The sequence below is a fragment of the Coptis chinensis genome, chromosome 8 (assembly GCF_015680905.1).
Source record: "Coptis chinensis isolate HL-2020 chromosome 8, ASM1568090v1, whole genome shotgun sequence".
Classification (NCBI taxonomy): Eukaryota; Viridiplantae; Streptophyta; class Magnoliopsida; order Ranunculales; family Ranunculaceae; genus Coptis; species Coptis chinensis.
Window position 1 is genome coordinate 71,125,539 of NC_141463.1, and position 144,179 is coordinate 71,269,717.

Consider the following 144,179-nt stretch of genomic DNA (forward strand, 5'->3'; position numbering starts at 1 on the left):
GAAAATAGAATGCGTCATCCAGCCAACTCTCTTAATTGGAGTACAATTGATGCTAAGTATCCGGAGTTTTCTGTTGAGCCTCGAAATGTTCGTTTAGGACTTGCAACGGGTGGATTTAATCCTTTTTCTCATCAGAGAAATTCATATACTTGCTGGCATGTTATGGTTGTTCCCTATAACTTACCTCCATCTCTTTGCATGAATAAGCAATTATTTGTTATGATGTCTATGTTGATACCCGGGAAGAGTAGTCCAGGGAAAAACATTGATGTCTACTTGCAGCCTTTGATTGTAGAGTTAAAAGAGTTGTGGTCCACGGGCACTCCATGTTATGATTCTTATACTCAGTCTACTTTTACCATGACAACAGTTTTATTATGGGCTATTCATGACTTTCCTGCGGATGGCATGCTTTCTGGTTGTAGAATTGGTGGAACTTGTGGTTGTCCTATTTGTGCCGAAAATATGTGTTCAATTAGATTGAAACATGGGTCTAAGACTGCCTATATGGGTCACAGAAGATTTCTTCCTGAAGATCATCCTTTTAGGCGTCAAAAGAAATCGTTTGATGGAAAGGAAGAACTTGATACTGCTCCATCCCGATTGACCTGGTACTCAGGTGTTGAGCATAGTAGAAGGGTTTGAAACGGTGTATGGAAAGGGGGTACCAGATAATGGCCTTAGTGCGTGGACCAAATGCTCAATTCTAACTAAGTTGCCATATTGGGAGGCAAGTAATGTTTTAACAATATTTTGAATATGATTTATCATGTGTCATTGTCATTTGAATGTTTGTATAATGCACAGGACTTGTGTGTCTTTCACAATTTGGATGTGATGCATGTAAAAAAGAATGTCGTGGAGAATCTCATTGCAACTATTATGGAATTGGACAAGAGTAAAGATGGGTTGAAAGCACGCCTAAATTTGAAAGAGATGAAAATTAAGTAACTTAACACTTGTGGCCCATAGAATCGGGAGATAAGTTACTATTACCAAAGGCTGAGTTTGCTCTATCCCAAGTTGAGAAAAAACTTTTCTTAGAGACTTTGTCCGCTTTGAAGGTACCTATTGGATATAGCTCTAATTGGAAGCGACATGCAAGCAGGGTAGATTTTAAATTGAAAGGACTGAAGTTACATGATTATCATATTTTGATGCAACAATTATTACCATTACTACTAATGCATGCTTTTAAAAAACACAAACTATTGCGTGTAGCTATTGGGCAATTGTCAACATTCTTTAAAATCCTTTGCTCCAAAGTAATTTACTGTGATGAGCTTCGTATTGCAAAAGAAAGAGTGGTCGAAGCATTGTGTGTCTTTGAGAAATGTTTTCCACCTTCGTTCTTTGTTATCATGACACACCTTGTTGTGCATTTGGCGGAAGAAGCAAAAATTTGTGGACCAGTTTGGAGTCGGTGGATGTACATTTTTGAGCGGTAAGTCTTTTGAGCAAATCGTGTTTATTTTTGTTATTGGTTATAAATAATATCTTGGTGGTGACATGTCTTAGGATGTTGAGATCTTATAAGAAGTACGTAAATAATCCGGCACACCCTGAAGGTTGTATTGCTGAACGTTATGTCATTCAATAATCAATAATGTACTGCATGGAGCACATGCCTAATGGCTCAAAAGGAAGCCACAAGTGAGGCAAGGAGAGATATATTGATGATGATGGTGAATTTGTAAGTGAAAAACCCCTTAACAAAAAAGGTGTACATACACTAACTAATGTGCAACATGAACAAGTGCGAAAATGGGTGCTTCAATGTTCAAAAGTTGCGATTCCATGGAGAAAGTAAGTATAACTAGTCAAGGTTATCTTAATTTGTGACTACGTAACTGGGGAGGCATATATTTGACTTGTATTAGTTCTGTTTCCTATTTAGGAAATACCAAGCATACGTCAGGAAGCGAATGCAGTTGATTGGCAAGAAATCAAGACAAGCAGTAAAGTCATTGCATACATCAGGCAGAAGAGGATCAACAAGAACAATCCATGAGTTGGTATGTTATTTTGCATCTTAATGTATGAGAAGTCAGAAAACAATAAATTGGTTATTATAGCTTTTCTTCTATTATTTGATTTTTTAGAAAAAGAGGAATCCTGGTGCTAAGTTCATCCGAACAGATTCTTACATAGCTATCCATACACGCAAAGAAGGTTCTTTCATTGCTCCCGAGAGGATGGTGAGCTATTTAAATATTAAATTGGAACTAGTTATGACTTCATAGTTATTTACTTCTATTGACTGGACTGGATCATCACATAACCTCACTATTATATGTTTTGCTTTTGTGTGCATGTACAAATAATTCGTTTTGTTCTTTGTGTCATTGTGACAGGCTAGAATTGAAGTTGATCCGTCTAGCGTTGACTTAGACTTGGATAATGATCCGGTTGGGAAAGTGTTTGGTCTCGATAAATATGGTCCGGTATCACGAAGACTTCTCTTGTATCATCAGCTCCTGCCAAAGAGAAGCTTCACCAAGAGTACCAACAACATACTATGGTTGAAGAGCGGGTTATGAGTCTAGAGAAACATATGATCAATCTCACCCAAATCTTGGTGGAAATGAAAGACCAACAAACAAATTCACAAAAGAGTGTTACTGCTAATGCAGTAACATCTAATGTAATCTAATTATATCTCTTGAATTGCTTGAGCTGTTTTTTTGCAACAAATTTATGCTTAGCTGCTTAATTTGTTTTTCTTTGTTAATGTTTTATTTGTTTTGTAGGTAAGGGAACCAGCAAATACACAACCTTCACGAGGTATGCAACTGTGTGAAATGTTCAACATGAAAAGCGACGAAAGGAACCATTTTTAATGATCCGGATGTCGATTCCTCAATGGAGATGTACAATGTCCAAGTATCTCTCATCCTTGATCGTAGTGAGCAACTGTTTGGGTCCAAAAGGACATTTGGAGAGCTTTAGCTGCCCACAACAGTGAAATGGCCAGCAATCTTTACTCGTTTTGTTTAGGTACGAATTTTAAGTTTTCTCGATTCCTGTTGAGTGTCCTGCTATATACGATTGAGGGTTTTGAAACTTTTTAAGGTAATGAGGGGATCATTAGATGATAGGTATAGTTCTGTGACTTGGGTTTATGATCTTTCAACATGTTCAGTACTTGTTGATATTCGACACTAATGCAATTCGGAAGACATAAATACACTGAACATTGCTTAAAATTTTCTGACAGATTAATCAAAAACTCTGATGGCAGTTAAACTGCATAATGGTATACTGTAGGCTAGACTACTTACCAAACCTTGTGAAAATGAACTTTCAAGTTAACAGAAAAACATGACTGAATGGCATCTTATTCAGCATGCAGTTGACTCTATCAAACATATTTATCGTCAAATTTAATCGAATAAGGGGCCTATATTATGTTATAAACTGATTTGGGGTAACAGTTATATGAATAGTTGCAGTTACTCATTTCTGCATGTACACTGTCACAAAGTTGCAAGCCATAAACCTATATATGATGTCTATAATATTAGTAACTGCTATGCTGTATTTTTCAGCATGTTTTGTACTGTGTCTAACTTTTGTGTATATTTTTATGTCTTGCAGGACTTTGAGGCACTTTCTAGCTTGACATCTTATACTCACACAAGGATATACAAGGCTTGATAGTTATTAGTTAATGATATACAATTAGTTTGTTGTTTGTTGATTTGCATATACTAGAATAGCTGATGATTGTATCATTTTTTGGAATGGTGAGTCATGGACAAATTTTGCCTACACTTCCCAGGATTTTTTTTTTTTTTTTTTGAGAAATTGCATTATCGTAGTGTTCTTTTACTACTTGATACTTTGGTTGCACACGATAAAGTAGAAAGTTTGTAGTTCTCGCCGTTTGATAACAACAAGAAAATAATTTTCATTTTCTTGTGAGAAAATATTATATGGACCTTAGTTGGGCCTCACCAGAAAGCTCTGCTGAGCCTGAATGTCCAGGTCGAATTTCTTTTTTAAAAAACAAAAACCCAAAAACCACGCCCCATAAATGTCTATTAAAAAAACCACGCTATCTTAGGAGTGGTTCTTTATTCAAGTGGCAAGTGTGTTTTCCAAGATAAAAGACACTTTGGTTAGCGTCATTTAAAAATTAAGACTTGCCTATAAACGGGGCACCATCTGACACTCAAAAAGTGTGGTTTTTCTCCATAAAAGACGTTTTGAAACTGTCTTTTTGTCACAATTCTGTTGTAGTGATAGGGGGTGCAGGTCTAAAAAACCCAAAAATAAAAATACAACTGATACACCATCGTATGTAAACTTTGTTATGATAGAAACTAGTTACTTGCTTCAACGTAGACTACAATTGGACTTCTCACAACATGTTTGTCTGAATTCCACAAAGATCACCTGATAGAGCATTTGGATTACTTTAATCATGTATTGCTTTTGCCTTGATGACCACAATAAATTTTCTTTGCTAAACGGCTCTCGTGAAAACGAGGGTCATGGGCTTCACAGTGATCTCAACACCGGGAGGCGCATCGATGGTATCATTATAAATTGATTGAGCAGGACCGTATAGGACGTATACATGACATAGGAGATTAGTGGTAACAATGGGACCGGATGCGGTATAGCTGGGGGAGTCAGGTTGCACCAGATCAGATCCGCGGTATCCCAACTGTTCTGGAACTGCTGCGAGACGTGGAAAGATGGAGAGTGGAACCTTAACCGCAAGGTAACTGCCGCGATACGTGGAAAGATGGAGAGATCATAGAGGAAAGAAGATATAAAGAGAGGAGGAGAAAAAGAAAAAGAAAGGGAGAGAGAGAGAGATTAAGAGAGTGAACATAAGAGAAGACAAGTAACTTCATAGGGTGTAATAAGAGGACATACATTTTGGCGCCGTCTGTGGGGAACGAAGAGAAAATGGCTACGGTAGCAAAAAGAGGAGTAGGGAGACCTAAGAAAGCAAAGGTGAGAGAAAATATCGAAGAAAGAGAGAGCACTGGAGAAGAAAGGGTAGGAGAGGAAGAGGGGGTAGGAGAAGAAGAGGTATCAAAAGCGGCAGCGGATGCTACCAGACTTCTTCAGGAGGAGGTAGTTAGGCTACGAGCGGAGAATGATGAGTTAAGGAAGGGAAGAGAGGTTACGCAGGGTGCAACGGGTGGAGATGATCATCGAAGCAGCGAAGTAGAGGGGAATAATGAGGAGTATCCGCCACAGGACGTTGAACAAACGGTGGGTATCACCTTGGAGGTAGTGAAGGCAATGATTGAGAAGGAGAGAGACGAATCGTACTGCAGAAAAAGCGAACCAGAGCGCTGCATAGAAGGAGGTTGCAAGCCTCAACAAAAATCCACTGGCAGATTCGGTATGGAATTCAGAAGTGCCGAAACGATTCTCCCAGCCAAGATTTGAGAGGTATGATGGAAGGGGAGACCCGACAGATCATTTGCACCATTTCAGGCAACATATGCCATTATGGCAGGAGAGTAAATATGATGGGCTTCGTTGTATGATGTTTCCCGCTAGTCTGAAAGGGGGAGCCTCGGATTGGTATTACAGGTTGGCTTCGCGGAGTATCCAAAGGTTTGAAGAATTGGAGCGCGCGTTTGTTGATCACTTCATACACCAGAAAAGAAGGGTGGTTGACATCGCAGCACTGTTCAACATAAAACAAAGGTCAGTGGAGTCCTTGAGAGAGTTTCTATGCAGATTCAAGGAGGAGACATTGAGGGTGGAAAATTTGGAGGAACATGCAGCGGTCATAGCCTTCCAGCACGGCTTGAGAGCGGGAACTAGAGTTCATGAGTCGGTTTCCAAAATCGAAATCACGTCTTTGCACGCTTTGTATCCCAAGGTAGAAAAATATATACGCTATGAGGACATAATGCAGAGAAATGCAAAGGAACATAAAAGAGCAGGGAAGGCAGTGCAAGCCGTAGAACGCATGACGATGACCAAAAAAGCGAAAGGAAAGAAGAAGAGGAAAGAGGGAAAGGAACGTACAGAGGAGAAAGTCGTGGTCCGGATAGGACAGGAGATCGCGGCCGAAGGGATATCTGAGAGAGGAAGTCGTACAGGGAAATCGAGCAGACCCCGCTAAACCGGCCACTCGAGGAAATCTTGCCGCTGATTAAGGGACTACAGTACTTTGAGGGTCCACGGAGCACGCCAGTAGAGATAGATGGGAAGCCATTATGTGCCTACCATAAAATCAGGAATCACGCTACTAATGAATGCTACGCCTTGAAGTGGCTGGTGGAGAGAATGATTGAAAGAGGGATGCTAAGGGAGTTTGTCGCAGAGGTTCGCCAAGCCGAGAGAGGGCCAGTTCCGGCAAGAATTTTAGGTACCATCAATGTCATCTTCAGTGGGGAAACCCTGGAAAGAAATGCACACCGAGAAAAGATGAGAAAAACAGCAAGTTTACAACAAGTGAATGAAGTGGTGAGCATACCGCGACTAGTTCGAGGAGTCGTAATGGGCGATGAAAGCATAAGGTTCACCCCGAAAGACTTAGAGTCAGTAATTTCTCCGCATGAGGATGCTCTGGTGATTACTATAGCTATAGGCAATTATTTGGTAAAGATGGTGCTGATAGACTGCGGCAGTTCAGTTGACTTGTTGTTTAAGGGGGCGGTGGAGGAGATGAATATTGGAAAAGATCAGTTACAAGCCCCTCAAACTAATCTTTATGGGTTCAACGGCAGCATGACAGAGCCCTTGGGTGAATTGATGCTACCAGTTACAGCCGGCCCGACCACGGTATTCACCAGATTTATGGTGGTGGATGCAAGTTCCCAGTATAATGCCATCTTGGGGAGGAAATGGATCCACAAAATGAAAGCCGTCCCATCGACCTTATACCAGGTGATCCGCTTCCCTACTAATGGGGGAACATATGAAATAAAGGGTGATCAAGTAGCAGCGCAGAGTATCCATCAAGTGACTGTTAAAAGTATGGTCCGTGGTACCAAGGGCGAAGGGTCATCGCACGATACTGGACCTGCATAGCAATTACAGAAGGAAGCGGAAATAGAGGGGTATGGGCCTCCACTGGGACCGAAAACGTTGGATGAGTTGGAGGTAGTGAACCTCGGGGTGGGAGAGGAGGAAAAGCTTACTTCGGTTGGAGCGGACTTGCCGGAGGAATGGAAATGTAAGTTGGTACGTTTTCTTGCAGACAACACCGATATATTTGCATGGGTAATTGAGGATATCATAGGTTTGGATCCGGAGTATGCTTGTCATCACTTACATATGAATGAAGATGCTAAGCCAGTGCGACAAAAGATGAGAAGTATAAGGCAAAAATACGCTGAAGGGATCCGCAAAGAGGTTATACGATTGAAGGGGGCAGGGATAATAAGGGAAGTGGAGTTTACAGAATGGTTATCTAATGTAGTCGCGGTACCAAAAAAGAACGACAAGGTTAGAATGTGTGTCGACTTCACAGACGTAAATAAAGAATGCCTGAAGGACTGTTACCCGATACCTCGGGTGGATGAGCTAGTTGATAGAACGGCAGGTTACAAAGTGTTTTCCTTCATGGATGCGTCGATATGATACAATCAGGTCGCGATGTTCGAGCCAGATCAGGAGAAAACCACTTTCGTGGTGGAGGGTGGTACCTATTGTTACACTAGAATGCCTTTTGGCTTAAAGAACGCGGGTGCTACTTTTCAGCGGTTGGGAGAAAAAATGTTCGAAGGCAAGATTCGAAAGGGGATAGAAATATACATCGACGATATGGTGGAAAAGAGCATGTCGGAAAAGAGAGCACTTGGAAGGCCTCGGGGAAACTTTTGGCATGCGCCGGAAGCATAAGCTAAAACTAAATCGAGAAATGCTCATTCGGGGTAACCGGGGAAAGTTTCGGGCTACATTGTCACTCATCGCGGAATTGAAGCAAATCCGGATCAGATCCGATCATTGATTGAGATGCCATCTCCATGAGAATGTGAAGGAAGTACAACATCGGCTGGGAGAGTCGCCGCGCGCTTAACGTGATTCATCTCCAAATCGTCCGGACAAGTGCCGGCCTCTATACCGTTTGCTGCAAAAATCTCCTGATTTCCATTGGACCACGGAGTGCGAAACAGCCTTTCAAGAGTTGAAAAGATACCTTGGGCAGGCACCCTTGCTGTCTCGGCCGGAACAGGGAGAGAAATTACATTTGTATATGGGGGTTAGTGAGTACGCAATAAGTTCAGTTCTTGTGAGGGTGATCGACAGGATAGAAAGGCCAGTGTATTTTCAAAGCAAAACCTTACTGCAGGCAGAGACCCGATATAGCAGGATTGAGAAGTATGCTTTGGCGTTGATATTTTCAACCCTTAAATTGAAACCGTATTTCGAATCTCATTCTGTGGTAGTGGTAACAAATTTGCCTCTGAGACAAGCGTTGAAGGCTGAGAAGTCAGGTAGGATGCTTAAGTGGGCGGTCTTACTCAGTTCTTATGAGATTACCTACCAAGTCAGAACAGCAGAAAAGGCACAAGCCATGGCAGAGTTTCTGGCCGAATTTCCTGCAGAGGATCCCACTTGGGGAGATGAAATGGTAATGGAATTTGAAGGGGAGGTCAGCCGCGATCCGTTGGATCCGTGGGATGTGTGTAATGGGTGGAGAGTTTTCATGGATGGCTCTGCTACGGACACAGGAAATGGCATAGGGGTCGTGTTAGTTACTCCTGAGAACAATCACCTTGAGTTATCCATGAAACTGGGGTTCACAGCCTCAAATAATGAGTCTGAGTATGAAGCCGTGATAGCGGGGTTAGACTTGGCGAGAGATCTAGGGGTGAAGGAGTTGTCTGTTTTCTCAGATTCCAACTTGGTAGTCAGTCAGGTGAATGGAGGGTTTGCAGCTCGCTGTCCCCGGATGTCAAGGTACCTTGAGGTCCTACAGCGAAAGGCAAGTAAGTTCGACAAAATACAGTTTGCACATCTGGGCCGCGGAGAGAATAGACACGCCGATGCTTTGGCTTATGTGGCTGCAGTTTTGCCTGGATCAGAGGGTCGGTCTATTGAAGTAAGGGTGTTAAGCAAGCCGAGTACATCAGATGAAAATGATATTTGCCTCGCTACCGAAGGGGATCAGAGTTGGATGGAACCAATCAAAGCTTTCTTGAGAGGAGTAGAGGTGGAGAATAAACAAGACAGGCGAAGGATGGAACAATTGAGTCAACGGTACACATTACTGGATGATGACCTATACCGGAGAAACTTCAGTGGGCTGTTGCTAAAATGTATAGGCCCGCGGCAGGCTCAGGTAATTCTTGCTGAGGTTCACGAAGGAGATTGCGGCAGTCATTCCGCGGGGCGAACGACAACTCATAGATTGATAGGACAAGGGTATTTTTGGCCACATATGAAAAGAGACGCCACCGAGTACGCCAAGAAATGTGAGAAATGCCAACGATTTGCTTCATTCATACATTCACCAGCTGAGCCACTGCATAATGTGTTCAGCCCATGGCCCGTTCGCTATGTGGGGACTGGATATCGTAGGACCTCTACCCCTGGCAAGTGGTAAAAGGAGATTTATGTTAGCCGCTACTGACTATTTTACCAAATGGGTGGAAGGCGTAGCTTTGCAACAGGCTAAAGAAGAGAATGTGAAAATTTTTTTGTGGGAGAATATAATATGCCGGTTCGGTCTGCCGCATACTGTCATCGCAGACAACGGAACTTAGTTTACAGGGAAAAAAGTACGAGAATTTCTTCAAGCATTTAGAGTCAATCAAGGATTTTCTGCCCCATACAACCCTAAAGGAAATGGACAAGCAGAAGCATCTAACAAAATAATAATAGACAATCTAAAGCGAAAGTTGGAAGAGAGAAAGGGTGCATGGGCAGACGAGTTAAGTCATGTGCTATGGGCATATCGGACCACACCAAGAACTTCCACTAAGGAATCGCCTTTCGCAATGGCGTACGGAGTAGAGGCCGTCATCCCAGTGGAAATGATAGAGTCCACGACCAGAATGCAAGCTGTGGAAAGTGGACTGAATGAGAAAATATTGGCTGCGGACTTGAATCTTGTTGAGGAGAGAAGAGAGATAGCCCGTATTCGGTTGGAGAAATACCATCGAACTCTGCAAAGACAATATGATAAACGAGTGAAGCCACGAAGTTTCCAAGTGGGGACTATGTGCTGCGACGAGTTACACCTGCCACCAAGAAAGAAAACGACGAGAAGCTGGGGCCAAACTGGGAAGGCCCATATGTCATCAGTAAGAAGGGTACCTCTGGAACTTATGGATTAGAGACTACAACTGGAGATAAGATAGATAAGCCGTGGAACATTAGAATGTTGAAAAAATTCCATGTCTAAGATCTGTGTTCAGTTTTTTCATATTTGCTAACGCACTCTTTGTATGGTTTATTATTATGACTATGAAATAAACATGCATTTCTTCCAAACGGATTAGCTGCTAATAGAAACCAAACAAGGACGAGTATGTTTGTCCGAATCAAACTGGGGGCAACCCTGACTAGCTTCACAACTATACAGAGGGAGCTGGGAACGAGCCCCTTCGCGGACTTCATGTCCGAATCAAACTGGGGGCAACCCTAACTAGCTTCATAGCTATACAATAGAGATTGCGGGGGGGACGAGCCCTTCGCGGACTGAATGTCCAAATCAAACTGGGGGCAACCCTAACTAGCTTCACAGCTATACAATGATAGAGATTGCGGGGGATGAGCCCCTTCATGGACTGAATGTCCAAATCAAACTGGGGGCAACCTTAACTAGCTTCACAGCTATACAATAGAGATTACGGAGGGGACGAGCCCTTCGCGGACTGAATGTCCAAATCAAACTGGGGGCAACCCTAACTAGCTTCACAACTATACAATAGAGATTGCGGGGGGGACGAGCCCTTCACGGACTGAATGTCCAAATCAAACTGGGGGCAACCCTAACTAGCTTCACAGCTCTACAAATAAGAGAGCGGGGAAAGAGCCCTTCGCGGACTGTGTGTCCGAATCAAACTGGGGGCAACCCTAACTAGCTTCACAGCTATACAAATGAAGAGCGGGGGGGGCAGAGCCCTTCGCGGACTGAGTGTCCGAATCAAACTGGGGGCAACCCTAACTAGCTTCACGGCTATACAAATTGAGATTGTGGGGGGGAAGAGCCCTTCGCGGACTTTATGTCCGAATCAAACTGGGGGCAACCCTGAATAATCCCTTCGCGGACTTCATGTACGTCCAAATACATGGGGGCGACCCTTGCTAATGTTACGCTAAACGAGTTTGCAAATGCGAGTGAAAAAGAGATTAAGTCAAGATACCATATAGCTCAATGACTCCAATGCATAACGAAGTGAAATATGCCGATATAGAAATACAACAGATAATAATTTACAATGCAAAAGGAGTACAAGGCAAATCGATTGACAAATACTACAAAATAGTAATATCTCGATGAAGCACAAAAGACATTGTTTCACACAAACACAAAATAATTGTATATTACAAGTCCAAAGGCATCAACAAAGAAAGAAATCCAACATAAATCACTGTTGAGGATTAGTAGCTGGTTCTTCAACAGAAATATTGTCATTTTCACCGACAGCCATGTTGGCGTCTTCATTCGCTTCCCACGGTGAAGGGTCGGTAGCTAGTCAGGGGTCGCCGCGGGGTTCGGGCGTCTCGGCGACCGGGGATGAACGGTTGGCGATACCAATGGCGTCGTATCATGAAACAGAGTGGGCACCGGAGAAGACGCCCCGTCTGCGGAGGCCGCGATCATCAAAGTTTGTTGTTTTAATTCCCGGGCAATCTTCTTCGAAGCGAGGCTCCGGAATCGATCTGCGGCCTCTTTGACGGCCTTATCCACAGCAGCTTGAGTGGTCAGCCTCTCCGTCTCTTTGAGGCTTTCCATTTTAGAATTGACCCCCGCTACGTAATCGCGGTGCTTGTCCTCAGACGCCTGGAGCTCCTTATTGATCTTGACTGCCTTGATCCGCAACTCATCCCTTTCCTTCTCCAGCGTGGCATACTTTGCTTTCCAGCCATCAGGGCCATGTATCTCCTACTTAGCCGTCTCCAGGTTCTCCACGGTGCTGGTAAGGCCGCGCAGCACATAGCCGATATCTAGACTTAGCTGCAGAGACATATTGGATTAAAGGGTAGCACGAAAGATATGACGTAACAAAGTCAAGACACAAAAGGCAATGAACTATAGAGTCAAAAACACATACCTTTTCCCATCCAGTGTAAATGGAGGCCCTATGGGAAGCAACGGTACCAGAATCTCCATAAGCTTGATCCCGAGGGAGATGAGAGCTGAAAAATAAGGAGGCGGCAACAGCTGGATTTTCCAACGCTGAGTCTTGCGTAGTGACATCACGGTCCCTAGCCTTGAACTGGGGATGCCACACTTCGACAGGGCTAGATGTTAAAGGACCAGCTGAAGAAGACTCCTGCCTGGGGCGGCGAGAAGAAATAGCAGACCGCGGAAGTTCATTGCGGCCAGTGGTAGGTTGAGGAGCAGTGGAAGAAATTTTAGCCCTTTTGGTGGGAGGGCTCTTGTTGGACACCTCGACAGGAGCATCTCCATCAGAGTCGCTGTCCCAAAGCTTGTACTTGTTCACGTCCATGTCAGTAGCGGAAAAGGGGGCGGAAGTAGGGACAAAATCGTCCTCCCAATCAGCCACACGGGAGTACAAAGGGTTAAGGTTCTCCGCGGTAGTGTTCTTATTTTTAGCGGCAGCGGCACGTTGGGCAACTGCTCATGAATGAGAGATTTTGGTGGTATAATTGAACGACTTGTAGGCCGGACGCTTTCTTTTTTGAGGTGGGGATGGTTTGGGCTTTCTTTCTTTGGGGGGCGGCAGACGATAGAGGGGGCCTTGGTATTTACCAATGTCTTTTAAAGAAGGGTCAAGTAAGAGAGGAGTGGCTTTTTCCGGATCAATGCCGAGGACTTCGCACTGGGCACTCCCTAGTTCGCGGAGGGATTGGAAAATTTCTGAGTAAACACCGTTGTATATCTGGGATCGCGAATCGGGTCTCCAACCTACATCACCAAGAATAAAGACAAGTTAACGACAAATGAGATATAAATACCGCGACTCAAAACGGCTTACTTACAACGGTTATGAAATGGAGATGCCTCAAAGAAACTTCCGGAGGGAGGTCCGCGGATAAAAAACTACCGGACACATACAACGGGTACTGGTGCCACACCTTGTCAGAAGTGGTGATGTGAAGAAGGAAAGACTTCTTTTGTGGATGGGTGCAGAAGGATTGATATCCCACACTCCCCAGTTTAGTGCTTTTCTTTATATAGAAGTGGGCAAGGATGTCGCGGAGTTGGATTTTGGGGGAGTGAGTCACATTGTAGTGATTGGCGGCATACATAACACGCCAGAAGTTACCTATGCCTTGGCACGGAGGAATGTTGAAATGGTTATAGACCTCGACGTCAAGGAGAGTCAAAGGAAAGCATAAACCGGCCATAATCGTCCTACAATAGCGGCGAGATAAGATAACCGGTGGTACCAGGTGAGGAAAATGGGTGACGCCAGACACGTGTTCAAGAATAATGTCACTAGGTATGCCATAAGCGGCTTTAACGGCATCTAGGTTGGGTCTGCGGTAGTAAGACGGCGGCGGAGGCAGAGAAGTTTTCCTTCCAGAAGTAGAGGGAACAGCAGTGGGATCGGTAGAATCAGAAGCCGGGGACTCAGATCGGTCCGCGGAGTGCTGGCTAGATCTAGTGGTAGAGGGTCCAGATTCACCGGATTTGGTGGCGGAGGATTGGGCGGAGGAGATAGCCTCTCATTCCGATGAAAACATAATGGAAACAGTACTAAGAGGGAAGTTTACAAAAAGATAGATGCGCAATCTTAGAAAAGAAGAAACTGATGGAAGCCAACCCTCCAAAAATAGCGAATACACAAATAATGAGAGGAAAGGAAAACAATTTAAGGGGGAAGACAAACCTGTAATGAGAGAGGGCCAAAGCTATGGAGGGCGTAGAACCAAACTGAGTTGGAGAGCTATCGAGGAAAACGATATGGGGATGATGAGGGAAGAGTTTGAAGAAAGGGAATTTGAAGAGAATGTAAAGGGTTTACTGTTTATGAGGGTTTTGAGGGTTTTGAGAGAAGAGAGAGATTTGAGCGGGATTTGAAGGGGCAGGGACATAATGGTATTACCCAACAAAGGACCAAGGGAATGGGGACACGTATTAATCTCGATTTTCGAAGGAACAAGAAAAGAGGCGCATGCGCCGTATTTCTAGGTGGCAGTACAGAGGCAGCACGTGGAGCACGTGATAAGGGAAGGAAGCTAGGGGGACAAAGTGGATGGGTCCGGAAAGAAAAGTGTTCCAAAAAGTGGTATGAAATGAGACCGGGTAGTTCTCGGCCCCATTGTTGTTCGCGGACCATCAATACGACCGAGAGAGGGCATCTGTATAGGACGTATACATGACATAGGAGATTAGTGGTAACAATGGGACCGGATGCGGTATAGCTGGGGGAGTCAGGTTGCACCAGATCAGATCCGCGGTATCCCAACTGTTCTGGAACTGCTGCGAGACGTGGAAAGATGGAGAGTGGAACCTTAACCGCAAGGTAACTGCCGCGATACGTGGAAAGATGGAGAGATCATGGAGGAAAGAAGATATAAAGAGAGGAGGAGAAAAACAGAGAGGAGAAAAAGAAAAAGAAAGGGAGAGAGAGAGAGATTAAGAGAGTGAACATAAGAGAAGACAAGTAACTTCATAGGGTGTAATAAGAGGACATACAGTTACTGTCCTTCGAAGATTACCAACTTTTGCTTTATGAAGTTGCATGCCAAGGATAGTTGATAAGGTCGGTTCCACGTACACGAGGCAATGCAGAACAATTAGTGAATTTAGACCGTGCTATTATTTCTAAACTACTTTGATTATATCCCTCATGACACAAGAACTGAGTGTAATTTGGGTCACCCAAGTCATATATTAGACCTGGATTAGTAGCTCTCTCTGGGTTTAGTAGACTAGCACCATAGGCCGAACTCAGTTTTGCCGTTGTCCTTTGTAGACCTCATAGGGTGCTATCTATGAAAGACAGAAAAATGAAGTGTTGTTGTCAAGAAAGAGATTAATAAACTCTAGTGGAACTAACTAAAACATACATACATCGCCAATAAATAAAGCATGCAGGTTGCGAAATGAGAGAACGACTAGTGAGCCAGTGCAATCAGAGAAACAAAAATCCTTATTTCTCTGATTAGACATACAGGGTATATAAGATCAACATTCAATCTTCAATCCCGTTTATCATCTCTCTCTATATTAAAGCAGAGTACTTCTTATGTGGACTATCTTTTTCCTAGGTTGCGCGCTCTTGAGAGAGAGGTATGCCACGTGGACACTCTTAAATCATAAGAAGTTTCATAATACAACATGCATTCTTAATCTTAAAAAATTTTCTAATACAACCACAACTCTAATAAGTCAATCAACATCTCACAAAGAAATTTTATGCAACTCCAATCGTTAAATCAACTCTAAAAAATTATGCTAATAATTATCCGTCATTGAATTCCTCGCAAAAATTTATGGGATGTGAATTTTAGAAATGATTCCGGCCATATAGCCGGGTCTAAAACCTTGTCATTCATTAAACTGGGATTCAACAAGATGAACATAAAAATATCTTCATTTGATTAGCCAGATATGCCTGTGTTGAATGCATCACATTAGAGGCAAAGATTTTCCATCTATTTGTTTTTGTACATTCTATTAAGCAGTTCATAAAAAAAAAAAAAAAATCTAAAATACACAGTACGGTACAGAGAGACGGTATATTTATACCTGTGGTCATGATAGCGGATCTAATGGCTGCTGGAGACCATCCAGAGTTGAGTGACTTAACATAGGCAGCCGTTCCAGCAAAATGTGGGGTTGCCATAGATGTGCCGGACATGATTTTAAAATTTGAGTACCGGGTGTCACCAATTTCACCAGTCAGCGACCTAAGAGGTGTGTATGCGCTATCAATATATCAACCCTTGGTGTAGCAAGGGCTGTCAATGGGTTTTGATAACCCGATAACCGATCTGAACCAAACTGATAAAAAATGGTTTTGGTTTTGATAATTTAGTTTGCCCTCTACCGATTCAAAACCAAACCGAACCGATAAGATATTGGTTTGGTTTTGGGTTTTCTCTCCATCGAACCGATATGAACCCGAACCGATAAGATAATATTTTAGTAATATTTATGATTAATTTCGTATATGTTTATCAATTGTGTGGTTAAAATTAATTAATTTAATTTAAAATTTAATTGATTTTATAGTTTTTGGTTCGGGTCGGTTCGGATTCGGTTTGCAATATATCTTATCGGTTCGGTTTGGTTTCGGATTAAACGTAATATTATCGGTTTGGTTTGGTTTTGGTCGGTTCGGGTTCGGATTTTCCAAAATCCAATCCAAACCGATCCATTGACAGCCTTAGGTGCAGCTATATCACCAAATAAAGAATATTATTGTCACCCATACATGCTTTCACTTGGAAGTAATGTAAATCAAGTCAAATTTCTGTTTGGACTCAACCTGAGATTAATTGTTGTTTCAAATAAATCCATGTAAGTTTTGACAAATTTTTGTGGAAATTAAGAGTGCATATAACTAACCTTGAGAATTTTGTTGGTTCTAAAATTCGGACCTCGAGATGAAAATGATGCTATGAAAGGGGCTGGAACCTTGATCTCCTCAGTCTTATATATCACAGCTGTTGGGGAACTGCAATGTTAACAGTTGCTAGAGTCAAAAGATGTTTAACAAATTACCTAACTTCAATTTCCTGCAAATATGATGCAAAGGTAAACTCTCTATAAGACTCACTGATTAAAGGGTTAACGAGTATTACCCCCACTAGATGAGCCAATTAGGATTCCCTCCACTAGATGGGAAATTAGGGTCTCCCCAGAAATACATACAAAAAAAACACGGTCAACCTCAGAGCAATCAAGTGGCAAAGCGCGTCAAATGTATTTTACTTTCCAGTGGTTCTGTGGTTCTGTGGATCTATGTATCAACTTTTATAATTTTATAGTTTTATAATTTCAATTTTTGTTCTGATTATGAACTTGCACTCCGCACTCGTTTATACTAACAATCTATATCATATTAGGAGCTTTTATTAATATTAGACATGCCAATCACTTAAATTTCAGTTAGGTGATCCACCACTTCACAGTAAAATAGACAGCCAATGAAATACTAGTGTTCTTTACTTTTCTTCTAGTAGTATAATTCTTTAGAGTTAGGGAAGTATTCTTTGTGTTACTTTAAAAGGGGTAGCTCAGGGAGTGGCTGCCTAGGGGAATTATTCTTTGTGTTTGCCTTAAGTGGTGATTCATTGAATGGCCGCCCTATTAGGAAGTACTCCTTGATGTTGCTCTTTGTAATACATTGAATGGCTTCCCGAGCTTACATAGAAGGAAAGAAGATATTAATAGCATAAACATAGGAACAACCTTAAGTAGAGTTAATTGTTAACGATGTTTCGTCCAAGAGGGCATCGACACTCGCTCGATTGCCTAATTATAGTCTACTTGTAAGAACAACCATAAAGCAGAAGGTCATAGATTAAAAGTATTGGTGGATTCTAATTTCTTGAATTCCCTCTCTTATAAATTCTCAATAGTTTAGTTAATTTAGTTTAGTTTAGTATTAGAATCTAAAATCTCTACAATCATAGTTTTTAATCCCTTAAACCCCCTTTCTAGTCCTGTCCTTCACATAACATACACTTAAAAGTGGAACGATACCCTACTCATCCTTTACTTATTAAAGGATAATTAGGTTTTGATACGCTTCTGTTTTGTTCAACGACCATACACCATCTACATACACAAAAAGAGGCAAGGTCAAATGGCGCCGCTGCCGTTTTAAGTTGTTTATGTTTAACGTTTTCTTTCAAGATTAGAATTTTGGATCTTGAGGTAATTTTAGCCACATCATCCATCCTTTTAAGAAAGAAAGAAGCTTGAAGGACATCTCGAAGACAAGATCTACCATCCAGGTTAGTCGAATCTTCATTCTTTTTATTACTTTCTTAGTATAGTTGCATTGTAGTTTAGTTTTATTGCTTTCTAGTATAATTGCATTTAGGACCTTTTCAACAATTGAAGTTGTAAGCCAACACATCGAAACATCAAACTCTAGTGTTTCTTGTCTGAATCTTGACAAACGGACTATCGATGCATGGGGGTGGTACTTAAGCAATCCAAGTGATTCACCATAACCCTAAAAAGAGGCGACTTTTAGACAACGGGCTAGATACTAGCTGCAAAGACCAACCCAGTTGAAGGAAAGTAGTTTTACATTTTAGTATAACTTTGAATAATTACATACTATTCAAGCATAGTAGGATAGTTTTTCGTTATTTTCACATAGCATTTTCTAGTGTATGCCCCGTCATCTATATCATCGTCCAGTAAGAACACAATAGTGGATAAGGTTTAACAACCGACTCACAAGAATACTAGACGAGATTGATACAATGGTGGCGCGACTTAATGATGGATGGTTGTGGACACCAATAATCCTGAAGCTATCCCACCCATGCAAGCACAACGGAGAAAGAAGCTGAGTGATTTCTATTTGCCAATCATTGGAGACCCACCCAGCAGTATTGTTTTTCCAGAGACAGAAGCTAACCAGTTTGAACTTAGAGCATCAGTAATCTCTATGCATCCAAAGTTCAATGGTTCGCATAATGTTGACCTTATGTTCACATGAACAAATTTCTATCATCCCTCGAGAACTTTCAAGAACCAGAATATCAGGGATGAGAGTATCAAGTTAATTCTTTTTCCACTCTCACTCGAAGGTAAAGCATCCGAATGGTTAACTGCACAGCCGATCAATTCAATCAACAACTGGGAGAAGTTGAGAACAAAGTTTATGAACAAGTTCAACCCATCCCAGGTAAGCGGATGCCATGCGAAGCCATCATCGAATTTCAAAGGGAAGGTGGTGAAGAATATCATCAAAGCTGAGAGAAATTTAATAATATGCTAGTCTCATGTCCACATCATGGTTATGATAAGAGCACACTGGCTCATTTTTTCTTTCGAGGACTTTCTACTATGAACAAGTAGATGATATAGTCAATGCATCAAGGTAAGTTTACATCATTGGATGGAGAGGAAGCCTACAACTTTCTCGAGAATTTAGCTGAAGACACTCAACAATGGAGTACTAGCAACGAGGACGTAGCTAGAGTGGAGGGGGTGCCGAAGCAATTTGGCAACCAAATTCAAGAAGACCCAAATCAAGCGATGATATCAATTATGACAAGCCTATCAACAGGACTTGAAACTCTGAACAAGAAGTTTGATCAATTCTCTTTGAATCCTCCAAAAGCAAATAATTTCCAAGCTAAACCTCAGCCAACCAAGCCTTGTTATGCCATTTGTGAGCTATGTTCTGATGAAGGCCACACCACTGAAGAGTGTTCGTACTATTTGGATACTAATGCAGAGGCATGTAGTATCAACTCTTTAGGAAGAAATAACCAGTTCAATCAAGGACAGAATTATTGGAAGCCACAAAATACAAATCAGAGGAATTTCCCTCCAGGATTCCAAAATCAGTCAAATCAATTCCAGAATAACCAGTATCAGTTCCAAAACCGCCAACAACCATACATAAACCAACAGTCATACCAGAACCAGCAATACCAAGCCAACACAAACAGAGAGTTAGTACCAGATCTTATGAGTGGATATATTACCCCTACGCCTCAGTCGAGCAAAACAGTTATCCCACATCTGGAAGAAGCTATCACCACCATTTTCAATGAGCTGAAACAGACAAATCAAAGAACCCAGAAGTTGGAGAGTAACTTTAGTGTCATTTAAGGCCAGATAGGGTAAATCGCTGCCGCCTTGACGGAAAGATCGAAAGGAGCATTACCAAGCCAGCCGGAGCCAAACCGAAAGGAAGAGGTGTCCGCGGTGGATAACACGGAGATTACTCATGAACAAGTTAATGCCGTCACCACTCTGAGGAGGTCGGGCAAGAAAGTTGATAACAAGATTGTCTATGAACCGGGAAAAGATTCTCGCGAAACCTAAAGAAACTTATGTCCCCACCATCCCCTTTGATTCTAACATTCCGGATATATATAGTGTTATGCCACTTTGAAGAAACCGTTACAAAAAAGAAGGAAGGAACCATCGTGGAAGTAAGTAAGAAGAAGCCATCACGAGTGACTCCACCTGTCACTCCACTATCTGTTACCAAGCCAACCGAAGCCGAAAGAAGAGAACCGATATTGAAGAATCCGCCAGCACCGTTTCCTTCAAAACTAGTGAATACTAGAAAAGATGACCAGTACAAGGAGATTTGGGATGTATTTCAGAATTTGCATATTAATATCCTATTTCTGACCACCATCAAGCAAGTTCCCTCGTATGCCAAGTTCATGAAAGATCTAGTGAAGAAGAAGACCAACATTCCAAAAGAAGCTTTTATCGCTCAAAGATGTTCATCGTACCTACAAAATCTAGCGGTTATGAAACTGAAAGATCCTAGAAGTCCAACTGTTACATGCAGAATTGGAGATTCTTTGGAGGAGCAAGCTTTATTAGATTTGGGTGCCAGTGTGAATCTTCTACCATATTTCATCAACGAGAAGTTAGGCTTGAAGAATCTTAAACCGACTGATGTTAGTTTACAGTTGGTAGATAGATCAGTAAAGATACCTAAAGGAATCATTGAAGACGTCATAGTCAAGATCGAAGATTTCTATTATCCGGTTGATTTCATAGTACTCGACACAACACCAATCATTCTAGGCAGACCATTCTTGGCCACTGCAAATGCACTCATCAACTGTCGAAACGGTAATATGACGTTATCCTTTGGTAATATGAGAGTCCAAACCAATATCTTCCATACGTTACAGCAACCACAAGAGGTGTGTACTGTGAACAAGGTATGCATGATTGAAGTGTTAGCACAGGATTATCTGACTCATTCATATCCTGATGACGAGTTGTTGAAAGCTCAGACAGACTCAGACTATGAAGAACTTAGTGTCGAGGAAATCAATGCAATTTTGGATTCATCACCTATCATGGATGACAGCAAGTTCAGAGAAAAGTTTGAATTGCCTATGCTTGATGGACCATCTAAAGAGCTTAAGAAGGAGCTGCCTAAGCTAGAATTAAAGCCTTTGCCGTCTACACTCAAGTATGTTTTTTTGGAAGATTTGGGAACCTACCCAGTAGTCATTGCATCAGATTTGACTGAGGAGCAGGAATCTAGGTTAGTAGCACTTTTAAAGGAACACAAGTCAGCTATAGATTGGACAATTGATGATATCAAGGGGATCAGCCCTATGATAGTTCAACATAATATTCATTTGGAAGAGGATTCCAAGACTCCTAAGCAACCACAGAGGAGGCTTAATCCAAAGATGAAGAAAGTAGTTCAAGAAGAGGACGTCAAACTCCTTGATGCCGGCATTATCTACCCTATTTCTGATAGTCAATAGGTTAGTCCAGTTCAAGTTGTGTCGAAGAAGTTCGGGACCACAATAATCGAGAACGAGAACAATGAGTTGATTCCAACCAGGATTTAGACTGGATGGAGAGTTTGCATCAATTACAGGAAGTTGAATAGCGCATCGAGGAAAGATCATTTTCCATTGCCTTTCATCGATCAGATGTTAGAAAGATTAGCTGAACAAGCTTACTACTGCTTTTTTGATGGTTACTCAGGATATTTTCAGATCCATATTCACCCTGAGGACCAAGAGAAGACCACATTCACATGTCCTTTTGAGGATTGTCTGCACCATCTCTCCTTAGTCCTATTTGTTGCAATACCAACTTAGTTCTGAACTGGGAAAAGTGTCACTTCATGGTAAAGGAAGGGATAGTGCTAGGTCACCAAGTTTCAAAGGAAGGAATTCTAGTAGATCGAGCAAAAATGTCTACAGGAAGTAAGCATGTTGTCGAAAGATCAATTTTGAGATGGAAACCTAAGTATTCCCCACCTGTTAGTTTATGGGATTTACTCCCTGTTAACCTTCAAACGAAGATTATTTCTATGGCTCGTGTAGGGTTCGGTAAAAGTCCATTTGCACATAAGAGGAAAGTGCATAAACTAGGTTGCTGTAAGAATTGCCATTCTGAAACTTGCCCTGGGTTACAACCATTAAGAGAAAATTGTTGGTACAAGGTATACTTTTGTCAATCACATGCTGAGAGAGATCAGAAAAATTTCTACAAAGTGGAACCTAGTGGGTGGGAATACTAGTCTTGAGGATCTGACTATAAAGGACTCAAAAGTCTTGAGAATCTGACTTTAAAAGACTCACATTACGTCTTGGGGATCTCACATAAAAAGACCTAAAAATTTGTTTCTTGAACTAATTCTAATATTCGGCATCAATGGTAATATCCTATCTTTCTTTCATCCATTTCATTTACTTATTTATACATTGAGGTCAATGCATGCATAAGTAGGGGGAGGGTGTACTTAAGAAATGAATTTCGAAAATTAGTTTTGTTTCTATATCAATAGCATGAGAAAAATGAATTTTAATGATGAGTCTAGGATGTATATTCTATACTGCTTAGTGTTGAGTTTGATAGATGGTTGATATTATTGATTTCATTACCACTTAGACTATTTATTATGCTCGGACATAGTTCTTGTTGATATAATTCTTTATCAAGGCACCACCATAATACTTGGTCAGTTTTGTATACTTTTGCTATAAGAGAGATTTAAACCCCTAGTAAACTGGAAGTAGAATTTTTAAACTTAGCCCGTGAGACTTAAGCTTTATACCCATTCTTTGGAGAGTTCTTACGAAAAATCCGAGTCTTAGTGACTCAACATCTTTCAGTTCTTTATGTCATTGTAATATATTCTCATTATTTGTTGATTTGGTTAATCACCCCATTCAGCCTTGATCCCACCTAGTAGGACCATCATGTTAAACCTTTTTGAGCCTTACAATAAGCCATTTTCTTTCATAAAACCCTTTACCCATCACCCAACTCTAGACAAGGAGTATAGCCAAAATCTTTATCAGCCATACCCATATGTTTATGAGAATACGAGGGGCACAAAGCGGAAGAAATAGCACAAAAAGAAGATTACAAGGAAATACCAGAGAGATACAATGAAGACCATCATTCTGTTCTAAGTGAAAGAAGCTACTGGAAAATAAGCATATCCAGTACTAACTAAGGATATACCACTGAGCTAAAAAAAAAAAAATGTGTTGAACAGAATGGATGGAAAAGCGAAGATAAAGGAAGAATTTTCTCTACAATACAGAATTTGAAGAAATCTTCCGTGTTTTCATAAACAACCTTAGAATCCTTTCTACCTTTCCTTCATAAACCAATATCCAAGCCAAGTTACAACTCATGACTTATCACTACAGTATGGTACAAAGTCTAGAATAAGTGAGGGGATGCTAAAGTGAAGGACCCGACACTTCATATGTGATTGACATTCTTTCCATAAGACTACTTTTATTTAGAAGTCTGTTTTTCAAGGTAGTATGTGGGATGCTCGTATGCATTATTCTTTTCCCCACAGACATGAGGTAAAATATTAGACCATCTTCTGAGAGATTCTTTTATGAGAGTATGACCGGTGAGGATTGAAAGTCGAGATTATCTACTTATGGTAAACTAGGGATTCCCTTTCTTGGATAGGAGTATAGGAGATTGACTAAGTACACACATAAGCCTTGATTGAGAATTTTGTCAATTTTTACTATCTCCCATCATAATCTATGAGTCTTTACAGTAATGTAGTTAGCAATGGAGACTGTCTGTTGGAGTAAGCACTAAGTGGGTAAGGAATTTCTCTCTTTGAAAAATACTATCATTCTTGAACATGCTATTGATTGATTTTGTGGGTATATCACCTGAAAACCCTCACGAGACTATAACTCGTCCTTTTTGGGGAACTTAAAGGTTTAAAGCCTTGTTGCATATGGTAAATGCAATCGCGATGCCTGCGAAAATGAGTTAGGATTTTATTTTTGTTATTAGGATGTGATTTTCATCACTTTTCTATTTTTTTTTTATCTTATTTTCTAAGAGACTAGCAAAAGGCTAGTTGGGAGTTGTGATAAGTGCTCAAAAAGTGCTATTTAACCCTCGATTATGCCTCTTGTTTAGCCCTCTTAGTGGACTAATAGTGTTTGTAAGTTATGTTTTATGATTCTACAGGTCAAAGAGAGAGTTTTGTGGCATATTAGATAAAAAGGGGTAAAACAGAGCAATTCGGAGCATTAAGGATCACATGGGAAGCCCGTGGACAATCATGGAGAAGGCCAAGGAATTGGAGCTATTAAAGATGCGACTTGGACCTATTTTAAAGCCTATTTGGAAGTCCAAGGCCAAAGGATTCGTTGCTTGGACCAAAGCCCGCAAAAGAGGATAGAATGATAGAGCAGAAGAGACAAAATAGGCTAATGCGTCTGGGATGCATGGATCGAGCGTCCAGATGCATTGATCGCATCTGAGACGCATGAATAGTGCATCCAGATGCATGAATCGACACTGTAGCCAATTCCTTCTCAGTTTTGGAGACAAAGTTGGACTCTGAAAGAACTCTGAAAGAAGTCTATTTGTATTAGGAAACAAATGACTGGAATACTTCTAGAGCTCATTGTAACCTCTATAAATAGAGGACCTAAGTGCCTCATGTAATTGGCTAATTCACTTATATTCTTGTCTCCAGAACTTGAGGTAGAGAGAGATTAATAATAAAAAATCGGTTTTAACTAGCTCAGTCTTAATAAATTAGTCTTTCTAGTCTTATGTTCTTCGACTCTTCTTCTTCTTGTTCTTCCTTCTCTATGGAAAGATAATCTTCTCCTTCAAGGGAGGAGATGAAGTCAGTGTTTAAGGTTTAATGATTCTTCTGGTTCATGGTGTTCTTCAATCAGGTTAGTTTTTTATATTTTTAGTTATTAGTTCCATTGCCCACACCAGGGGATGGAAGTATAGAATAGGGTTTATGTTTTGCAATATTAATATCATGCTAGTGTTCTTTACTTTTCTTCTAGTAGTATAATTCTTTAGAGTTAGGGAAGTATTCTTTGTGTTGCCTTAGAAGGGGTATATAACGCCCGTATTTAAAATACATATTTTTATATTTATTAATTAATTAAATTATTTATTTAATATTCATTGGATTGGATTTGGGATACGGGCCTTGATTTCTAGGCCCGAGTCTGTGTTAGGCTTGGGTTTCAAACCCAAGTATATAATCACATTGTTCTGGAAAATAAGGTTCATAGAGAATAAAATATATTAAAAATGGAGGTCGAGCTAGAAACTCGTTTGCTCGAGCGTTGGAGCGCGACGACTCGGACTACAAGGGATTCGTCGAGTTGTTAATTAAGGTGAGTAGTTTAGTTTTTCTTTTTTCCTTTTTCTCGTCTATCGCCTATACAGTTTATACGGAGATGTTTTACGGGAGTATAACAGTTTTACGAGAGTGCATTGTTTCCTGTTATTTTTCTTGCTCTTCCTCGTCCGTGATTGTTCTGTTTTTATTAGTAAAGTCGGTTATATTTTTTGGACTGTTGAAGCTCGACAGAGCGACAATGGCGGCGGCGCGAGCCAAGAATAGATCCAGATATACTATTTTTTTTTTTGAACCTTTACAATGTTTAATACGGTGGTTGGGATCTGAATTGAGATTGTTGGTTTCTTGGGGAGTGTGGTGGAAGCTTGAACATCGCTGTGATAATGGCGACCAATCGCTTGATTTAGATTAAACTTTGTTGTTTGGGTTTTTTGTTTGGGTATTTGAATGGGTTGTTGGTAATGGGATTAGGAGGATTGATTGAGGTTGGAATGAGGGCTGTCGAATGGGAGCTGTCGAAGCTCTGTTAATGGCAGACGAGATGTCAATCTAGTGTGGAGGAAGGGTTAAATGAAATTTATAAGGTAGTCGGGTTGGTTATCGATGGAAAGGGGTGTGTTTGAGTGTGTGGGGGCTGTCGGAGGTGGTAGAAGCCATTAATGGCGGCGAGAAACTTCCAGATCTAGTTTGGTTGAAGAATTCGGAATGTAAGAATTAGAGTTTTTGTGTTTGACAAAGTTGTAGGGGTTTCTGCAAGGATTAAAACCGATTGGTTGAATTGGGTGGTCGTGTGGAGGCTTGTGGTGGTCGATTTTGGGCTAGTGGTGGAGGAAAAAGCCTGGAGAAGATGAACAGTAGGTCGGCTTGGGCCTTGGGCCCGGTTTTGGATTAAATTGGTTGGGCTAAAAACCTTATTTTGTTTGGGCCTTTTCTATTTGGTTTTCTGTGGGCCGAACCAAGTTAAGTTTTGGGCCAGTTCTCTTTGTTTTGTTTTGGGCCGGATTAATCCTTCGTTTCGGACCAGTTTAGTTTAAGTTGTGGACCAGTTTTAGTTTAAGTGTTGGGCCGGTTTCAGTTAAATTCTCTGGGCCGAACCCATTGGTGTTTTGAGCCAGTTTCTAATTTTGGTTTTTGGGCTGGTCATATAACTTAAAATTATATCTAACTGGGTCTTTAAATGTTTAGACTTTCGGGTTCTAAGGTTTGGGCTTGGCCAGTTGGGTCCGAACCATTACCTTGGTCATGAGCCCATGAGCCATGCACCTTTGACCTTAGCCATGAACCATGGCTATGACCCTGAACCTGTTGAACATAGAGATGATAGTTTGACTTTGACAATGAAAGTTTGACTTCGGCCATGATTTGTTGACTTTGACCATGATGTGTTGACTTTGACTTTGACCGTTGACCATTGACCGTTGACTTTGACTTTGACCGTTGACTTTGACCTTTGACCGTTGACTGTGGAATGTTGATTTTTTTTTCAGTTTTTCTCATATTTGATTTTATGGACTATTGTAATAATAAAATGTTGTCGAACATTATATAATGCTATTTGTCATTATCTAATTAAGATTTGACGTGAGTAGTGTGTAAAACATATATATATTGGGCTTTGATTGTGGACTGTTGACTGTTTAATTGTGTTACGTTTTTATATATTAAATTGTATGAACAAATCAAATGCTAAAATGCTGTGGAAGTTTGTATACATTTGGTTGTCAGTATCTAGGAAAGATTTGACGTTGATATTGTGACACTATATAAAGTTGGGATATATATATTAAATGCAATAGTTTTGGAGAAATAAATGTATAAACACTCAATTATTATATATGTGAGATGCTACTATGAGGTAGTATAGTATTGATGAATATTTGCCCACGGGATTGTGGCTTAGTGCAATAATATATTGGCACGTGAAAGAATGAAAGTGGTTATGAGATATGATTGAGATATTTCTAAATATTGTGGCTTAGTACAATAATGTATTTGACCTGCACGTGATATAGTAGAATTTTATTATGAGTCATAGATGTATGACACCTGAATAAATTACGTAACGAAAATCCTAGAACCTAACTACCACAACTCATGTGATTTGCCCTGTGTGGGCATATGTGATATGATTGGCCCTTCTGGCATTTCAGTGAATCTGAATGGCCTTCGGGCGTAAGTAATGTGCTTGGCCCTTCTGGCGTTTCAGTGAATCTGAATGGCCTTCGGGCGTAAGTAATGTGATTGGCCCTTCTGGCGTTTCAGTGAATCTGAATGACCCTTCTGGCGTAGCCTAATAGTGGCTTGATTATTCCGTTCACAAAATAGAACGAGACGCGCTATATTTTATGCCGAATAGTGGCAGTACTTACATAATGGCTTTCGTGTGAGGGTTACGATGTCGCGCATCCCATTTCTTCGAGGTAGTTACGCACGGAGTGGTACATTATGTAAGGGGAGGCATGTGGATGTACATGTTCAGCGTTAGGTAGCGATTGTGGTAGCCAGAGAAACTAGATAAGACATAGAAATGACGTGATTTTAGGGACACACAAAGAAAGCCTTAAATATTCTAATTATGGTAATATGCTTGGTTGGTTATTTGTTTACTTAGAACCTAAGGCGCCTCGATGGAGGAACTACATGCCTTATTTATTATGCGTATAGTTTGTTGTGTGGTTAGTGGGAAGTTAAGGCGCCTCAGTGGATGGACTACTGACCTTACCTATTGTACTTAAGGATGTTGTATTAGTCGTTGAAAGTTAAGGCGCCTCGGTAGAGGAACTAACTGCCGTATGGATGGTGTATATATATATGTATAAGTATATGTTGTATTTTAGAGCTACTCACATCAGCATTTTTATAATGGTGACTCGATTTGCATGTTTGCTTATCGGGTGTGTTAATTAAATGAACATAGTTGATAAGTCTTGACAGGTTTAGTATGGAAGAAGATTGGTTGCTGCTCGTGGTTTGCGTTAGCGTCGCATTTCAAGATAGGCTTTGTTTTCCTTTGAGGTGATATAGATTTTCAGTTGAGATAAGGTTATTTGCATTTTCATTTGTTAATTTTTGTAAAGAAGAGGACTTTTGTTAAATTGAAATTTTTATTGGTTTTTAAATTATCCGCATTTTTAAACTGTTTATGGGTTTTTGGAAGTGGAGAGTGCGTCACACCTCGGAGATCGAAGAGTCGGGAACAAATAATGTTTTTCCGAATTCTATCAAAATTCGGGGTGTGACAGTTTGGTATCAGAGCATTTGGTTAGCTTAGACTTAGGTAAGTCTAAGTGATTCTCGGATCGTGGTTTATGGGTAGTGTTTAAGAAGTTTTATTTTCAAAACTATTTCCGCTAGTTGTTTTATTTTTACAAAGAAAAGAAAAGAGATACATAAATAAAGAGAGTCAATATTTTTCTTGATTTGCTTGTATGTGTAATGGGTATATTTATATTAGTTACTCTGGTGGAGTGCATATGAAATGCTTTTATTTTTCCTTATCATATGAGGAGTGGTTATATGTGTAATATGTTAATTATTAATGGATTTGATCAAAATGATGTGTGCTGCTATAATATTGTTTTATTGTTGGTGTTCATTTTCACATGGATTAGGGATTAAGTATGATAACCTGTCTGTGAACTTTGTATTTGAGTATTATATTATTATTTAAGAAACAATGAGATATTTTAATATATATTGAATGAGCTGCATTAACTGATGACTTTGTGATGTACTGAGTAAGGAACTAATCGCCTCGGTGTTGGAGGAACTATCTCGCCTCACTCGTACACTTTAATGGATGAATAATATTTTAAAGTATAAGAGATTAATTTGTTAGATGTGATTAATTGTAAATAGAAAGAAAAAAAATTATAATAAATAAAATATACGTGTATTCTTTTTGAGATGTGTATACTTGCGTATACACGTGCATTCTTTTTGAGATGTGTATACTTGCGTATACACGTTTTTATATTATTGTATATAGATGAACTATTACCGTGCGTATGTGATGATTAATATTGTTTTACCAAGAAAACATGCATGTGTAGGTTGTTTTCTTAAGGTCACGTTATTAATGATTAATTAAAATAATGGTGATAATTGTTATTTTTAAACTATATTGGAATTTATGTAGAGGATGTCTTAATATAATAATGATCGTATTTCAACAACAAACGGATTTTTATTTTGTCTTATAAGTGTGTTTCGTGCCGATAAATTTTGACATGATTGATTAATATTGTTAAATTAGTTTCACATTGATTTTGCATATTCGAGTATTCTTACATATATACCTTGATTTATGGTTCATAAATATTACCGTGAGAATATAACTTGGTATGGGTGATATATTAGAAGTGAGTTTATATTATCCTAATTTTTTTTTTAAATTCGTGTTATACGGTAACAAGTCTTATTTTAATTGTCATTGTATATGGAGATTAATTTTTGAATCTTCTCACCGTTTAAAATAATTAGTAATAATAATAATAGCAATGAACGTCGAGTATTTATTCTTAAGGGTTTTGTTTCAGTATATATATGGTTTTGAATACGTGTTATATTTGATCCAGTTGCATGCATGAAGTAGGATTCAAGGGTTGTTTTAAATTTAATATTTCTGATAGCATGACTAAAGTAAATATAAAGTTTTATTGTAGTATCCATGACATAAGTGATTTTTATTTTAAGTGTATTAGGGCATTAATTTTTCTTTGGTGCATGATAATGAAAACTCCATAATGTTTTATACAGGGATGAACTTACCCCATATTATTGGTTAGTTAAGTAGAATATTAATTTTCGTAGAGTTTGCTACGTGTCGAGAAACCACATGTTAGAAAGAAATGATATATTTATCTTGCGTTTAAGTGACAATAATAATGTGTTTTAATATAGACAATTAAAATATGATAGATTTTGTAATGGCATGAGGACATATATTCTAAAATTATTTAAAATAATTAATACCAACGTTATCTTGCTTAAATTTAATCTCGGTACATTCTTGTGTAGGTTCTAAGTTAATAACCAATGTTATTTGTTCATATAGATTATTTTACTTCCGAATCTCGGGACGAGATTCTTTTGAGATGTGTATAGCTGTAACGCCCGTATTTAAAATACGTATTTTTATATTTATTAATTAATTAAATTATTTATTTAATATTCGTTGGATTGGATTTGGGATACGCGGGCCTGATTTCTGGGCCCGAGTCTGTGTTGGGCTTGGGTTTCAAACCCAAGTATATAATCACATTGTTCTGGAAAATAAGGTTCATAGAGAATAAAATATATTAAAAATGGAGGCCGAGCTAGAAACTCGTTTGCTCGAGCGTTGGAGCGCGACGACTCGGACTACAAGGGATTCGTCGAGCTGTTAATTAAGGTGAGTAGTTTAGTTTTTCTTTTTTCCTTTTTCTCGTCTATCGCCTATACAGTTTATACGGAGATGTTTTACGGGAGTATAACAGTTTTACGAGAGTGCATTGTTTCCTGTTATTTTTCTTGCTCTTCCTTGTCCGTGATTGTTCTGTTTTTATTAGTAAAGTCGGTTATATTTTTTGGATTGAAGCTCGTGAGAATTTACAATGGCAGGCCTTGAGCCAAGAATCGCCTTGTATACTATTTTTTTTTTTTTTTTTTTTTTTTCTGAACCTTTACAATGTTTAATACGGTGGTTAGGATATGAATTGAGATTGTTGGTTTACTGGGGAGTGTGGTGGAAGCTTGAACAACTGTGATAATGGCGACCAGAAATCGCCCAGTTTAGATTAAACTTTGTTGTTTGGGTTTTTTGTTTGGGTATTTGAATGGGTTGTTGGTAATGGGATTAGGAGGATTGATTAAGGTTGGAATGAGGGCTGTCGAATGGGAGTTGTCGAAGCTCTGTTAATGGCGGACGAGATGTCAATCTAGTGTGGAGGAAGGGTTAAATGAAATTTATAAGGTAGTCGGGTTGGTTGTCGATGGAAGGGGGTGTGTTTGAGTGTGTGGGGGCTGTCGGAGGTGGTAGAAGCCATTAATGGCGGCGAGAAACTTCCAGATCTAGTTTGGTTGAAGAATTCGGAATGTAAGAATTAGAGTTTTTGTGTTTGACAAAGTTGTAGGGGTTTTTGCAAGGATTAAAACCGATTGGTTGAATTGGGTGGTCGTGTGGAGGCTTGTGGTGGTCGATTTTGGGCTGGTGGTGGAGGAAGAAGCCTAGAGAAGATGAACAGTAGGTCGGCTTGGGCCTTGGGCCCGGTTTTGGATTAAATTGGTTGGGCCAAAAACATTATTTTGTTTGGGCCTTTTCTATTTGGTTTTCTGTGGGCCGAACCAAGTTAAGTTTTGGGCCAGTTCTCTTTGTTTTGTTTTGGGCCGGATTAATCCTCCGTTTCGGACCAGTTTAGTTTAAGTTGTGGACCAGTTTTAGTTTAAGTGTTGGGCCGGTTTCAGTTAAATTCTCTGGGCCGAACCCATTGGTGTTTTGAGCCAGTTTCTAATTTTGGTTTTTGGGCTGGTCATATAACTTAAAATTATATCTAACTGGGTCTTTAAATGTTTAGACTTTCGGGTTCTAAGGTTTGGGCTTGGCCAGTTGGGTCCGAACCATTACCTTGGTCATGAGCCCATGAGCCATGCACCTTTGACCTTAGCCATGAACCATGGTTATGACCCTAAACCTGTTGAACATAGAGATGACAGTTTGACTTTGACAATGACAATTTGACTTCAACCATGATTTGTTGACTTTGACCATGACGTGTTGACTTTGACTTTGATCGTTGACCATTTACCATTGACTTTGACTTTGACCGTTGACTTTGACCTTTGACCGTTGACTGTGGAATGTTGATTTTTTTTTTTCCAGTTTTTCTCATATTTGATTTTATGGACTATTGTAATAATAAAATGTTGTCGAACATTAGATAACGCTGTTTGTCATTATCTAATTAAGATTTGACGTGAGTAGTGTGTAAATCATATATATATTGGGCTTTGATTGTGGACTGTTGACTGTTTATTTGTGTTACGTTTTTATATATTAAATTTTATGGAAAAATCAAATGCTAAAATGCTGTGGAAGTTTGTATACATTTGGTTGTCAGTATCTAGGAAAGATTTGACGTTGATATTGTGACACTATATAAAGTTGGGATATATATATTAAATGCAATAGTTTTGGAGAAATAAATATATAAACACTCCATTATTATATATGTGAGATGCTACTATGAGGTAGTATAGTATTGATGAATATTTGCCCACGGGATTGTGGCTTAGTGCAATAATATATTGGCACGTGAAAGAATGAAAGTGGTTATGAGATATGATTGAGATATTTCTAAATATTGTGGCTTAGTGCAATAATGTATTTGACCTACACGTGATATAGTAGAATTTTATTATGAGTCATAGATGTATGACACCTGAATAAATTACGTAACGAAAATCCTATAACCTAACTATCACAACTCCTGTGATTTGCCCTGTGTGGGCGTATGTGATATGATTGGCCCTTCTGGCGTTTCAGTGAATCTGAATGGCCTTCGGGCGTAAGTAATGTGATTGGCCCTTCTGGCGTTTCAGTGAATCTGAATGACCCTTCTGGCATAGCAGAATAGTGGCTTAATTATTCCGTTCGCAAAATAGAACGAGACGCGCGATATTTTATGTTGAATAGTGGCAGTACTTACATAATGGCTTTCGTGTGAGGGTTACCTGGTGTGCGGCATCCCATTTCGGGGTAGTCACATACGCGGAGTGGTACATTATGTAAGGGGAGGCATGTGGATGTACATTGATAAGGACCAAAAAGTGTATTATGAAACCCCATTGAGACATATAAATTTGGTTCATTATGTGTTTAATAATCATGAAATAAATATGTTTTCATACTTTTGCGGTATTTGCGGTAAACATGGAAATATTGGTTAAACTGCAATAAGGCACGAGGAACAGTGTATATATGAATTCTCCCAAATCCACGTAGAAGCATCAAACTTCCAAAGCTCCTACCTCTCGAACCAGGACTCGAATTGCGACAAGAGAGCTGCTCAAACAATCAGGGCGATGAACTCTACGCATAGGCGGGAAGTTGTAAAACTGCCCAAAAATACCGGACTGCCACTGGACTGCACATGGACCCACTATGCGGGGCCACAAGATTGGATGAGTCATCAATCATGGAACATGTCAAGACAAAGATAACAAATTATTGGTGCAAAGTTGACACCTTGCATGTAATAAATTAGATTAGGTGTTAATAGTGAAAAAAAAAGGTAAGGTGTCACTTTGTTTTAATGTGGTAGATAAAAATGAATCAATGTAGTTTGATAATTCACGTGGGAGGAAATGAGATTTCTCTAAAATGGAGAAGAAATTAGACAAATGTGGGGACACTCCAATTACTCCCTTGACTTATTTTCCTCACATGACATTATTTTAGTTCCTTAGTGAAAATGAGAAGTTAGTTTTTAGTTTTATGATTGAAAAGCTTGTAATAGTTTTAATGGAGGAACACTTGTTCTTCTAAGAAATAATAGAAGTGAGTTTGGTTGTGGATTTTCTTCTCTCTCTCTCTCTCTCTTTCTCTTTTGAGATTTTATTAGTTCATAAGTCCTTGTCCCAAGGATCATGAGCTAACTTCCCTTTTGGGGAGTTAGTCTAACTCATGTGAGGGTAAACCAATTGTTGGTTTGGTAGGTTTAGGAAGAACAACTAACTCTACATCCTACCCCAAAATGGTAGTTGGTGTAGATTTTAGTTAGAAATCAAGCAATGAGCTTAGAGATAAGTCATTGTTTGGTTTCACTTGCTAGCATGTATGAGCTCTTTAGTGAGCCATGCATGCTAGGGATCAAATCTATTTTTCCGTTAGGAACTTGTCTATGAGTTTAGGAAGAATCAAAACCTATTTCAAATAAACACTAATGGTAGTTCACATGAGGAGGATTAACTCTCCAATTTCTCTTTCAAATTTCCATTTCGGTATTAAGTGCATGTTTTCATTTTAATGTTTTTATTAATAGGAAGGAAAAATCTAGCATTAATAATTACTCCTTACTCTTTAGTTCCCTTATTGTAAATTCCAATTTGTAGTTGTTCTAAGCTTTAGTTTAGTTCGAATCTTTATTCCAACTCTCTGAAGCGAAGATCGTGAGTAAGGAACCTTGATTGCTTTTTCACCAATTTAGAGTTCAAAACTCTAAGTAGTGTTCTCCAAGCATATATCAAATGGTACATTTGCTTTGTTCTAAAGTCATAGATAGAGCGTGTGCTAAAGATCGGGAAGTTGCATCAAGGGGAACCCCATTCTCTTCAATCCTTTCCTCTTCGTTCGTTTAGGTTTTTTTTTTTTTTTATTTTTACCACGAAAAAAGACACATTAAGCTAAAAAATTTTTGCGTTCCACTTGCAGGTACCAAAAGTTAATTTGGGAAACAAAACTACAGAAGATTATAAGACTTCTGAGAAAATTTGGACGTGTTCTGAATTACTGGACAAGCGTCTTGTGAGTGTAGAGTCAGCGTCTTGTGAAGTGGGACCGCGTGTCCGGGTGTGAATTTTCGTCGATTTTGCTCTGTTCAACCACCAGCATCTACAGATCTACATTGATCTATTTCCAGGCCTAAATATCATACCTTGTACCTGAAAATATCGATAATCCTTTGGGATTAATCGCGTCGACAAATTGAAACGTTTGTTTGACGGGCGAAAACGCGGGAAGCTACAGGTTCCAATTTTCAGTATTATTGTAATTTATTTTTATTATTATTATTATGTTTTTCTGCATGTATGCCATGTATATAGTATTAGGAAAAATTTATGGATTATTATTTAAGCTTTAGCCTCGAATTATGCATGAATCAAGTTCGTATACCGGTAAATATTTATATACGATTACACGGACATGAATTGCATATGAATGTATATTTACATATTAATGGTAATTGTATTGCATGGGTATATGTCTTTCTCATTATAAATGTTGCTTGTTAAATGTTTGATATTTCTCTACATTATCATTACGGTATTGTCTAATATGTCGATTTTGTCAAGAAAGAGGAGAACATTCAACGAGGGTTAAAATCTTAGTTGGGTAAGTTGTTTCTAAACCTACGGGTAAAGCTGCTCTCTATAGGACATTCCCAATCTCAATGAGTATTGTCGAAATCGATTTATTATGCAATACAAAGTCGTATTTTAGTTTAGGTATAATACTTTGCATGTTTAGTTTTGTCATCTAGTTCATGCATTATGTATCTTTGTATTAGGTATGCTAAGGTATTTAGATCGTATGAGTGATTCAAATTAAGCACATTCTTGTTGATATCGTTTACGTAATATCGATTTACAAATTAAGCGTACATATCATTATTATCGATGTTTATTTGCCATGCGTATGGAAATATTTATCGATGACACAAGCTTGCCTATTAGGTATAGCTATCAGTATGAGTAGAGTACCTTTACATGCTACTGCACCTAGTATTGTATGAGTAGATCGTATTTGTATGTTTGTATTTTAACCCTTGCATAAATCTTAAAAAAAAAAAAAAAAAAAAAAAAAAAAAAAAAAAAAATTAAAAATTAAATTAAATTAAAATTAATTTAATACCACCTTTGCATAAATTTTAATTCCATAAATCTTAATCATATTCCAATGGTGTCTAGGAAACTTGAAAGATTGAGGTTACTTAATTAGAACCGTGCTTGCACGGAAATCCTCCCTCATATCTATCTTGTGACACGGTTGTTTTGGTTTATGCACACGTATTCCTAGCTTCAACTTTCGTTAGCGGCAGCTTAGGCATATGTTGTTCAACCCTAATGCTTAAGATAATAATAAAATTTAAGTCCTCATAATTTTCATACGTAAGTTAGATCTAATTTTATGCTTGCATGAGATTAAAGGTGCGGTTCCACTAAAGAAATTGAACAAACCTATCGTCGAAAAAAAATACGATAAGCAATTGCGTAAGTTCTCACATAAAAATTGTTCTTCTTACGCTAATTACCTTCATCACAATCCTTCATCGCCATCAACTTCCGTCATTATGGGGCGATCGATCCTCCACCGTGAGAGAAGCCCCTCTCGGACTTCTATCTTGCATTACGGGGAAGGACCTTCTTCGCGCATCAAACTTGAGGACATTGTCGGTGATTTTTCGTATCCCACCAAGCGTCTTGGTTTGTTACCAATATATCATGGTTTGGAGCACGAAAAACCGTACAATCATCTTCGTAGACTTCAACAAGTGGCAACAACATTTCATCATCCGGTGATCTCTAAGGAACAACTCTTGCTTCGATTGTTTCCATTCACTTTAGCGGAAAAAGCATCAATCTGGCTAGCAGGACAACAATCACAATCCATAGACACATGGAATAAACTAGTTCAAGCTTTTATGCTTCAATTTTACACTCAGAAGAAAACAACTTAAATGTTTCAGAAAATTCAATTCTCCGTCAAAATCCTCATGAATCCTTTTACGGAAGCATGGAGTCGTTTTTCTCGATCTTCTATTAGAATGTCCTCACCACCAACTAGAAAAAGGCTGTCCTTGTTCGTTCATTCTTTAATGGTGCAATGCGATCATCAAAAAAAGAAACTCTTGATATAATGAGCGGAGGTTGCTTCATGGACAAAGGAACTCTTGAAGCTTATACTTTTCTTGAAAAACAAAGCGAAAAAGGTACACACTGGGGTAACAGCGAGCCGTCTAGATCATCAAAGGATACTATTACAAAAGCCACATCTATTTTTGAGGTAAAACCCGATCACGAAATAAAAATTTGATAGAATCCTAACTAAAAAGTAGATGCCCTTGCGGTTCAAGTAAGCGATCAACTACCAAAACCGGTCATGAGCGTTGACACCACTCCTTGTGTCCTTTGTCTTAGTCGATCATCGATGCATATTGTCCCTTGTTATATGCTTCCCCTACTCAACAAGCGGAGGAGGCATGTGCATTCAACATCCCCAATGCACCGTGGAGACAACATCCGAATTTCGGCTTGGCGTCAAAATAACCAACAAAATGGGGGCTCCTCACGGGTTTAAGCTAATCAACGGTTCGACCTACCAATAATTTTATTCCATACCGCCAAGGAAATAATCAACAATACCAAAAGGTCGATTTCAAAATAATTCTAATGCAAATTATCGGACCAACCCCTGACCTTGTTCCGGCTAATCCAAATCCCAACTATAATCAACAACTTCTAAGCAATAATCGCGAACTACTACTATTTTGCACAACTGCGCCAACCATTACGGATAGGACAAATGAGACTTTTCGGCTTACATGAACCAGCGGTCTCAAATTTTAACGTCTATCTAACAATCACTTCAAACAATTGGCGCAAAGAAAAGAGTCGAGAAAAGCGTGTTTCTGCTGCAAGCGGTTCCAAACCCTAAACCAGCAAACCGACCTTTGGCCCGACCAATGCCCACGGTACAAGCACCCCCACCCAAGGTGAGGTGCATGCAATCACTACTTTTTACGATCCGAAAAAGCGTGCCGACAATCGGATCATTATGCGGATAATCAACCAAAAGAGCGGGGAGGGTTCCAAGGAATCTATTTCTAATAATAAACCTCGGAAGATTCCCCATATTCAACAAAGTCAACACCTCGAATGTAGGAAACAAGCAAGTAGACCCTTTTGCCAAATTCAGCCCTAAGGCACCGTTTTCTGCGGCTTGGCAAAGAATAAAACGATAACAATTTTTTGAAATCGAGAGACTTTTCAAAATTTAACAATAAACTTACCTTTTTCGATGCCTTAAAATTATTACCAAAACATGCAAAATTTACGAAGATATGTGCACCACAAAAGAAGAACTAACGTTCCTCAACAAAGCGTTCCTCATTTGAGCGGTTTCCCTCCATTACCGAGAACCACAATGGTATAGTAAAATACAAGGACCACTGGTAGACCAGCGGTTCCATGCACCTTAGGTGACAAATACCGCGACTCTTGCTCTACTAGACCTAGGAGCTAGTGTGAACTTACTTCCATATTATTTATTTAAACAACTAGGTCTTCATGAATTTAAACCTACCACCATGACTCTACAATTAGCGGATCGTTCCATAAAGTATCCAAAAGGAATTGTGGAAAGCGTCCTTGTAAAAGTCAAGATTTCTTCTATCCTGTAGACTTTGTTATTTTGGATCTGAAGTTGCATGTGATTCCATTCCAATCATCTTAGGGGCGTCCGTTCCTCACCTTGCTGCTAATGCTCTTATTAAGCTGTCGAGATGGTTCCATGACCATGTCCGCCGAAATCTTTCGGTCGAGGTGAATGTGTTCAAGTTGATGAAACAACTTCGAGCGACATTGATGGTGAGGTTAACAGGGTTGACAGCATTCCACAAAGAGTATTTCACAAACTCTTTTCCTGAAGATGAAGTGTACCAATTTCTTTCCTTTAGCGACTCTGAGTTTGAGGACGATGATTATACACAAGAAGTAAATGAGTTATTAGAGTCAGTACCATTATTTGACCCTACAACAATGATGTCAAGTAACTTGGATGATCATCAATCTGTTTATTACATGGATGATGACCTTCCTCAAGAATCTTTAATACCCTCCCCCTGAATTGAATTAAAACCACTTCCCGAATTAAAATACGTCTGACTTGATCTTTGATGGTCGTCACCAGTTATTATTTCTTCACAATTAACTAATCGGGGAAGCTCGTTTAATTAATGTCATTCAACAATATCGTTACGCTATTGGATGGTCTCGATGACATTAAAGGTATTGAACCTAATGTGTGCACCCATCGCATACACCTGGAAGAAAATGCAAAGACGTCGCGTGAACCACAACATCTCCTAAACCCTACAATGAAAGATGTGGTCCGAGAGGAAGTGTTAAAATTACTAGATGCGGGTATTATTTACCCTATCTCGATAGTGTTTGGGTGAGTCTGTACCGTAGTTCCAAAGAAATCTGGCATTCTGGGTTAATGCGAAATGATAAAGATGAATGCATTTCCGAGCGTATCCTAGTAAAATGGCGAATTTGCATTGACTATCGCAAACTTAATGCCGTTACTCGTAAGGATCACTTTCCACTTCCTTTCATCGATCAGATGCTCGAACGTTTAGCCGGTCATGCCTATTCTTGCTTTCTTGATGGTTATTCGGTTATTTTCGGATAGTCATAGACCTGGCGATCAAGAAAAGACAAGCGTTCACTGTCCATTTGGTACATTTGCATATAGGCGAATGCCTTTTGGCCTTTGCAATGCTGCGGTATTTTCCATATTTGCATGCTTCATATTTTGATGATATGGTTGAGCGGTTTATGGAGGTATTCATGGGCGATTTCTCAATTTATGGAGATTCTTTCGATATTTGTCTATCAAATCTTGAAAAAGTCTTTACGTTGTGAAGAAGAAAAACCTTGTTCTTAATTGGGAAAAATGCCATTTCATGGTTACTAAAGGAATAGTTTTAGGACATATCGTTTCAAAGGGACGGAATCGAAGTCGACAAAGCTAAGATAGAAAAAATTGCTTCACTTCCTATACCAAAAGCAGTTCGAGAGACATTCGCGCATTCTTAGGACCGCATTTGGTTTCTATAGGAGATTTATTCAAGATTTCTCAAAGGTTGCTAGACCTTTAACCAATCTCTGCTTAAAGATGCGCTTTTGATTTCAATTTCGGTTGCAAACAAGCCTTTGAGGTATTAAAAACCGCATTAACTACGCTCCTATAATTCAACCACCGATTGGTCTAAACCTTTTGAATTAATGTGTGGCATGGCGACTATGCTATTGAGAGCTGTACTAGGGCAACGCCGAGAAAATAAGCCGGTTGTCATTTACTATCGCGAGTAAAACCCTTAATGAAGCTCAGCGTAACTATACCACCGCGAAAGAGTTTTCGTTGTTGTATATGGCGTTAGATAAGTTTCGTCCTTACCTAGTGGGTTCTCCAACAATTGTCTACAATGCGACCATCGCGGCGCCGTTATCTATTAGCGAAAAAGATGCAAAACAAAGGTTGATCCGATGGATTCTCCTTTTGCAAGAGTTTACTCTCGAAATTAGAGATAAAAAGGTAGCGAAAATGTGGTTGCGGACCATTTATCAAGACTTGTCGATGATGTTGATCGCGATCGAACCTATCGTGATTCCTTTCGGATGAACACTTGTACTCTATTTTTTCGTCCCTTGGTACGCGGACATAGTAAATTACTTAGTTACCGAGGAATTTCCTTTATCTTGGTCTCGTAATGACCGGAAAAAGTTTTTATCCTTGTGAAATTCTATTTACGGGATGATCCCTACCTCTTCAAGTATTGTTCGGACCAACTAATCCGCCCGTTGCATCCCCGGGGAACACTGGCGATGTGTTATCCTTACGCCATGAACAATCTTGTGGTGGTCATTTTAGTGGTAAGAAGAAAACTGCGGCCAAGGTTCTACAATGTGGTTTTATTGGCCAACACTTGTTTAGAGATGCACATGAGCATTGCAAAGCATCTGCAATTTTGCCGCCGATTAGGTCGCATTACTCGGCGTAATATGATGCCCTTAAATCCCATTCTAATTGTGGAAATCTTTGATGTATGGGGCATCGACTTCATGGGTCCATTTCAAATTCTCATGGCTTCCTATACATACTTGTAGCAGTTGACTATGTGTCAAAATGGATTGAGGCATTGGCATGTCGTGCTAACGATCATAAAAGCGATCGTTTTGTTTGTAAAAGAAAATATTTTTCTCGATTTGGTGTTCCAAAAGCTATAATTAGTGATGGGGAAAACATTTCTGCAATAAATTTTTGAATCATTAGTAAAGAAATATGGAGTCACGCACAAAGTGGCAACTCCATATCATCCTCAAACCGATTGGTCAAGTAGAAGTCTCTAATCGAGAAATAAAATCCATTTTGGAAAAAGCATCAATCCATCTAGGAAAGGCTGGTCTCTACGATTATCGATGCCTTGTGGGCATCTGAGAGCGACTTTTAAGACACCTATAGGGATGTCTCCGTATCGCCTCGTTTTGGAAAACCACTGTCATCTGCCGGTTGAACTTGAGCACCGTGCTCATGGGCCATCAAAAGCACCAATTATAACACTAACGTGGTAGGCTTAAAAAGAAAATTGCGGTTAAATGAGCTTGAGGAAATTCGGAGTGATGCCTATGATCTCTCGAAATCCTATAAAGCCAACATGAAAAGAGTGCATGACAAGCACATATTGCGAAAAAAGAGTTCAAAGTCGGTCAAAAGTTTTGATGTACAACTCAAGATTACACATTTTTCGGGGAAAATTAAAAACTTCGATGGTCTGGTCCTTTCACTGTCTCTGCTGTCACCCCTTATGGGGCTATCTCTGTGAAAAACGAAAATGATGGTAGCGAATTCCAAGTAAATGACCATCGCCTTAAATATTATCATGAGTTGTGCTCTCCAGATGTCGAAGAGACTCTTCTCGATGATCCGGTCTACGGACTAATAGATTATTTGGTGTACTTCTTTCCATGTATTTAAGCGGAAAAAGTATGCCATTAGGGTTGTAGGGCCCTCTTCTATTTTCTTTTCTAAAATTCCCTAGAGTGTATGGTTGCAAAGCGCGGAACCTTAGTCCACAAAAACTCTAATTCAGAACCGAGTATAAATGTCTTACGATAATAGAGCAAAGCGTGCCTCGGGAAAACAATGGGTACCAAAATTTCAACTCCTTCTTTCTCTCCCCTTTTCTATTCTCTTCCTCGCGAACTCCAACTCATCATTTGGTCCAAATCTCACCCATCTCGAATTGGTAATGGTGCGTAGTACTTTTGCTTTCGAAAGCGGCGGCGAAAAGGATGGGGTGGTGTATGGCTATCAAACTCCTTTCTGTCGAGGTCTTGATCTTTTATATCGAGATGAGCGGTATAAGGTATATTATTATCGACACCAGCTCAAGCGGGATAAACTTCGTCGTCGTCCGTTGCTTCCACGAGGTTGGGATTCGTCTTGAGGATCGGCGTTAAAAGACTCACATTCGTCTTGAGGATCGGCGTTAAAAGACTCACTTTCGTCTTGAGGATCGGCGTTAAAAGACTCACATTCGTCTTGAGGATCGGCGTTAAAAGACTCACATTCGTCTTGAGGATCGGCGTTAAAAGACTCACTTTCGTCTTGAGGATCGGCGTTAAAAGACTCAACATGTATATACGTTTTGTTTTATTAGCACCGGCATGGTGCCCCAAAGAGAGTGATATGCACCATCGGAAATTTCATAGTTAAATGCGGGCAATGGATTCCCCAGGCCAACCCGTTCAGTTTTCTATGTGATTTGTTTCGGAGGCGGTTTGAGGCTATACCATATGTACTAAGGGTAATATTATTATTAGACCATTGTACATTGGTCAAGGATGTACCGATCCTAAACCCTAGGCCCCCAAAACATAAAGGATAAGCCCACCGGGGCTGGATTGGGTTCACCAGAGCCGACATGAAAGTTACTGAGTTAAAATTTGTTTGTGATGTGTTGTTTTATTTGGATTTCGGTGTTGTTGCACGTTCTTTCGACTTGTACATTTGTATATAAAGGATAAATAAATAAAAACCAAAGATTGTTAAAAAAAAAAAAAAAAAAAAAAAATTGATGTTTGAATGTGATTTTCATATTCTAGTGGATGGCATTTTTTAATCTTGATCGTTTCGATATCTCATCCGTTAAATTCGGGTTGAAGCGAATCAATTTCCCGTTTGAAATTTGAAACTTTTAGGGACATAAGAGGAATTTCTGTAATTCATTTGTACTTGGGCCAAAATTTTGACCCGACCCAAAACCCAAGATCGGGTACAAAGCCCCAGCGGGGCACCCCGCGTCCACCCCCTCACTTCTTCTTCCACAAAAAGCGGATCTTGGTCCCTCACCATCCATTTCGGCGGCAGCGGCATACCGGTGATGAATTCGACAAGCGCCGCAGCGAACAAACTCCACCAACCTCAACCCCCCTTCCTCCAGCACCACCTCCTCTACCTCCTCTTGCTATTTGCACTATCAAAATTTAAATTATACGCTATGGCTATGGCGTACGAAGGCGAATTACGGTCGAGAGAAATTTCACAAATCTCTATAATTAGGGATGTTTCACCCATTTTTGATGAGGAAATTGAAAGTAGAGAGTGGGAATATCTATTGCATCGAATCCCAGCTCAATATTCGAAGAATTGGTGTTGAAATTTTATAATAATGGAGGTTTCGGGTGGCGAATTTTGGATTACGGCGGATGGGATGGAGCGTGAACTCTTATTTGGAGTTGATTTGAATACCGCATTGATTCCGATTAACTCGATAGCCCGACCCTGTTATTGTCGAGTATCCGACCACGAGGGATTTGATGTTTGACACGCTTCGAGGGGAGTACAACACCGGCTCGAAGCTGCGTGTACCGGCGATTCGCTCGGGCGTAACCAATTAGCCGTCACTTAATGGTTGGCGCGAGCGTCATTGGAACTTCAAAGGCGTCGGCGTGAACAAGACTTTCTTTGCACCTGCTGTGGATCCTACGGGGAGAGGAAGCACACTTTCTGTATGGTCCACTTCACGGGCCATATTCTTACGACCCAGCGTCAAATAGGTGACTCCCTCTTGCTGTACTTGTTACTTTCGGCTTATGCTTAACTTAGGGTTCGATCGCTACTCCTTTCATTGAAACAAAGGTCTTTCGAGAATTTTGGAATTTTTGAGACTTGTGTTTTAGACCATTGGGACCGGTAGCTAGAGATGACATTGAGCATGATAGCGTACCTCCTCCTCCGCCTTCACCCACGGTTGTTTTAACGAAGATACCATCGCCCGAATAAATACTCCTATGGATGCCTTGAGGAACATGAATTCTAGTATCGCGGGATGTTTCTTCGCCGGAGGAAGAGATGATTACTTCGAATGAATTCCAAAGAAGAAATGAGAAATCGCCAAGGCCAATTCGAGAGAATGATGATGGCTAATCGCAAAAAGCAATTCAAGATCGGTTACTACATTCTATAGGCCACATTTCACCTTCAAATCTTCGGTTGAAGTTAAATTGGGTGGCGAAGGCGTAGAAACCGGGTTCATCTTTACGCTAACTTGGGAGGATTCGATAGGTTGTTTATTTTCTTTGGTTTTAAAATGACTATGTCATTTATTTCCCTAATGCATTGCATTTTTATTTTTAGTGCTAAATTATTATATATCGGTTGATTTCTCATAATTTTGTATCTCGACGGTTTAAATGAGAAATTATTTATATTATGCGAATATAGTACTTTCAAAAAATATGAGTTTGCTCCTTGATTCATTGGGCCTACTCTCACAAGCCCAACGGTCGAACCCAACGGTGATCCAAGCGGTCACATGCCCAACGGTGAAACCAAGTTATAAATACAACTCTCTTTTCCTCTTTCACTCATTCCCTTCTCTCCATCTTCACAACTTCTTCTTCACAAATTTTCAATTTCTTGACAATAATGAATAAACTAGGCGATGGGAAAAGGAGCAGCGAATGGGCTATCACATTAATCGTGATAACATTGTTTATCATTATTCTCTTGTCACTCATGCATAACTTGATCCGAACATCTAGATCTATGTAACCCTCCCTTTTTCTGTTTTTCATTTTGTATATTAGTATGGTGTGTTAAATAATTCTCACACATTTATGCGGGTTCACGTATTAAATGGAGAAGTTCGTATTAATTAGTTGTTTTTCCTCTGTATATTAGTTATATATTTATATATATATATATATATATATATATATATATATATATATATATATATATATATATATATAAAATATATATATATATATATAAATATAAATATATATAAAAATAATATATAAAAAAATAATAATAAGTAAATAAATAAACAAACCATAACAAAGAAAGGCCATCGAACTCACGAAATAATTAATGGATACACATAGTGTTGAGGAGAAAATCGGCAAGACTTATTACAAGGTACACATAACACTTGTCACACATGCATTTCGATTATTCTATCCATATTCTATTCTTGAGTTATGATCATCATTTCTGAAATTACGTGTAAGTCTAACTACCCGTGTGAAACTTTCCTCCGTATTTTCTAAACATTAAACCATCTCATTAATTGTATTTGGATATCGACATGATAAAGACTTCTTGTGGATCCCCTATGATCTTTGTTCATAATCACATGGGTCATTAAATACACTTGGACTCAGTGATTGGTATAGCCTCATAGATTGCCTATAAATCTCTTCTTTTTAAGCCATTCTTATTCATACAATTTTCACTATCCTTCCCTCAAAGAATGGCTCAACCAAGAAAAATAACGGCAGAGAAAGACTACCTAAAACTTTCGAAGAAGGCGGTTTTCTCCTTATTTTGACACTGAAATCATCGTCGAGGATGGGCGCCTCTTCTATATCATTCAGCAGACTAGTTATTCCGAATTGGTTTTGATGTTCTACCAATTTAGCGGTTATGAAGATGGAAAATTCTACTTCAATGCCTATGGACAACGATTGGAATTGAATAAGGAAATGATCTCCGACATACTTCAAATCCCAATAAAACCGGGGAGTCCCTTGTTCAAGAGTCATCATTCGATTCATAAAAACTTTCTTGCGAGCTACAGGTATCTCATGGCGGCGTCGAACATACACATCACATGGTTCTTCAGCTCTTTTTGAAGCAGAATCAGCGTGTTGTGCTCAGTTTAGGTTGGGACATAATGTGGTAGGTACATCACACCAAACTGAAGTCCACAAAGCCTCAACTTCACCTACTTTGGATTTTGCAAACTCGAAAGAGATGATTTTTGTGCGATCCAACACCTCCGCACGCGTAATCACCAAGAAAACAAGAAGGTCGTGAGTTCTACCCACTTTGGTTCGCTTAGATTATGATCGTTGGGGTTATCAATAATTTCTCCGAGACACCCCTTCAAAGAGCATATATAAAGGTACTTCAAAACGGACTACTCCGTTGGTTTTGGACCCCGATACTCGATAGATGAAGCGAGAACACCTCAAGCTCAAATTCGACAATTTATTTGATGAAAATGCCATCTTTGAATATTATTAATCCCATGGAAGGCATTAAACTTCTTCATCAAGGTTTGAGGGAACTACACGCGCTCGTCGTCGAATATCATCATCACAACTCTTGAGGATTTCCAAGATCGTCAAAAGCAACGCATGATGTTGAACGAGGAGGAGATCTTGGAAAATCATTCTCAATTCTTGCAAAATCATGCTCTCTAATGGAAAATCAAACTGTACTCTCTGCCCAAGGGGACATTCGGATCGCATTTCGGCCAACAAATAGATGACCTAAAGCGATGCGGTGCAAAATATGCATCTCATAGATCAATATCGAGAATCCATGATATTACTAAGTCAATAAGTATATAATCATATATGTTATTACGTTTTTTCGATGTCGTACTATGTATTTTATCTTATCTTTTTGTTTTATTTTGTATGAAATGCTTAGTAGGATTGTCATCATTTCCATTGTGACTAATATAATTTTAACATGTGCTTCTGGGAGGAGGGTCTATTTTCTTACATACTCATTTTTCCATCCGGTTGCCGTACCTAGTTTATTACTTCATCCACTATGGCATCTTCATCAAACACTGGCATCTTCATCATCCATGCTCCTTCCCAAAATCATTCCGAGCAATCCTTTCGGTCTATGATGGATTCAATGCCTATGGCCATCTCTTCCATGATTACATCACAAACATTGGGTGGTCTTCCCTAATTCTTCAACGACCAAACTTATTCTCCTAGTTTGGCTGCATACTTTATGCTAATATGGATGACACACCGGCATTCAACCATGCGCATGGTTTCTACTTTAGACGGATTCACAATCCGAGTTGGTGACACACCTCATATCTTTTACGAACAACAACTTGCTCTAACTTTGGACCTTCCATATCACGAAACCTCTTTGCATCTTGGCATTACATCTATCATAATTCTTACCGTTCTTTTTCAGTGGCAAGCATTTGGCGACTCTTATGGTGATGGTCTTGAGATCAAGCGAGAAGGAGATGGCCATGTACCATGGCGCAACATCACCATTCCATTATCAAGCATGACCATGAACATGGGAACTGCAATGTTATTTGTACTCGAACATTATGGGAGATTGGCATTTTCTCCGCCAATGAGGAGGCGCTTGCGTCGTATGATCATTGCACTAGCTTCGGGGTCATGCTTTATTTAACATTTTAGGTTGTGTTGTCTCCGGCTGAAACGAGCTCGCGACTTTTCGGGATAAGTATATACTTTTACCGATCACCGCTTGCGAATCATGAAGACACATTTCCCCCGGTTTGCGGCTACTTTTCATGATCGGGTCAAGGTGGATTCCATGTGCCCAAAAAGCGAGAATCATTAAGCTCATTAAGGTTTCGTCAATGGAAGTGTCATTTCGATGCACGAGGCATGTTCGATGTTACCCAAAGGATGAAAAGATGAAGACCAATTTGAGGGAATCACGGAGACAAAGAATGGGCAGAAATTTGGCGGACTATTATCTATTGGGCGATGCTAAGGAAATGCATTTCCTTAAAGGGGACGCTAGACCTTCACGTCTGTTTGGATGGTAAACTTGAGTTTGCCATTGTACATATATCTAGCTAATCCTTTTGTTTGGTGTGCTATTGTTTTCATGTTTAGGTATCTTTGTGGTTTTATTATATGGGTGTGCTATGTTTAGTGTGCTATTGAATATTTTCTTGTTCTTTTCGAATAATATATTATGATCTCAACTCCTCTGTTCCAAACAATCTAGCCCTAATTTTGCTCCGCGGTTCTCGGTACTTTCTCTCTTTAATTATTGATCGCCGAGGACTAAGCATCATTTTGTTTGGGGGTACTTTAAACCTGTAGCAAAAATTAGGCATCTTGTAGCCTATATATAGTTTTATTTTCATATTAATAATTGTACTTAGTGACAAAGTCTTGTTTCCTTTTCAATGATGAAAATTGTCTAGAAATCTCACATTAGTATCCGAATTAGGATTTGTTTTAAGAAACTTTAGATAATCGTGACTGTAATAGTTTATACATCTTTTCATGAATATTCATATCTTGAGTATCATTGATTGTACATAGCGGTAAGTTTCGGAAACAACGGTTAGTTACTTAAACTATAAATCTGTGAGAATCTAACCAAAAGCCTTGATATGAGTGATTTGTGTGTGATGACACGGAGGAGGAGTAGTTTTTTTCGATTAGAGGAAATTAGCATCTACTTACTTGATCACCACCCGAACAAGAGAATTTAGGCCTTCTTTGGATCGACATAGCTAAAAATTCTTACCTGTTACAAATATTACCGCTAGTCACTCCACTGAACCTTTCATCAAACCTTTCACTTTCACCACAAAAATTCCTTACCCATCTATTAAACCAAATAAAAGAACCTACCTAAATGATGAGTATGTGAAATAGGATGAAATGTGGAAGAATAAAGAGAAAGACTTGTCCTAAATATAAGTCAGTTACTTGCTTCAAGAAAGGAAAATAGAATCATGTTCTTAAGCTTTTTTTAAAAAAAAAAAAAAAAAAAAAATCTCGCCACTGTTCACTTTCTTCTTCGGACCTTCTTCTTCCCCGACCTTCTTCCCCCCATGAACTTGCAAAGCACCGCTTGTGTTGCCCACCCTCGCCGCCACCACCACCCTCTCAAAACCCCTGCCAGCACCTCCTCCACGGCACCCACCGCTCAAAATTCCATCCCGCCCTGCCGCACCTTTGCGCACCTTCTTCTCCCTCTTCTGCGCACCACCTGGTCTTTGCACCACCCACCGCTTCTCAAAATCCGACCCTCCACGGCACCTTCTCTCTCTCCTCGCACCCTCCACCAGCACCGAAAAAATTCCATCCACCGCACAGATCTGCCTCTGCACCACTCGCGCGGCACCACCACCGGCCATCCCCCCCCTACTGCCACCACCATCTTCAAATGCATTTCACGCCGCCCAACACCCCACTGCCCACTGCCACCGTAATCCAACACCACCTCGTCCACCACACAGCACCACTACTACACCACCACCATCCTTTATCTTTTCCCCAATCCCACCACCGCCATTTTCTTCACCATCGCATTACGCAGACCTTTGGCACACCACCATCTCTAATTCCCTAATCTATTCTCACATCCCACCACCACCATCTCTTACCTTCGTCTTAGCCACTATAAAACCTGACCCGCACTCTCCGCCATAAGGCCCAACCACTACCTCCCCCGCGAACTGTTTTGGGTTAGTTTGGGAGTAGGAAATGACTTGTATTAGGTTAGTTAGGTTTGGGTTGGTTTGGTGAACTCATTTGTTTGGTTTTGTGGTTGTCGGAGATAAACTTTTAGGTTGGTACCTTGTTACTGGAAGGGTTTTGGTTTAGGTTTTGTTTGTTGGTTAAATGAGGTTTGGGGTTTGTAGTCTTGCTTGAAGCGAGGATTTTGGGATTTGCTTATTTTTTGGGTTTTGTGTGATTGGATTTGGGTTTTGCTGACTTATCGACAGGTTTGGGATATGAGAAAGAAGAATGTTGTTTCTTCTAGTTCTATTGCCCTGCCTCTTAAGAAACGTGTTCATTGCCCTTTCCGAGATCGTCATGGATGCACTAATGGGGGTAAGCGGTAATGGTTTTACTATTCCCTACTTTTCTCACGATTTTGATAAACAACACGTAGGTTGTCAGTTGAGTATTGATAGGGTACGGGATGAACTTAAGGATGATTGTGATTTGTATTTGTTATTGGAGAATTCTTTAAAGTCTATTGACAAATGGATGTGTGGTCGTTGTCTTGGTATCCACGCACTTGGTATACCGTGTCGTCATCCGGATGTTATCATATCACCACTGTTTTGATGGAGAGCGGGAATCCCCATGTTTCATTGTGGGCATACCACGGCCGCCTCCTAAGCCCGACTACTATAGATCTTGCATCCCGACCACGGAGGGTGGTGGTGATACCCCCGACCGGCTTGTTGTTCCTTCTTCTCTTAATGAGAAATTCTTGGATGATGCATTTCGTTATACCTTTCGAACCGTGAAAAGTATACCCGCGTGCTTGTCGATTGGCTTTTTCGGTGTTTGAAATCGGCTCTCGGGATATTACAACCGATCCTAGTTCCGTTATGCCTTGGGTTCGTCTCCTCCTTTTGCCACGTTGCACCCTGCAAGTTTTTCGACCATAGAATCGTCAGGAACGTCGTTCTGGCACTAGGAAAAACTTTCAGCAAAAACAGATTCTCCATGCTTTGACGACATGGAATGAGCCTAGCGGGATGTTTCGTCTTTTAGAGTCTGTCATAGAGCCTCCTTCATTCCAACCAACTCGGAAATCTGCCTCCACTCAAAATGTGCGTCGATGCCTACAGAAAGTTGCTGATGGACATTTTGCTGCAGCGGTTAAAGTGTTATCATCATCAGGAGTTGCATCTAATACTGCGGAGACTATATGTGCATTAGAGGAGAAGCACCCAACGCGACAACCACACCACGTAAGACCGACTATTCCCTTTCTTTGAGCCCCTTTTTAGTGGTAGAGAGAGACGGCCTATTGTCATGTATTAGGTCATTTCCGAAAGGTACTTCTTGTGGTCGGGATGGTCTTCGAGCTCAGCATTTGTTGGATGCCATGAGTGGGGCTGCAGCAGCTATATCGTCTGATTTGCTAGATGCATTGACCCCTGTGGTGAATCTTTGGTTACAGGGTCGATGTCCACAGCTGTTAGCAGAATTCATTGCGAGTGCTCCGCTTACTCCGCTTCTCAAGCTGGATAATAGTATTCGTCCTATAGCCGTGGGGATGGTTTGGCGTCGTTTGGTCTCCAAGATTGCGATGAGAGGAGTTTCCAAAGATGTGGTAGGATACTTACAAGATTTTCAATATGGGGTTGGTGTTTTACGGAGGAAGTTTATTTTTACCTTATCAACCAACCGCATAGTGTATGCTAACAGTGATAGTACCTCTCTTTCGATGCTGCTTGTAGATTTTCAGAATGCTTTTAACATGGTTGATCGGACTACCATGTTGAGAGAGGTTCGTATCCGTTGCCCAACTATTGCCCCTTGGGTTGAGTACTTGTATTGTCAACCCGCGAGGTTATATATGGGGATGGCTACATATGGTCGGGCCATGGGGTCCAAAGGCGACCCTTTGGGTCCCCTTCTCTTTCTTGGTGGTGTTGCATCCCCCGATTCGCGGATCCGTCCGGTTGTCGGTTGATGCTACAGGCTTGGTATCTAGATGATGGGACTCGATCGGAGAAACGAAAGCAGTGGCGGCAGCTTTGGGTATGATCACGGGAAGAAGGACCTTCTTACTACGGGCGGTTCTTAATGTGGCTAAACTGAGATATTTTGGCCATCACTTTGGATCCACGACGCTCCACTCTCGGTCTCTTTCCTTCAGATTTATCTCGTCCCTCGCCACCGAAGTCGATTGCTTGGAGTGCGAACAAGATCGATTCATCCTTTGTCATGGGCCTTGCATGGCGTGTTGAAAAGGTTGTGACTTTGATGGACCGTTTAGCTAGTTTGGAAGATCCACGGTGTGAGTTAGCTCTCTTACGTGCTTGTCTTTGGGCTCTCTAAGTTGGTCTTTATGATTCGTGACTTGTCCACCATCCCTTTTTAGAGGCGACCAAGACTTTTGATCGGCATCTCCGCAGTTGTTCCGCAGGTATTGTGGTTTCGATGGTCCTTGCCCGGTGATTTGCGATTGGCGTTTATCGACACTCCAAAGACGTCTTGGTGGGCTAGGTATTTATTGTGCCACTGATGTCTCTACTTTTGCTTTTGTGGCCTCTCGTTGTCAGACTTCTGAGCTTCAGAACCACATTCTTCGGAGTTGTGGGCCAGTGCCTTTGGATGAGATTCTTGATGTTGCTAGCAGTGCATTGAGTATGTATCTGCCCGATTTTGACCTCAGTTCTATGGCTGTGAATGCTACCGTCCCCTCAAAACCACAAAAAGTTTTGGCGGAAGCATTCTATGGTAAGATTGTTGCTGGTCTTGAGAGGGAGTTTGTGTTATCTGCTTTCGTCGAGGAAAGCGATCATTGGATGCTTGCGATCCGAACAAAAAAGGATTTTCTACTTGCTATTCGATGGAGGGACTTGGGACAAAGATATGTCCCGGTGGAGTATCGTTCTATTCTCGGTACCGTCTCATGATTCCTTTGTACTCGATGGTAGTCTATGCCCCGTTTGCAAAAAGAGTAGACTAGATGCTTTTCGGGGACCATGCGGCACATTGCGGACATTTTCGGGTTTCAAATACCGACATGATCATGTCGAGATATTTTTTATGTGATGCATTCGGGTATGGGGTGAAAAAAGTGAAAAAGGAGGCTCCGTTAATTTTCTCAACGATCCGAATGAGGGAAGATCTACACGCCGCCCTGCGGATGTATTGATCTACGGTTGGTCCGAGGGGGAGACATCGTGTGTTGATGTAACTGGAGCCCTCCGTTGGTAGGGCTTGGGAATGGAGTCTTTGAGGTGGGAGAAGCGGCTAAGAGAGCGTGGCAGGAAGATAGAGAAGCATGAGGAAGCTTGTATAGCTAACCAACATTGTTTCATTCCGTTTAGTTTTGACACTTTCGGTTTCTTGGAACAACAATCGGTTGAGCTTCTCAAGAGACTTCGGAAAGGTTATGAACGATAGCGTTATGGCAATTTGGTTCCAACGAGTTTGTGTTTAGAAGGATAGGATTTGCTATTCAGAAAGGACTTGCGGCCTTGACTTGTTTGACGCTTGTCCTAATTATTTGTAATCCTCGTTATCATTATCAATAAAATTTCCACTTAAAAAAAAAAAAAAAAAAAAAAAAAAAAAATCTTTAGTATCCAGAGGCTTAAGAACAAGGTTGGAAAAACTCAGTTAGAAGAAGGAAAGGAAACAAGGATTTCTCTAGTGTAAATATATGAAGACCCTATTCTCTCATACTCATAAATTTTGATTATCCATTTCCATTTTCTTATACACTATCACCTAAGCCCCACAATACCTAATAAAGACCTCTAGCTCAATTAGGAGTAGGGTGGTGTGATAATAAGTAGTAGACGTGATTGATCGACATCGGCTCCTCTGACTATCATTGAGATGTAAGGAAACGTGTGCTTCCACCGCGACAATTTGGAGTTAACAAAACCGAGAGGGAAAATTTTGAGTGAATATGTGTTTCAACACATACCGTGGAGAACCCATTTAGGTATGCTCTCCAAGGATCCGAAACAACCCCGCTAGTATATTTCAATGAAAAGTTCACCGCATGAATAATCATATGTAGATGTTTTAATTATTGAATACATATTAACTTGAGTTTCAAAGAAATAAATCCTCGTTCCCTGCTAAGGAGATGTATGGATATCCGAGATTAATTTAGGAAACAAGTTTACATCATTTCGAAGTCGTTGTAATATAAATGAAGTTTGTGAGTATCTTTTTCGGAAAACTCTCACGAGGCTATAACTCGGCCCACTAAGGGAATTCCTAGTGGTTTAAGGCCTTGTTGCATATGGTCAATGCAATCGCGACTCTGCTGAAAACGAGAATTAGTTTAGGACTACACATTTTTGGCCACTTATCTATTTTAGTGTCTCTTCTTTGCGAGGACACAAGCAAAGTCTTTGTTTTGAGGGGGTAGTGTGATAAGCACCCAAAAGTGTATTATGAAACCCCATTGAGACATATAAATTTGGTTCATTATGTGTTTAATAATCATGAAATAAATATGTTTTCATACTTTTGCAGGTATTTGCAGTAAACATGGAAATATTGGTTAAACCTGCAATAAGGCACGAGGAACGGCGTATATATGAATTCTCCCAAATCCACGTAAAAGCATCAAACTTCCAAAGCTCCTACCTCTCGAACCAGGACTCCGAATGGGACAAGAGAGCTGCTCGCATAATCGTATGATGAACTCTACGATAGGCGGGAAGTTGTAAAAGCGCCAAAAAATACCGGATCGCCATCGGATTTGCACATGGACCCACTATCGGGGCCACAAGATTGGATGAGTCATCAATCATGGAGCATGTCAAGACAAAGATAACAAATTATTGGTGCAAAGTTGACACCTTGCATGTAATAAATTAGATTAGGTGTTAATAGTGAAAAAAAGGTAAGGTGTCACTTTGTTTTAATGTGGTAGATAAAAATGAATCAATGTAGTTTGATAATTCACGTGGGAGGAAATGAGATTTCTCTCAAATGGAGAAGAAATTAGACAAATGTGGGGACACTCCAATTACTCCCTTGACTTATTTTCCTCACATGACATTATTTTAGTTCCTTAGTGAAAATAAGAAGTTAGTTTTTAGTTTTATGATTGAAAAGCTTGTAATAGTTTTAATGGAGGAACACTTGTTCTTCTAAGAAATAATAGAAGTGAGTTTGGTTGTGGATTTTCTTCTCTCTCTCTCTCTCTCTCTCTTTCTCTTTTGAGATTTTATTAGTTCATAAGTCCTTGTCCCAAGGATCATGAGCTAACTTCCCTTTTGGGGAGTTAGTCTAACTCATGTGAGGGTAAACCAATTGTTGGTTTGGTAGGTTTAGGAAGAACAACTAACTCTACATCCTACCCCAAAATGGTAGTTGGTGTAGAGTTTAGTTAGAAATCAAGCAATGAGCTTAGAGATAAGTCATTGTTTGGTTTCACTTGCTAGCATGTATGAGCTCTTTAGTGAGCCATGCATGCTAGGGATCAAATCTATTTTTCTGTTAGGAACTTGTCTATGAGTTTAGGAAGAATCAAAACCTATTTCAAATCAACACTAATGGTAGTTCACATGAGGAGGATTAACTCTCCAATTTCTCTTTCAAATTTCCATTTCGGTATTAAGTGCATGTTTTCATTTTAATGTTTTTATTAATAGGAAGGAAAAATCTAGCATTAATAATTATTCCTTACTCTTTAGTTCCCTTATTGTAAATTCCAATTTGTAGTTGTTCTAAGCTTTAGTTTAGTTCGAATCTTTATTCCAACTCTACGAAACGAAGATCGTGAGTAAGGAACCTTGATTGCTTTTTCACCAATTTAGAGAGTTCAAAACTCTAAGTAGTGTTCTCCAAGCATATATCATACATGTTCGGCGTTGGGTAGCGATTGTGGTAGCTAGGGAAACTAGGTAAGACATAGATACGACGTGATTTTAGGGACACACAAAGAAAGCCTTAAATATTTTAATTATGGTAATATGTTTGGTTGGTTATTTGTTTACTTAGAACCTAAGGCGCCTCGATGGAGGAACTACATGCCTTATTTATTATGCGTATAGTTTGTTGTGTGGTTAGTGGGAAGTTAAGGCGCCTCAATGAAGGAACTACCGGCCTTACCTATTGTACTTAAGGATGTTGTATTTGTTGTTGAAAGTTAAGGCACCTCGGTAGAGGAACTAACTGCCGTATGGATGGTGTATATATATGTATAAGTATATGTTGTATTTTAGAGCTACTCACACCAGCATTTTTATAATGCTGACCCGATTTGCATGTTTGCTTATCGGGTGTGTTCATTAAATGAACATAGTTGATAAGTCTTGACAGGTTTAGTGTGGAAGAAGATTGGTTGATGCTCGTGGTTTGCATTAGCATCGCATTTCAAGATAGGCTTTGTTTTCCTTTGAGGTGATATATATTTTCAGTTGAGATAAGGTTATTTGCATTTTCATTTGTTAATTTTTGTAATGAAGAGGACTTTTGTTAAATAGAAATTTTTATTGGTTTTTAAATTATCCGCATTTTTAAACTGTTTATGGGTTTTTGGAAGTGGAGAGTGCGTCACACCTCGGAGATCGAAAAGTCGAGAACAAATAATGTTTTTCCGAATTCTGTCGAAATTCAGGGTGTGACAAGGTAGCTCAGGGAGTGGTTGCCTAGGGGAAGTATTCTTTGTGTTTGCCTTAAGTGGTGATTCATTGAATGGCCGCCCTATTAGAAATTACTCATTGATGTTGCTTTTGGTAATACATTGAATGGCTGCCCGAGCTTACATAGAAGGAAAGAAGATATTAATAGGATAAACATAGGAACAACATTAAGTAGAGTTAATTGTTAACAATGTTTCGTCTAAGAGGGCATCGGTACTCGCTCGATTGCCTAATTGTAGCCTACTTGTAAGAACAACTATGAAGTAGAGGGTTATAGATTAAAAGTATTGGTGGATTCTAATATCTTGAATTCCCTCTCTTATAAATTCTTAATAGTTTAGTTAATTTAGTTTAGTTTAGTATTAGAATATAAAATCTCTACAATCATAGTTTTTAATCCCTTAAACTCCTTTTCCAGTCATGTCCTTTACATAACATACACTTAAAAGTGGAACGATACCCTACTCATCCTTTACTTATTAAGGGATAATTAGGTTTTGATGCGATTCTGTTTTGTTCAAGGACCATACACCATCTACATACACAAAAAGAGGCAAGGTCAGGGAGTTGAACAGGGAGTGAAGAAAATTAGGAGAAAGGCAAGTTTAGATGTTAGGGATAGAGAGAAATTTGATTTGGAAAATGGGGTTGGTCAGTTTAAGAAAAATACGAGACGTGGAGCGGCAGGTGTGAGTGGTAAAGAAGCCCAGAAGCTGGATTCTAGTGTTGTTGATGTCGGGGGTATGGTCTCGAAGCAGGGAAGCAACGACCAAGCATAAACTTATCTCTGTGTTTTTGGTATATCGTAGATCTACAAAGTGTTTGATAAAATGTTGCAGTAATGGCGCATCCTTCCAAAACGTTTCTATGTTTTTGTGCTGAAAATGTTAGCATTAAGTTAGACTCAAATACCAAGAAGCGAATTGGGGAGTTTTTTTTATAGAAACTTCTTGCCATGAACCATGAAAATGGAAATGCTATTGGTTATAGGTGTTCAGAAACACTGAATAGTGTGCCAGCGCTCTGTTGCCTTAAAAGGCATCCATCAAAGGTTTGTGAATAACTTGTGATCTATATAATGAATAACAGTGGCACGAAATTTTGTTGTTTAGCACTCTCATTATAATTCAGCCACCCACTATGTTTAAGTAGAAATCCTTATTTTAAAGGATATATCTATGTTTTTGAGTATTGTAGAGGCTAATTATCAGCTCAAGGAGGAATTTTATTATAGTAAATGCAAATGCGTGAGACACAATCCATTGTGGTACACTATCGGAAATCTCACATTTGGATATTTTACCTTATTATATTACTTTAACCATATGAGCATCTGACCTCTTCGTTCTCTTGAATGAGGTGTATCATTCTATGATAAAACCTGTTGAATTTGCATCAGAGATTATGTAGCACATTAGATGGTAGACCATGACCTATATATGATGTGCATCCATGCATCAATGACATTAGATTCCAATTCTAAACTGTAATTGCTTTCTAGTTCTGTCTATTTAAAGTTTAAACTGTTGTTGAATGTTAGTACACATTTTTTTTTAAAACATTATGAATCCTTGCTGACAATATTTTGATTTGATTTGATTGACAATAATTCTTCCTATATCAAATATATAATTCCACAACATGATGATTCACTATTTTGATGGGTCTGACTTGCAAAGTCTCTTCATTCAGAAACTGATGTTTCATATTTAAGCATATATAATTTATTTACACTGTTATTCTTCATTGACTATTCAGAAGGATATCATGATTTTGTGTTGGATTGTATACCATCTACAAGATATAATAAGAATGGGGCCTTGAATGGAAGGTCGAACTGCATGTCTGTCACTGGCCGTTTTCCATTGCAGTTACATTATGCTTTAGTTGACATGTGCTTGTGGCTAATAGGCAACTTTGCAGGTTAACCAACTACTAGCAATAGATGGAAGGGGCCATATGGATTTTGAGATAGCATCAAGTGGGAGTTCACATAATTATACTCGTTCTTATTACATGAATGGAAGGGAATATCTTTGGAAGTAGTGATGAACAAGCTGTTCACATATGATGTGCTCGAGCTGGAGGACGACTTCGTGATGTTATTTTGGAGGTATTAATCCATTGCCCCAGAAGATTTAGATTCTATTCTTATAATTACAACTTTAAATAATGTTTGAAATGGTACAAGACTGTATGAACGTTTTTAATAATATAATGTCAATTTGGTTACAGAAACAATACCTTCATCACGGAGGTGAGCTTGTTTGTTGTTCAACTCATTTGGTTTATATAAAACTTACATATGGCATTGATATATTCAGTAGTATCAAGGCATATGATATGAATAAGTTGTTTTTTTTATGAACATGATAATAAACCAGTATTTTTTTGTTTGAAATGCAAATTTCAGTGGGTATAGCTTAGTTGTCTACATGTATCTAGACCATGTGTGCCCTTTGTGAGTTTCAGGTGTCTTCTTAACTGACCCAGTATACTAACTCTACAAGGACCGTGGCTCGATCACGTGTCTGTGCAGTTATGTCTTTGCAATTTATCATTATTTGTTTACTGTTTTTTATTTTTATTTTATTCTTACTGTGTTTATGACAGGTTAAATCCTCACAGTCCGAGGCTCATACTGGATCCACTGCTATGTGACAAGGTGAACCTTTCTAATACTACTTCTTAATAGTTGGAAAGTTCATTTTACATAAAGTATATTGGGGAGGCACAAAGTTTGGTGGCTATTTGTTTGCTTATATATTGGATTCATTAAGTGCACCTCATCTCTTTACCTTGGTTGGTTTGATAGGTAGTGGTTGGTCATTCTTGAAATGCAAGATGCAATGTAAAGAGAAGATATTGCCAATACTGTCATCTTCTTTTGGAGCATCCACTTCCCTTCTCCTATGGTAGGCCTCTTGTTTCCTATTTTTTCAGGTTTGTTTATCCCTATAGGTGAACTAAAAAGCAAGTGAAAGGAAAGTTTGTACTGAGCTTTTGGAATAATTTAAAACAGTTTTATTTTGTTTGAAGGTTGAAATTTCACTTTGTACAAGTAGGTCGACGACTTCATACTTTATTATGTTCCCCTGCTTTTTAGGGTTATGTTGGGTCCATGGCTTGCTAGTACACTTAGATGCAAGAGAAATATTTTTGGACAGTCCTAGGTTTGTAGAAGTGGTACTTTAGTTTCTAAAGTATTGTAAAACCTTCTAGAATAGCTCAGTAAATTAATAGTTTCACGTTGGCAAGTTCTTTCCTAGCTCGATAGATCATTTTGTTATTGTTGGGTGTGCTGTGTAGGGTATCAATCCAAGAAGACCAAGAGAAAAAAAGAACTTCATGCTCTCCAATCTGATGATCATAACTGTTATTTGTGTAAGGTATTATCCGAGTTCTTTGTGCTTATATTATCCGGGTTCTATATACTTCAATCATATTTATTCATACCATGCCTTCTCTAACCTTCATCTTTTAGAAGGTTGCCAAATATTGCAGTTTCTTTGTAAGCTTGCTTGTTACAGAGACCACAGGGATAAATTCCTTGAAGGAATACATACCACTCATTCTTAATTGTCTTAATCTTTGAATGACTATTTTTTTTTTTTAACCACAATTATTTCTTTCATAGGGTGGTCAAACTTTGCTTATTCTTGGGACGAGAATGACAACACAGAGGGGAATGTTCTTGGTGAAGTTATAGAGATTTACATTTTTTTTTTCTTTTGTAGTTTATTTCATTGCAATATAATTTGGAATACAGAACAAGATAGTTGGTTTGGAGGTTCTTTATAATATATTTGTATTGATTAGATTTTGGATTGGGAATGGATTGTTTTCGGATCTTGTTTAGAATTACTTTTGTATTAACCATAGTGTTTTGAATGTCTGATGAAGTGGAATGTGATATGAATAATTTTATGAAGTTATTAGGTGATTCATAATATTTAAATATTCAGGGATTTTTTTTTTTAAATTAAAATATTATATACCACGGTTCTGGAAGACCTGTGGCAAATATGGTGACTTTATACCACGGTTTCTCAAATATCAGTACTATGTTATAGTCATATACCATGGTTTTGAAAACTTTATTACCACGGTTTCTCAAATATCAGTACTATGTAATGGTCATATACCATGGTTTTGAAAACTTTATTACCACGGTTTTAGACTAAACCGTGGATAATAGGTACAAGTTTATACCACGGTTTTACTATAAGTATTTACCATCCCAGTTGATACCACGGTTTAGAAACAGTGGTAAAAATCCTTTTACTACTCTTAAAAATAGTGGTATATGACATTTTTTGTAGTAGTGTTATTCACCTTGTTAAGTGAATGTACTTGATGATTCCTTCACCAACTGTTTTATTTACTGTGATTCTAGGTCCGACAAATATGTGATCAGAATCAAGAGAACCCTCATCACTTCCTACGATGGTGCCAGCTCCTCTTTCTTTTATCATAGCGGGATCAGCCCATGAATCCCCGTGCTCATAATAGACTAGCTTCTCTCTTACCTTAGTAGGCTCTAATGAGCCCTCCTCGCAATACCTGCAATGATGATAGAAACTTCAGTTTCTTGGTACATTCTTACATCTTCATCATACCTTGTTCAATATTGTGATAGACTGGTCGAGTGAAACTTTACTTTGCATCCATCCTAGGCTCCGTGGAGTTCCTAGCTACATCAGCCCCACTAAGGGGATACAACTTCTTCTCTGGAGTAAAGGTGTTTATTCCTATACCCTGCACATGTTCATCATTTTTTTATTATTTACGAAAGCTCTATATATATACGAATTTGCACCTGCACACTGATTCACCTAGTGATATCTAAGCACATAATCACCAAACATATGTGCAAATTTCTCATGAACCTGGTAGTGTATTGATATCTTGTTTTATTATTATTACTAGATTTTGGACCCGGGCATACGCTCGGGATCTATTAAATATTTTGTGTGCTGAAAAGGCTTTACAAAATGTCTCACACAAATTTTTGAATCAAAATATATTTTTATTGAAAATAAATCGAAATACGTTAATGAGCAACGATTATGGTGCATAAGTATTTGGAAACTAAGGGATCAAATTGAAATAGCCTCTTCACTTTGTGGTTTAGGATATTAATCCGTAATTTTCAAATGAAATTATCTTAAACTCGATCTAGCTTGTATAAAAGTTTTCTTAGATTTATGATTATTTAGCGGTAAATCATCACTGCTCGACTTACGTACTAACATGTACAAATCACTAAAATATATATCAAATCACTAAAATAGATTGATTGTTTTCATATCCTCAAAGAATACACTACTCTCACTTGAAAAGATTTATTACATGAACGTGTTCTACGATGAATTGATGAATACAAAAAAAAAAATTCTCTTTCAAAAAAATGCGTTCACCTACTTAGAATACTCCTCCTTTTGTCTTTTTCTAGGTGATTGTTTGTATACATGCAAAATATACTTATTCAATTCCAACATGAATAACAGAGCAGATCATGTCGATCTATGTCTTTCGTCAATGTGAACATGTCAAAGTGTTAACGTAAAATTGGGTGGGTAAAATAAGTAATGACCATTAATTTTCAGATTTGAATAATCTAATAATCAAATGGATGGAAGAAGAGTATGTCTTTCAAATAACATTCTCTTTCCAAACTTGAAGCTTCTAACACACGCCTTAAACTTACAATAAAATGCTCAAATATTCCATCTTATTCCACCTTTTTCCTTATTTATTATAGTAGATTTATCTATTATCAATGTTTCTGCAAGCACATTGCAAAACAAAGTTCAGAAGAAGAAATAGTACGACAAAGTTCTTCCAATATTGCACTAATGTTGAAAGGGTTAAGTTTGATGGTATCAATAAAGTGCCACAAAAATAAGTATAATAATAATTCACACAAACACTCTTCACTCTTTTGGACCAAAGAATTATCATCCATCAATTATCAGTAGAACACTCGTACGAATTTTTAAGCTTCGATATATTTTACTCCAAAATTATGAAAATTTCTACAACCAAAAAAATGTTTATGTAGCTCTTTTTTGCAACCAAAGTTTGCTGCGTATCGAATAAAGATTGTTGAGCTATTCCAAGTTCAATTGTAGTTCCATCGCTTTGAAATGCTCATCATAATGCAAATTCAATAATAGTTTTCTTATGCAATACCAAGAGTACCTCATATAGGACATCATATTATTATACAACTTGGCAAGATCATACTCCATGATGATATAGACATCCTATAAGCATCCACACCTATTTATGAAGTTAGAGAGGTGAAACATACTTGGCAGGATCCTACTCCATGATATGGACATTCTATAAGCATCTTGATCCATATCTTTTAGCAATATCACATCTTCCTACACTCATAATGAGCAGAAATTTTGAAAATTTATTTTTAGCAATATCCTATCTTCCTGTATTTGGGGAAAAAAAACAAAACTTAGGAAACCAAAGACAGCCACCTCATTCAGTTAATTTAATCCTCGCTCCTGAATGAAGTGATTTCACTCACCGTATCTTGTATTTGTTATAAAAGTCAGTTCCAATTTCTATTCCAGGAGCTAAAATAAAATGTAAGAAGGTTGTATATATTTAGTTCAAAGAAAGCCAATGTATTGTTTATAAATGAAATTAGCTAAGTACATATACTTTAAGGTTTTGCTTACCATTTGGGCCTTAAAGGAAACCGTCCCAAGTGCCAAATACAATTTTGCTTTGAGTTCATTTGTGTTTTCCGATGATACCCGAATACAAAATCTAGATTGTTATAGTCAGCTCTTATTGTGATGGCAAAAGCTCTATGGATTCATATGTAAACATACTCTATTGCTCTATATACATTGAATAGAAAAACAACATCACATACATAACCATGCATTACATCTATCTGTCTTCCAAATATAACTATTAGTGATCATCTGATCCTTTTACAATGTTCTTAAACCGATAAAAGTACAATTCTTTACATTAATGAGAAAGAACTTGGGAGAGTTTGGACGCACCTTGGCATTTGATATCATGTTAACTTTGGCATTTTCTGAATTGAGTGTTAGAGTGTATGTATGTGAGAGGCTATTTTTGGATGATTATTAGATATATCATTAGGTTGTCTAAAGAAACAATGTCATACAAAGAAGTATAAATCAAATGTGCAAATAAAAGCACCCCTTCATAATAAGCCGGTGTTCTTTTTACTGGTCTAGACTTTCAATATGTATTATCATATTGTAGCCTGCATGTGTTTGAAAATCAGAATGAGATCCAAGAAAGAAAAATGAAAATGAAGAAAAGTGTAAATGTTAAAAATGTGAGAGTGCGTGATAAGTATTCAAGCACTTACTCGGGAAGTATATTGGTCTACTTCTTAAGAAGTTAATAACCAACAACAAATGCAAATTCTAGGTATATGAAAAGGTTATGCGAATAATATTTTGAGTGTTCTAATTTGATATATCTCACATAATCCTTAGAGAATGTGGGGAACCGTCGGAAGCTGATTTTATACTATACCCTATAATAAGTAATTAACTTAAGAATATGTAGTGTTTTTGAGGCCGCGTTAAGGATATATTCAAAATAAGTCGGTGCTTTATCATAGACACTAAAAGTGTATGATTTGTAATAGGGAATTAGCTTCTACAAATCACCTATTTTTTAGCAATTTTTTTTATTTGATTAAATATATAAGAATTGGAACACTAAAAGTATTTGATTTGTAATAGGAAATTACCTTCTACAAATCACCTATTTTTTAGCAATTTTTTTTATTTGATCAAATATATAAAAATTATAAATACACTCAAACTGTCCAAAGAGGTTCAATGTACGTGGGATTGTAGGCTATTATAAAAGACTATCTTTCATATTAGAGTGCCACATAGGAGAGAGAAAATGTTATCTCTCATATTAGAGTGCCACATAGGAGAGAGAAAAATTTCTTTTAGAAGTCTCTGTTTTAGTATATAGATAGTAGATTGTTGGTTGTTGTTGTTGGTGAAAGAGACTTATATAGAGAGCCGTTTCATTGCCCAGCATGACTTTGCTTACAAATTGGTTATCAACAGCAACAGCAGCAACAGTCAACATCCAGGGTGCACCGTTTTCAACAGAACCAGGAGCTGGTCCACTATTTCCAGCAGCTGCGATTGTGAGAATCCCCACTTTCATGGCATGAAAGGATTTGACCGCAATAGGATCTCAACACCATCTTTAATGGCTGCTTCAAATCTACTTAAGATATCTGAATATGAACACCTGCCCAACCAGCAGATTTTATACACCGCAATCCTTGCCGACGGTACTCCTCCACGCGTAGTCTCTTGTCCAAGTCCATAGAGGTTTGCATTTGCCACTAAGTTTCTTGCTGCAGTTGATGCCATATGTGTGCCATGATCGATGACATCGACCGGAGATAGAATCTCCCTAGCAACTAGCTTGCCATAAGATTTGAAGTATCTTGCTCCTATTCACTTGCTTCAGACATTTTAAGGTGCCAAACAGAAGGATATATAAGATTTGATATGCTAGAGAATGTCATGACCTTTTGTTGTGCTTAAGAAATAAACCCAGTAACGCCTGTACGTAGTCTATACATAATTAAAAACAAATGGTTTGGTTAATTGGACAAGCCATCCCATTCCTACTAAAAAAAAGACTTATAATGACGGCTAAAAACCGTCATGAAACAGGTTTAATGACGTGTTTTCATTAAAAAAACAACCGTCATTATAGAGCCCGTCATAAAAGTTTACCAAAACCGTCATTAAATTTATGACGGATTTGTGAAAACCGTTATGTACTTCAAATATTTTATGTCAAAAATAGGATTAAAACCTTCATAATAGGCAATGAAATATTGAGTGTTCCATAGTAACCATCATTAATTTTAGTACAACTTCCATAGTTTTCAGCAAAAACCATCGAGAAATCTGTTCAATTTGTGATGGTTTGGCAAAGCCGTCATAAAAATATACATTTTCTGGAAAAAAAAATTATTTATTAAAAATTATTTTATACCCAAAAAATTGAATAAATCATTTAGCACATATACAATCAAACTCCACTACAAACAACTTAACATGATCACGAATGTAAGGAACTAGCCAGTTTGTAATCTATTAACAAAACAGAATCCATTACATTCCACCATCTCAAAAAATTACATACATTTAACCAAAAATATTCACAAAATATGTCTAAAAAAAACGGTTTGCATGGTTTGAGTTTCATTCATCGAACCTTGTCCAAACTTAACCTGCAAAAAATCAAAGTCCAAAGAGAAAATAAAAAGAGTATCATTCGAAGAAAACGACGAAAGGAAAACAAAAACGTTACTTCTGACAAGAGGAAAGTGATAAAAAAAACGTTACATTGCAACTTAGTTCCAGACCAGGAATAATGCAAACCATGTTATCAATTTGAACCAATCATTCAAAACTTCGACCACCTCTTACAAACATCCAGTAAAGCACTTTTGAAAAAAATATATAACTCATGTATTTAGGAGTAGTACTAACTGGAAAATGATTGCTTTTCATGTTAGGACAAACCCCTATGAATAAAGTTCTTTGAACTAAACCATAATTAATTCCAAAGGAAACATAAGATAATATGCCGGACACAAAATGGGAAAAAACACTTGTCATTTGGAGATTAATTACTTGATTCGGTTCCAATCAAGAGAAAGGACATGTCTCATATTTTTGACATGCAACAAGTTTGTGCCACACTCCTATGCTTATGCTCGGTTTCTTTAGTCAAGTCTAAAGCACTTCAAGTTGTTTCAGGGAACCAAGGAAACATCCAGAGAGATCAAAGTTCACCAACCTTTAAACAGTGGGTTTCCTGATTTTTCTAAATTGTGGCATCTTCTGAGATCTGGAACCCTCAAACAAGAGAAATTATTCTCTGAAATTAGGAGCAAGGCTAAGATACCTCAAGCTTTTTGGGAGCCATAAATCCTGATAAACAAATTCAGTGTGATAATATAGTGTCATACTTCCTAGTAAAAGTAATGGCTTGTTTAATGGGAATAAAGGTTTTATTTCATGTAGCCTTAGCTATCTACAGGGTAAATGTTACCAGCACTAACTAGAATTAGACACTCAAAAAAGAAAACAATAATTATATAGATACAAAGAAAAAAATTATTGGAAATAATGTGGCCTGACCTTGAAAAATAAAATTAGGAGAGTCGGTAAAAAAAGGTAGGATATATTAATTAAGTGCGTTCAAGAAGCAAAACTAGTTAGTTCTTCATTATGTGAGAAGTAGTTCTTCATTATGTGAGAAGTTGGACAAGTACAAATGAATTCACTACACCATAACAACAATTTTGTGACACCATAACAACAAATGAATTCTCAGCTGGGATCAAAGGGATCGATTCATTACTGGTCCGTTGGCTTCCCACTTCACGTTTAGTAGTACCTACTGTACCTGGAAGCCGTGAGTCGAGAGATGGCACCAGGATGGGATCTGAAGCTGAGGAATACACTCCCAGCACAGATACATGAGATGCTACATGATCAGAACTAGGTGTGGGTTGTTCATGTCCAGTCTTGACTTCAAATGGAGGGGTTTTAGCAGTAACAGGTGGCGGTGGTGGAAGAAGTGCACTTCCCAATTCATTAGCATCACTCACAGCAGGTTTCTTAGTAGTATTGGCACCCCTGCGCATAGGCACTTTAGGTACATGTCGAGGAGTGACTTTGGAAGAAACAGTAGCCACACCACTTAAAAAGCTACAAGAAGAACACGCAATCTAAGATGATACATTCCAATGATATAGAAATAAGCTATGACTTAGCTCTTCCAATTCATATTGTGTTTAATCCTAGAAAATTAAAGGATGGCTTTGCAGAAACATTGCTGTTCAAAATACAGTTATAAAATACATATTCAAAAGATAATGATCACCTTGATACTGATGGCAACAGTTTACTTTCGGTTCCCTGAGAGGTTGGCAAAGAAGAATGTGTAACACCTCTCTTTGGCCCCTGAATTACTCCATTTTCCTTTCCAACTTTAGACATCCCCCTCACCAGCATCTAAAAGGAATCAATGAGATAAGCCAAGTTGAGCATAAAGAAAACCTATATAAATGGCTCTTCAAGCACTTAGTCTTAAACTGATCTTCATCCAAGAACAACCATATAACAGTTTATATCAATAAATAGCACTAAAACCTTATAAAGAAACCTCTGGAACTTTATTTAGATGACTGTTTGATTAGTGGTTCCAAATATCCATATCACTCTCAGTACTGTCAATATCTCGTTATCTTGTACTTGTACTTCTCACATACAAATTAAAGCAATGTGATTAGAGAGAAGAAAATGGTGAGGAGACTTGATCTAGTCTAACCACTAGAATCCCAATTACTAAAAAGCTTCTAACACATCTAAGTTTGATGGTTTAGAAAGATGAGCGTGCATACCAGAAAAAGGAAATACACAAATCACGAAAAGATCACAACATTTTCTCAAATACATAAATACATAATACCCAAATACATAAATTAAAAAGCAAACTAAATTAATTTCGAAAATAGAATAAACTTGACCAACAAATATCTAGTATATGCTAATAAACTTTGAAACATTTTGCCCACTTATATTTCTCTTTATTTTTTGTATAACTTTCAAGCAGCAAGAGTTCAAACTAGACATGGCATTCTATAATATAAACTCCGATTTATTTTGGTTTTAATTGTTCATACACATTTAATGCAAGAAAACTACGTACCTTCATTTCCAACTGGTGCCCCACTTTGTCAATTTCACTATTCCCCAAAACCAAATCATCTTCAGTACCCAATACAGGTGATACACATACATAGCTTGAAATTAATCCAGTTCTTAATATAAGGAGCTTCTGATAAATTTCAAACAAATATAATAGAGTTAATACAAACCAGATGGTAGAGAGTGCGAGCAAGATGATCCAGGAATCTGCATAATAAGAAGAAAATTTCAAGAATAAATTTTTAAGAACAAAGTCCGACAATTTTAATTAGTTCTTGCAGAAAAGAAAAAACATACGATTGCACAAACAAACAAAGCCCACTACTTCATAAAAACAAATATGTCACTTTGGCGATAAACAAATACACGATTAATTGGAAGATTGAGCAAGAAAGAGAGGAATGTAGGAATTGCTAAAAGAAGCATAACAGTAATGAAAAGGATAAAGTATATATACAAGTTACAAGAGTGCGTGACACCAGCTTCAAGTATAAAAAGGTGGGACACTCTTCTCAAACCAAGTTTGCTAGAGCACTTCACAGATCATGTTCAATGGAACTATAGACCACCAGGCATACTAGTAATCAATCTGTATATATGTTTGAACCTAAAGTTACCCAAATAAGCATAAAACATAAATGAGTACAAAAAACTAAATTTTGTCTGACATTTTATCAAATAAATATCATGCACCTAGCTTGCCTAGGCCAGTACCTTACAGAGTATACAACGCATGAGTTTGTCTGACATTTCCATTCATATACATGTTGCAACTCCTTCTCTACCTTCCAAAAGCATTCAATCCATAGAAGAATTGAATTCTACTGATCTGAAAAACTAACAAGATAGAAAAACCCATTTTTTTGGTTCATCAGTTTCTACTGAAATTAGATCAACACTATACACTATGTATAAATCAAATAAAACAAAAATCCTATCTTTCTCAACTGTTTTAAAATGAACTAAAATTTTGATCTTCTACTGATTACTTGAACCAAATAACACAAAATTAGTTCAAACCCATAAAAAATTTTACCGAGAGAGAGAAGAAAGAATATCGTACCTTGAGAGATCGAGAAGCAACGAATGATCCTAAAAACTTTGGGTTTCTCTAACTAGAATAAACATAAATTCGAGTTATCAGAAAATATTCACCTCCCATGAAAAGAATGAAATAGAGAGGGGGGGGGGGGTCAGATGGATACGTATTAAAAGAGAAAATATTCCCGCCCATTCTCGAATTAAAAAGCTTCAGATTCACGAATTGAAGAAAAATGGTTATGGTTTAGGCGTTCATAGGAAAATTAATTAAGGAATCCTTCCTTGGTAAAATTTGCTAGGTATTCAGTTAGAGTTTGAGAGATGAATATGGTCAAGTGTAAGAAGATGAAGATGGACTGGAAAGGAGATGATCAAAACAATAAAGCTTTCAGGAAGGAAGCCAGGAAGGGAATTAAGCCGATAAGCTGAGAGGTGTGTTTGAAATTTCACCTTAAGATTTATTCGATATTTTGAATAAGATAAAAACGATTTGCCTATTTTGTCATTTAGCCCAGTGGTAGGTCTGATTAATGTTGACGTTTCACTTTTTGTACTCACGATGGTTTTTCTTTTGTCCAAGTTCTTGACGGTTGAATATGGTATGAGAACTTGCACCAAAAAAAAATTGGAACGATTTAATATATTGCTAAGAGCATTTTTAGGAGAGCAACAAAAAAAACACCAAAATTTTGAACAAAAAAACACCAAACCAAAAAAACACCAAGCAATTTTAGGAGCAACATAAAAAAAACACCAAGCAACTATGCGATTTTGGCAAAACCACGCCATATAGCCCATGCGGTTATAGCAAAACCGCGCCACTAAAGCCCAACTAACAGGCCCAAAACCACGCGGTTTTGCCAAAACTGCGCGGTGTTCTCAAAGCCGCGTGCTACTATTATATAATCAGGACCAAAGCCGCGCGGTTCAATCACTTTCAACTCTTTTCTCAATTATAAACCCTCTCCTTAGTTAAAAAAAAAAAAAAAAAAAAACTACCTAAACTTTTGAAATTTTATATGGATCCTTTTGAACCTTTCGACGGTGATGATTGGCAGTACACAAATGACATTGGCGATGAGGGAGAAAAATCTGAGGAAGTACAATACGGTGGGGGAGAAGAACCCGAGGATGTTGCGCCGACTGATAGACATCTCTATGTACTGGAGTATCAGATGAACGACTTTGATTGACAATTTGCACCTGGAGAAGTACTTGATATGGAAGTTGTGTCTTCTACACGTGACCCAAAACACGTGTCGAGTGCAGTGACTAATACTTAGGTAATTAATTAGTTTTGATTAAATATTTTGAATATTAATTAGTTAAGTTGGACCAATTAATTATTTATCTTATACGTATTTTTTTTTTTATAATATCAGCATGTTATTGACTACCGAGTTAGATCGGCTTTACTTGGAGTTAGAGAGTGGTGGAAGGTTATTAGGAGTTTGGATGAGTTTGTACATATTAGAGATAATATTTTGTATATACCTTTGGGTATTTTGATTGATGCGGATTATGAGAAGACTGATTGGGCAGTGGTCATAGCTTTAGTAGAAAGATGGTGGAGTAGAACTCATATATTTCATTTCCCTTGTGCGGGGTTAGGGTTCACACCACTAGACTTCACTATGATTTCTGGGTTGAGTATCGGTATAGGCCAACCGATACCTTTTCATACAAATTATGAGAATATGGATAGTATGCTTATGAATTTTCCTCGTTTGGGTGCGGATGCTTATGATTCTTCTGGGATTAAGCTATCTCATATTAAGACTGCATATATGGAACCCCTCTTGCATCCTGATACACGAGCGGAGTTAGCTTTGACTGTTCTATTGGGTAGTGAGGGTGCTGATCAGTATGTTAGGGCTTTTTTGATATTTTTTATTGGGCATGTTTTGTTTTCCAATGGTCATTCTACGGTACGACTGGGATATTATGCTTATGTATTTGATTTGCATACTATGAGAGATTATGACCTGGGTAGCTCAATATATGCCACATTGATATCGGCGTTAGATAAAGCTTCACAAACATTCGGAAGTAGAAGTCATCAGATTGCAGGATTCATGGGACTTTTAGAGATTTGGTTTTATGAGTACTTTCGATGTCTTTGTCCTAACATAGACATGATTGCTGATACTCTCCCTAGATTTGCTAGTTGGTCAGGGCCTCACTTGACTCATAACAGAGGGCATATTAGGAATAATATCTATATGGTTCGTGCTCAGATTGATATTAGATCATTGTCATCTATTGAGTGGAGACCTTGACATTTGTCTACTGCCTTTGACGATCCAGTTGTACAGCATGCTTGTGTGTTGTCACGTCACAGAGTTGTTTTTGCCGCACGTGACTGTCAGGTTTGGTACTATGGCGACAGATGTTGGAGGCAGATGAATGTACGTTATGGAGTTCCATGTGCTCCCATGCCAAATGTTAGTGATGCGAAGTCGTGGGGTAGAACTCATATTCATGAAGTTCATGCTAGTTGTGGTCCTTGGCCAGATGTATCTTCTTTTGTTGTTGAGCAGACTGCTAATCAGTATTATAGATGGTGGAACCGTGTCTCCATGGGTCCATTGTTGCCTCCTGTTGGTCGGGCTAGCAACTTCGAGTTTGTGGGCCTGGAAGGGATGAGACATGAGCTACGTATTCCTCATCCGCCCATAGCTTTTACAACCCACAACCTCTCGAATGCATATCATCCAAACTCGTGGTTCCGCCAAGAATCCTCGATGTTTGCCGTGTGTGGTGGACGATGGGGAGCCTACTTATATTTCCATTCCTGAAGTGCCTCATGCTCGTTTCTCTGAGTTAGAGCCGCATATTGATCAGTCTACCATGGTGAGTTTAATTGTTTTATTTATCTTCTTCATTATATATATAATATGTACTCACACTGTATTTTCTTGGATTTTTAGGCTGAGGTTCTAGAAAGATATGAGAACTAGGTTCTTATGTTTGATGGGATGAAGACTGCCCTGTATCATTATAGCCAAGAAAGAGAGGAGGCATATTCTCAGACATATCAGCAATCCCAGCGTGCGTATGACGAGACTCGGAAAGTGTATGAGGATATGCAGCAAGTGTACACGCAGCAACATCAGGGATATGAGGAACTTCAGGCTGAAGTAGTTAACCTCCGTGCAGACAGAGAAGATCATAATTCTCAGATTAGGAACTTAGAGGAGCAGCTTCGGAACGTCCAAATAGAGAGAGGAGAGGGATCGAGTGGTAAGGGGCGTAAGATGAGAGCTAAATAAATTTGATAGGTTTTGGATTATTTTGGATATTATATGATTATATCATAATCATAGATTTTGGACTGCATAATCATAATCATAGGTTTTTAATTTCTTTAATTTTTTCGATTTTGAATTAAAATTCTTAATTTCTTCAATTGCACAATTGTTAATTTCTTAACTTCTATGCACAACTCATAATTTTTCAAGTTCTATGCACCACAGTTCTAATTTTCAGAAAAAACACACGCAGTTTTGGCAAAACCGGCCCATTTTGGCAAAACGGTTTTACCAAAAACCCATAGAATAAGCCAAGCCCACGCGGTTTTGCCAAAACCGCGCCATAGAAGCCCAAGCCCACGCGGTTTTGCCAAAACCGCGCGGTGTTTCTCAAACCGCGTAAGTGATTTGATACAGCATCAAACCTGGAACCAAATATTGGTCGATTTGGTGTTTGGTTTGGTGTTTTCATCAACATGTAGTTCTCTTGAAGTTGAAAAAATACCAAATTCTCATTGCTAGGTTGATTTGGTCGATTTGGTGTTTGATGCTAGGTTGATATCATTGCTAAAGATGCTCTAACTTGACTGTTTTAGGAAATCTGTCGTAAAATCATAATACTTTCTTGACGCCTGTGTCATACATGACATAATGTTGCAACAACCGTCATAAAAGTATAATATTTTCTTGACGCCTATATCATACACGACATAATGTTCCAACAACCGTCATAAAATCATAATATTTTCTTGACGCCTGTGTCACACACAACATAATGTTGCAACAGCCGTCATAAAATCATAATATTTTCTTGACGCCTGTATTATATACGACATAATGTTCCAAGAGCCGTCATAAAAATATCATTAAGACACCTATCTTGACGGTTTTCAACAAAGCCGTCAAGATAGATAAAAAACAAGCGTCATCATATGTCTTTTTTTTAGTAGTATAAGTTTGATTTATTTCACAAAACAATTCCAAACTCTTTGGGAATCAAAGATTGATGTACTAATATATATAGTTCAAATTGATAGATTTGACTGATTAAGTTTACTTTTGTTTGGTCGGATCGTGTGTAAGACTTGGTTGTATGTACATCAAAGTAGTTTGTAAAATTGGGACTCTAGTCTATAAAGACTACTAGATTGAGTTGGATATGGATACCTTTCTCTATATATTAGGGAGAGAGTAACCAATGAACTCACTCTAATCAATATCAATTTTTCTTCTCTACTTACTCTTCTCAACACAAAAGCTTTGTCTAGGGTTTTATAAGTGTGAAACTTAAGCTACTTTTCTAGTAATGGCTACGACAACGAGAGAAGACATATTTTTACTGTCCGATTATGCTTTCGCTTCGTTGTTGATCTTATCGAATTGTTTTGACAAAAGGTATGTGCATTCTTTTGTCTTCATTGGTATCAGAGCCAAAAGAATACACATACCTTAATAGTATATCATGTCATCTATGTATTTTTGTTTATGTTTTAAATGCATGTTATATGCTATATCTCTTTAATGATGATTCTTATTTGTGAAAAAGTAAAGCTTTTATTCCAATCTATACTGGAAGGGTGGTATATTAATATATGCATGCCTTGGATATTATTTTGAACTTTCAATAGGAATCTTGCTGTAACAATAGTATGCATGTCAATTTTCTCAAGATTGCCTATAACACTGTTAAAAAGCTTTAGCTTTACAAAAGATTAGATAAAAGAAACACAAAAGTACCATAGATGAGTACTTGTTATGGCGCTATGGCAGCAGTATGGAGATGGGTAATTGGTTTGATGCTAAGGAAGTATCATGATTGTAAGTAGGGCAGGGAATGGGTCAGGTTCGGGTCAGATATGGCTATATTCGAATCCGAACCCGAATAGTTTGACAATATTTGAATCCGAATAAAACTAAAATCTTCAACCTGAATCCGACCCGAACCAAAACAACCCGATCGGATAACACTAAAAATTAAAAAACCCAAAAATTATATCCGAACCCGAATTCGACAGACCCGAATTCGAACCCGACCCAAATAATAAACGGATATGAAAATCGACCCAAACCCAAACTATTCGGATTCGGGTCAAACCCGACCGATTCCCTGCCCTAATTGTAAGTTAGTTTTTGATCTCTTTTTATTCCATAAATGAATGATTGCATGCTTATTATTTAGTAATAACATGACCACCATGAGTTAGCTTCGTAGTACTTGAGTATAACCGACGACATAAATTTTATTTATGTGGCTAGATTCTTGCGCTTATATACAAGGTTAATATAACATGCCTATTCAGTTAAGGTTTGTGGAACTAAGCCTATATATACATCATGCGTACTTGATGGTCAAATTTTTTCTATTGGATATTTGCTTCTGAATAATGTATAAGAAGTACATTTTCTTTGGATGAGTGGTAGTTACTGATTTACTCCTTATTAATATTTGCCTTTATAAAATTTATTGGTAATAGTAGAACCAAAAAGCAAATGAGATGATTGCTAAGCTTACTTAGCTTTTGATCAAGAGCCTATAGTGATATTATATTATTGAAGAAATTTTGATAGTGAAGCAATTATACATGTATGGCATAGAGTAATACTTTTTTACGGCAAACCAATAATTATTTAATTATTGTCTATGCATGTATAGTGTAACATGACATTTAAGAATATTGTTGCTGACTTGAACAAAGGAGAGAAATTGGACGGTATGAATTACGATATTTGGCACCGTAAGATCCAATACCTCCTAGAGGAGCAAAATGTCCTCAAAACTCTTATTAATGATATGGAGTTGCTTGAGGAGGGCACTACTGCTCAACACCATCGTAGCTTGGAGGTGTACAACAACTGGCAAAAACAGGATTGTTGTGCACGCTTTCCTATGTTAAACAACATGCACAATGACTTGATTGGCGAGTTCGAGGGTTACAAAACCACCAAGGAAATATGGAATGCTTTAAAATTGACTTATGCTGGCACCACAACTGCTAGGTTGCGTGCGTTGACTTTGAAATTTGAAACCTATAAGAAGGCTTTGAATGACACTATGGTTGAACATCTTAGGAAGATGTCCCAGATGATACGTGACCTAAAAGCTGCTGGAAATGTTCTTACTGATGAGCAGCAAATTCTGGCTATTTTGAGGTCCCTCCCTGATTCTTGGGAATAGATAAAACTCATTATGCCGCATAATAAGAATATAACCAACCTTTCTCAGTTTTCGCGTCATTTGGAGTTAGAGGCAGAGTGGCAAGATGCTAAGACTAATAGCAGTGCTGCCATTGCTTGTTTTGCTGAACCAAGCAAGTGCAAGACAAGGTTCAAGCGCAAGCAAAATGGTAAAGTAGGTATAGGGGCTCAAAACAACTCATTTGCGCCTAAAAAGAACATTAATAAGCACCGCAGAGGTAATAGAGCTGGTAAAAAGCAAGACAAGTCTAAGATGACATGTAACAACTGTGGTGCTCGTGAATGCACTGAGCCGAAGAAGGTAAACTCAAACTCTTTTAACTGTTCTGATTGCTTTGTTTGCACTGAGGTGCTTGTTGCTTATTCATGTGATCCTAATTGGATTGTGGATACAGGAGCAACCAAACACATCGCAAAAAACAGAGTAGGGTTTGTGGAGTTTCGTCGGGTTCCAAGAGGCACTCAAAGAATTTTTATGGGAAAAGTTCTAGTGAAGACGTACTGGGTATTGGCACATACTAGATACGGATGAGCACTGGTCACACGCTGATCTCCATGATGTTCTTTATGTGCTAGGGATTTGACGCAATTTACTTTCAGTTATTTGTCTTTTAGAACTTGGTTTTGATGTTAATTTCGGCTTAGAAGCAGTTTCTATTTGTTTAGGTTCCATTTTGTATATACGAACTTTTATTTCGAATGGTTTATTTCAGTTGGATATTGTTTTGGATAATTGTACTTCAGCTGATTCTTTTTTGACTTCCATGGATGATGATGTCGTTTCAAATTTAGTGAAATGACATATTAGATTAGGACATATTGGACAAGACATGATGAATAGTCTAGCAAGGGAAGGACTTCTGAGTCCTCTTGCAAAAGTCAATCTCTCGGTCTACGAACACTGTTTGACTGGGAAGTCAACTAGAAAACCGTTTGGAAAGGCGCTAAGAGCATCTGTTCCAATAGAGTTAAGCCATTCTGACATGCAGACCTTTTAATGTGAGGGCCCGTCATGGTGCACTTTATTTTATCACATTATTATACGTGATTTGGTTATGTTTACTTAATTTCGCATAAATCTTATGCTTCTGATTGCTTCAAAAGATTTATGGATGAAGTTGAGAATCAATTGGAGAGATGTATTAAGGCTCTCCGAACTGACCAAGGGCACGAATATTTGTCTGAGCAAATGAGATTGCTCTGTGAACAAAAGGGCATTCGACGACAACTTACTATTCCTTCAACTCGGCAGCAAAATGGTGGTGTTGAAAGAAGGAATATAACCCTTTTAGATATGGTGAGATCGATGATGGCGCAAGCAAACCTCCCAATGACCTTTTGGGGTGATGTTTTGCTAACTGCTGCCTACATTCTCAACAGAGTGCCCTCTAAGTTTGTCCCATCAACCCCTTATGAGCTATGGACTGGCAGAAAACCTAAGTTAAGTCATTTGCGTCCATGGGGTTCTACTGGTTTTGTTCATACCTCGTCTTCATAGACTGGAAAGTTAGACATGAGAGCTAAGAAATATATCTTCTTTAGATACTCTAAGCACTCTAAGGGTTTTGTCTTTCTTCATGAACAAAATAATGGTGGGATGGTGGAAATTGAGTCACACGATGTTGATTTTGTGGAAAATGATTTTCCAAGCAGGAAGAAAGCTCGATTGTCAACTGAGTTCTATGAGATGGTAGAACCACTTGAGGTTACAGAAGAGGTAACTCCACCTACGCTCGGTGATGGTGGGGTAATAATTCCTCCTTCTGAAGTTCCAATGATCGTCGAGGATAGCGGGAGTTTACTGCTAGATGACTCAGATGATCAAGAGAATCTAGTCACATAGAAGCAAATGTGAAAGTGTACCCCGCCGTCATTTTGAGATTTAAGGGGAAGCTTTCATGTGTGCTGCTATTGACGATGATGAGCCTAGGTCATACCAAAAGGCTTTGTCATCACCTGCTTCAAAGGAATGGTTAGCTGCTATGCGAGATGAGACAAGTTCCATGAAGAAGAACAAAGTTTAGGAACTTGTTGATCTTCCTCAAGGGCGCAAAATTATTAAGAACAAATGGGTTCTGAAAGTTAAGCGAACTGTAGATGGAACTATTGATAAGTATAAAGCCCGATTGGCAGTGAATTTTTTTACCCAAATAGAAGGTATAGACTACGAGGAAACTTTCTCGCAAGTGGTGAGATTTACCTCAATTCGCTTCATTTTAGCACTTGTCACACATTTTGACTCAGAACTCTATCAGATAGATGTTAAGACAACGTTTCTTAATGGGGATCTAAATGAAGAAATATATATGGATCAACCCAAAGGCTTTGAGGTAGAAGGACAAGAGCGCAAAGTATGCAAGCTCAAAAAAGTTTATCTACGGATTAAAGCAGTCATCTAAACAATGGTACCTTAAGTTTCATCGAGCTATTACTTCGTATGAGTTTGAGATGATTGAGGAGGATCATTGTGCATGTGTATGCCAAACGATCTGGTAGGAGTTTTCTTGTATTGTCATTATATGTTGATGACATTTTGTTGGCTGGAAATGATAAGGAGTTAATCATTGCCACTCAGAAAGTGGTTGTCCTCTAATTTTGATATGAAGGACATAGGCGAGGCAAATTTTGTATTGGGGGTCAAGATTATCTGAGATCATTCTAAGAGGTTACTTGGCTTATCTCAAGAGGCTTATATTAAGAAAGTTCTTAAACGATTCATAATGAAAAATTGCAAACCTATTGGTACTCCTGTCCGAAAGGGTTATACTTTACATCTTGGTCTTTGCCCTAAGACAGAGGCAGAGAAGGAACAAATGGCTAATATACCCTATGCAAATGCAATTGGGAGTCTGATGTATGCTATGATATGTACTCGACCAGACATTTGCTTTGCAGTAGGATTAGTGAGCCATTTTCAGAGTAATCCTGGACATGCTCATTGGCAAGCTATGAAAAGGATTCTTAGATACCTTCGTGGGACTTCATACTATATGCTTTGCTATCAGGGAGTAAAAGCAAACCTTCACGGGTATAATGATGCTGATTGGGCTAGTGACTTGGATGAGCATAGATCCACATCTGGTTATACTTTCTTACTTTCAGAAGGTGTTATTTCTTGGAGTAGTAAGAAACAAGCCTGCATTGCATTGTCCACGATGGAGTCAGAGTATGTTGCTTGTTATGCTGCTGTTTAGGAAGCAGTTTGGTTAAGAACAATCTTTAAGCGACTAAATGTAGTGCATAATGCCAAAGACCCTGTCACAATGTATTGTGATAACATGGCAACATTAGCATTCACTAAAGATCATAAGTACCATGGAAAATCCAAGCACATAGACATTCGTTACCATTACATTCGTGATATGGTTGTTCGTAAAAAGGTGGTCCTTAAACATGTATCTACGAAGGACTTGGTGGTAGATCTCTTTAGTAAGGCAATCCCAAAGGATTCCTTTATGGCTCATGGTAGGAGCTTAGGACTTCGTAGGTTTTGATTTATGTTTGAAATGACCTTATGACTTTGATAGTTATTCATGTTTTTTGATATCGTTGGATTCTTTATTACATGAAATTATTCAATGCACACATTGTTTCCATATTTTTTTAATGTTAGATTATATGGATATTCGTCTTAAGGCTTTGGTCGTTCACTCACACGGAGACCACCTTGGCACATGGAATGTGAGCATGATGAGATATGTATGAATGAGTTAAAATCTTTTACCTAAAAAAGGTTGATTAGATTTTAATAATCCCATGACACAGTGGATGTGAGCTTGGTACATACAAATTATCGCCTCAAAATAGTTGAGATGAGTTATTAATTTTTCAAATTATAACGAAAGCCTGTTAGCCAGATGTGAGACTTTAATGGATTTCTTTGGTAAGAAATTGACTTGAAAGGCTCAAGTGAGGCGCTTAGTGAGTGACTTGACTAAGATTCGTACAATGTGAAAGATGACGACTTCTTTTAGAGCTCCACTATAGCATGTAATCATACTATATGTGCTTATTCAACCTAATATGAGTAAGTAATTGATCCTTGTTTACTTACTGTGTGAGCATATTCTTGTTTTGTGCCCTCAATGACTAATGACTGTGTCATGAAGTAGATTTTGATGTATGCTACTCTAGCTTGTAACCTATGGCTAAGCATGATTAAGCCTATGGAACATGTTTGTAAAAACAATTAATCTGAAACTGAATGACATGAGGAATTGAGGATGACTATTTGGTAACACATTTGAGAGGCAATATGTACGCATTGACTTTGAGTTCTTGCCAGCAAAACTACTTGATTTTTTTAATGATTTTTAATTCTAGTATGATATCTATATCTATAATTATTTATATGATCTATTTTTATTTTTAGGAAACTCAAACATGCATACTGGGTTGAATATTAATCTGAGTTAAGACACTTTAGGGATTAGAAAATATTCAATCAAATGTGGCCAAATATGTCTAGGGCAGTGATATCCATAAAAACAACAACTAGATCTCTCTAACATATTCTTACGTTATCAATTATTTATTTCCTACTCTCACATATATATTCATGCAATATATAAAGTATAGAATCGTTCCACTCTTAACTCTCTAGACTTAACGAATTCAACTAATCAAACACAATGAAATAATGGTGAGAGCAATATTTATGGATGTGAATTTATACTACAAAACTAAATATATGAATTTAAGTTATACTAATTTAATTAAAGCAATTGAATATATGGAGAAGCATAGAGAGAGATTAAAATCCACTTTTTAATTTCTTAACATGCTAGCATAGATTTGTATAGAAAACCTTAGTCTAGATATTCTCACACAAGGTTAAAATATAAAGACTAGACCTTTAATGACCCCTAATTACTTTATACTATATCTAGTCATAAACTAATTAGCATAAAAGAAAGCTTGTTCCCATTCTCATGACAAACTTATTATTATCTAGTTTAGGTTAAACTCTTCTTATCTCTAAGTCAAGAAAAACCTAAACTTGAAACCCTAATCAACAAATCTATACTAACAAATCAAGTTCTCTCATAGCTTCATTCAAACTCTCTCTAATAGGAGTTTAGCTTTGATTCATGGGACTATTATGAACAAAAGAATGAAAAGAAGACATGATAGATATAGAAGTAATTGAATTGAATAATAATAATAACTTGAAGGTATTTTAATGGAGGTTTTATGGATGCTACAATTATAAACCCTAATTACTTAAATTATGCTAAACTAAAGCAAGGGGAGAGAGAGAGCTAAATTATTTTAACTAATGGAGAGAGAGAGAGAGAGAGAGAGAGAGAGAGAGAGAGAGAGAGAGAGAGAGAGAGAGAGAGAGAGAGAGAGAGAGAGAGAGAGAGAGAGAGAGAGAGAGAGAGAGAGAGAGAGAGAGAGAGAGAGAGAGAGAGGGCCACTAAATCAAGCCCAAAACGTAATTACTTGAGTCCAAAAAGGGTTTCTCTGTAAGAATTTACTGAAACACTCTTTTCATCCACTTTTACTACTCTGATTGGGTTAAAACTTGAACCATTAGAAAGATCTTTCCGAGCTGGTCGTTTTGACATATAATAGACCCAATTTCGAGGTCTAAGTCCAAAGATACAGCCTGCGGAAATTTTGTTGACTTTTCTACTCTTTTTCTACCCGCGTTGACTTTGACTAGGCTTTAAAAATGCTTTTTCTCCTTGAAACTTGGGCTTTAATCATATAATTTCTCTAGCAAGCAATTTGACTCTTTTCTCTTTCAAAAGTGACGTATTTCTTCATATCATTGATTCTAAGACTTGAAATACACAAAAACACGTAAACATTACTAATTCTTATTTATTATAAAGATAATTGGCATAAATATAATACTTTACAGTTATGAGCTCATATCAAACCACCCCCAAACAGCATTTTTCTTGTCCCCAAGCAAATATGTGAAATTAAAATAAGTGGCCAAAAATGTATTCCTAACTACTCTCGTTTCGCTGAGTGCGACTACATTGATCATATGCAATAAGGTCTTAAACCACTAAGAGTTCCCTAGTGGACGAGTTACAGCCTCATGAGAGTTTTCTAAAGAAGGTACTCACAAACTTCATTTATACTGTAATGACTAAGACATAAAAGTAATTGTCCCCTAATTTATCTTAGATATCTATACATTTAACTAGTATTTAAACAAGGATCATCAATTTAACTCCTAAATTAATACATGCATAATAATCAAATCATCTTAAGATAAACAACTATATAATGAACTTTGCTATGAACTGCAGTGGCAGGTCTTTCTCTGAAACTTTTAGGTAGCGTGCCTAAGTAGGTTCTCACAAAGAATGTGTCAACACATATAACACTCTGATTTTTCCACTCAAGTTTGCTTACTCCAGTGTGCAGTGGGCACACATTTCTTGACAATCTCAATGACAATCCAAGGAAGCCAAGGTCGATCAAACACATCTACCACTTACTATCACACCAACCTATTCCTAATTGAGCTAGATGTCTTTATTGGGTGATATGGGGCGTAGGTGTTGGTTAAAGAAGGAAGGAATTAAATATTCAAAAAGACAAATCTGAGAAACGAGGGTCTTCATATTATGTAACTATAGAAAACCTTGTTCTTATTTTGCTTCTACACTTTGTTTCCATCTTTATCCCTTTTGTTTTGGCTTTTGACTCCTTATTCTATTTTCAGAGTTTTAACTTTTTTTATTTTTTTTATTTTTTTTCTTTACTTTTCTTTGGATGAAAACTTTATTTTCTTTTTCTTTTGAAGCAATTAACTAATTTTTGTTTACACAAGTTTTTCTCTTCTCTTTTCTTCACTCATCCTATTTCTCAAACTTATCCAGATAGGTAGGCTAATTTTATTTTTTATTTTGTTTTATTAGGTAAAGGATTTGTGGTTTGTGAATAGGCTAATGAAAGGCTCAGTGGGACGACTAGCGGATAATAAATTTCATATAGGTGTGAATTTTTGGCTATATCGATCCAAAGAGGGCCTAAATTCTCGCTTAGGATATGGAATGGTGATCAAGCAAGTGGATGTGTGATTTCTCTACTTGGAATTGACTTCTCCCTTGTGTCATCACCCAGATATTAATTCATATGGGTTTTTTGGCTAGATGCTCACATGATATGTATTAAGTACTCTAACCTAAGTTTCAGAAAAATATTGCCAAGTACAATCATAGATGCTCATGCAAGATGTTCATGAAAAGATGCAATGACTATTACCTATATATTAATCTAAGTTTCAAAAATTAAATCCTAATTTAAGTGCTACGTGAGATTTCTAGACTAATATCATTATGGAGAAGAGAATAATACCATTATCTCAAAGTGCATAGCATATACTATATTTTTTATTCTAATTTTTATAAGACAAATAATACGTAATATACAACCTAATATGTGCTTAAATATTTACAACGTGTTTCTATACCACCCCAAATAAAATCATACTTTGTCCCCAAAGTATGGAATGAAAATAAAGGATAGAGAGTACCATAAAAACGTGCTTGTAAATGGGAGCACCTGAAAAAGAAGGTTAATCTATACTAATATAAATAAATAAAAACATACGCAACTCCTATATGAGTTCCATCCGTTATGGGGATAACATGAAATAATAAATAACGTTTGGGACATAAGCGGACTCTAACAGAAATAAAATAATATTATATGTTCACAAATCAAGCATGCGCCTATTGTGGCTCCTATTGGATTAACTTCCGAAATTTCGTGAAATAGTAATTTCACAAAATTAAGGTGCCTAATTATATTGTGCATCCCAATAAAATCAACAAGGCTTATGGATTCTATGTTTTGATATTTATACATGCAATTTTAATACGTGAACGTACAATGTGCTAAAATTAAATACACTACCCCCAAACAATTTGGGAGAAAGGGGTTCATGAAATAATTCAATAGCACAATTAAATTATGTAACTAACTAATTTTTATGATTTTTAACATTTTATAAAGAAAAGTGCGTAATTTACATCCTAAAAGTGTCTAATTTTTGCAAATATTTCTATCCCCCCCCCAAACAATTGAACACTTTGTCCTCAAAGTGTAAAGAGATAAGGAAAGAATTTACCATAGAAACGTGACAAAAATTGACAGTACTTATAATAGAAATATTATAAAGATGATATGATAACATGAAGCACAATTAAACTGTTATGTACTAACTAACACAAACTCTACTGGAGTAAACATAATAGGCAAAGGGTGGCAAAAAGATTTGAAATGAAATACTAAAATACGCCACCCCCAAACAAAATTTGAAAACTCTTTTGAAGTTTGAAATTTTTTGTGGCCTATACTCCATTAAGGTGGTATTTTACAAAAACTTATATGGGTATTTTAAAATCAGATTCCCCTAGACTTAATGTGGGATCGTTTTAAGTCAGATTTTCCTAGACTGTGGATAACCGTAAAAATAATAGTAGAATCCTAAATATTGATGTTAACAACACTAATACGTAATCCTACCGTTCTTACATTTAAATCAATTCTTCTTACTCTTAAAACATAATCATGCAATATAATGAGTAATGATTCGTCCACTCTTAACTCTCTAGACTTAAATCGAATTCAACTAATCAAACCCAAAAGGAACAATGGTGAGAGTAATGAGTTGATGTGAAATTTCTATACTATCATTCCCAACACAAGAACAATAATAACAATAAGACATAATTAAATTAAACTGAAATTAAAACTAATTTAGAACTAAGATTGTGAATAACTAATTATGAATTTAAGACAACTAAATCTAAATAAGAATTTAAGCAATAATCTAAATTGAAATGAAGAACTAATACTTTATTCTAAAAACTAAAATATGATTCTAAACTAACTAATTGAATGAATGTAAAAAAACTAGATCTAGATCTAAAAACTAATCTAGATCTATCTTTTTCTAACCCTAAACTCTATTAACATTAGCTTCCTAACCTAACTGCCATTAACAAAGAGTCAAGCTTTTATTTTTATACTTTCAGATCCAAAAATCGTGCATGGGCTTGGAGCCATGTTTTAGGCCAGAAAATCGGGCCCAAAACCCAATTTCTTTAGTCCAAAATGGGCTCCTCAGCTGTAGTTGGCTTCGACAGATGTTTCGTCCACTTCTGCTCCTCTGATTGGGCCAAGGCTTGGACCATTGGAAACCTCTTTTCGAGCCGGTCGTTTTGACATAAGGTAGGCCCAATTCCGAGGTTTGAGTTCAAAGATATGGTCTTCGGAAGTTCTACTGACTTTGTGCACTGTTTCTACCCGCGTGGACTTTGACTTTTCAGCTTTTGATCGGGCTTTACAAAGGCTTTGTCTTCTTGAAAATTGGTCTTTAATCACATAACTCCTTAGCAACCGACCTTTGCTCCTTTATCTCGCTAAAGTTGCACATTTCTGCACATAATGGACTTTGAAGCCTGAAATGCATAAAAACATGTAATCAATATTAACTCTTAGTTATTATTCACATAATTGGCCTAAAAGTACGATTGTTAAGGGGTTAAAACTACAGTTTTGGGCTCTTATCAACTGTGCACACCCCTATATAAGCAAGAAATTGGGGTGGCACAAAATGGATGATGTGTGGCCAACTATAAACTAATAGTCGAAAGAGTTGGGGGTCTAGCCATAAAAACATGATACTAAATGCACCCCAAATAGAATGAAATTATATAATTGGAAGCAATCATGTAGAAGAATGAATGAAAACTTATGCAACCCATCAAAGAACATATGCAAACCATCATGCTGTAGCTTTTTTAAAGATTTAGAATGACCCAAAAGATGAATTATTGTTACTTTAGGTGAGAAAGGAATGAAGTATGGATCCTGATGTCTTTCATGAGGCTCAGATGAGGAAAAATAAGACAAACTAGGTTTCTCACTACACTCGGCCAAAGCTTGGCTCTCAACTACAGGAATGATATACTCATGGGATTGTGTGCTAGGCAAAAACTCTTCACTGTGAGGGTTGAAAAAATTATAGAGGGTCTCCGAGGCAATTGGCTGAAGTGCAAATTCGAGGTTCCTCTGAAATGGTGGGTGAATGGATGGCTTAGTTGTGGTAAATGGTTGGATTTTAGGAGGTGGTAACTCAGGTGGATGGTGGTCGGTTGGTGGTTCATCAGTTGGTGGATCCTCACATGCTCTTAAGAAATCATAGAATTCTTCATCTAGCTTAGCTGAATCCATAAAATTGTGGTTTGTGGCTTTATCGTTAAAAAATTCATCTATTTCTTCCATTTTTATTTTCTCAGCTGCCAAACTAAATTGATATTCACATTGCGATAAAGAATTTAATTCCTGCACATTACCTTGTTCATGCCTTAGATTAGAATTGTTGATTTCTATTTCCTCACTCTCATCCTCTAAAACAATATAAGTTTCCTCAATGGCATCATGGTCATCCGAAACAAGTCCTACGGAGTCGTCTTTAAGAATTTCATCATCGAGGTAGCGTGCGGAGTTAATATAATAGTTAATGGGAAGGTCATGAGAAGGTACTGGTTCATGAAATTTAGGGTAGGTCTTAACTAGGCCGAATAGTTTGGTTATGGGAATAGGTTGTTCTACTTATATGTCGATCTCTGACAAGGTTGAAAGTTCTGTGTTAGGTAAGGGGACCATGAAAATCATTTGGGCTAGATTCTGAAACATAGTTTGAGTTTTGGCATTTTGTTTTCTAAACGTTTTTCATTGTTGGCTATTTGTTCCCTAAATGTTTGTTCTACTGAGTCAGTCATTTGTTGGGAAATTTGGTCTAGGAAGGGTGACAAACTATATGGGTGGGTGATTTCTAGCATGGTGGAAGGGTCTGGCGTAGGTGAGGTTAGCATCAATCTTGTCCATTCTAGGTTCTGAAGTATTATGAGGCGCTCTTGGTATATGGCTTTTGAGTGAATCTGGTTGATCTCGTACTGTGATGGGTTAGGTTGAGGCTGAATGGCTGGTTGATTGTTATTGGTGGAACTCCATGAATAGTTTGGATGACTAGAAAACTTTTGATTATATGCGTTACTATGGAAATTTGAAAATTGAGGCTCATAATTATAATTGTTTCCTATAGTAAGCTCAAATTCTTGATATGATGGATGATAAGAGACCAAACTATAGTTTTAACCCCTTAATAATTTTACATTTAGACCAATTATGTGTATAATAAATAAGAGTTAGTACTGTTTACATGCTTTTGTATATTTCAGGTCTTTGAGTTAAATATGTGAAGAAATATATAGCAAAGGTTGGTTGCTAAGAAGTTCTATGGTTAAAACCCAAGTTTCAAGGAGAAAAAACATTTTTAATGCCTAGTCAAAGCTGAAAAGTCAAAGTCAACACGGGTAGAAAAAGAGCAGAAAAGTCAACAGAACTTCTGTAGGCCGTATCTTTGGACTCAGACCTCGGAATTGAGCCTATTATATGTCAAAACGACCGGCTCAGAAAGAGCTTTCTAATAGTCTAAAATTTGACCTAACCAGAGAAGTAAACGTAGATGAATAAGGTATTGAAGTAATTTTGCATAGAGAAACCCTTTTTGGACATATGTAATTAGGTTTTGGGCTTGATTTCAAGGCCCAAAACATGACTCCAAAGCCCATGCACGAAATTATAAACTTAACCCTCTCATATATAAAGAGGTTTAAGGCTAAACAAAACTTGACTACTCCCTTTTTAGTTTAGTTGTAAATTATGGTTCTCTCTCTCATCTAGATAATCTCTCTCTTTAGATAATAATTTAGTTTCTTTCTTTAGTTTTAAACCCTAGTTATTGTTAATTAGCCTAGATACACCATTAATTTAATTCAAGTTATTCTTAATGAAGTAGTTCTTCATTATGTCTTATTCTTTCTATTATTATGTCCATGATAGTCCCATGATTCATAGCTAAACTCCCATTAGAGGGAGTTTGAATGAAGCTTTAAGAAGACTTGATTTGTTAGTATAGATTTGTTGTTTAAGGTTTTAAGTTTAGGTTTTTCTTGACTTAGAGATAAGAAGAGTTTAACCTAAACTAGAGAATAGTGAGTTTGCCATGAGAATGAGAACAAGCTTTTTCTCATGCTAATTAGTTTATGACTAGAGATAGTATAAAGTAATTAGGGATTTTTAAAGGTCTAGTCTTTATATTTTAACCTTGTGTGAGAATATCTAGACTAAGATTTTATATACAAATCTATGCTATCATGTTAAGAAATTAAAAAGTGGATTTTAATCTCTCTCTAGTTTTTCTCAATATTTGATTCATGTATATTTAATTACTTTAATTAATATTAGTATAAGATCAATTGATAGTATTATCTCGTAGTATAAATTCACATCCATAATTATTGCTCTCACCATTGTTCCTTTTGTTTGATTAATTGGATTATATTTATGTCTTGGTAGTTTAGGAGTGGAACAAATCCGTACTCTTTATAAATTATATCATTATATGTGAGAGTAGGAAATAAAATAATTGATATCGTAAGAATAAGGTTAGAGAAATCGCGTTGAATTTTTACAAGCTATCAAATGGCGCCACTGCCGTCTTAAACTCATTCAGGACAAGAATTCAATTGGTTGAATCCAAGGGGCAATCCCCCATTCTCAACCCACCCACAATTTTAATTTTTCTTTCTTATTTCTTGCATTTTTGGTATTGTTTACTATTTTAGGCACAAGGGCGCCCGCCCTCCATTTTGCCTTGTTCCGAGCGCGCCCTCCCTCCCTTGTGTCTGCGGATTCTCAGTGAAGAACACTGCAATAAAGGTATTTTTAAATTTCCAAAAAATTTTGAAATATTTCAGGCATAATATTTACGGTGTTGTTGATTTACTGGAATAGGTTCAGATTTTTCCAAGTTGTTTTACCTAGTCAACTATTACCATCTTTATAGTATTGCATTTCAGCTTTCAAACCGTAAGTTTCGGGAAAAACTGACGAGTAAGGTTACTTAGGCAGTTCCAAAAATTCTAAGATTTTTACAGGAGTATCTATTATAAGTCAGGAGTTTACAGTAAAACTTTGAAGTATTTTTTATATATTTTGACCACCTAACTAGTGGATTGTTTCCAGTGTATTTCTACAGTTTTGCAAGACTTAATATCTGGACCAACAACCGATAAGGAGGGTTTGTAGAACTCCAATTGCTCTAAATATTTTACATGAACACGCATGATTTGTCAGGAGTCTCCAGTAAAAGTTTATCAATTTTTGGCTCTGTTTTGATTTGTTAACCATTCGGTTGTTTGTATTGTGTCCGAAAACTATTTCCCAAACTTTGCAGGGCAGTAAAAGGACTTTCATAACTCTAATTGTTCTGAAATTTTACAGGCTACTTACTGAACGTCTTAGCAAACTACTTTTCTAGGCCCAGCCCATCAGAAAATCGTGTGAAAGCCTACTTCTAAAAAAAAATTAACAGAGCACGCATGCGCCTTTGTTACTTTATAATTTAGCGCGCTCGCGCCCCTCTGAAGAAAGCCCAATTTACATAGGTTAATTACAATTCATATTTTCATTGGAAATAATTGCTGGTTCAGTGTTCCAAGCTCTTATAGAACACTGAGATTCGTATTAAACACGCTATTCATAAGAGTAGCAAGGAGGTATTCATGTTCTCCTTCTTTCACTCCTCGTCTCTTTTGTCAGAGGAGTTTAATTCTAGTATAATCAGGCTTATTTGACTATTGTTATTGTTCTTTCATTTTAGACTTAGCCTTGTATGAGATTAAGGTCTGGTAAGAAAAAACCATCTAACATTATCTATCGTAAACGTCAACGCACGCGCCTATCTAGAATATAGCACACCACACCTGCAACAATGGCTAAAGAACCAGAGACTCCTCTCTCTGATTTTTACAAAGCCCTAATTGATGGACCTAAGTCATGCATCGTTCTTGCAGACCCAGTGAGGGATTTTCGAATTCTCCCGAATATATTTAACTTGTTACCAGTTTTCCATGGTTTAGACCACGAGAAACATTATCAACATATGCGTAGGATAGAACAAGTTATCACTACATTCCATCATTCTAGCATAAGTCTAGATCAAGTTAAACTTAGGGTGTTTTCATTCACCCTAGCCGACAAGGCGGCGTCTTGGTTAACTGCCCAAACGCCAAACTCCGTGGACTCATATGCTAAACTTGTTCAATTGTTCATGGAACAGTTTTACCCACCATTAAAGACAGATGAAATGCTTCAAAAGGTTCATTTTTTTCCACCAAAACCCTCATGAATCCTTTTTAGAGGCCTGGAATTGTTTCACTGATCTTCTCATTGAATGCCCGCATTATAACCTTGCGAAAGACACGCTTGTCCGCGCATTTTTCAAGGGCCTTTCACATCATCATAAGGAGGTTCTAGATATCATGAATGGGGGTAGTTTTCTTAGTAAAGGAGCCTTGGAGGCTTATAAATTCTTAGAAGATCAATCAAAGAGAAACAACAATTGGGGAGGTAACAACTATTCCCACTCCACTCCTTCTTCTTCAACAGTTAAGGCTGCCAGTATGTTTGAGGTTAAACCTGATCCCGAGCTTAGAACTCTTATCGATGCCCTCACTAAAAAGATAGATGCCATCTCTGTTCAACAAAACTCACTTCAGTCATGAACATAAACTCTACTCGTTATAATGTTTGTTTTAGTCTTGAATATTCTGACTTCTATTGTCCTCGTGTCTATGAACAACCACCACCACAACTAGAAAATGTCTATGCTTTTAATAACAAATCTAACACACAATGGAGGCAAAACACTAATTATAATCCACAACAACAAGCTACATCTCCAGGTTTTAAGAATCAAAATGTTAGGCCCACTACAAACTTCAACCAGTTTATTCCGCATCAAGGACAAGGAAACTTAGGTGACCAGAATAAAAGTTTAGTGCCCATGACCCAGAACTATAAACATCAAGACATGATCATACAACAAGCCTTAGTTTCGGTCACTCCTCCTATGGCCACTCAACCTGTCAAACCATCTACAGACGAAGTAGTAGTAACCTTGCTGCAAAATCATAATCAAATTATACAACAAATATTTCAAATGATGCAGTCTTTGTGCTAAAAGGTTATTGACATGTCTCCTAACCAAAATAATAACCAAACAGGCGTGCTTCAAGGTCAAGCAGTGCCTAATCCTACATCAACAAACACCGCCTTCGAAATGAACATTATTTAATATAATTGTGATATAAACCAAGGGGACCTACAGGCAGTCACTACCCTTCGTTCAGGTAGAGTAGTTTATAACAAAGTGACTATACTTACAGATCGTCCGCAAATGGAAGCTGAAAATGAAACCATACCGAATACTGTCATAGAAACTAAAGAGCCTACAACTGTAGAAGTTCCAGTCCAACCACAACCAAAAGGTAGAACCTTACTAAATACCACCATAGAAATTGATGATCCTAGACCTGTAGAGGTTCCAATATGGACACCTAGATGGAAAACGGCTAAAGATAAAGCAAAGACTAATAATACTTTTGACCCTTATGTTAAATATATAGATAAACCACCGTATTCCTTGAGACTAGTTGTGTCTAAAAAGGACGAGAATTTTGATGAGATTAGGGAAGTGTTTAAAAGTCTGACTATAAACCTACATTTTCTATATGCTATAAAAAGTCTACCTGGACACGCTAAGTTTCTAAAAGAGTTATGCACCAAGAAGAAGAAAACCAACATACCCAACGAAGCCTTCTTAACTGAACAATATCCCTTTTTATCTGAACATAACGGAATTATTAAGTACAATGACCCTGGTCGTCCTACTGTACAATGCACCTTGGGAGATTACTTCATAACAACTGCTCTATTAGACCTGGGGGCGAGTGTTAACTTACTCCCTGTTTATTTATATAAACAACTAGGTCTAACAAAACTTTAACCAACCAAAATAACTTTGCAGTTAGCCGATCATTCTATTAAGTACCCCAAGGGCGTAGTTGAAAATATTCTCGTTAAAGTTTAGGACTTTTACTATCCTGCCGACTTTGTTATTCTCGACATAGAAGTTGCTCATGATTCCATTCCCATCATCTTAGGATGTCCTTTCTTGGCAATTGCCAATGCTTAAATCAATTGTCGGGATGGCTCAATGACTCTTTCTTTTGGAAATCTTTCTATGGAAGTTAACATGTTTAGATAAAAGTAGGGACAACTAGGTTTGCCTGTAGAAGGAGAAGTGAAGTCCATTGAGAGTTTTATATCTCACATTAGTGCGGCTGACGCTTTCGTCCCCACACTAGTAGATACCAATCTTATGGAATAAGAAAAAGATCACAATTTTAACTCCCTAGATGTAGTTGAAATCGAGGGAGATTTCCTTCGACTCTTTTGCAACCCTTCTTCACCACCTCAAGAGTCCCCTCCTATTGACATCCATTCATCCCTCAACGCCATGACGGAAGAAGAATTTTTCAACCTCTATCCCACTGATTTTTCTGACCCACCTATTGAGGAATGTCTTGCATATCTCAAGGCTTCTGATGATCTAGAACTGAGAAAACTAGTTGAGCACCATTCACCCACCTCACATCCTCATGTCACTCATTCACCTTCCATCACCAATAATCCCCATATTCCACCTTTTCAAAGGAACCTTGAGTTTGTACTTGACCTTTTTGCTTCTCCTGTGCTTCATGATTTTTTAAACCCTCCTGATTCGGAAATAATACCCAAGGACAAGCCACCTGACACCTTCATTTTCAGATTTGAGACAGTTCATACTTACACCATGAATGAGTTTTGTGCTAAACCCACATTCTCATTTTTTCCATTCCATCCTTCTAAAACTTATTTATATCCCATATATTTTCCACAACCATCCATTTTCTCATGATCATTTACTTGGACACCCTTTCGTTCAAAGAAGAAGAAGAAAGTGCATGCTCAGTTACATTCTAGGTCTATCAGGCTTCACTTTCATTCCACTAAGCTGTGTCGTACAACATCTTGGTGCTTGATTCTGTTTGGGGGTGCTTTATGTGATAGTTGTTTATGGAAAGATCCACAATTATTTAGATTATTGATATATGATAAACTGCATATTAATACATATATATCACATTAAGTCTAAGGAATCTGACTTTAAAAGACCCATATAATTTTTTGTAACATACCACCTTTCTGGAGTATATGCCACAAATATTTTCAAACTTAAAAAGAGTTTTCAAATTTTGTTTGGGGGTGGCGTATTTTGGTATTTTAATTTAAATCTTTTTGCCACCCTTTGCCTCTCATATTTACTCTAGTAGAGTTCATGTTAGTTAGTACATAACAGTTTAATTGTTTCATGTTATCATATCATCTTTATAATATTTATGTTACAGGTACTGTCAATTTTTGCCAAGTTTCTATGGAAAATTCTTTTCTTATCTCTATACACTTTGAGGACAAAGCGTTCGATTGTTTGGGGGTGGGATAGAAACATTTGCAAAAATTAGGCACTTTTAGGATGTAAATTATACACTTTTCTTTATAAAATGTTAAAAATCATAAAAAGTAGTTAGTTAAATAATTTAATTGTGCTATTGAAATATTTCATGAACCCCCTTCTCCCAAATTGTTTGGGGGTGGTATATTTAATTTTACCATATTGTAAGTTCACGTAGTAAATATCGAAATATAGAAATATAGAATCCATAGGCCTTGTTGATTTTATTAGGATGCATAATGTAATTAGGTACCTTAATTTCGTGAAATTCACTATTTCACGGAATTTCAGAAGCTAATCTGATAGGAGCCACGATAGGTGCATGCTTGATTTGTGAACATATGATATTATTTTATTTATGTTAGAATCCGCTTATGTCCCAAATGCTATTTATTATTTCATGTTATCCCCATAACGGGAGAAATTCATATAGGAGTTGCGTTTGTTTTTATCTCTTTATATTAGTATAGATTACCTTTCTTTTTCAGGTGCTCCCGTTTACAAGCATGTTTCTATGGTACTCTCTATCTTTTATTTTCATTCCATACTTTGGGGACAAAATATGATTCTGTTTGGGGGTGGTACAGAAACACGTTGTAAATGTTTAAGCACATATTAGGTTGTATATTACATATTATTTGTCTTATAAAAATTAGAACAAAAAAATCAAAAATATAGTTTATGCTTTGCACTTTGAGATAATGGTATTGTTCCATTTTCCATGATGATATTAGTCTAGAAATCTCACGTAGTACATGAATTAGGAATTAATTTTTTTAACTTAGATTAATATATAGGTAATAGTTATTGCACATTTTCATGAACATCTTGTATGAGCATCTATGATTGTACCTGACAATATTTTTTTTCAGACTTAGGTTAGAGTACTTTATACATATCCTGTGAGCATCATGCCAAAAAGCCCATATGAATTAATATTTGAGTGATGACACAAGGGAGAAGTCAATTCTGAGTAGAGAAATCACACATCCACTTGCTTGATCACCATACCATATCCTAAGCGAGAATTTAGGCCCTCTTTGGATCAATATAGCCAGAAATTCACACCTATATGAAATTTATTATCCGTTAGTCGCCCCACTAAGCTTTTCATTAGTCTTTTCCCAAACCACAAATCCTTTACCCAATAAAACAAAATAAAAAATAAAATCAGCCTACCTATCTGGATAAGTCTGAGAAATAGGATGAGTGAAGAAAATAGAAGAGAAAAACCTATGTAAACAAAAATTAGTTAGTTGCTTCGAAAGAAAAAGAAATAGAAAAAGAAAATAAAAGAAAGATTTCAAAAGGAAAGAAAAATAAAAGTTAGAACTCCAAAAATATAATAAAATAGAGTCAAAAGCCAAAACAAAAAAGCTAAGGTTGGAAACAAAGTGTAAAAGCAAAATAAGAACAAGATTTTCTCTAGTTACATAATATAAACACCATATTTTCTAAGATTTGTCTTTTTGAATATCCATTTCCTTCCTTTTTTAACCAATATCTACGCCCCGTATCACCTAATAAAGACTTCTAGCTCAATTAGGAATAGGTTGGTGTGATAGTAAGTGGTAGATGTGTTTGATCGACTTCGACTTCCTTGGATTGTCATTGAGATTGTGAGGAAACGTGTGCCTATTGCACACTAGAGTTAGCAAACTTGAGTGAAAAAATTAGAGTGTTATGTGTCTTGATACATTTCTTGTGAGAACCTACTTAGGCACGCTACCCAAAAGTTTCAGAAAAAAACCTGCCACTGCATTTCATAACATAGTTCATTGTATAGCTGTTTATCTTAAAATGATTTGATTATTAAGCATGTATTAATTTAGGAGTTAAATTTATGATCATTGATTAAATACTAGTTAGATGTTTAGATATCTGAGATAAATTAGGGGACAATTACTTTTATTTCTTAGTCGTTGTAGTATAAATGAAGTTTATGAGTACCTTCTCTAGAAAACTCTCACGAGGCTATAACTCGTCCACTAGGAAATTCTTAGTGGTTTAATGTTTTATTGCATATGGTCAATGCAGTCGCACTCAGCGAAACGAGAGTAGTTAGGAATATATTTTTGGCCACTTATTTTAATTTCACATATTTACTTGAGGACAAGCAAAATGCTGTTTGGGGGTCGTCTAATAAGAGCCAAAACTATAATTTCAACCCCTTAATAGTATTATATTTAGGCCAATTATGTTTATAATACATAAGAGTTAGTAATGTTTACGTGTTTTTGTATATTTTAGGTCTTGGAATCAATTATGTGAAGAAATACATCACTTTTGCAAGAGAAATGAGTCAAATTACTTGCTAGAGAAATTATATGATTAAAGCCCAAATTTCAAGGAGAAAAATCCTTTTTAAAGTCTAGTCAAAGCTGAAAAGTCAAAGTTAATGCGGGTAGAAAAAGAGCTGAAAAGTCGATAGAACTTCTGTAAGCCGTAACTTTGGACTCAGACCTCAGAATTAGGTTTATTGTATGTCAAAACGATCGTCTTAGAAAGAGCTTTCTAATGGTATAAGCCTTGAGCCAATCAGAGTAGTAAAAGTGGATGAGAAGTGTATTGCAATAAATTCCTACAGCGAAACCCTTTTTGGACACAAGTAATTAGGTTTTGGACTTGATTCAATGTCCCAAAACACAGCTCCAAAGCCCATGCACAAAATTGTAAACATAACCCTCTCCTTTATAAAGGGGTTAAGCTAAACAAAACTTGGCTACTCCCCTCTTTAGTTTAGTTGTAAATTAGGGTTCTCTCTCTCTCCTTTCCATTAGTTAGAATAATTTAGCTCTCTCTCCCCCCTTGCTTTAGTTTAGTATAGTTTAAGTAATTAGGGTTTATAATTGTAGCCTCCATAAAATATCTTCAAGTTATTATTATTATTCAATTCAATTACTTCTTTTTCTTTTATGTCTTCTTCTCATTCTTTTATTCATAATAGTCCCATGAATCAAAGCTAAACCTCCATTAGAGGGGATTGATTGAAGCTTTGATGAGGACTTGATTTGTTAGTATAGAATTGTTGGTTAGAATTTCAAGTTTAGGTTTTTCTTGACTTAGAAATAATAAGAGTTTAATCTAAACTAGAGAATATTGAGTTTTGCCATGAAAATGGAAAAGAAACTTTCTCTCATGCTAATTAGTTATGACTAGAGATACCATAATTTATTAGGGATCATTAAAGGTCTAATCTTTATGTTTGAACCTTGTGTTTGAATGTAAAGATTAGGGTTTCGCAACAAACTTTATGCTAGCATGTTAAGTATTAATTAAAGTGGATTTCAATCTCTCTCTATTGTTCTCCATATTTTATTCAAGTAATATTCAATTGCTTAATTAAATTAGTATAAGTTAAATTCATATATTTAGTTTCGTAGTATAAATTCACATCCATAAATATTGCTCTCACCACTATTTTCTTGTGTTTGATTAGTTAAATTCGTTTAAGTCTAAAGAGTTAAGATTGAACGATTCCGTACTCTATATATTGCATGAATATAGATGTGAGAGTAGGAAATAAATAATTTATAACGTAAGAATAGGTTAGAGAAATCCATAAAAACAACAACTAGATCTCTCTAATTTATTCTTACGTTATTAATTATTTATTTCCTACTCTCACATCTATATTTATGCAATATATAGAGTACGGAATCGTTCTACTCTTAACTATCTAGAGTTAATGAATTCAACTAATCAAACACAAGTAAACAATGGTGAGAGCAATATTTATGGATGTGAATTTATACTACGAAAATAAATATATGAATTTAACTTATAATAATTTTATTAAAGCAATTGAATATGACTTGAATAAATATGAAGAAGAATAAAGAGAGATTGAAATCAACTTTTTAATTTTTTAACATGCTTGCATAGATTTGTATAGAAAACCTTAGTCTAGATATTCTCACACAAAGTTAACATATAAAGACTAGACCTTTAATGATCCCTAATTACTTTATACTATCTCTAGTCATAAACTAATTAGCATGAGAGAAAGTTTGTTCCCATTCTCATGACAAACTCACTATTCTATAGTTTAGGTTAAACTCTTCTTATCTCTAAGTCAAGAAAAACCTAAACTTGAAACCCTAAACAACAAATCTATACTAACAAATCAAGTCCTCTCAAAGCTTCATTCAAACTCCCTCTAATGGGAGTTTAGCTTTGATTCATGGGACTATCATGAACAAAAGAATGAGAATAAGACATAATAGAAAGAGAAGCAATTGAATAGAATAATAATAATAACTTGAAGGCATTTTAATGGAGTTTTTATGGAGGCTACAATTATAAACCCTAATTACTTAAACTATACTAAACTAAAGAAAGGGGAGAGAGAGAGAGCTAAATTATTTTAACTAATAGAAGGAGGAGAGAGAGAGAGAACCCTAATTTACAACTAAAGTAAATAGGGGAGTAGCCAAGTTTTGTTTAGCATTAACTCTCTTTATATAGGAGAGAGTTAGGTTTACAATTTAGTGCATGGGCTTTGGAGCTGTGTTTTGGGCCACTAAATCAAGCCCAAAACCTAATTACTTTAGTCCAAAAAGGGTTTCTCTTCAGGATTTTACTGCAACACCATTTTCATCCACTTTTACTGCTCTGATTGGATCACGGCTGAATCCATTAGAAAGCTCTTTTTGAGCCGGTCGTTTTGACATATAATAGGCTAAATTCCAAGGTCTTAGTCCAACGATACGGTCTGTGAAACTTCTGTTGACTTTTATGCTATTTTTCTACCCGCGTTGACTTTGACTTTTCATCTTTGACTACGCTTTAAAAAGGTTTTTTTCCCCTTGAAACTTGGGCTTTAATCATATAATTTCTCTAGCAAGCAATTTGACTCTTTTCTCTTGCGAAAGTGACGTATTTCTTCACATAATTGATTCAAAAACCTGAAATACACAAAAATACAAGAACATTACTAACTCTTATTTATTATAAACATAATTGGCCTAAATATAATATTATTAAGGGGTTGAAACTACAGTTTTAGACTCTTATTAGGCAGTTATAAGTTGTTAGAGATGTGATGTGCCATTTCAGTCGGGGGATGACTTGATTTGAAACTCTCTCATAAAAGCAAACTCTTGTTGGTCGCACGCTTTTTCTCCCTGTATGAAGTAAGTTTTTGCAATATTGTAGTTGGATAAGAGAATGGTAAAGTAGTACCACCATAGACGAATGGGAGATATAAGACTTGGTTGTATGTACGACCAAGTAGTTTGTAAATTTGGGACTCTAGTCTTGATAAAGACTAATAGATTGAGTTGGATATGGATTCCTTTTCGTATATATTAGGGAGAGAGTAACCAACATACTCACTCCAATCAATCTCAAATTTTCTTCTCCACTTACTCTTCTCAACATAAAAGCTTTGTCTAGGGTTTTATAAGTGTGAAACTTAAGCTACTTTTCTAGTAATTGTGGTTACGATAACGAGAGAAGACGTATCTTTACCGTCCGATTCCGCTTCCACTTCCGTTGTTGATCTTTTGTCTTCATCGTGCAATGGCTTGTGGAGTGATTGATTTTCTAGTTTTCTCTGTTCCTTTTTTGTGCATTCATATTACTTTGATTTCCCAATAATGAAGTACAAACAATTTTATGGAAAAGGGAGCTTAAACCGTACTTGTTGCACCCTGAGAAGTTAGCAGAGTGTTCACAAGTTCCCTTCCATTTCTTTGGCGGAGGACCAAATTTGGCATCATTGAAGCTCTCCGAGTCTGGATTTATTCCTGATAATCACATAAATATTAGAACAATGATCAATTATTAATTCATGAATCTTGTTCTAAGTTATTTCGATAAATACATGAATCCAGTATTTGTACGTACCTAAATCCAATATACCTACGATGATGTCACTCTCTTGTTCCTTATTTCTCTTAATTGTCTGAGGAAATCCGAGAAAATCCCATGATCTTGTAGTGAGGAGTTTGCGATATCCATTAGGGATGACCTCTAGCACATCAGCCCTGCCTGTACAAGGAAAGCACATTGAACTTCCATAATATGTAAATTCAAGGTCAAAACAATGTGCAAGTGGTGAAGATAACTACACGTACTTGCCAACTTTGTCGCTTCATTAGAGCTTAACCTCGCCGTGGAGGCATTGAAGCAATAAGTATAGCTCTGGATGATTGATTCCTTGGCTTCTGTAGCACTTCTGAATACACAATGACCTTCATTATGAATTCTAACCTACACAATTGATTAAACATGATGCTATATTGGCATAGATTAATTTGATTACCTTCTAGTGACATTTGTTAGAACTGTGATACTCCTGGGCGTGGCCCCGAGGAGGGGGTATGATGGAAAGGCGCCTAGCCCAGGTTTGGGTAACGGTTGCGCCATGGTGTGATCCTATTTCGCTTAAGTGGTTGTTCAAAGATCCTGGCTATGAGTAATTGATCCTCCAAATCCTAATGTCAAGGCATTTTCAAGCACAATTGGCTGTGGGTTGGTGAGAACTCTACAGTTAAGCGTGCTCGGGCGGGAGTAGTTTCCTGGGAAGTCTCGTCTAGACAAAACCCCATACTGTCGAAAGTCCGCAGTGGCTAAGTGGGGACAATATCGATGTGGTAGGATGGGGCGGGTCGTTACAAAATAGTATCAGAGCCGAGGACTGCTCGATCTTAAGGTGGTGGGATTGTAATACCCCTGGGCGTAGCCCATGGACGGATATGATGGAAAGTGCCTAGCTCGGGTTTGGGTGACGGTTACGCCATGATGTGATAGATCCCACTTCGCTTAAGAAGTTGTCCAAAGATCCTATCTATGAGTAATTGATCCTCCAAATCCTAACGTCGAAGCCTTTTCCGGAACGTTTGGTTATGGATTCCGTAGGAACTCCGCAGTTAAGTTTGCTCGGGGGAGTAGTCTAAGGATGGGCCACAATGGCTAAGTGGGGATAATATCGACGTGGTAGGATAAAGCGGGTCGTTACAAGAACATTTACGTACGAGTCAACCATTGTTTCATGACAATCCAGAGATCGACTTTTACTAACAGCGGAATCATCACCCGCCTGTTCATTACATATTCAAATTATATACGACTAACTTTAAAGAGGGAAGAAGAAGATGTATTTAACAGAAGTATCAGTACGTACAACACCTTTTCATCTTGTCCATCAACATTTACAAATGTGCTTAACGTGATAAGAAGAAGAAGAGCAAACAATTTACAGGTAGGTATGAACTCGTTAAGCGACATGTTTATAGAATCAAATTACTTTGCTCTAGGCCGGAATGTATGTAAAATATATGTATATATAGTTCTTGTAGGTTTCTAAAATTTGTTGGTGCTTAACTTAGCTTCATATATGTATGTAATTGCTGGCCGTATATCTTCTTCCCATCACATTATCACATTATCACATATATCTTCTTCCCATCACATTATCACATATATGTAAAATATAGGTAAAAGGAAGAAGATATATGTGATAATGTGATGGGAAATTAGTCAATTAAAGCAAACAGCAAGGGGATACTGTTGTTCATTTGTTAGGAGTTTTGTGGTCATGGAGTACTTTATATGGACAAGACAGATGTGGATTCTATTTTTGCAAGCACTGACCTTGGACACACGGTCAAGTCCGATTTACTTCAAGTTTTGGTTGTTGGTCATGAAACTATCATCCAAGTATCAAAAACTCAAAATAGAAGAACAGGGTTATCGGCAAATGGGCTGGGCTTTCGAGCTTGATCAGGCCGACAGGGGGTTTGCAGCTATCAAAACTCTCATTTTCCGGTGGTAGATTGAGTTGTGTCTTCTGCATTTTTTTTTCCTTTTGATAGAACTGTTATGGCGAACAGTGATTCACAAAGGCTTCCAAGAAAAGGAATAGTTGAAGACTTGGAACGTGACATACTGACATAGATGGCCCAGAAGAGGGTGAGATTGCACCAATGAAGGTTACCTACATACCGAGCAATTAATGACTATGGCATCAAAGATCCTTATGTATGTCCTTGGTTGATTCAGACATTCAGTGACTTGGCCAGTATAGTATGATCAGAATGAAATCAGTAAATTACTTAATTTGTCTATGGCAACTGGGAGGGAAATTAAATTAGAAGGGAGCGAGTCGATAGTCCTTGCTTCGGACGCTGAGGAGTCTCGCTCTTTTAAGCTTGTCTGCTCACTTTCAAATTCCACCTATCATCTAGAGTTCTAGACTTTTCTGAGGTATCTCCTTTTTTGGCCTTCGCTCATATATTGCAACTCAACTCACATGGTTGTGTACTGTACTTAAGTTATACGGTGTGAATGTGTGACAACTGACAACACTATTTTCATTTTCAGGTGGACTACCATAATAAATTTGATACTCAGGTCTCAAGAGTTTGGTATATTTGCTCCACTAAAAGCTTGAAGATATTTTTCAAAGGCCCATCTTCTCCGGTGTTTAAGTTCATTATTTTGCACAAATACCTTTACTGAGCTTATCTTGGCAGATAATTTTCTAGTAAAGGCCTATAACAAGTCCCATTCCCAGTACAGCTTGCTGTTTAATGGATTTGCAAGTTTGTTATGGAAGTTGTTGTTATAACATACAAGACAAAAAATATAGTTAAAGCTAACTTGGTTAATGTTGTGGGTACTGAAATCGGCACTGGTCCTTGGCTTTCTGAGTTTTCTCCAGGGACCAAAAATGTCATGAGCCACGCATATATGCCCCATGTAAAGGCTCGATTTGGTGTGAATCTTTAGAGGCATTGATTGGTGAGGGGAGTGTGAGTTGTATATGATTTTGACTGAGTTCAGTTAGATGTGAACTACCTACGTATCAAGTTCTTTAGTCAAACTTGAATCAAGTCAGACATAGTTCCTCTTCTCTTTATATAGGCAAGATGCCTGCGCTTCCTCCTCTCACGCGTCAGGTCAAGTTTAGAACTTGATGTCATTTAATGAGCCATGATGGCAAGTTGATGTGAAGTAGTGGCATGCGCATCTGAAGCTCCGGTCTTGGTGATGCCAGTTGGGGCATACGTTACTATTTGTTGAAGTATGAGCTAGTGTGGACCTTCTGGAAGTCGTTGCCTAAATCGAACTGGTGAGGCGATCTCTACGGAGAGATCGTGCCATTAGTTCGAGTTGCTGTCAGGCAATCTGGGATCACGGGTCGAGTCCATGCGACCTGGAGATGTAAGCGAATGAGATCGGCTGATAGCTCTGCATGTGCTGGACACGTGTCTGATATCCATTGGGATGTGGATATTACTCCCTCACACAGCCCCATCTCAATAGGTCGCTGTAACCAAAATAGCAATCTGCTGAGAGAGAACGGTGGCCCGTGTATGGCACATGCGCGGGTGTGGGCAATTTTGAATGTGAATAGCAACCGCTTCGGTTTAGGGTGGGTAAAAATATAACGTACTTGAAAAGACAACGCATAAGAAGATGTGTCGGTCTAGGTTTTGGTGTAATTATGGCTTGCATTGGGAACTGAACGAGCGGCTTGTATAAGATGTTTTTGGGAACTGAAGAGTTTATGTTTGCCACATTTTCTTCACATTTTTAGAGCGGTTAAGCATCCAGGTTAGTTCTCTCGCCATTTTTGCTTCTCTCGCTTTCATATATAGCATTTTTGTGCTAGGTTTGTAATCTTTCTAGTGTAAAGGATGTTTGACTCCGATGATACAGGTTCTGATGAGATTATGGAGAGATCGCTAGGATCTGAAGATATGATGGAGGAAGAGGTTTCTGGATCGATCTGTTGTTGCTATTTTAGAGGACAGTTCTTCTTCCAGTAGTTTACCACCTAGGGTTGTAAATAGAAGTGCGGTCACGAGCTTTGAAGATATTAGGTCAAGATTTGGCATTAACACCCCCAACCTGGAGATACGCGACCTGAATAATGTAGATAATGTGTTTAGCAGTAGTTTTTTACTGATAAATAGGGGGGTCGTTGTATGTTTGGGACAATTGAGGGCGGGGTTACACTTGCTGTTCTCAAAATTAACTTGTGACGTGTTGAACTTCAGTGGGAAAGCTCCTTGTTAGTTCGATGGAAACAGTTGGAGGATGTTTAGGGTTTTTGATCTGTTGAACAAGTCAGGGGAATATGATATCAGACTCAATGATGTGCTTGAGCAGTTTGCTGTGAAGCGATCTAGGTCAAAAAATTTTAGTTTACAAACTATGTCAAGTAAGTTGTCTGTTCTGGATGGAGTTAGTAACCAGTCTTGGGAGCAAAGACCGTTGTTGTTGAGAGGGAATTACTGTGTGGCTGGAAGTAGTTTGAGATGTAAGAGTTGTAATTTTGATGGTATGTGTGTACTAGTGTTTGTACTTGTGTTGATTGCTTATCTCGTTTTCCTGCTGGTTATGATATTTGGTTTGTATTGTTTTTATAGACGTTATTTCGAACCAAGGGTTCTGTGGTGAAATCGAGAGATTTGCACAGCTTAATTAGTCGATCTGAGAAGAGGGAGATATTGGGGGTGGGTTGTTGCGAACTACTTCATTGAACGAGGTGGTGAAGGTATCAGGTCAAAGCGGAGGCAACAGAAGAGAAGGGCACGAGCTGCTATTATTGTGAGTTATGAAGCTGAGGTTGAAATGGAAAGAGAAGAGAGTGACTTGGTTACCCAGGAAGAACGTTGTAAAGCATACTGGAGCTGGCGTGGTTAGACGATCTGCCCCGCGTACTGGAGGGAGCTACGAGGTCGCTCCCAAAGAGCTGGGGAGGCAACAGAGGGAGAGCTCTCCACTTATGATGGACGATATTGTCGTCACAGTGCGTGAATCCCAGCTAAAGAGGAAGGCTGGCCCTTCTGAAGCTAGGCCTGGGAAAAGTGCCAGGGTGGAGGGTGGCCGACTTACCGCGGGGGCTGAGCGAACTAGGGGACGTCCTAGATCTGCTTATAGGTCCAGGGCTGCACCTGATCTAGGCAGCCTGGACTTAGAGGCTTTTAAGGCCAATCAGAGCTAACCCGCTGTCCCTAGGGCACACACCCCAGCTGTGAAGGTGAGAGTCCCCAGTAAGGTTAGTGGGAAAGCTGTAATGAGTCAGGACGATTTGGACCACAATCTGGTGTACATTGATGACCAGGGTAAAAAGCGAACTATTCAGCGTTCTGACTGCAGTTATAAGTTAGCTCATGTGGTAGGTTGTCTTCTTAAGATTATCGCGCTAGATGGTGATCGTACTGACCTTGATGGCAAAAGTTTGAAAGAAAATATGAGGTTGATGGATTTGTCCCAATGCTTGGTAAGTGTTAATGTTGTTATATATATATCGGGCTGGCTACGTCGACACACAGAAATGACATACGCAATCCTACCTACCTACATAATGAACTAAAAGCTGATTTTATGCGGATGTGATCTCCATAACATGAAGATCATCTCCTTTGAACATGTCTAACCCTACAAAAAATTGAGTTCAAATTAGAAATTTATCTGATGGTCCAGAATTTGAACACTCTTTTGACATTCTTTTGACAAGACTATACACATCCGATTGAGCTAATTTTTTGTGGAAATACTATCCATGGTAGGGAGATAATATCTACAAAAAATCAGCCCTTAGAGCAATGTGTAAGTTTGCTTTTGGATTGCGTATGTCAATTCCGTATGTCATTTCTGTATGTCGACGTAGCCAACCAGTATATATATATATATATATATATATATATATATATATATATATATATATATATATATATTGATGGTCATTATATTGATGGTCATCGTCTTCTCATTTTGTGTAGTTGTTCAGTGGGTATCGCAAGCTTAAAGAGATTGCCCAAATTGCTAAGTCAGAGAAAGCTGTGGTTGACAAGCTGAGAGAAGCAAGAGTTCGATGCATTGAAGGCGAAGTACCAGGACGTCTGCTTGGAGAAGGTCGTTTTGGGTAATGAGCTTGCCTAGTTGAAGATCGAGCTCAAGACTATTACAGGCTATGCCAAGCATTGTAAGGAAGTCGCCCAAAAGCTAATGATGCTTACAACGTCATGGATGCTGACTATGCCAAGCTAGAGCAGTCGTACTTCGCTCTCAAATATGAACATGATCGTGGGCCTTTAGGTGCACCAGTGCTAGACGTACCTGAAGATGCAGGCGATGTTCCTTCCTTGGGTGTTTCTTCTCTTGATCTTGTAGAAAATTGTCTTTATCAGACCGTTGATGGTACTTCTTCTGAAGCGGTTGTTGGAGCCAACATGGAGGGCGTACTGGAGCCCCTGGCCACTGAAAATTTGGCAAATGTTTCTTAATATTCTAAGCTTTCAATGAGTGTTCCTCTTGTTTGTTGTTTGTCAATTTGTGAAAGGTTGTTATGATACAATAGAGCTAGTTTCCTGGGCTTGCCCAGGCAGTTCGCCTTATTATTATTGCATGGCCTAAGCTAGATACATTAATAGCTGATAACCTGGGGGCGACCTAGGCACTTCGCTTTAATTTTGGTATTTGAATGAACTGGTTTCTCGGAATGTTCTGGGCAGTTCGATATGATTTTGCTACCGTTCTAATCGAGTTGGTTTTCGGGATGTTCTGGCAACTTAGTTAGTATATGAAATGGTTTCCTGAGTCTGTTCAGACAGTTCGTAATTTACATTTATAAAATGCATGCGTACTTGCTTTCTTCCTTTTCCTTCGGTCTTGAATGCAATTGCTTGCTGTTTTGATCCGCATTTGCTTTGAAGTTAGAAGTGTATGTTTTGCGAATCAGTAAGATTGTGGCTCTAGAGAGTTTTGGGCTCGAGTGATCAAGTTGTTGTGTAGTTCTTAGAGTTGGAGTGAGTGTTTTACTCCAGTGAACATTTTAGTCTGTGTATGTGTGTTGTTTTTAGTGAACGTTCTACACGGAGGTGGCCCTAGAAGTGTAGGTTTCCAACTAGTGAGAAGTGTATGAGCTATGTAACCTGTGAGCTCGAATGAGCATTTTAGCTTGAGTAAGCATGTTGGTTGCTTTAGAGAGCATTCTACACTAAGTTAACCCTAGAATTGTAGGCCTTCAACTAGTGAGAAGTGTTGGAGCTAAGAAGTCCTTTGAGCTCAAGTGAGCGTTTTAGCTTGAGTAAGCGCGTTGTCATAGAGAACGTTTGAGCTTTGGAGAGCGATTTAGTTCAAGTAAATATTTTGCTCTTAGAGAGCGAGCTGTGTGTCTGCTTGTTAACATTGAGAGACTGCTATGTATTGATGCAAATAGAATCTTTTATTGATAAAATTTCTTTAACAAGAAAGTATTCCAAGGACGTGGTAATGTCTATCCGATTGACTTGAGTTTTGATCCAATATGCTCCATTTCCAATTACTCTTTCCACTATGTAAGGGCCTTCCCAGGTTGGTGCCAGTTTTGAGTCATCCATAGTCTTTTTCAAGACTAAGTCACCAGATTGGAAACTTTGAGGGTTTACTAGCTTGTTATATGTCTTCCTCAGAGTTTGGTGGTAGGATGCAACTCGAATGGCTGCTAAGTCGCGACATTTTTCAAGTAAGTTGACCTCTCGAGCAAGAATAGAATCGTTCTGACCAGATTCAACGATCTCAGGGTGAGTCATTATAATTGTCAGCTCGGTAGGAATGACGGCCTAAGTACCGTTGCATAGTGAGAAGGGTGACTCGCCTGTACTATAATGAGCTATTGTTCTGTGAGCCCATAGAATGTTTTCTAGCTGCATTAGCCACTGGGTCTTGTTCTTTTCAATCTTTTTCTTCAAGTTATCCAGAATTGCCTTGTTACTGGCTTCTGCTTGACCATTGCTTTGGGCGTACTGGGGGGTGGAGAACGCGTGAACGATCTTCCACTTAGCCAAAAATTCTTTAACTATTTTCCCTTTGAACTGGGAGCCATTGTTCATCACCAATGTGTGGGGTAAGCCAAATCTGGTAATGATGTTAGTCTAGATGAAGTTTCTGACATTAGATTCTTTGACATAAGCTAAGGGGATCGCTTCCACCCATTTGGTGAAATAATCAGTTGCCACTAGGACAAACCGGAAGCTTGTGCTTTTCTGTGGAATGAATGGACCCATGATGTCCAAGCCCTACATGTGAAATGGCTAAGGGTTGGCAATGTTGATAAGTTTTTGAGCTGGCTGGATGATATTGTGGCAAAATATTTGGCACTTAATGCATTTCAATACATACTTCTTGGCATCGATCTGCATTCTTGGCCAGAAGTATCCTTGTGAGATCGCTTTGTGAGCCAAAGAGCGACCTCCTGCCTGATTTCCGCATTCTCCCTCATAGATCTCTATGAAAATCATCTGGCCCTATTCTAGGCTTATGCATCTCAGATGGGGTCCTCCGGCAGACTTTCTGAAAAGTTTACCATTTACTTGGCAGTAACGACCTGACTGGTACCGCACCTGTCTGGCCTTGGTGCGATCTGCTGGAATTTTGCCTAGCTGGATATAATCTATGATAGGTTGCATCCATGTTTGACTCATATGAGTGTTAGAGAGTGGGCATAGGTCACTGATTTCTAGGACGTGTTCATTTTGGTAAGCAGGTCTATCGATTACTTCAATGAGTAGTTTCCTAGGGTCGCAGTTTGGTGTTTGGGTCGCAAGGTACGCCAAACTGTCAGCATGGTGATTCTCTTCCCGTAGGGAATGGTGTATGGTGACTTTCTTGAAAGAAAGCAGTATTTGATTTACAACTTGAACGTATTTAGAAAGGTTACCTTTATTGGTGGTATACTTGTTGGTGACCTGGCGAACAACCAGTTTTGAATCGCTAAAGACTTTGAGCTCCTGAACTTTGAGTTCTAATGCCATACAAAGCCCCATTATTAAGGCTTCGTACTCAGTTTCATTGTTGGAGGTCGCAAAATCAATGCGAATTGATTTTTCCACCATAGCGCCATCTGGTGACACTAGGACTACTCCAACTCCGTTGCTACCTGGATTGCTAGTTCCATCCACGAAGAGTAACCATACCGACGTGTCATGTTGTTTAGAGGTCAGGGCGTCGACCTCTGGTTCCCAGTTCAGGTCGTCAACTGGGAAATATGATAAGAAATCTGCAACGACCTAACCTTTCTGAGATGTTCTCGGGGTGAACTCAATATAGTGTTCACTGAGTTTTTCTGCCCATATTGCTATGCGAGTTGTTTTGTTGGCTTTAAGAAGGATCTTCTTTAGTGGGAGGTTGGTGAGCACTTCGATTGGATGTGCTTGGAAGTATGGCCTGAATTTTCTTGCTGAATAAAATAATGCCAATACTGGCTTTTCAATGTGGGAGTAGGTCTTCTCAGCTGGCAATAATGTCTTGCTTATGAAGTATATTGGTTTTTCTGCGTTCTGTTCCTTTTTGAAGAGAACTGAACTGATAGCGAAGTCAGATACGGCTAAGTATATCCCTAATGTTTCACCATCGACTGGTTTTGCCAGCACGGGTGGTGTGGACAGGTAGTCCTTGAGAGTAAAGAATGCTTGGTGTCATTGCTCGTTCCATGAGAACTGTTCACCCTTATTGAGAATCTATAGGAAAGGTCGGCATTTGTCTGACGCTCTCAATATGAATCGGTTTAGAGCTGCCACCATTCCTGACAGTTTCTGTATCTGCTTCTTTGTTTTTGGATCGGGCATTTCCAAGAACGCTCGAATTTGATCTGTGTTAGCTTTTATCCCACGTTATGAGACTTGATACCCTAGAAATTTCCTAGAGGTCACTCCAAAGAGCCATTTCTCGGGGTTTAGTTTCATCTGAGTTCGCCGCAGTCTGGAGAACACTTATGCGAGATTATCTAAGTGATCTACAACTTTCTTGCTTTTTACGACCATGTTGTCTATGTAGATTTCCATGGTATCTCCTAATATGTCTTGGAATATCTCAGTGACAAGTCGTTGGTAGGTCGCTCCAGCGTTCTTGAGGCCGAACGGGAGGACGTTGTAACAGTAACTCCCTTGTTCTGTTATGAATAAGGTTTTCTCTTGGTCGTCTTTTACTAAAGATATTTGGTTGTAGCCACTATAAGCATCCATAAAGGACAAAAGTTCGTGGCCACAAGTCTAGTCAACAAGTCGGTCGATTCTGGGTAATGGGAAACTATCCTTAAGAGTTTCTTGATTTAGGTTAGTAAAGTCCACGCAAAAGCGAACTGTGCCATTCTTTTTTGGGACTGATACTATGTTAGCGACCCATTCAGGATAATCGACCTTCCTAATGAAGCCAACTTTTTTTAGATTTTCGACCTCTTCATTGATTGCTTTTTGAAATCTAAAGGATAACTTTTGAGGTCGTTTCGCGAACTAGTTTAGCATTTGGATTAACATTTAACTTATGACATGCAACATTGGGATCAATTCCAGGGACATCGATATACGACCAAGCAAAAACATCTTTAGTCAATGATAAAAAGCTTACAAGTTGTGCCTTGAAAATAGGATCAAGGTTAGCTCCTACATAAACGAACTTGGGGTCTTCCTCAGTTCCAAGGTTGAATTTTTCCTTTAGTTTTGGCTGAGGTGCCGCAGTAGTGGGGGGAGCGACCTCTGGGGTCTTGGTCTCTTATGCTGCCTCCTTGACCACGGGGGGTTGAGCGACCTCTGGGGCCTTGGTTGCTGGAGCCACTCCTTTGACTGAGTCCCCAGTGTTCTACCTTTTTAGGTCGCGCTGAGGATTTGTTGTTAGGGATTTGACTTCATAGATGAAATCCTCTGCCAGTTTTTTCTTATTGATCTCCCCCTTGTTATTGACTGAAGACCTAACGAGCTTGTTGACTGAGGAGATCTAATTGCAGTTGTAAGCATCGAGCTGGTCGCTTCAAAGCTCCATCATACCTCTGGGGCCAGAGAAGCGTAGCACCTGATGGAGTGTTGATGGCACTGCTTGCATCTTATGTATCCAACGGCGTCCTAAAATAGCAGTGTAGGACGAGTTGACATCCAGAATGCTGAAGCGTGTGTTGATGCTAACTTTGTCTTTGCATGACCCAACTGAGATAGGTAGGATAATGTCACCAATTGGGTCAGCTCGAGATCCATTGAAGCCATAGAGGGGGGCTATTGGATCTATCAGTACCGACTTGGGCAAGTTCATCTCCTTGATAGTCTGATAGAACATGATATCACATGAGCTGCCTGGGTCAATTAGGACGCACTTTACTGTCCAATCGCTAATTTTGACATGGACAACCAGAGCGTCATTATACGGGAGGCATACCTTGCTGAGGTCGGCCTCAGTGAAGGTGATGTCTCCTGAGTAGCGGCCAATTGTGTGTGGGGTGGGGGCTGCTTGTGAGGAGAATTGGTAAACTTCTTGTAGAGCGCCTACCCATCTCCTTGTCTCCCTTATGGAAATGACAGAGTCGTCACGGAAGGTGATCATGTTGATCATCCTGTTATTATCTCTGTTAGATAAGTGTTGGCGGCGCTCATGACGAGATCGGTCCATTGAGCGTCCTCGAGCCTGGGAGCGCGCACTCTCTGTTGTTGTTGGGTTGTGGAGTTCGGCTGTGCTCTCTGCGAGCCATGAGCTTGTGGCGCAGGTCGCCATCGGCAATATTAGTATAGTGCTTGATATGCCCTACCTCAATGAGGTCTTGGAGGTAATGCTTGAGCCCCCGACATTCATTGGTCTCATGGCACTTAGCTTTATGGAAAGCGTAGTATGGCTTTCCTGGTGTGTCTTCTAGCGGTTTTACCTCAAGTCGGTAATAGACCGTTTTTTTTTATTTTATTTTCTCCAGTATGTAGCTTGGAGATTTTGTAATCATAACGAACTCGCGTTTTATGTGCGTCCTGGTACAAAACTATTGTTCTTGTTGTCTGGGTCACTTTTTTGAGGATGGGGCAACATCTGAGACGACTTTCTCTTGTTCGCCTTCGTGGTCTAAAGCTTCCTGTAGCTTTACATACTTGTACACGCGAGTGTACAGGTCTTCCAATTTCTCAGGACGCTCCTTCATTAGCGACCTGTATAACCAGGTGTGTTTCTGGATAGCCTTGGTGAAGGCCAAGGTGGCGAAGGACTCCTTGAGGTCGCTATCCATGGACAACAACTTGGTCTTGAATCGTCCTAAAAGGGAGCAGATTGACTCATCACTCTTCAGCTGGAACAACAGGAAGAGTGAGTCGAGGTCAGCTTTTTTACATCTGTTGTGGACGTAATGGCTAGCGAACTGATCGGTTAGCTTCTCAAAGCTATCAATGGAGTTCGGTTCCAGTGAATAGAACTAGTCAAGAGCTCCATCTTTCAAGCTTGTAGGAAACAAGCGGCATTGTAGTGGTCGAACTCTTGTGCACTATAGAGTACGAGGCTTTGAATGTAGCGAGCTACATGTAGACCAAGACACGTACTGCCATCATACATCGCGAAGCGCGGTTGGATGAAGTCCTGAGGGGAGGGTTTACTGAGTACCTTCGCTGTGGATGGGGACACTCTGTATGTCTTTAACATCTTTTGAACGATCTGGGTGGCGTCCTTCTTCACAATAGTTTGATCGATCCGCTGGGAAAGGTTGTTGATCTGTTGATTCACTTCGTTGATGCCGTCCTCGGCGGTGACTCCGTTCGGGTTCTGGGACTCGACCTGGGTTCTTAGTGCAGTGTTTTCCCTGCCAGAGCAAGGTGATGCTGTCGTTCATCATGCCAAGTTGGTTGACCAGGTTCTGAACTTGCTCTTTTAGGCTTTCCATGCTTCGTGGGCTTGCGATTTGGATGGTTTTTTGAAAGTATGTGTCACACCCCAAATTTCAAGAAAATTTAAAATAGGGAATTATTCAAGATATAAATATCTCAATCGCCACCCTATTCAATAATTTGAAAACCCAAGGGTGAAACGAAAACCTAATATCCTAATATCAAACACCACAATAAAAATCTGAGATCAAATTTAAAACAGAATGAACAATCTATCAATCTCATTATTAAATTAAAAAGAAACTAACCAAATCTATTACATCTGTCTCAATTCAAAAATGTCCACTCCATAAAACTTAACCCAGAAAGACTCCAAGAGTGAATCCAAATCAAGCGTCGCCATCCACTGTATTCTACCATCTATGTTTCCACGAACACACCCACATTGCAAAACAAAACAAATATGGGTCAGCAAATTGAATTTGCTGGTATGAGTAAGACTAAATATAAAAACAATATGTTCAATATTTCAAATAAAGGAATATACTATTACAATCATTTCAACTTGGAAGACAACTTAGTTTTATTTTCTTAAAACGGCATGTAGTTTCTTCCCAAGTAAGATTTCACCCCTAATATACAATTCCAAGAATCTCATATAACAGTACTCATCATTCCCACTTTCCAAAATAACTCACAACATAAATAACACTTATATTCTACTTATTAAATGCACATATAATAACCTAATTAAATATGAGTTTGATACACCTTACCTTTAAGCCAACACGTCGTCTTAGGGTAGGATATTTACGTCCCTGCATAAAAAATTAATAGATCCTACCCTCCTGCAAAACAGAGTTAGACATCACAATAAAATGATTTATCTCAGTCAGTTAAATTTTCATTCATAATCAAAACTCATTTAAGACATTTAAGTCTAATTGATACAACTTGGCTCGTCCCGCATATTCGGAGAATACCCATCATATACTAACAGGTCATTCATGGCACATTCAATGAATACCTTGGGTCATTCCCGCCACATTCAAGGAATACCCATCATATACTAATAGGTCATTCATGGCACATTCAATGAATATCTTGGGTCATTCCCGCCACATTCAAAGAATACCCATCATATACTAACAGGTTATTCATGGCACATTCAATGAATACTTTGGGTCATTCCCGCCACATTCAAGGAATACCTATCATATACTAACAGGTCATTCATGGCACATTCATGAATACCTTGGATCATTCCCGCCACATTCAAAGAATACCCATCATATACTAACAAGCCATTCATGGCACATTCAATGAATACCTTAGGTCATTCCCGCCACATTCAAGGAGTACCCATCATAACACTAGTAGGTCATTTATGGCATATTCAATGAATACCTTCCTATCACATGACATCTCAAGTCATAATATATCATTAACAAATCCTAAGGCGTGGAGAGTTCTAAAGGTGTGGTCGACTCGTTGAAAATATTATTCTTAGTTCACTTATCATTGTACTAGCATTAATCATGCACAACAATTGATCACACGCGCGTGCAGAAAGTTATTTTCACGCATTAATGCAAATAAATCACGCATTTAAATATCATTGAACTTAACGCAACACGAATGGTCATCAATCAAATATAATTCAAACAGCCACAATTAAATACTAACATTATACACATATAGTTATCACAAAAACTAATATATAATATATAATATAGTGGCTGCACCTGTATATAAGGCTGCCTACGTATCCAATCTTTCAAGATTGGAATCAAGCCTTATGTAGCTCTTAACTAATAAATATCAACATTTTTATATGTACCTTTAAGGAAAACAACAATTTAAACTATATAGAATCACATACAATAAGTTTCAAATACTCCCACAATCATATACATAAAGTTTCATACCCAGAGATACACTATGAACCTTTAAATCCAAAAATTCACAAATGGATATTTCTACCTTTTTTATTCTAAAAAATGATCTTATAAACCATGTCGGTTCCAAATAAAGCCACAGTTTAAAAGTAGGCTAAAAACACTATATAAAACACCCAAGAAGAGTTTAAGAGACTCTTAGTTCATTACTAGACATATTCCCCAAAATAGGTTCATGCACATAAAGGATAACACGGTAGGTTTTCTAGCCAACTTGTCAATGCTATAGTTTTTCCTACATTAATCCAAATGACATGTAACTTAATTATTTAGAAACTAGGATATGTAGACCTATTGTTTTATGTAGAACTCGAAATCCCAGCCTCAGCCCATCTAGAAGAAAACTTATGTCAAAAACGGTAAAAATCCTAATTTTCAGCAAACTAGATTTCTGGTGGACTATATTCCAAATGACACAACTCTTTCCAGAGGTATCCAAATGCATCAAGGCTTTTTGTGTTGAAAAGCTAACACACAGAACTTATTGTTTTATGTTTTACAAAAGTATTCAATCTCATTCTAAATGTGCGAAAACTAGGTTCGAACGCAATGCGCGTAGAAACTAATTTTTGACGCACTGTTTTCTGCCAGTCAAACTTCCAGACGCCATAATTAATTCCACGAATCTCGTAATGCAATGAGGCCAATTGGAATAGAAATCAGACTTCCAGATCTTACTTTCTAATGTTTTCATAAAAATATTGTTCAAAATATAACTAAATTAAACTGAACTTGAACACAGTGTGCAGAAACTGATTTCTGACGCATTGTTTTATGTTAACCAAACTTCCAAACATCATATCTACCTCCACAGACCTCGGAATGCAACAAGAAAAATTGGGTTAGAAAGAAGACTCAGAAAACTAATTTTTTCATGTTTTGACAAGAGTTTAAATCTGACCCTAACTAGGTGAAAACACGATTCCAAACAGGCATAGATCGGATTTCTGCCATCAGAAAAGTCTGATCTGCCAACTTCGGAAGGGTGTAACTCCTTCTACATAAACCGAAATGCTATGGGGATTTTTGAGTTTGAAAGAGGGCAGATAACACTTACTTAACGTGTTTTAAAGAAAACCAATATCAATCTCTAAACACACTGAAATTCGTATCCAAATCAGACAAAATTCATGACTTAAACAAGACCAAACAACACGCACCAATATTAGAATAAAGTGTATGCCCATTTGAGTACTTACCAAATTTAATAGAAGGGTTCGTGTTCATGTAGTATCCTTATACACCAAGAAAATGGTTCAAAACTAATAGATAGGCTATGCTCACGCAACACATTAAAGTCAGACTTATAACCTTGCAAAATTATTAGGTGGGGAGAAATACAAAGGGTGTTGTACCTCCTGGTATTCAAAACCCGTTTCTCCTATGCATGGAAATCATATATCATGACTTATTTTAATATAATAACCAAATCCACAAATTCCAGTTTAATTGAAGTTAAAAATTCTTAGTCACAAATTAGACTATATATATACAATAAAATACAACATGATTTCCATTGTGCAACAGATGTCAAATCATGCCACAGTTACTAATCTATAAAGAAAGTACTGTGCAACAAATGTCAGATCATCCAACAGTCAAAAATATGTAAAGAAATTATTTCACAGATGTTCTGTATCAACTCCACGGACACCATGTTCCTACTAGTAAAGAAACCTAAAATAAAAACAAATAATAGCTCTTCAATGCACAGGATTCTGTTTTGAGCCACATTTCGTGCATTCTATACACAATGCATAGTTCCATAAATGAAAGTTAGTAGAAAATCTATTTACATTGGTCAGACTTTTTTTGTCTCTATTCAAATTGTATACCCCACCATAGTCCCTACCTCAAATTGTATACCTTAACCACCATAGTACATTGGGAAAAAAAATTCAGCCCCACCTTTTTTACGTCCAGATTCTCTCCTCTAACTGCTTCTTTCGTAGTTGGTATGTCATTCATTACTTTACAAAACTATTTTCTGTTATGCCTCGCCTCAATTTCCAGAATGACAGGTCAGTTTTCCTTGGGAACAAATACATAGAGAAACCAAAAAAAAAATTGATTGCCTCAACGATGGTCAGTGTTGTTTTTTGATGATGTCTTCCATTGAAGATACAAGGTTAGTTTTTTTTAAGAATGTTTTCAGTTCAGACAGAATGGATTTAACGGATTTAGTATATGACGATATTTTCCCTTGCTTGGTTTTTTGGTTTCAAGATAACAACTTTATTGAGTCTCAGGTATAAGGTAACACAAACAGTCGGCCGAGCAGTGGTAAGATTCCCCGACTCAATGTTCATTCATGAGTTAATCCTTATTGTTTTCGTCTCAACATACAGTCTAACTTCTAATGTATATCTAATGTAACCTTATATTTGCTTTCAATATGCTGATTCAAACAATCACACAAATTGATTCAAATTTACTCCATAAGTTAAATATGGATTGTGAAACACTAGCGCCAGTGAATCGAGAAATAGTGCAAGAGTACATTCGAACGCAAACAGCAACACAAATTGAGGTCAACCCACTATCAAAACTTAGTTTTCCTTTGTATAACTTCAAGTCAGGTGAAATAAAATCATACTGGTTTTAAAGCTACTGCTACTACAAATTCTTCATGGTTCTATTTCAGAGCAACTTTGTCATCAAAGAACACCCCAATTCCAAATACGACATCAAATAGCAGAGAAGATTGTACTCCAACATTACGCCCAACAACAGAACATCCACTGCCACTTGAGGTCGTCACTGTAAATCGTTCTTCCGTTATTGAACGACTAAATCAATATGAACTAGCTCAACGTGCGCGTAGAGAAAGGGAACGAGCTTTGCGATTGCAACTCACTTCTCCATTTGGAACTTTTGTTCCTTCGTCAGTTACAAACTATATTTCAGGAGGTTCCACACATGATCCCATGCTGATATCACAGTGTCCAAATGATATGCAATTTGGCAATCAATTGTCACCATTACATTCTACCTGCGAAGACTTGCACCACGCTTCTCCAGTATCGACATGTAGTTTTTCCTCCAGCCTCCAACTTGGATCATCTCCCTTGCAAAGCAGCCAGTAAGTCTAATATTACCCCTATAAACTTTTTATATTCTTATTTTATGGTGATTAAAATCTCATTGGTACCTCTATTTTGAATTTCATATCAGTTAATACTACTCTTGTGAGTACGTCTGAGATAGACTTACTTTCTCAAAAAGATATGAATTGTGACGAAAACCATCAAGGCCTACATCAAGTCGTGATGGTCAATCGTTCAAACATAATTGAACAACCCAATCGATATGCACTGGCTCAACGTGCGCGTAGAGAGAGGGAAAGAACTTTATAATTGCAAAGCGTTTTTCAAGTGCCAAGTGTTATTTCTTCATCCACTATAGACAATGTTTTCAGAGGTTCCCAACATTCTATATTGACCCTGCCTCAACATAGCGACAAAGGTAAAAATGTCGTTGATGATGAGACACTGATTTTACAAGGTCCAAATGATAGGCAATTTGTTAGACAATTGTTTGTAACACATTCTGGTGCCGAAAATATGTGTCATCATTCTCCACGTTCTACACATAATCTCGCTTCTGCTTTCCAACTTGGATCTTTTTCCTTGCATAATGGCCAGTAAGTCTGATATATATTTGATAAGTGCTCAAAAAGTGCTATTTAACCCTTGATTATGCTTCTTGTTTAGCCCTCTTAGTGGACTAATAGTGTTTGTAAGTTATGTTTTATGATTCTACAGGTGAAAGAGAGAGTTTTGTGGAATATTAGAGAAAAAGGGGTAAAATTGAGCAATTCGGAGCATTAAGGATTGCATGGGAAGCCCGTGGACAATCATAGAGAAGGCCAAGGAATTAGAGCTATTAAATATGCGACTTGGACCTATTTTAAAGCCTATTTGGAAGCCCAAGGCCAAAAGATTTGTTACTTGGACCAAAGCCCGCAAAAAAGGATATAAGGATAGAGCAGAAGAGATAAAATAGGCTTATGAGTCTGGGACGCTTGGATCGAGCGTCCAGATGCATTGATCGCGTCTGAGACACATGAATAGTGCGTCCAGACGCATGGATCGACACTGTAGCCAATTTCTTCTCAGTTTTGGAGACGGTTGGACTCTGAAAGAAGTTTATTTGTATTAGGAAACAAATAACGGTTTGGAATGCTTCTAGAGCTCATTGTAACCTCTATAAATAGAGGACCTAAGTGCCTCATGTAATTTGCCAATTCACTTATACTCTTGTCCCCAGAACTTAAGGCAGAGAGAGATTAATAATAAAAGATCGGTTTTAACTAGCTGAGTCTTAATAAATTAGTCTTTCTAGTCTTATATTCTTCGACTCTTCTTCTTCTCGTTCTTCCTTCTCTATGGAAGGCTAATCTTCTCCTTCAAGGGAGGAGATGAAGCCAGTGCTTAAGGTTTAATGATTCTTCTAGTTTATAGTGTTCTTCAATCAGGTTAGTTCTTTATGTTTTTAGTTATTAGTTTCATTGCCCAGACTAGGGGATGGAAGTATAGATTAAAGTTTTTATTTATTGCAATCGAATATCATGCTAGTTTAGGGTTTTATTTATTGCAATTGAATATTTGCTAGTAATATGCTTTTATTTATTGCAATTGAATATAATGCTATAATAGGGTTTTATTTATTGTAATTGAATATTATACTATTATTCTCTACTTTTCTTCTAGTTGTGTATTGTTTTAGAGTAAGTGAAGTATTCCTTGTGTTTGCCTTAGATGGTGATTCATTGAATAGCTACCCAAGCTCACATAAAAAGAAAGAAGATACTAGTAACATGAATATAGGAACAACCTTAAGTAGAGTTATTCGTTAACGATGTTTCGTCCAAGAGGGCATCGACACTCGCTCGATTGTCTAATTGTAGTCTACTTGTGAGAACAACCATGAAGCAAAAGGTCATTGAATCAAAAGTGTTTGTGGATTCTAATCTCTTGAATTCCCTCTCTTATAAATTCTTAATAGTTTAGTTTAGTTTAGTTTAGCATTAGAATCTATAATCTCTATAATTATAGTTTTTAATCCTTCAAACCCCCTTTTCAGTCCTGTCTTTCATATAAACATACACTTAAAAGTGGAACGATACCCTATTCATCCTTTACTCATTGAGGGATAATTAGGTTTTGATACGCTTCTATTTTGTTCAACGACCATATCTACAACATAAAAGACATTTAAAATCACTCCATAAGTGATGTCAAAAATATACGACGTCACTTTTGCAAGTGATGTAACTGGTGGCGACGTGAAAAGTTAGGGTTTTCCACATCACTTTTTAAACGATGTCCACAAGTGATGTTACTTTACATCACTTTTTAATTGATGTCCACAAGTGATGTTATAACTTTACATCACTTTTTAATCGATGTCCACAAGTGATGTTATAACTTTTAGCATAACTTTTTAAGTGAAATCAATAAGACCGATTAAACGTCACTTAGAAAGTGACGTTTCATTTAGATTCCAAATTACTTGTAAAGTGATGTGAAATAACTCTTTAAATCACTTTAAAAGTGATGTCCCATTTAACAAAAAAAAAAAAAAAAAATTGCCCATATCATCTCAATATAATACCATTTTCCTGGTCATTTATCATCAAATAAAGATGAATTGTATCTTAAAATCACATTCATCACACGAATATCATCTTCAATTACAAATATTACACTATATACAAAAAATTGTAACAAGCCAACATATACCAACAAAATTTAATCTACAGTACCGTAGTAAGCCAAAAAGAACCACAATCACCCAACCAAGAACCTATCACAGCCTGACTTGATGCAATCAATTTAATCCAAGAACCTATCACAGCATAACAAATCACTCTGTTTTCTTTTTTCTGCAGTATGAAATATTGTACTAGAAAATCAAAACAAATTTTATAAAAGGAAAATAAACAGACGGAACATCCGCATAATATAGTACCTAAATGGCAAAGGAAGTTCTATAGAAAACAGTTACTTGTGTTCAAGATCAGGTACTTGTGTTCAAGATCAGGTTCAGCCCTATGCCAACAGCTGGTTGGAGGACTTGGAGGTTGAGTTAAAATAAAAACGTTGTCGTCCATTTTCCTGCATCACTAGCGAAGTAATCTAAAACTTGTGCCTGCCCAGAAAAAAAAAAACATTTAAATAGTTGTTAATGATTTCGGTAGTAACACAAATAGCATGTAAGCAGCACCAGTGCTTTAGGCTCCTATCTAGTATGCTAATATTTTTCCAGATTACAGTACTCAAATTAATGGTGCAATTGATTAACCATCATAAGACTACCAAAAAGCTTACCACAATACGGATTGTGATAGAGACTGCATATACCAATCAGAACTCAAATTGTCTTTAAGCTTAACCCTATAGTTCCCTATGCAAAAATTGGAACCATTTATCAGAAAATTTTATTGCTTAAACTAAAATCCAAGATAACTTATTAAAGAAAAGAAAAGACAGATAATTTTTAGTTGGTCAGATGATATTGAAAAATTGAGTGGTTTGAACTAGCTAGAAAAAAAATACATGCATTCAAGATCGAAGCAAAAACTAGACGGTTTAGAATGTGAGAAGTTGGAAAAACGCAAGCGAAATGGTGTGGTAGTGCAAACCATAAGCACCTAACCATTCCATCACAAAAAATAAAAGCAGATGCAACTTTCATAGTAGGTTCCAATTTGTATTGAATGAAAACATAAAGATATACTTCATAGTTCCAAGTGCAAAAACAAAAGCAGCAATTGTGTATAAAAAGAAAGATAAAGTGAAGTGTTAAACTGTTCTAGTCCAGGTTGCCAAACTGTGAGAAGGTGTAGTTTTATTATTGATTTAGCAAACAGTTAGGTGTAGTTTTATTATTGATTTAGCAAACAGTTACAATCAAAAAGTGAATTGAGGCTGTTGAGAAGAAGGAGAAGATTCCACTTTGCACTAGTTGGGCAAAAAAAAACTTCCGATGCAGATTGGAGTTTGGGGAGTTAGTGTGTGCAAATGTCCAATAACAAGTCCATAGGGACAAAAACAACAACAATCACATTATCCCCATGCATCTAATACGAACAAACATAGTAAGAGCCCTTTGCTTGAACTAAACAGAAGCATACATGTTGTATATTAGAGAAGAAACATCGTTGTATAGACCTTCAAATTCATAATATAGTCCTTATCTGACCTGGTGTATGTCTGGCCAATGACTTGGGATCAGGATAACCGTTCTCTAGATCCATGATTGCATTATAAACCAATTCGTAAGCTTCGGCAAGTGATCTTGCTGCACAGATACAAGCCTCTGAACGTAGTTGTGGGACTTGCATCTGTTCAAATTCAGGCAACGAACCTTCAATCCCCAAAACGAGTCCAAATAATGCTCTCAAACAATTTGAAAGTGATACAGGTGGCATGCCCTCTACCTCTGCTAATGACAATTTAGTTGATGCATCACTATCTTCCTTGTTTACCAAATTCTGAATTTGAGATATTCGGTTAACAAACCATATTTTCTTAGGATGCTAGCCACCTCTTTCTCCACAAGAAGGTTCACATTTTTCTCAATCATGGATCGAAGATTTTTAACATTCTCTGCAGCAACATCATGTCCTAACAATGGTTGCTGGATAGCAGATAAGCAATTGATGAGGAAGATCTTGGATGGCATGTCATTACTCTACATGACAAAATGATTTTCGAGGTAAACATACATAGCTCATTAAATACTTACAAAAAAACAAAACCCGATGTCATTTAATTATTTTCACTTTTTACATTACACGACACAAAATTGATTCTAAGAAGGAAAGAAAGAGAGGAATGTAATACTTGTTAGATTGAGCAAAAGCCAACTTTACCAAAGGCCAAAGGAACCAATGTACACATATAGCAACACATATAACTGTCTGAAATCAACACATATAGCCGTCTGATATACTCACCATTTTAGATGGCTTCAGTAAATAGTCCATTAAAGAGAGTAAAAAATGCAATAATTATATTGCTAACCAACCGGGTCGATATATATTAAGGAGATCTCAAGTAAGAACCTCATAAATGTAGCTCCTCTGCACGGCACAACATATAACACTACAGTATTCTCTTATGACAGCTCGTATCAGACGCAAATTGTCGATGAATTTGTGAATTAACAAATACATGGAGAATGAACAGAGGTTTGCAACTCACCTGAGAAGATGGGATGGAACTGCTGTTGTTCAAAAGAGCATCAACAGGTGATGAAGAATCCCTAGTAAATTGGCTTGAATCAGAACTCGCTCTACTTCTCCTTAATGACTGGACTGCTTTGGATCTATGTGTTTTCGTTGCTTGCTCAAACATCTGCAGGGTGTAAGAATCTGAGTAAATGACTTAAAAGCAAAAGGACTCGCGGACTTGACATCTAATCAACTCGAAGACACGCCTAGAACTTGTAAAAAACGTATGGTAGAAGAACTTCTTTCAGTTTTCATCAAAGAAAGAACTGGTTTTAATGGTAGAATAGAAGTTGTCAGAATCTAAGACATCTGCAGTAGACTAGCTTACTCATGTTCTCACTAGTCACTAGATCTCCAATAATTAAACCACCTTAGGATGTCAACCACAGTAAATACACGAGTATAGAACTTGTCTTTAAACCAATGGCCGTGACTCAACCATAACATTAAGTTATCAAGAAAAGTATTGGCTATTCCACCAAATCTATTGCTTACCCTCAGCAATAGGAACGTAGGAGCAAGGACTCAAAGGTTATTGCAGTAATACTTGAACGATGGGCTCCAGTGAAGCAGATATCACAGGCTCAAAGTCAAGCTTCTTCACTGAAGCAGGAACCATCAGGCTATTGTAAGTATCAATAATTTCCAAGAATATCAAACTCCTTAAACATCTTGCCGATTAGAGGTGATCAATTTGACAATGTAATCAATGCCAACTTCAAAATAAACTCCACAGTTTTGAAAAATTAATCCCATTTTAAAATACAAAGTGATTTCTTCATATAGAAACCAACTCATATCACCTGTAAAATTCTTGAACTTGAAGCATGAGAGCGAGAGAGGGAGGGCGCCAAGGCTAGAAAAATGCGAGAGAGATTAATTGAAGAACGAGAGAGAGAGAGAAAGAGAGACGAGGTGGGGGTGAGAAAGGAGACCTTCTCCTTTTGGGAGTGGGATGGATTTCGGTTTCTAGGCTGAGTGTGTTGGGTTATGAACTATTTGAACTTTAATTTGGAGTGTCGGTTTTCTGAAATGGGAAATAATGAAAAATTTAGACAAGGCTCCCATATGGTGGCAGTTTTGGGGTGGCTGGTGAATATGGTGGGGGTGGTGGCGGCTTTGCTTAGCGAGGGTTTTGATTAGAGAGAAAATCACACGGGGTGTGGTGCTAGAAATTTCATTTGAGGCAGGCCCCAAAAATTTGGTGTAAAGTCCAATAATTGACCTTCCGCAATAGCAATTAACCCAACAATGCAATCAATTTTATTGCACCCATTCGTCCAAACGCTATCCTTAGTTTTCCAAAAAAAAATTATAGGGTTTTTTTATAAAATCTATTGAATAAATGCTATCTATTTATAGTTTTCTAGTAGATTTGGAAGTCACATTATAAGTGATTTCGAAAACTTGGCAAAGTCACTTTTAAAGTAATGTTGAATACATAGATATTACATCACTTTATAAGTGACACGGTGAGTAACAACACCTTTAAAGTGATGTTGAATACATGGATATTACATCACTTTATAAGTGATACGGTGAGTGACATAAAAAAGTGTTACTACATCACTATTACGACATCACTTATTAAAATAATGTTGTACAACTCTACTATATTAGTTTCTAAAATAAGTGATATTAAAAAAAAATTGTGATAATTATTACATCACATGCTGAGAAAAGTGATGTCATAGTTTTCATATGACATCATTTCACTGAAAGTGATGTAAAATTAGTGATGTCATATGTCATATTTGTTGTAGTATATACCATCTCACACACAAAAAGAGGCATTGTCAAATGGCGCCGCTGCTATTTTAAGTTGTTTATGTTTAACATTTTCTTTCAAGATTAGAAGTTTCGATCTTGAGGTAGTTTTAGCCGCATCATCCATCCTTTTGAGAAAGAAAGAAGCTTGAAGGACATCTTGAAGACAAGATCTACCATCCTGGTTAGTCGAATCTTCATTCTTTTTATTTCATTCTTAGTATAGTTGCATCGTAATTTAGTTTTATTTCTTTCTTAGTATAGTTGCATCGTAGTTTAGTTTTATTGCTTTCTAATATAATTGCATTTAGGACCTTTTCAACAATTGAAGTTGTAAGCCAACACAGCGAAACATCAAACTTTAGTGTTTCTTGTCTGAATCTTGACAAACGGACTATCGTCTGTGGGTCGTGGTACTTAAGCAATCCAAGTGATTCACCATAACCCTAGAAGAGACAGTTTTAGACAACGGGCGAGATACTAGCTACAAAGCCCAACCTAGTTAAAGGAAAGTAATTTTGCATATTAGTATAATTTAGAATAGTTGCATATTAGTTTAATTGCATTCAAGCATAGTAGGATACTTTTTCATCATCTTCGCATAGCAAGAATACTAGACAAGATTGATACAATGGCCGCACGCAATGATGGAGGTGTTTTGGACACCAATAATCCTGAAGCTATCCCACCCATGCAAGCATAGCAGAGGAAGAAGCTGAGCGATTTCTATTTGCCAATCATTGGAGACCTACCCAGCAGTATTGTTTTTCTAGAGACAGAATCTAACCAGTTTGAACTTAGAGCATCAGTAATCTCTATGCTTCCAAAGTTCAATGGTTCAAACAATGTTCAGCCATATGTTCACATGAACAAATTTCTATCAGTCCTCAGAACTTTCAAGAACCAGAATATCAAAGATGAAAGTATCAAGTTGATTCTTTTTTCGATCTCACTCGAAGGTAAAGCCTTTGAATGGTTAACTGCACAGCCGATCAATTCAATAGATAACTGGGAGAAGTTGAAAACAAAGTTTATGAACAAGTTCTACCCTTTTGTAAGATAGATGCCATGCAGAAAGCCATCGGCAATTTCAAAGGAAAGGTGACTGAAGAATATCATCAAAGCTAGGAGAAATTCAATAATCTGCTAGTCTTGCGTCCACATCATGGTTATGATAAGAGCACATTGGCTCATTTTTTCTATCGAGGACTCTCGATGATGAACAAGCAGATGATACAGTCAATGCACAAAGGCAAGTTTACATCAATGGATGGAGAGGAAGCTTACAACTTTCTCGAGAATTTAGCTGAAGAAACACAACAATGGACTACTAGCAACGAGGATGTTGCTTGCATGGAGGGGGAGCCAAAGCAATTTGGTTACCAAGCACATGAACAATCAGATCAAGAACTGAAGTCTATATTGGCTAGCCTGTCCACCAGCATTGAAACTCTGAGTAAGAAATTCAACCAGTTCTCTATGAATCCCTCCAAGATAAACAAGTCTCAAGCTAAATCTCTCCCAATCATACAAGCTAGTCAATATTGTGAAGTCTATTCGGGCACTTCCCATGCAACTCTAGAATGTCCTGGTTACTATCAACATGCATTAGTTGGAGAGTACAATGTGAACTCATTTCAGAGGGCCAACCAAGGTGGTAATAACTTTCAAGGCAATTATTGGAGACAGAACGCTGGACCCCCAAGTTCTCAAGATCAAAGTTATATTCCACAGACAAGTCAAGCTTCACTGTTGGTCCCTCAACAACAATTATACTCTCAACAGAATTCCAATACAAGTGGAGAGTTAGTGCCTAATCCTAGGAGAATGCTATTACTTTGTTATCACAGAAAAATTAGAAATTTGAAAGTGTTCTAGAGCTTCTTGCATAGTCTCAGGTTAATCTCCAGCAATCTCAGGCAAGTCAATGTTCTAGAATGGAGTCTCTAGAGGCTAAGGTTGACCAACTCACTACTGCTTTGTCTGTAAAGACACAAGCCACTCAACCTAGCTTATTGGAACCAATATCGAGGAGTGAAGATGTATGCCACATTGGGACAACTTCTAGTACTGATCACCTCCATGATCAGGTCACCTGCCATTACCTCGGATCGATTAAAGATAGACAACGAGGTTGACTTACCTTCTCATGATGGCATTGTTTCTGAGAACAATCGGGTCAAGATTCAAATGAAGTTCAAATGAAGTGGGAGAAATCCTTTCAACTCCCATTTGTCAAGATAACCAAGACAAGATATGCAAGAATGCCCAAAGAGAAAAGAAGAGCACACATTACATGCTGATGTGTTTGTACCAAAGGCACCTTTTCCTATGTTTTTGCTCAAAGCAAAAAAAGGACAAGCAATTTTTAGAGATGAAGGATGCATTTGAGAAAGATAACATCAATATCCCCTTTCTCAAAGCGATCAAGCAGTTGCCATCATATGCCAAATTCTTGAAGGATGCATACAACATAAAGAGAAGTACTCATGTTCCAAAGCGAGCATTTCTAGCTGGACAAACAACATCTATTATCCATCAGCAAGCTCCAGTCAAGCTCAAAGATCCAGGAAGTCCTACAATATCATGCAAGATAGGAGAAAAATTCACGGGTAATGCTCTTTTAGATCTTGGTGCTAGTGTTAATCTCTTGCCATATCATGTGTACCAAGCATTGGGCCTGGAGAACCTAAAGCCTACACAAGTCAAATTGAAGTTAGCTGACCGCTCTACCAAGATTCCCAGAGGCATAGTTAAGGATGTTCTTATTCAAGTAGCTGATTTCTACTATCCAGTGGATTTCATTGTAATAGACACCAAGGAGGCCTTTGATAAAATTTCAATTATTCTAGGCCGACCTTTCCTTGCTACCGTAAAAGCTTTGATAAATTGTCACAACGGTGAAATGAAGATCAACTTTGGTAAGATGTCCATGGACATAAATATCTTTCACCTGTTGTATAAGGATTGTGATGACACCGAAGGTAGAGAGGTGTACTTCCTTGATAGCATGATACAAGAATCCTTCCCATTTGAAGATACAATTGAGAGTGCTCAATCTACAGAAAACTGTGATGAACTTGAGAACCCTACCACAGAGGCGTTGCTAGCCATGTTCTTGGAATCTCTACATAAAATTCAGGATTTAAGTGAGCATAATGGAAAATTGGCAGAGAGAGTATCATATCTTGAAAAGATGAACTCTACATTTAAGGATGAACAACAGACTTCTACCCAGAAAAATCAGTTGCTAGAGAATCAGCTTAAAGAAGTTTTAGAAAAACAACAGAATCTAGAAGTGAAATGAGTCTTCTGAAGCAGAAAGTGGACCATATTGATAAGAAGAATTGCACTACTGAAGCATCTTCTACACCATCATTGTCTGAACGAGAGAAGTATGTGAGCCAGTCTACCGCCCACCTTGAGCACAGTCAGCCAGACATCCATTATCATCACTGTGGTGGTAAAGGGCACATCAGATACTATTGTCCTGTTAAAAAAAAAGATTTTTGTCAATCTTCTACACAGAGGAACCACAAGGCCTATCACACAATCATCAGACTTGAAATAGTTTAAGGTAGAGAAGCAACTTCACTAGCAATCTTTTCGGCATATCAAGGAGTATTTTTGACAACCTACAAGGTAAGACCTCCTCGTCCTCCAAACATTCGTTAGATTTGGGTAAGAAAATCTGATCTACTCACTCCAAATTGATAATGCATGATATATAGTCTTAGGGATCTGACTTAAAAAGACCTAACAAAAAAAAATGTTAAAAGGAAATGTTCTTATTTTTTGGATTAATTTTGATATTCGGCATCAATGGTAACATCTTCCCTTTTTCTCTGACATAGTTCTTGTTGATAAATGCTCTGACATAGTTCTTGTTGATAATTTTGATTAATTTGGATTAAATGCTCTGACATAGTTCTTGTTGATAGAATTCTTTATCAAGGCACCATCATAGTACTTAGTCAGTTTTGTGTACTTTTGCTAGAAGGGAGATTTAAACCCCTAGTAAACTAGAAGTAGAATTTTTAGACTTAGCCCGTGAGACTTGAGCTTTATACCTATTCTTTGGAGAGTTCTTACGAAAAATCCGAGTCTTAGTGACTCAACATCTTTCAGTTCTTTATGTCGTTGTAATATAGTCTCATTATTTATTGATTTGGTTAATCACGAAGTGACATCAACTGGGGAGATAGCCATTAGGTCTTGTAGTCTATTCGAAACAGAGTATCATACTGATAAGTCAAGTACCGAACCCATTCAGCCTTTATCCCATCTAGTAGGACCATCATGTTAAACCCTTTTGAGCCTTACAATAAGCCATTTTCTTTCATAAAACCCTTTACCCTTTACCCAACTCCAGACAAGGAGTATAGCCAAAATATTTATCAGCCATACCCATATGTTTCTGAGAATACGAGGGGCATAAAGAGGAAGAAAGAGCACAAAAGGAAGATTACAAGGAAATACCAGAGAGATATAATGAAGACCATCATTCTGTTCTAAGTGAAAGAAGCTAGTGGAAAACAAGCATATCCAGTACTAATCAAGGGTATACCACTAAGCTAATAAAAAAAAAAAAAAAAATCGAACAGAATGGATGGAAAAGCTAAGACAAAGGAAGAATTTTCTCTGTAATACAGAATTTGAAGAAATCTTCCAAAGAATGAAGCAAAACCCTTAGTGTTTTTCAGAAACAACCTTAGAATCCTTTTTACCTTTCCTTCATAAACTAATACCCAAGCCAAGTTACAACCCATGACTTATCACTACAGTATGGTACAAAGTCTAGAATAGGTGAAAGGATGCTAAAGTGAAGGACCCGACACTTCATATGTGATTGACATTCTTTCCATGAGACTACTTTTATTCATAAGTCTGTTTTTCAAGGTAGTATGTGGGATGTTCATATGCATTATTCTTTTCCCCACATACATGAGGTAAAATAGTAGACCATCTTCCGAGAGAATCTTTTCTGAGAGTATGACCGGTGAGGATTGAAAGTCGAGATTATCTACCTATAGTAAACTAAGGATTCCGTTTCTTGGATAGGAGAGTATAGGAGATTGACTAAGTACACACATAAGCTTTGATTAAGAATTTTGTTAATTTTTACTATCTCCTATCATAATTTATGAGTCTTTGCAGCAATGTAGTTAGCAATGGAGACTGTCTGTTGGAGTAAGCACTAAGTGGGTAAGGAATTTCTCTCTATGAAAAATATTATCATTCTTGAACATGTTATTGATTGATTTTGTGGGTATATCACCTGAAAACCCTCACGAGACTATAACTCATCCTTTTTGGGGAACTTAAAGGTTTAAAGCCTTGTTGTATATGGTAAATACAATCGCAATGCCTGCGAAAATGAGTTAGGATTTTATTTTTGTTATTAGGATGTGATTTTGATCACTTATCTATTTTTTTTATCTTATTTGCTAAGAGACTAGCAAAAGGCTAGTTGGGAGTTGTGATAAGTGCTCAAAAAGTGCTATTTAACCCTCGATTATGCCTCTTGTTTAGCCCTCTTAGTGGACTAATAGTGTTTGTAAGTTATGTTTTATGATTCTACAGGTAAAAGAGAGAGTTTTGTGGAATATTAGAGAAAAAGGGGTAAAATGGAGCAATTCAGAGCATTAAGGATCGCATGGGAAGCCCGTGGACAATCATGGAGAAGGCTAAGGAATTGGAGCTATTAAAGATGCGATTTGGACCTATTTTAAAGTCTATTTGGAAGCTCAAGGCCAAATGATTCGTTGCTTGGACCAAAGCCCACAAAAGAGGATAGAAGGATTAAGCAGAAGAGATAAAATAGGCTTATGTGTCTGTGACGCATGGATCGAGCGTCCAGACGCATTGATCGCATCTGAGATGCATGAATAGTGCATCCAGATGCATGGATCGACAATATAGCCAATTTCTTCTCAGTTTTGGAGACAAAGTTGGACTCTGAAAGAAGTCTATTTGTATTAAGAAACAAATGACAGTTTAGAATGCTTCTAGAGCTCATTGTAACCTCTATAAATAGAGGACCTAAGTGCCTCATGTAATTTGCCAATTCACTTATACTCTTGTCTCCAGAACTTGAGGCAGAGAGAGATTAATAATAAAATATCGGTTTTAACTAGCTGAGTCTTAATAAATTAGTCTTTCTAGTCTTATGTTCTTCGACTCTTCTTCTTCTCGTTCTTCCTTCGCTATGGAAGGCTAATCTTCTCCTTCAAGGGAGGAGATGAAGCCAGTGCTTAAGGTTTAATGATTCTTCTGGTTCATGGTGTTCTTCAATCAGGTTAGTTCTTTATGTTTTTAGTTATTAGTTTCATTGCCCAGACCAGGGGATGGAAGTATAGATTAAAGTTTTTATTTATTGCAATCGAATATCATGTTAGTTTAGGGCTTTATTTATTGCAATTGAATATTTGCTAGTAATATGCTTTTATTTATTGCAATTGAATATAATGCTATAATAGGGTTTTATTTATTGTAATTGAATATTATACTATTATTCTCTACTATTTATTCCGTGTGTTTGCCTTAGATGGTGATTCATTAAATAACTACCCAAGCTCACATAAAAGGAAAGAAGATACTAGTAATATGAATATAGGAACAACCTTAAGTTGAATTATTCGTTAACGATGCTTCGTTCAAGAGGGCATCGGCACTCGCTCGATTGTCTAATTGTAGTCTACTTGTGAGAACAACTATGAAGCAAAAGGTCATTGAATCAAAAGTATTGGTGGATTCTAATCTCTTGAATTCCCTCTCTTATAAATTCTTAATAGTTATTTTAGTTTAGTTTAGCATTAGAATCTATAATGTCTATAATTATAGTTTTTAATCCTTCAAACCCCCTTTCCATTCTTGTCCTTCATATAAACATACACTTAAAAGTGGAATGATATCCTATTTATTCTTTACTCATTGAGGGATAATTAGGTTTTGATACGCTTCTATATATTTTTGTTCAACGACTATATACCATCTCACACACAAAAAGAGGCATTGTCAATATTACTATTGGAAACTCTTTGTTTTGGTATCTTGTGGTCAATAAAATCTAATTGGTTCTATTTTGAATTTCAGATCAGTTGATACTACTCTTTTGAGTATGTCTGATATAGACTTAATACATTCTCAAAAGGAGGTGGACTTTAAACAAACCTCTGAAGGCGACGCAGAAATGTCCGACGAAGAAGATTATGATGTATTTGAGCTTGGGAACCCATTTGAGGCCCTGCCTGTTGTTCCAGATGTGCACCATGATCTTGGCAAAATGAACGTCCAATGTCAGTCTTGCTCTACCCTCCATTGGAGAGCTAAGCAATTGACCAGGTCTACCAAGAAGAAGCCTTTATTTGGGCCATGTTATCTACAAGGAAAAATAAAAGTCCCTTGCCTTCGACCTTTACCCCAACCCCTTGAATCACTATTCGAAGGTGGTGATTGGCTAGCAAAAGATTTCCGTAAAAACATTCGAGGGTACAACGCATGCAATGCCTTTACAAGCCTGGGTGTTAAAGCAAATGATCGTGTCCTCAGAGGCCGTGGTCCAAAATCATTTACTATTTATGGAGAATTGTGCCATAAAATTAGATCACTATTACCAAATGGTGATGCTGACCCGAAATACACCCAACTATACATTTACGATACAATTGCCACTCTAGAATATAGAAGGCAACGCAATCCACATTTGTTAACAGAGGTGTTAAGTATTATTCAGGGGGTGCTTATTTAAGCGAATGCATGGTCCAAGTTTTTTAAAAATGCAAATGACATCCTAAGGTCAAATGCAACTGCAGACAATAATATTTTAGCATACATACAATATACGCCTGGTACTGATTGACGTCGGTACAATCTTCCATCGACTTCTGAAATTATCGTTGTGTTGCCTGGGGATGAAAGTAAATGTGATATGTTACGAGACATCATTCTACATTATAAAGAAGGTGGACTGGAAAGGATAAGTGAGTGTCACCCAGCATATTCACCTCTACATTATGTGCTACTTTTCCCTAGAGGAGACCTTGGTTGGGCACCAAATCTGCGTCAATGGGATATTGCTAACAATTGTCCAGGTGAAGCCCATTTGACTCAAGTACAATATTATGCTTATCATTTATTCGATCGGCCCACAAAATACTCATCTATTTTAAGGGGAGATTATCTATTTCAACAGTGGATAGTGGATGCCTGGGCTGCAACTGAATAAAACCGTTTGTGTTATGTTCGGATGAACCAAGATAACATTCATGCGGATTTGTGTATGGAAGGATTGCCTCTCGAAGATATCAGCCTGCATTACATTCTCCCGTCGAGTCATACAGGGAGCCTAAGACAAATGTACAAAATTTACCAGGACTCCATGGCCATAACGCGTTATAATAAACATCCGGATGTGTTTCTTATTGCTATGGCAAACCCAAAATGGCTAGAGATTAGAAGAGCACTCAAGCAGCACCAAACTGCTTCGGACCATCCTGAAGTGGTCGCACATGTATTTAAGTTGAAAAGGAAAGCCATTATGGAAGAAATACAGAGAAATGGTGTGTTCGGCGAAGCAGTTGCACATGTATATACAATTGAATTCCAGAAACGAGGTCTTCCACACATGCATGCCCTCATCTTTCTCAAATAGCCTGATAAGGTACGCAACGCAAAACAGGTGGATAAGATAGTGTGCGCAAAATTCCCCGACCCTGTCTCCCAACCAAAACTTTTTGAAACTGTAAAGAGGTGTGTAGTGGCCCATTATGTGATACGGGACTTAGACAAAGACAAAGGGGGAAGGCAGTGTAACAAGGAAGGTCGGGAAGTACAGGATCATGTCTGCAAAACCCTAGAGAGTGGATGTGGCATAAGTACTAGCGTGGGATGAAGGGAATGGGAACGGTCTGGATAGGTGTGACCCAAAAGAGGAGTAACGACTGAGTCAGCGAGACAAGAGAGGGAAGCAGCTTAATACGCTACCCTGGGGAGCTGGGGATTCGAGCCGCAGAACCCTAAGAGGCAGACGTGGCCGTGGTATGGCAAAGAGGAGAGTCGTCAGATGAGGAGACAGATGGACGGTACATAGAGGAAGGGGGAAGGGTATAAAAAGAAGGAGAGGAAGAGAGAAAAAGAGGCCACATTTGAGAAAGAGAGGAAAAAGGAGAGAGAAGGAGAACTAGGAAGAGATTTTAGGTTCATACATTTGGCGCCGTCTGTGGGGAGGAAGAACAAAAGCAAAGTAGGAATGGCACCTAAGAAACGGGTAGGCAGACCGAAGAGAGTGGCGGTGCAGGAACCGACACCAGAGGCGATGATTGATGAAGAAGGAGGCATGAGAGAGGATCCGAAAGCAGAAGAGACGCAACTCATGAGAGAAGAGATAGGGAGGTTTAGAGAGGAGAATGAAGGGTTGAGAAGAGAGAGAGAACGAGAAAAGGAAGGCGCAGGCGGAGAGGCAAGTGATAGCTCTGAAGAGGAGGAGGATGAGCCGAACCTCATTGAGAACTCGGTGACCGGCTTGACAATCAAGCAGGTGCAAGAGATGATAGACAAGGATAGGGAAGCGAACCAGCAGAAGGCTAAGAGTTGGGGAGGAGCAGCTAGTCAGGTGGTGGCGGGGCTAAACCACAATCTATTAGCAGACGTCATCTGGATGTCGGAGGTCCCAAAGCATTTTAATGAGCCTAGATTCGAGAGATACGATGGTAAAGGGGACCCAGCATATCACATCCATCATTTCCGGCAACAGAAGCCACTGTGGCAAGAATCAAGATATGATGGGCTGAGATGCATGATGTTCCCGACCAGTTTAAAAGGAGGGTCGTTGGACTGGTATTATCGGTTGCCAACAGGGAGCATAAAGAATTTCCAAGAGTTGGAACAAGCATTTGTAGATCATTTCATACACCAGAAGAAGCGTGCGGTGGACATCGCAGCCTTGTTCAATGTGAGACAGAGGTCAACGGAGTCAGTAAGGGAATATTTGTGTCGGTTCAAAGCTGAGACATTGAAGGTCGAGAATCTAGATGAGAGAACCGCGGTGATCGTGTTTGAGCGAGGGTTGTGGCCAGGAACGGGAGTGCATTAGTCAGTAGCGAAGAACGAGATTACAACCTTGTATAAGCTATATCCGGGGGTAGAGAAATACATCAGGTATGAAGACACCTTACAAAAGGAGTCTAAGAGATCAGGGAAAGCTGTTTTATCGTTGGAGAAAGACAGAGAGGATCGAAGGGAAGGGACGTCTGAAAGAGAAAGTGGGGTGTACCGCCACCACCCTCTGAGGGAGGAAAGAGCCCGAGAAGTGGCTCGAAGGGAGAACAGAGAAAGGAAGTCATACCGGGAGATAGAGGTGACATCATTGAATAGACCGTTGAGAGAAATATTGTCATTGATTAAAAACCTGCAGGGGTACGAAGGGCTGCGGAACACACCAATAGAGTTATCGGATAAACCCTTCTGCGCATACCACCAGATGAGAAACCATGAGACGGACGACTGTTATGCGCTAAAGTGGATGGTTTAGAGATTGGTGGAAAAGGGTAAGATGAGAGAGTTTGTGAGGGATGCACAGAATGAGGAACGTCGGCCGCGACAGGATCAGATATTCGGAACTATTCATGTGATTTTCAGTGGGGAGGTGCTAAGTCATAATACCTACAGAGATCGGGTAAGGAGGACCGCGAGCATCCAGCAGATCCACGAGGGGACTGATATACCGAGACCAAGGATAGGGTCAGCAGAGGACAGGGACAAGATCATATTCAGCAAGGCGGATTTGCGGGCAGTAGACTCTTCCCATGAGGATGCGTTGGTCATCACGGTGGCGATGGGCAATTAACTGGTGAAGAGAGTGCTGATCGATTGTGGTAGCGCGGTGGATTTGTTGTTCAAAGGAGTGTTGGAAGAAATGGGAGTGGATCCGAAGCAGTTGAGGCCTCCGCGAACTAATTTATACGGATTCAATGGAAGCATGACAGAGCCTATAGGAGAATTCTTTTTGCCGGTAACCACGGGTCCGGTGACAGTATTCGCGCGGTTCATGGTGGTAGATTCCGCATCACAATACAACGCGATCTTAGGGAGGCGGTGGATCCATGAGATGAAGGTCGTCCCATCCACATACTATCAAGTGATAAGGTTCCCTACTCCGATGGGCACATATGAAGTCTACGGGGATCAGGTGACGGCCAAGAACAGTCATAGGGGTACAGTGAAACGATTGGTCCACAAGACAGAAGAAGAAAGTTCCCACCCTAGGAAGAGGCAAGCATAGCAATTACAATGTGTCCCCGCAGGGAGAAAGTTGGAGCCAGCGGAGGGACTGAAAACACTAGATGAGCTCGAAGTGGTGAATATTGGAGACGGGGAAGAAGAAAGGTTCACGTCGATAGGATCCAGTCTGTCAGAGGACTGGAAGAGTACATTGATACAATTCTTGTCAGAAATAGAGATGTGTTTGCGTGGACTATTGAGGATATAACGGGATTAGACACAGAATTTGCATGTCATAGGTTACACATGAGGGAAGATGCCAAGCTAGTAAGGCAAAAGATGTGAAGCGTTAGACCGAAGTACACAGAGGGCATTCACAAAGAGGTAGCGCGGTTGAAGGGAGCTGGAATAATTTAGGAAAAGGAATTCACCGAGTGGTTATCCAATATGGTCGCAGTACCGAAAAAAAATGGCAAAGTATGTATGTGCGTAGATTTCATGGATGTGAATACAGAGTGTCCGAAGAATAGTTATCCCATGCCATGAGTAGATGAGTTGGTGGATAGGATGACAGGGTACAAAATATTCTCTTTCATGGACGCGTCTATGGGGTATAACCAGGTCGCGATGTATAGGCCGGATCAGGAGAAAACATCATTTGTGGTAGAAGGTGGCACGTACTGCTATACAAGGATGCCATTTGGGCTAAAGAATGCTGGAGCCACTTTCCAAAGATTGGGAGAGAAAATGTTTGAAAGCAAGATTCGGAAGGGAATTGAGATATACATAGATGACATGGTGGAAAAAAGCATGTCCGAGGAGGAGCATTTAGAGGGCTTACGGGAGACATTTGGGATACTGCGAAAGTACAATTTGAAGTTAAACCCAGAGAAGTGCACCTTCGGAGTGACCAAGGGAAAGTTCTTGGGTTACATCGTGACCCATCCGGGAATTGAGGCCAATCCGAAGCAGATAAGAGCCTTGATAGAAATGCCTTCACCGCAGAACGTCAAGGAGGTGCAGTGGTTAGCTGGAAGGGTGGCGGCTTTGAACAGATTCATTTCCAAGTCATCCGATAAATGCAGGCCACTGTATCGATTATTGAGAAGTACCATAGATTTCTCGTGGACCGCGGCATGTGAGGAGGCATTTCAAGAGTTGAAGGGGTATTTGGGCAAGGCGCCTTTATTGTCTCGGCTCGAGGAGGGGGAGAAGTTGTACTTGTATTTGGGGGCCACCGAGTATGCAATAAGTTTAGTGCTGGTCCATCTAGTAGAGAGGGTGGAGAAACCGGTGTATTTTCAAAGCAAAACACTACTGGATGCAGAGACACGGTATAGTAGGATCGAGAGGTATGCCCTGGCATTGATCTTCTCGGCTCTCAAGCTGAAGCCCTACTTAGAGTCGCACTCCGTGGTGGTGGTGACGAACTTGGCTCTCAAACAAGCTTTAAGGACTGAAAAATCAGGAAGAATGCTGAAATGGCCAGTGATGCTTAGCGCGTTCGAGATACAATATCAGGTAAGGACCGCGGAGAAGGTGGAGGCAAAGTTTTTGGCCGAGTTCCCCGCCGAGGATCCCACTTGGGGAGAAGAGATGGTTATGGAACCAGAGAGGGAGGGGGAGTCCGACTTACTGGACCCTTGGGACAAGAGGAATGGATGGAGGGTATTTGCAGACGGGTCTGCCACTGACACATGCAGCGACATAGGGGTTGTGTTGGTTACACCTGATAACAACAGAATAGAACATACAATGAAGTTAGGATTCGCAGCATCCAGTAACGAAGCAGAGTGTGAGGCAGTGATAGCAAGACTGAGAATGGCCGAAGATCTGGGTGTAAAGGAACTGACCGTGTATTCAGACTCGAATCTCGTGGTGTGTCAAGCTAATGGATGGTTCGCTGCTCGATGTCCGCGAATAGCAAAGTATTTGAAGGTGGTGCGCGAGAGATCTAGCAAATTTGTGAACCTCCAATTTGTACATCTGGGGTCGCGGTGAGAATAGACATGCGCATGCACTAACGTATGTTGTGGCAGCCATGCCCAGGTCAGAGGAAAGGACGATACGGGTAGGGATATTGGACAAGTCGAGCACGGAAAAAGTGGTAGAGGTGTGTCAGTTCATGGAAGAAGAAGGGGGATGGATGGAGCCCATCAGATATTACTTGGAGGGAAAGGAGGTTTTGGACAAGAAGAAAAAGAGAAGGTTGGAATAGACGTCCCAGCGGTATATGCTGGTGGAAGGGGAATTATACTGAAAGAACTTCAATGGACCCTTGTTAAAATGTCTGGGGTCACGGTTGGCATCTGAGGTGATGGCAGAATTGCATGAAGGGAACTGTGGGAACCATTCGGCAGGAAGGACTACCGCGCTCCGACTTTTGATACAAGGCTACTTTTGGCCACATATGAAGAGGGACGCGGTGGACTTCGCAAAGAAATGTGACAAGTGTCAAAGATTCTCACAGCTGATATTCACACCCACGGAACCTCTGCATAATGTCTCGAGTTCGTGGCCTTTTGCAATGTGGGCTATGGATATTGTGGGACCATTGCCCATGGCCAGCGACAAAAGGAGGTATATGCTAGCAGCCACAGACTATTTTACTAAGTGGATAGAGGTCGTGCCTTTGCAGCAAGTCAAGGAAACATAGATGATTAAATTTCTGTGGGAAAACATCATGTCGGTTTGGTTTGCCGTACGCCATCATTGTAGACAATGGGACACAGTTCACGGGAGCTAAGGTGACGGCGTTTCTACAAGCATACAAGGTGAAACAAGGATTCTCTGCCCCCTACAACCCCGAGGGCAACGGCCAGGCGGAATCTTCTAACAAAACGATAATGAACAATCTAAAAAGGAAGTTAGAAGATAACAAGGGTGTGTGGGCTGACGAGTTGAACCATGTGCTCTGGGCTTACCAAACCACACCGCAGACAAGCACCAAGGAGACTCCCTTCGCCTTAGTATACGGCATCGAGGCCATAATTCCTACGAAAATGGTGGCGCCCACTATGCGAACCAAGGCTGTGGAGGAAGGGTCGAATTGGCGCATATTAGCAGGTGACTTGAATCTGGCAGAAGAGAAAAGAGACTCAGCTCGCATCCGATTGGAAGAGTATCACAGAAGGCTGCAAAGGCAATACAACAAAAGGGCCCGACCACGGCGTTTCAAGATTGGAGAGTTGGTGCTACGCCGAGTAACTCCGAGTACAAAAGAAGAGAGGGATGGGAAGTTGGGTCCTAACTGGGAGGGGCCATACACCGTGGTGGAAGTGGGAGGTTCAGGTACCTATAGGTTGTAGACCATGAAGGGTAAATTGATAGACAAGCCTTGGAACATAAGAATGTTGAAAAAGTTCTACAACTGAATGTAATGTAGTCCTGTGCAATGTAAGGAAGTCTAGAGCAGAGGACTAAAGTTGTATGTAAATGTATAAAATCGCAGCACTTTTGTGAATGAAAATGTGTTTCTTATGTGTATTGTTTAAAGAAGAATATAAACTGTGAATCTGAGATGCAAGAGATACATGGGGTAAGGAGAGTTGCCCTAACAGGCTTGAAAGCCTAATCGAGCCCACGGAGTGGGATGAGCCCTCCGCAAATCAGAGATGCAAGAGAAAGGTGGGGCAAAGAGAGTGACCCCAAAACCTGGTCGAGCCCGCGGAGTGGGATGAGCCCTCCACAGATCCGAGATGCAAGAGATACATGGGGCAAGGAGAATGGTCCTAATAGACTTGAGAGCCTGATCGAGCCCGCGAAACATAGATGCAAGAGAAAGGTGGGGCAAAGAGAGTGGCCCTAAAGCCTAGTCGAGCCCGCATAGTGGAATGAGCCCTCCACGGATCCGAGATGCGAGAGACACATGGGGTAAGGCGAGTGGCCCCAACAGATGCGAGAGTCTGGTCGGGCCCGCAGAGTGGGATGAGCCCTCCGTGGATCATAAATGCAAGAGAAAGGTGAGGCAAAGAGAGTGGCCCCAAGGCCTGGTCGAGCCTGCGCAGAGTGGAATGAGCCCTCCACGGACCGAGACATGCGAAAGATACATGGGGCAAAGAGAGTGGCCCCAGAGTGGGATGAGCCCTCCGTGGATCATAAATGCAAGAGAAAGAGAGAGATCGTGGCCCCGGAGTAGGAATGAGCCCCGCGGATCAGAGATGCAAAAAAGAGATAGGAGGGGCAAAGAGAATTGCCCCAAAGCCTCCTCAAGAGCTGGATCGAGCCAGCTGAGTAGAATGAGCCCTCCCCGGATCACGAGATGCAAGAGATAGGAGGGCAAAAGAGATACAAGGGATACATAGCATACTAAAGAGGGAATAACATAGCATAAGGAGAGAGATGTCGTACAAGCGGATAGAGAGAACTAAAAGATAAAGAGGGAACAACATAGCATACTAAATCAAATATCATACTAAAGGAAATAATGGAACTAGGAAAAGTATGGCAAACGACAGACATATAAAATGTAGTTACACAGCAAAATATGCGGACAGGGTCGAACCTAGGTCACAAGTTAATGACAAGTATTTGATACAAAGAGAGAACTAGGGCATTCCCTAGGTGGATGAATCAGCTATGTTTTTAGTAGCAGTAACTTTAGCGGCGGTAGAGGGGGACTACGGAATGACTGTAGCAGGAAAGGGGTCATCGCCCATCACAAGGTTCTCGGGTAAGCCAGAAGGGTCCGCGGCTTCCGTAGGATCACTGGCGACCTCAGTGGGTTCAGTCACCAGAATGGCGAGTCCCTCTGGGAGAAGGCGGCCTTCCTGGGTGAGCCGGGCGAGTCCAACCTGGACTTTCCGTGCCACCCTCTTCTCCACCAGAGCCTTGAAATGGTCACGAAGAGCCGTCATGTTTGATTGGTGCTGCTCCATCATCTTGGCGGTGTCATCCTTGTGGGCCTGACTGAGGGCGTCCACGGTTTTCTCATGTTGTTGGGTGAGGGTCCAAATTGAGTTGGTGGTGGTGGAGAAGCTCTTCTCTTTGACAGCGCAAGCGATCATTGACGGGGTCCATGTACAATTGATGGGAGGATTTTGCCGACTTAAGTTCGTCCTGAGCCTGGACTTTGGCCAAATTGGCAATTGCCAGATTTGCCTGAAGTCCGGTGTAGGCCGCTCGCAAACCAGTGGGGCCATTGAGCTCCTGTTCCAGGGCGGTCACCTTGTTCTTGGCGCGGAGAAGGTCGCGGATCATGAAGGAGATGTCCAGGCTCACCTGAGTCAAAAAAGGAGAGGCATAAAAAAAAAAAAAAACAAAAAAAAAAAAAAAAAAAAAAAAAAAAAGAGGGAGAGGAAGTTATACCCTTTCCCAGTTCGTGTATAGCGAGGTGCGATGTTGGTCAAATGTACCTCCATCAGCATAGGCAATGTCCTTAGGCAGATTAGCATTGTAGAACAAGGAGGAGGCTGACCAACCTCTTTTTGTGTGTTTAGATGGTGTATGGATGATGTAGATAGATGATGATCGTTGAACAAAAGAGAAGCGTATCAAAACCTAATTATCCCTCACTAAGTAAAGGATGAGTAGGGTATCGTTCCACTTTTAAGTGTATGTTATGTGAAAAACAGGATTTGGAAAGGGGTTTGAGGGATTAAAACTAATATTGTAGAGATTGTAGATTCTAATGCTAAACTAAGCTAAACTAACTAAACTATTGAGAATTTATAAGAGAGAGAATTCAAGAGATTAGAATCCACCAATACTTTTAATCTATGACCTTGCTTCATGGTTGTTCTTACAAGTAGACTACAATTAGGCAATCGAAATGAAGTGCCGATGCCCCTTTGGATGAAACATCGTTAACAATTAACTCTACTTAAGGTTGTTCTTATGTTTATGCTATTAATATCTTCTTTCCTTTTTATGTAAGCTCGGGCAACCATTCAATGTATTACCAAGAGCAACATCAAGGAGTACTTCCTAATAGGGCTGACCATTCAATGAATCACCACTTAAGGCAAACACAAAGAATACTTCCCTAGGCAGCCACTCCCCTGAGCTACCCCTTCTAAGGCAACACAAAGAATACTTCCCTAACTCTAAAGAATTACACTACTAGAAGAAAAGTAAAGAACACTAGCATGATATTAATATTGCAAAACATAAACCCTATTCTATACTTCCATCCCCGGTGTGGGCAATGGAACTAATAACTACAAACATAAAGAACTAACTGATTGAAGAACACCATGAACCGGAAGAATCATTAAACCTTAAGCACTGGCTTCATCTCCTCCCTTGAAGGAGAAGATTAGCCTTCCATATAGAAGGAAGAACACGAAGAGCGAGAAGAAGAAGAGTTGAAGAACATAAGACTAGAAAGACTAATTTATTAAGACTCGACTAGTTAAAACCGATCTTTTATTATTAATCTCTCTACGCCTCAAGTTAAGGAGACAAGAATATAAGTGAATTGGCAAATTAAATGAGGCACTTAGGTCCTCTATTTATAGGGGTTACAATGAGTTCTAGAAGCATTCCAAACCGTCATTTGTTTCCTAATACAAATAGGTTTCTTTTCGAGAGTCCGACCGTCTTCAAAAACTGAGAAGGAATTGGCTACTGATTGTCGATTCATGCGTCGGAGGCATTATCCATGCGTCCCGGACTTAATCAATGCGTCGGATGCTTTCGATCTATCGTCCCAGACGCAATCAATTCGTCGACGGGCCTTTCGATCCATCGTCCCGGATGCATAAGCCGATTTTTCTCTTCGCTCTATCCTTTATCATCCTTTTTGCGGGCTTTGGTCCAAGCAGCGAATCCTTTGGCCTTGGGCTTCCAAATAGACTTTAAAATAGGTCCAAGTCGCATATTTAATAGCTCAATTCCTTGGCCTTCTCCATGATTGTCCACGGACCTCCCATGTGATCATTAATGCTCGAATTGCCGTTTTACCCCATTTTCTCTAATATTCTACAAAACTCTCTTTTTCACCTGTAGAATCTTAAAACATAACTTATAAATACTATTAGTCCACTAAGATGGCTAAACAAGAGGCATAATCGAGGGTTAAATAGCACTTTTTTTGAGCATTTATCACAACTCCCAACTAGCCTTTTGCTAGTCTCTTAGCAAATAAGATAAAAATAGATAAGTGATCAAAATCACATCCTAATAACAAAAAGAAAATCCTAACTCATTTTTCGCGGGCATCGCGATTGCATTTACCATATGCAACAAGGCTTTAAACCTTTAAGTTCCCAAAAAGGGCGAGTTATAGTCGTGAGGGTTTTCGGTGATATACCCACAAAATCAATCAATAGCATGTTTAAGAATGATAGTATTTTTTGAGAGAGAGAAATTCCTTACCCACTTAGTGCTTACCCCAATAGGCGGTCTCCATTGCTAACTACATTTCTGCAAAGACTCATAGATTATGATGGGAGATAGTAAAATTGACAAAATTCTCAATCAAGGCTTATGTGTACTTAGTCAATCCTCTATACTCTCCTATCCAAGAAACAGAATCCCTAGTTTACCATAGGTAGATAATCTCGACTTTCAATCCTCACGGTCATACTCGAGAAAAGAATCTCGAGGAAGATGGTCTACTATTTTACCTCATGTATGTGGGGAAAAGAATAATACATCTGAACATCCCACATACTACCTTGAAAAACAGACTTGAATAAAAGTAGTCTCATGGAAAGAATGTCAATCACATATGAAGTGTCGGGTCCTTCACTTTAGCATCCTCTCACCTATTCTAGACTTAGGTACCATCTTGTAATGATAAGTCATGGGTTGTAACTTGGCTTGGGTATTAGTTTATGAAGGAAAGGTAAAAAGGATTCTAAGGTTGTTTCTGAAAACACTAAGGGTTTTGCTTCTTTCTTTGGAAGATTTCTTCAAATTCTGTATTGCAGAGAAAATTCTTCCTTTATCTTAGCTTTTCCATCCATTTTTTTTTTTTTTTTTTTTTTTTTACTCAGTGGTATATCCTTGATTAGTATTGGATATGCTTGTTTTCCATTAGCTTCTTTCACTTTGAACAGAATGATGGACTTCATTGTATCTCTCGATATTTCCTTGTAATCTTCCTTTTTGGTCTTTCTTCCTCCTTGTTGCCCCTCGTATTCTCGAAAACATATGGGTATATGGTGATAAAGATTTTGGCTATACTCCTTGTGCGGAGTTGGGTGGGTGGGTAATGGGTTTTATGAAAGAAAATGGTTTATTGTAAAGGCTCAAAAGGGTTTAACATGATGGTCCTACTAGGTGGGATAAAGGCTGAATGGGTTCACTACTTGACTTATCGAAGTATGATACTCTGTTTTGAATAGACTACAAGACCTAATGGCTATCTCCCCAGTTGATGTCACTTGCGTGATTAACCAAATTAAAGAATAATGAGACTATATTACAACGACATAAAGAACTGAAAGATGATGAGTCACTAAGACTCGGATTTTTTAAGTAAGAACTCTCCAAAAATGGGTATAAAGCTCAAGTCTCACGGGCTAAGTCTAAAAAATTCTACTTCGGTTTACTAGGGGTTTAAATCTCTCTTCTTGCAAAAGTACACAAACCCGACCAAGTATTATGGTGGTGCCTTGATAAAGAATTCTATCAATAAGAACTATGTCGAGCATAATAAATAGTCTAAGGGGTAATGAAATCAATAATATCAACTATCTATCAAACTCACACTAAGCAAGATTATAGAATCTATATCGGACTCATCATTAAAATTCATTTTTCTCATGCTCTTGATATAGAAACAAAAATATTTTTGTTTTTGAAAACTAATTTTCGAAATTCATTTCTCAAGTACACCCCTCCCCTACTTATGCATGCATTGACCTCAATGTATAAAGAAGTAAATGAAATGGATGAGAAAAAGGTAGGATATTACCATTGCTGCCGAATATCAGAATTAGTTCAAGAAACAAATTTTTAGGTCATTTTACGTCAGATCCCCAAGATGTAATGTGAGTCTTTTAAAGTCAGATCCTCAAGACATAATATGAGTCTTTTAAAGTCAGATCCTCAAGACTTTTGAGTCGTTTATAGTCAGATCCTCAAGACTAGTACTCCCACCCACTCGGTTCCACTTTGTAGGAATTCTTCTTATCTCTCTCAGCATGTGATTGACAAAAGTATACCTTGTACCAACAATTTTCTCTTAATGGGCTGTAACCGGGACAAGTTTGAATGGCAATTCTTACAAACAACCTAGCTTATGCACTCTCCTCTTATGTGCAAATGGACTTTTACCGAACCCTACACGAGCCATACAAATAATCTTCCTTTGAAGGTCAACGGGGAGTAAAATCCATAAACTAACGGTGGGGAATACTTAGGTTTCCATCTCAAAAACTGATCTTTTCAACAACATGCTTACTTCCTGTAGACATTTTCGCTCAATCTACTAGAATTCCTTCCAGTGATATCCCTTCCTTTACCATGAAGTGACACTTTTCCCGATTCGAGAACTAAGTTGGT

General features: G+C 38.5%; 6 protein-coding genes, 2 long non-coding RNA genes and 1 pseudogene across 18 annotated transcripts; 5 read left to right on the top strand and 4 right to left on the bottom strand.

Moving 5' to 3' along the window:
• Positions 1–6,264: 6,264 nt before the first annotated feature.
• On the top strand, positions 6,265–7,011 carry LOC147482772 (uncharacterized). The gene has a single exon (XM_086579418.1). It carries the CDS (start codon positions 6,265–6,267, stop codon positions 7,009–7,011), a length of 747 nt encoding a protein of 248 aa, XP_086435544.1.
• A 1,168-nt stretch (positions 7,012–8,179) lies between these two features.
• Positions 8,180–9,532, top strand: LOC147482773 (uncharacterized). The gene has a single exon (XM_086579419.1). It carries the CDS (start codon positions 8,180–8,182, stop codon positions 9,530–9,532), a length of 1,353 nt encoding a protein of 450 aa, XP_086435545.1.
• Positions 9,533–11,874: 2,342 nt separating this feature from the next.
• Positions 11,875–12,998, bottom strand: LOC147482774 (uncharacterized). Its single transcript, XM_086580346.1, has 2 exons — positions 12,210–12,998; positions 11,875–12,112 (listed from the first exon to the last, which is right to left on the bottom strand). Exons 1-2 carry the CDS (start codon positions 12,606–12,608, stop codon positions 12,041–12,043), a joined length of 471 nt encoding a protein of 156 aa, XP_086436472.1. The 5' UTR covers positions 12,609–12,998; the 3' UTR covers positions 11,875–12,040.
• A 43,885-nt stretch (positions 12,999–56,883) lies between these two features.
• On the top strand, positions 56,884–60,091 carry LOC147482775 (uncharacterized). 2 transcript variants are annotated; one of them, XR_015205890.1, is made up of 6 exons: positions 56,884–57,326; positions 58,199–58,388; positions 58,748–58,940; positions 59,091–59,190; positions 59,585–59,664; positions 59,913–60,091. It is a non-coding gene; the product is annotated as an uncharacterized LOC147482775 (long non-coding RNA). The 2 variants fall into 2 exon arrangements; XR_015205891.1 differs by having other exon boundaries at positions 58,889–58,940.
• A 515-nt stretch (positions 60,092–60,606) lies between these two features.
• Positions 60,607–100,215, bottom strand: LOC147482776 (subtilisin-like protease SBT4.14; annotated as a pseudogene).
• LOC147482777 (uncharacterized) lies at positions 65,928–69,508 on the bottom strand. 2 transcript variants are annotated; one of them, XM_086580345.1, is made up of 5 exons: positions 69,119–69,508; positions 68,770–68,884; positions 68,226–68,262; positions 67,229–68,115; positions 65,928–67,053 (listed from the first exon to the last, which is right to left on the bottom strand). In XM_086580345.1, the coding sequence occupies exons 4-5, from the start codon at positions 67,357–67,359 to the stop codon at positions 66,591–66,593; spliced, it is 594 nt and encodes a 197-aa protein (XP_086436471.1). In that variant the 5' UTR covers positions 67,360–68,115; positions 68,226–68,262; positions 68,770–68,884; positions 69,119–69,508; the 3' UTR covers positions 65,928–66,590. The 2 variants fall into 2 exon arrangements, with proteins under 2 accessions (XP_086436471.1, XP_086436470.1); XM_086580344.1 differs by having other exon boundaries at positions 68,770–68,892.
• On the top strand, positions 71,864–72,467 carry LOC147482778 (uncharacterized). Its single transcript, XR_015205892.1, has 2 exons — positions 71,864–71,949; positions 72,027–72,467. It is a non-coding gene; the product is annotated as an uncharacterized LOC147482778 (long non-coding RNA).
• Positions 100,216–119,104: 18,889 nt separating the features above from the next.
• LOC147482779 (conserved oligomeric Golgi complex subunit 6-like) lies at positions 119,105–122,387 on the bottom strand. 9 transcript variants are annotated; one of them, XR_015206162.1, is made up of 6 exons: positions 122,235–122,387; positions 121,711–121,863; positions 120,707–120,848; positions 119,833–119,908; positions 119,530–119,653; positions 119,105–119,387 (listed from the first exon to the last, which is right to left on the bottom strand). XR_015206162.1 is itself a non-coding variant. In XM_086580675.1 (5 exons), exons 2-5 carry the CDS (start codon positions 121,861–121,863, stop codon positions 119,641–119,643), a joined length of 384 nt encoding a protein of 127 aa, XP_086436801.1. In that variant the 5' UTR covers positions 122,235–122,387; the 3' UTR covers positions 119,105–119,640. The 9 variants fall into 9 exon arrangements, 3 of the variants coding, with proteins under 3 accessions (XP_086436801.1, XP_086436803.1, XP_086436802.1); XR_015206163.1 differs by lacking the exon at positions 119,833–119,908; XR_015206166.1 differs by lacking the exon at positions 119,833–119,908 and adding an exon at positions 120,945–121,198 and having other exon boundaries at positions 119,105–119,653.
• Positions 122,388–130,698: 8,311 nt separating this feature from the next.
• Positions 130,699–131,256, top strand: LOC147482780 (uncharacterized). Its single transcript, XM_086579420.1, has one exon. The coding sequence runs from the start codon at positions 130,699–130,701 to the stop codon at positions 131,254–131,256; it is 558 nt and encodes a 185-aa protein (XP_086435546.1).
• Positions 131,257–144,179: the final 12,923 nt, after the last annotated feature.

What these genes read in the sequence shown, in the direction of transcription:
- LOC147482777 (XM_086580345.1), bottom strand. Translation starts at nt 67,359, where the DNA reads ATGCTGGTGAGGGGGATGTCTAAAGTTGGAAAGGAAAATGGAGTAATT. An exon ending in CTGTTGCCATCAGTATCAAG is followed by an intron (nt 67,054 to 67,228) that starts GTGATCATTATC and finishes TTCTTCTTGTAG; the next exon opens with CTTTTTAAGTGGTGTGGCTA.
- LOC147482779 (XM_086580675.1), bottom strand. Translation starts at nt 121,863, where the DNA reads ATGTTTGAGCAAGCAACGAAAACACATAGATCCAAAGCAGTCCAGTCA. An exon ending in GTTCCATCCCATCTTCTCAG is followed by an intron (nt 120,849 to 121,710) that starts GTGAGTTGCAAA and finishes GAATTTGAACAG; the next exon opens with ATGCAAGTCCCACAACTACG. An exon ending in ATTGGCCAGACATACACCAG is followed by an intron (nt 119,909 to 120,706) that starts GTCAGATAAGGA and finishes ATTTTTGCATAG; the next exon opens with GGAACTATAGGGTTAAGCTT.
- LOC147482772 (XM_086579418.1), top strand. Translation starts at nt 6,265, where the DNA reads ATGATTGAAAGAGGGATGCTAAGGGAGTTTGTCGCAGAGGTTCGCCAA.
- LOC147482774 (XM_086580346.1), bottom strand. Translation starts at nt 12,608, where the DNA reads ATGGACGTGAACAAGTACAAGCTTTGGGACAGCGACTCTGATGGAGAT. An exon ending in TTTACACTGGATGGGAAAAG is followed by an intron (nt 12,113 to 12,209) that starts GTATGTGTTTTT and finishes ATGTCTCTGCAG; the next exon opens with CTAAGTCTAGATATCGGCTA.
- LOC147482780 (XM_086579420.1), top strand. Translation starts at nt 130,699, where the DNA reads ATGTCCGACGAAGAAGATTATGATGTATTTGAGCTTGGGAACCCATTT.
- LOC147482773 (XM_086579419.1), top strand. Translation starts at nt 8,180, where the DNA reads ATGGGGGTTAGTGAGTACGCAATAAGTTCAGTTCTTGTGAGGGTGATC.